Below are 142,752 nucleotides of genomic sequence, written 5' to 3'. Positions count from 1 at the left end.
TCACATTATAAAAAAATTTCTCTGTTTTCACGTGGAGAAAAGACTTTAGAGGGAAGAGGGATAAAAACGAAAACACAGCAGTAAGAAGCTATTCCAATGATCCAAGCAAAGGATAGTAGGACATTGGACCAGGATGACAGGAGGCAAGGTGAGAAGTGCCAGATTCCAGATCTATTTTGAAGGAGGCAGAGAGGACAGAAGAGAGGGGGAGTCCTGAGTGTCACTCTAGATGCTATTTAAGGTTTTCAGGTTAGACAAGATCACCCAGAGGCTGTGTCCTAGAGAAGAGAGAGGCCCAGGAACTGAGCCTTGGGCCACTCTGACAAGTAGAGGCTGGAAAGACAGACAACCAATCTCTTTTGTGAGCCAAAACAGCCGGTTGTCAATGCTAGACTCTCCACGCCAATCTTGTGGGAAACCATGTTCTCCCCATGTTACAGATGAGGGAAACTGAGGTTCCGAGAGAAGGAAGGAATTCTCCCAGGTATTGAATAAAGAAGACAGAGCCGGGATTGGAACTTTCTTCTGGATGATGGATGGGCACGTTTCTTGACCAGGCTCTGTCCTGCACCTGCACGTTGGACGTGCCAATATGGAAGTCAGCATTTCTCTTTCTCCATTAGCCATCAACCATGACAGAAAGGGAGTTGATTGGGATAGAGATTCCAGAGTCCTCCCCTCTGGGGTGAGATAATTCTGAGATAATTCTTGGGTTCTACAGTCTCCCCCCGTGCTGCCCAGGGGAGCTGAGTCCCTATCCACCACAATCATCACTGTGGGTTGATAACATTCCTTACAGTCTCCGCTTCACTTGACCATTTTCATAGTGGTATTTTCCAAATCACCCCCCAAAAAAATAAATCCCTTGCACTTGAATTCTTATCTCAAGGTTCTTCTGGAGAAACCCAAATGTAGACTCCTTTGTATGAAGAACAAAGATGCAGGCCTAGGAAGGGAAATAGATGTGTCCCAGGCATTGCTGTCCGTGGTGTGTGGGGAGGTGTTCCCACACACATTGAGCCTGCATGCGTGAGACACGTGTATCTGGGCACACATCCCTGTGTGGGTGGGTGTCCATGTCTGTGGGCCAGCTCATAAGTTAAAAACAGGAAAGGAAAATGTAAGCAGCTTCTTATGTAAATATTGGGCAACCAGAATACTTTTCTTTTGCTTCTAGTCATTTCAGAGTTTCTGAAACTTTGCCGTTCTTCCCCTTGGATGGAAGATGGGAGTGGAGGTGGGGGAAAATGAAGTTATTTTTGTCCTGGGGATTTCAGGGTCTCTCCCTTTATGCATGTCTCTCCTCTCCCTCCTGCCCACCCGAGCCCCCGGGATGGGGGGGGAGATCTACTGAAAAGGGGGGAGTTCTTGTAACCTTGGCAAAGCATGTGGAGCCTCTGCTTTGCTGGAGAGCGGAGAATTCACTGAAAGGCACTAGATCACCCCCCGGCTGTTCCTACCAACATGCCCCAGGGTTCCCAGCTCCAGAGAAAAGGGTGGGCAGGCACCATAGTCTAAGAAAGAGGATGATAGAGCCTGCCTCACAATCTCACAGGATGGCCATGAGCCTCAAAGGAACCCAGAAGTCATTGGAGAGCATTTGAAAGAACGGGTTTTAGAACCAGACAGATAGAGGTTCAAATCTTGACTCTGCCATTTCTATGACATCAAGAAATAAATTAAGCTCTCTGACCCTCTGTTTCTTTGTCGGTAATATGGGGATTATATTTTTTTAAATCTCATTTAATTAAATAAGATAATATACAAATCATGTAGCCTACATAAGGCATATAGAATATGCTTCTAAATGTCAATGTCCTCCTTTCTCCCTATCCAGCTACTTCCTGGAGAATGAGAGAAGATAAAGCCAGTGCAGGTAGACGGGTGAAAAGGAAATAGAGGTTTGAGACTCGGAGCGTTTTTCTTTGGGGTAACCAATGCAGAACTCATTAGAATATTAATTTAATCCAGTTCACGAAAATTTACTGCAGCAAGAATAAAGATGACAGGCAGAGGATGAATATTTGTAATATACAGAGATCTCTACTAGACATTGATAAGAAAAACACAAACCACCCAATTTAAAAATGGGTAAAATTGGGTATTAAGGAGGGCACGTACTGCATGGAGCACTGGGTGTTATACGAAAACAATGGATCGTGGATCACCACATCAAAAACTAATGATGTATTGTATGGTGACTAACACAACATAATAAAATTAAAAAAAAATAAAAATGGGTAAAATTATAAAATAAAGCAATCCAGATGAACAACAAACATATTAAGAGATCCTTAAATTTACTAGACGTCAGGGAAATAAAAGTTAACATAACGATGAGACAATACCTCTACATCCATCTGATTGGCACATCTAGAAATGTTAACACCTCTTGCTGGGGGGTGGGATGCCTTGGAAACGGGGCTTGCACACATTGCTGGTGGAAATACAAATTGCCATAGCAATTTGACAAAGCAACAAGGCAATATCTACTCAAACTTTAAACCATATATTCTTTAATCTAGCGATCCCACTTTTAGGATCCCACTCCATAGAAATGAAAGCATCAGTGCACATACACGCATGCGCACACACACAGGTGAATGTCACATTGTGGGATTATATAAAGAATATACTTGAATTCTATCAGTTGATCTATGACATATTATTAAGTGCTAAAAGAGGCAAAGACATGTGTTTATATTATATTATGTCATTTTGGTAAAGCAAACAATGATTAAAGTTAAAAAGGCTATACATGGATGCCCACAAACACGGATGATTATCAGAGCAGAATCTTGCTCAGGGTGGGGGTGCTGTCCACAGGTTAAGGAGGAGGGTGAGGAAGGCAGAAGGGAAAAGAAGAAAGAGCAGGGCCGGGAGACCAAAAGCATGTGCAATACACCCTGTGTATGTGCTCATGTCTAAATGCATCAAAGGGTCGGGAAAAATAAAAGATTCCATTAGGTGAATAACCTACTGACTTCACGGAAGGACCCTGTACATTGTTGAGTAAATGAAAGTAAAAACTAGAGTGAGAATACTAATGAGTGGGACTTGAGCTCTCGGTGGCTTACAGAGCAGACAGTCCCCGCGAAGGGGGAGCAGATGCAAAGAAAATGTGCCTGGCATGCACCTGACCTGGAGTGGCGAGTCCCAGAGTAGCTGCGGAGCAGGTCAGGAATAATTAAGAAGCAAAATATAACCAAAAAAATGTAAGACTGGGAGAGGAAGGGCATTGGCATTAAGAAATTCGTGGTCTCATCAATTCTCCCAGTCAATATTAATTAAGCACCTGCCATGTGCCAGGCATTGTTCTGGGAGGGAAAGTACAGAATTAAAACCATAAAAAGCACGAATCTGTGGTCTTCCATTGTTGTGAAGGAGACAAATGACACACTCGTATGAGCGGGAAAGCGGTGGGGTGATGGGGGTGAAGGATGGGGTGGGGGGAATGTGTCGGGCGAGCAGTTGTCCTGGGACATGTGAGGAAGCCTCCTTGGGAGGTGACAGTGGGCAGGGGCTGAGCAAGGTCAGGCCACACTCCATGCGGATACCTGGGAAGAGAGCAGGCCCGTGCATGGGCCCTGAGCCTGGAAAGCCCGGAATGTTCTAGAATCAAGAAGGCAGCATGATAAGAGTAGAATGAAAGAAGGGAAAGATGAGACAGGAGGGGATGGTACAGGTGTTTTAACATTTATAAATATAGAGTTCAGGCATGTTACTTAATGTTATGGAATTATTTACCAGAGGGACTGTGAACAAAGAAGTCAAAATAGTGATTTCCAGTGTGTGAGCTTCCTCTGCTCTTTGAATTTTTATTTCCCTGTGAACTCATGGCCCTGATGATTTTTTTTAAAATAAACTAATGTGTTACTAAGTGGACAGAACAATACACCAGAGAGAGAATAAGTGAAAAATGAAGACTTGCCTTGATAACAATAGCAAATAGTGTATCTCCTAGAACTGATTCCAAAAGCTGCATCCAGTTCACCTCACTCCTCCACCTTCTATGACCACAGCCAAGGAATGGCCAGTGCAAATCCACGTTCAGAAGCATCATCCTAAAATTCTTAGGGCACAGTTGGCTCCAGGGTGTTTGAGTGCTCAGTCTGTTTTATGATTTTAGAAAATAATTTTTAAATTGTTTTATTTTGTGACTATAAAAGAAATAGAAATTTATTATAGAAAATTTTGAAATAAAAAATAGAATGAAAAAACAGTCATGTTCCCATCAACTATCTGGTATCTGTTAACTAGGACGTGTTTCTCTTTCTAGGCTTTTCTCTATAGTTGAGATCATGTGACATAAATAAACATAGTTTACTTTTTTTTTTTGCTTAAAGTTATAGCATTGATTTTCTAGTTTCTTAAAGAAAAAGAGTGAGAGAGATCATCTAAGAGATGATGAATGCTGCACCTCTTAGTTAACCATTTTTGCCTCTTAATTAAGCATTTTCAAATGACTAGAATATGCCATTTCCCCAATATTCCAGAAGTGCAAAGTTCATCACTCAAACTGTATATATTTAGAGACTCACTTGAAATTAATAGCTATATAATTCCATATATCAAGTGTATCTTGGGTCAAAGTAAACCTCAAAGGAGCTCCCTATCCTTCTAACCAAGTCCCAGCAAATTCTCAAGTGCTGATTCTACTCTGTCCCTCTTTCTGATGATCAGTTAGCAGGCTGCTCCCGCCATCCAGGGACATGCGCAGGAAGCTTGGACCAGAGCAGTGGCAGTGGGGAGGGGAGGAGTCCCTAGATTCAAGATCCACTTAAGAGGTAAAGTCAAGAGGATTTATTAAGAGGCTAGTTAAGGAAACATCCCCATTTTTCTGACATTAGCAAATGAATGGATGGTGGTGACATTGACCAACATGGAAAGAGTGTGGGAGGAACATTTTGGAGGTCCCACAAAAGCTCGGTTCGGGACGTGCTGTCCTTGGGATGTCTATGACATAGTCATCAGACATTTGAGTCTAGGGTCCTAAGGAGAAGATGTGGCTGGAGGTGTATATCTGGGGGGTGTTGGCATATGGTTGGCACTTCAAGGCACTGGAATGGATGACATCACTGGTGAAACAGAGAAGAGGTCCTTAAAAAATTCAAAAGCCAACTCAGTTATCTCCAAACAAAATACCCATATCCTTGCGATTTTTAGAATAAATGATACTTGGAAGGATTTCCTCCATGGCGCTTGGTTCCGCTAGTCATCTTTGGCTTCAGGATTGATGTTGCTGGCCCCGGTCCATGGCTGGCCTGCACGGTGCAAAGCTTGCTTGGAAAGCATGTGTCCTCCAGTGGTCCCGGTGCCAAGCCCTGTGATCCCACTTCCTCCCTCTCCCCCTCCTTCCACTCCCTCTCTGCTCCAAGATAATGGGACTTTGGTCTCGGGGTTCTGGAAAAGTTACAAGGATTTTACAACAAGGTTTTGCCTTCTTTCTCATGTGCTACAGCTTCAGTTCGGATTAGTCACACATGTCTAGAACGGATATGAGAAATCCAGGTCTGTAGGATTCAGTCTGGGGAAAGCTTCAGCACCAGAATAAATGGGTCCAGCGAGGTGGCCCTAGAATTCGGGGTGGCTCCAGTATCAGGGCAAGCAGAGCTCGCTGCAGAGGGAGGAAAGGGGTGTGAGCCTCTTTCTCAGGTAGAGCACGGCTGCAGAAAACCAATGCCCTTTCTTCCTTGTCTTCACATTCGAGTTTGTGTCCAGAACAGACACCTTCCCCTGCATCGCCAACTGCTGGCTTGATATCTCCACGCAGGCTGCATCATGGGCTTCTCACTTACTACACCCAAAACAAAATCCTTGATGCTTTCTTCTCCAGAGCAGACCCTCATTCAGTCTTGCTAATTTCTGTTAATGATGTCATTATTCATCAAATCGTTTGATCCAAAAGGTAAAGATAAACAATCAACCAAGATTCTGTCCCTTTCCGCATTGCCCACAGTCAATGGGTCTCTGAATTTTGTGGACTCTGCCTCTCTGAGGTGTTGCTCATGGGTCTTCTGTCCTCTCCTCAACCACTCCAGCAATCCTTGCTTGAGTCTCCTTGCTGGGAGACTCACCACCTAATTCTCCCCAACAACCACAATCTCTCTTCCAAATGCTGCCTGATCTAATATGCAAATCTCATTCTTGTTCTCTAACATAAAACCTTGCCACGGTCCTCCTATTCCCTCAGGATGAGTTCCAAAGTCCTTAGCTATCCAAGGGCCTCAGTGGCATGGCCACTGCCTACCTCCCCCTCTACCTTCCCAATGTCCTCTCATACCTTTCCCCTCAATCTTAGTGAAGTACACGTAGTTCCCCTAATGCTCACTGCCATCCTGTGCCTCCATTTCCATCCCTGTGCTGTTCCTCTTGCTTTATGCCTATCCCCCCAGCTACATCCTACTCATCTTTCCCTGACTTCCCCCTGCACCTGCTTCACCTCATCTGACTGCAACGCCACTTCCTCAGGTCCTATTATTATGCTGTTTTGTCACTCGACACTGTGCTGCGTTCCTCAAGTTCATTAGCTGCCTTCTTGATCTGTCTGCATGCTCTGTGAAGATGGAAGCCAGACCTTAGTGGGCTTTGTGCTTACAGGGCCTGCCACAGGGCCTGCAACAGAGGAGGCATCGATAAATGCTTATGGACCTAGAGAATAGATGATCGAGATACATACTCACATGCACATCAGTCTAGCTCCCTGCAGGACAGAGAACACATCCACAGGGGACTTGAAGCGGACATCACTGGAGGGACCATTGGTTAAGTTGTAAAGAAGGGATATTGAGGTTCCAGGGACCAAGCAGTAGCAGACATTATTACCACACCTCTGCTAGAGGGGACAGTAGAGGACACAGTTTTACTGGGATGGAGTGAGAACCGAGTCCATGAAGGTGGGCCACCTGGAGAGAGCTACAGGACCAGCTGGTGGAAACCAGGAGGCTCAGGTCATCCCTGCTGGTTTTCTTGTCTGTCCTCCTCATGGGATTGTAGTCTCCCTAATAAATCACGTATTGTTTGTCGTTAGGTCTCCAGAATTGAAAATCAGGGCTGCCATTGAAGAATATATTCCTCTTATTTTCTAAGACCACTAAGGCCAGGAAGGTGATCTCCATGCACTTCCCCCAAAGAAACAGCAGACCACCTGTGCCTCAAAATGGTCTCAAAAAGTAGCATTTGGTTTCCCCTAGGTGTGCACCTCTCCAACTGGGGTGCTGGCCTCTGGATCCTGCCTGATAAACCCAAAGAACATACTATACTGACTGCACACTTGTCCAAGCATAATAAGCCATGGCTGAAGTATCTCTGGGCTCCAGCAGAAAAGTCAGAGAATTCCAGAGAATCTGAAATGACTGGGACAGCTAGAGGAAAACTCCTGCAAAGCCCCATCTGGTCCTTCTGCTCTCTTGGGATTAATGTGAAAAATGGGGAGCCAGGAATCAGGTTCTAGAATCTTCAGGTCAGTGGCTCAAGAGGAAGGTTATGCCAATTCTCTTTATTTTGTTCTTAACCAACTTTTGAATCTTCTCATTCATGATCTTTCCCTTCTCATAATCACAGTTCTATTCACTCATTCATTCATTCATTCATTCAATATGTACTAAGCACCCACTCTATGCCAGGCACAGTTCTGGGTGCTTAGAATACATCAGGGAATAAAAAGAGCCATATCCCAGTCTAATGGGAGGGAGACAATAATAAATAATCAGATGAATAAATAAGCTAATTATAGGCAATTTTACAATGTGAGAGGTCCTATGATTAAAAAAAAAAATTAAGTCAAGCAAGAAAAAGTAGTTTGGGAGTGAGCAGAGAGAAGGGGCAACTAGAATAAGCAGCAACAGCAACAAAGTCCCCATCAGCATTTAAATTTTAAACTCACTTCCTTAACTTTGGGTCACTCTTTACTAGTGCCCTATTTTTCTCCTCTCCATGACAGCAAAATTCCAAAAGAGGATTACATAATTCTACATATGCATTGTCCCTCCATTCTTTCCACCAGTAGGGCACCTATCCCTATTGTCTCACAAGTCGGCTCTGAACAAGGTCACCAGTGATGCCTGCTACTACTGTCATCTCAATCAGCCTCTCGACACTTCTGTTTCTTCCAGAAGCTTCTGCAATACTTCTCACCTGGTTCTCCTCCTACTTCAATGGTGTCTCCTTCTAAGTCACCTTGCTGCTTCTTCTCTTTCCATTTACAACTGTAAGTGTTGAGGTGAACACTTTGGTTATCTATTACTATATAAAAGCCACCCCCAAAGCTTGGTGTCCCCAAACAACTATTTATTATATCTTAAAATTCTCTGGTTGATCAAGATATTCTTCTGCTTCCTGTGGTATCTCCTGGGGGTGCTGGGGCTCTTGAAAGATCCAGAATGGCCTCAGTTCATGGCTGGCAGTTGGTGCTGACTGCCAGCTGGGGGCCTCTCCGTGTGGTGCCTTGGGTTTCCTCACAGCATGGCAGCAAGGTTCCAAGAGTGAAGCTTCCAAGAGAGTAAACACCAAAGGGCAAACACTTAAAAAGCCTCACTTGCACCCTGCTTGCTAATATCCTGTTAGCCAAAGCTAGTCACATGGCTAAGCCCAGAGTCAATGTGATGAGAGGTACAAAAACAGGAGGACCAGGGACTGTGGTTGACCAAGAGCCACCATTGTAATAGTTGTTCACAGAGTGTCCACAGGGTTCAGACTGTCTCCTCATGATCTCACCCAGTTCTGTGGCTTCTAATGTCTTCCAAAAGCTGAGGACATCCCATGTTATTTGCAGACCAGGCATCCTTTCTTACTCAACGTCTTTTCTTCAGTATCCAGAAACATCTCAAACTTAGCATACCCTTGACTCCAAGTCAAGGGCTCCTCTGTGACTTTCTCATTCTCTCTTTTTTTTTTAAATATTTTTTTATTCTTATTTTAATCCCCAAACATTACATCATTAGTTTTAGATGAAGTGTTCCATGATTCATTGTTTGTGCACAACACCCAGTGCTCCATGCAGAATGTGCCCTCCTCAATACCCACCACCAGGCTAACCCATCCTCCCACCCCCCTCCCCTCTAGAACCCTGTTTGTTTTTCAGAGTCCATCGTCTCTCATGGTTCGTCTACCCCTCCGATTTCCCCCGCTTCATTCTTCCCCTCCCGCTACCTTCTTCTTCTTCTTCTTTTTTTTTTTCTTAACATATATTGCATTATTTGTTTCAGAGGTACAGATCTGAGATTCAACAGTCTTGCACAATTCACAGCGCTTACCAGAGCACATACCCTTCCCAGTGTCCATCACCCAGTCACCCCATCCCTCCCACCCCACCCCCCACTCCAGCAACCCTCAGTTTGTTTCCTGCAATGAAGAATTCCTCATATCAGTGAGATCATATGATACATGTCTTTCTCTGTTTGACTTATTTCACTCAACATAATACCCTCCAGTTCCATCCACGTCATTGCAAATGGCAAGATCTCATTCCTTTTGATGGCTGCATAATATTCCATTGTATATATATACCACCTCTTCTTTATCCATTCATCTGTCGATGGACATCTTGGCTCTTTCCACAGTTTGGCTATTGTGGACATTGCTGCTATAAACATCGGGGTGCATGTACCCCTTCGGATCCCTACTTTTGTATCTTTGGGGTAAATACCCAGTAGTGCAATTGCTCTCATTCTCTCTTATCCCACAGGCAGACAACTCTGCCTTCAAAATATACCCCAAGTTCACCATGTCTCACCACCAGTGCCATTTAGTTCTGCACCAAGCCACTAACTGATTTCCCTGATTTCAATGTGTCCCCCTTCCATAGCCCATCCTCCATGCAGCAGCCAGAGTCTTCTTGCCAAAGAGGAAGTTGGTCATGCTGCCCCCATGCAGTGGGATCTTATGGGACCTAACCTTACACCCAAGCTCTAGGGCCAGAAAAACCGTCTGCGGTCAGCTCCCAGCTACCTTCCCATTCTCTACTCCCTCCACGTTCCCTCCCTTCACTGTGCTTCTCCACACCCACCTCCCTTGTGTCCTCAAACATCCCATGTTCCTCTTGAAGTCTTTGCACTCTCCGTTCCCTCTGCCCAGAGCACTCTTCCCCAGATTGTCACATCTCTGCCTCTTTCTCATCATTCAGGTCAATACTCAAGTGACAGGTGCTCTCTTGTCCTCCTTGAACTTGGCAAAGGAATTTGATGCTTCTAAGCCACTCTTGTCCAGATTCCCTGATTTCTTCTCCATTGCAGCCCTTAGCAGTACCTGACATTTTCTTATTTACTTAGGTAGATATTCATTACTTGCCTTTCCTCTCTGGGGGTAGGACTCTGTCTCTGATACTTTTGTATCCTCAGTGTGAGGAGGAGCACCTGGCACATAGGATGCACTTAATAAACCTTTGTTGGCTGGCTACTAATGGCAAGATGAGAACTATGATTTAATAACTACTCAAATGTATGGAGAAAGATGCAAGAATTCAAATTTTTTCAAGAATTCAAATTTTTGCAAAAATTTCAGTCCATGCTAGCTGTGCAGTTTGCCCAGGATGCTGAACCTCTCTGAGCAACATAGGATAATGGCAGCCCCTCCTTCTTGGAGGAGAGGAAGGAAAGGCCACTGGTGTTGAAAAGGTCAATAGCTTTTTGAATGCTGTCTGTTCTCCCATTTCATCTTTCCAATAGCTACTAACTATGCAGTAAATGTTTTTGTTCCATTTCACAGAAGGCTGAAGCTCAGAGCTGCCGACTGACTGATTGGAGGTCCCATACAAGAAGCAGCAGAGCAGGACATGACTCTGTACCCAACTAGTGCTAAAACGGCCCTCGGGCCTCAACTTCACCTTGCCTCAATCTTATAATTGGCCTGTGGGACTGAGCACCTAAGCCAGCATTCCTAGTTAGTTTGATTTTAGCTTCTCTTGGCCTTAGTTTCCCCATCTTTGAAATAAGTCGATGGTCTAGACATTGCCCATGACCTGTGAGGACTCACGGGGCTGATACTGGTTCTCATGCCATTCCTGGAATGACTGGTTGTTCTTCCAGAGTTACTCATGGCAGGGAAACAAAACCAACAACTCTAGTATATGAGGTTGTTGGGGGGTTTAAGTCTGAGGTCGAATGCTGGCTTTGGGCACCTCTAACCAACCACAAATCTACCCCAAGCTCAAGGCAGCCTTGTCTCAACCAACATTTATGGCACTGGCATGGCTCACGAGTGAGCTCATGGTGGGTGAGCAGTGGGGGAACCGCGAGATTGGCTCAGATTGCTCCAGCACATTGTCCAGCCATGAGCGAGAACTTCCCTCTTCCAGAGCTGTGGTATGGCTTTAGACCACAGGTTTGCTATAAAGATGCCAAAGCCTGGAGAATGTTAGCTGTGAAGCATTATCAGCCAAACCTCAGGCCTGGCCATGGTTAGGTTGAAAACAGGGAACACAGCAAGAGGGGAGAAAAGGGAGTCTCATCACTGAACCAGGGTAGCAGTGGGAAAGGGTTGAGGGAAGAGTGGGTGCCACGGACTGCCCTGCTCCTCACTCGAGTTCCTTGCCCAGGCCAGATCTTGCCAATTCTGACTGATTTTTCAGACCCAATCTGTGGGCACCCAGTTTCTAACAATGATAGGCTCCAGATCATTAATTATGCAGCAGAATGATTTTTTTTTTTTTAAGAACTAATAGTGGGGTGGGGGGGCGCATGGGTGACTCAGTCAGTTAAGTGTCCAACTCTTGATCTCAGCTCAATTCTTGATCTCAGGATTGTGGGTTCAAGCCCCATGTTAGGGTCCATACTGGGCATGGAGCCTACTTAAAAAATACAAAAAAATAATAATAAAAATAAAAACCAAAGATACTAATAATTGGCAGCAGAGTCCCTTCAATTCATTCATTTACTCATACTCATACTTGCAAAAATATTTATGGAGCCCCAGTGCTATGCCTACATTCTTTTGGACTGAATGGATTTAATAGTAAAGATAACAAAGTCTCTGGCCTCCTTGAATTTACACTCTGATGGGAAAGACACAATAACAAACATAAAATATGTTGAGTATTAGGTAGGAGTGGATGCTTTGAATAAAATCAAGCTGGGTAAAGTGGTAGAGGAGGGGCCTTGGCCATTTTCAACAAGATGGTCCCGGGCGTCTCTCTCAGAAGGTGACATTTTAACACAGATGTTTGTTCAGGGAGTGACTTTGACCAGCAACTTGAGATTGGTTTGGAGGCCTTGTGGGCATAAATGAGTAAGAGACAAGGAATCAGGAAGTATTAGAAATAAAGATGAATTCAGGGTTGAGGGGTGGGGAGAAAAGAGAAGAGAGAGGCCAAGCCATACAGCAGAGAAGCTCGTGACCCAGTAAGATGAGAGATGGGTGTCATTCAAGTTTATTTTGTTAGTATTACAGTGAATAAACTTCCTTGCATGTCCTCGAAGCTTTCAGGTAAGTCTGTTACAAACAGATGCCCTGTGTGTTTGCGTGCATGTGTGTGTGAGAGAGAGAGAGAGAGAGAGAGTAGACGAGGGCTGAGTCTGAGTCTGAGTCCATCCCAGGACCAGCTGCAGAACGGAGAACAAAATTATAGAGGTGGCAGAAGGCGGTGACAGCCAGAGGTGATGCTCTCTGGCAAAAGAGCAGTCTTTTTGAACTCCTGACTTTGCCTCCCAGGCAGAGGGCTTTCTGCCAGGATATGGTGCCCTGTTCTCTTGGCCCCTTCGCACATCCTGCCTGGTGAGAAGGATCAGTGGGCTCTTGCCCTCTTCCTGTGAGAGCAGGAACCCTTCTCTGCTCATCTGACCTCCTGTCTCTCCGTGGATTCCATGGATAATTCCACCCCCAGAATCAGTTAGAATGACCCACTCAGCTAAATGTCAGTAATTGTTAACATAGGTGTGAAGCATATAGACCGAGTGAGCGGAACCAGTGCCCAGAAGACCCGCAAACCCAAAACTTGGAAATTCCAGGAAGCTTCCTAGAGAAACATTTCAATTATCTATTACTACAAAACAAAGTACCCCAAACTCAGTGTCTTAAAATGACCATTTTATTTTGCTCACAATTTTATCATTTAGGAACATGAGAAGGACTCAGCTAGGTGGTTCATCTCTGATCCACGTGGTGTCAGCAGGGGCTGGAGCACCCACCTCCAACATGGCTGCTTGGAAGGGATAGCTAGAAGGCTGGGCTTGGGTGGGCACCTCTGCTTTTCATGTAGTCTCAGGGCCTCTATGGTAGGTTGCAAGAGACCATGGGGGAGGCTTCCCATCCTTTTAAAGTTTAGACCCCAAACTGAGTGATTTCTGCTGTACTTTACTAGTCAAAATAGTGATGGAACCAGTCCAATCTCAAGGGGAGTAGGCATTGACTCTACCTTCCACTAAAAGATTATCAAAGAATTCCCAGCCATCTGTAATCTTCCAAAAGAGGTGATGCCTAAGCTCAAGAATACACTAACATTTCTTGGGGCGCCTGGGTGGCTCAGTTGGTTAAGCAACTGCCTTCGGCTCAGGTCATGATCCTGGAGTCCCGGGATCGAGTCCCGCGTCGGGCTCCCTGCTCGGCGGGGAGTCTGCTTCTCCCTCTCCCGCTGCCCCCTCTTGTGCTCTGTCTCTAAAATAAATAAATAAAATCTTAAAAAAAAAAAAAAAGAATACACTAACATTTCTTTTTTTTTTTTTTTTTTAAGATTTTATTTATTTATTTGATAGAGAGAGAGACAGCGAGAGAGGGAACACAAGCAGGGGGAGTGGGAGAGGGAGAAGCAGGCCTCCCGCCGAGCAGGGAGCCTGATGCGGGGCTCGATCCCAGGACTCTGGGATCATGACCCGAGCCGAAGGCAGACGCTTAATGACTGAGCCACCCAGGCGCCCCTACACTAACATTTCTTGAACCTGGACTAGATGACAGGCCCTGTGCTGAGCACTTCATATGTAACAACCCCCTGAATCTTCATCTTGACCCTCTGAGGAGGTAGAATTATTAGCCCCATTTTAATTTGTAAAAAGTGGGACTCAGAGAGGTTCAGTCACTTGCCAAATACCACACAGGGCAGAACCAGGATTAAAACCCAGACTGCCTTACCTAGAACCTACCCAATTGAGACCTCGCCTTAGGGGCTGGCCAAGTGAAGGCTTTATGAAAGAAGGTAAGATCAAAGATGTGTCTTCCTGGCCAAGAAAACAGAATGGGCAAGGTCCAGAACAAAAGAGAAAGAGTCTGAAAGACTCTAGGTGCTTGACTGGGTCAGGTTCAGAGGGTGGGAAGGCACCAGGGTGAAGGGTCAGGAGAGGATACATCCCAAAGGGGTCTGAGCCCCAGGCTTTTGAAGCTTGGTCTTACCTTGAGAGCAAAAACACAACTTTACGGATTTAAGGAAAGACAATGCAATGGTCAGGTTTCTATTTTAGGTCAGTGGCTCTAGCAGATGGGAGGGGAGGAGGTGGGGGAGGACAGCTGCAGGGAGATCTGAGAGGTGTTTGCTGCAAAGTGGGAGGTTGGATGCTCTGATCTCTACGGGCCACCTCTTCTCCTGAGCTATGTTTTAAGAATGCATGCATACATAGGAGGAACCAGGGGCTGCATCCAGCATGGACCTTCCCCCTTCCCAGCCCCTTGCAATGTGGTCTTAATGTGGAATAAATAGGTCCAGAAATACATAGTGCTGTGTTTCTTGCACTTAGGAAAACAAAAACAGATTTGCAAGAGAAACTTTTGAAGTTCGGCTTAAATAGGACCAGAAATACATAGTGCTGTGTTTCTTGCACTTAGGAAAACAAAAACAGATTTACAAGAGAAACTTCTGAAGTTCGGCTTTGAAGCTTTGGGCCAAGCCCTAAAAGACAAAATAAACAAAAAATAAAAAAAAAAGAACAATGAAAACAAACAAACAAAAAAAAACATTCTCATCAAATTCCACCCTTCCTGCCCAGGTTTATTCAGCATGTCTCCTCACCCCTCTTAGCCCTAAATCTCCTAATCCCCCCCGCTTCCCACCAGGCAGGCCACAAGGGAAGGGAATGGGTATAGGTTCTAAAAAGGGCACATCTGTAGCTCCTTAGTGAGGATGTGGGTGGCAACCAGGCGACTGGGTTTCTGGAGGGAGGTCCCGAGAGGAGCCAGGGGGAGTACAAGTTGGGCAGAGGTAGAGTTTGAAACTTCAGAGATTGGCAGGCATCACCGCCTCAGCCCTGAGGAGACCTCATGGGTCAGGTATTCATCCTGGGCTTTGGTCTCAGACAGACTTCGGTTCAAATCCTGAGCATGCACAGCTAGAGTAGTACAAAGCTGGAAAAAAGCTAAGTGTCCAATGATAGGGGTTTGCTCGCATAAATCACAGTGTGTCCGTATACGGAATATCATGCAGCCACTTCAGACCAGGCTCTCACAGGATGCTGAAGACACAAAAATATTTAGCTTAAAATATCAAATAAAAAGTAAATAAATAAAATTAGCATGACTTTGGTTTCTAAATATATATGTAATATATACATATGTACAGAAAAAAAACTGAAAGTCACTCAAAACGGTAGCTTCACTCTAGGAGTGAAATCTCTATGTGCCTCTTGACTTTCCTCTTTAAAAAGTCTATTTGATAAACAAATATTATTTTTAAAAATATATAAATTACATACACACACACAGGGATATGCACGCATAAAAATTGGTATTAAAAACAGCCAGCATTTCTCCACATGCCAGACATTTGGCCAGATTCTTTATAAAGGTTCTATTCTAATTCTTATAAAAGCCCTGCTGGTCAGTTATTAGTAATTGTCACTTGCAGAAGAATAAATTGGAAGGTCAAGTAGCTTGTTCAAAGATACCCCGCAAATGAGCGGCAAAGTCTGGTTTCACACTGATTCTTCTCCAGGGCGCCCTGAGCCTCAATGCCCTCCCTGCACCCCGGAAACCTGCCGCATCTGAGGTTGGGGTGAGTTGTTTTGGAAACCAGTCTGGGCTGTTTTTCCTGTGGAAGATCACGTTGAGCTCACTTTTGACAAACACCAGGTTCCCACTGACCTGGCAGATTTCTCTGAGGCAGAATTTGCTGAGACTCATAGAAAACAAGGAGAAAGAAGAAAGCAGATGGTTTATCTAACCCAGATCTTGAAGAGAGAAGACAGGCAGCATTGTGCCCAGGCAAGACACGTAAGCTGGGGACAATGGGAACCAGGTGCCCTCAGGGCAAGGCTGCCCACGCAGAGCCAAAGATGACCCTGTAGTCTGCAAGGTAAATGAATTGGGTGCCATCCTAGCCAGGGACTGCCAGTCAGCCAAGCAAGGGGGCTGCCCTCGATTCCCCTCAACCTGAGGAAGATGCTGAGGTTCTCTGGGCAACTCAGGGAGAGTCAGAGGTGGATGTTTCCCTCAGATGGTCAGTCCAATAATTTATTTTACAGATTGAGAAACTGAGGCCCAGAGAAGAGAAGGACCAGCCTGAGGACTTACAGTGAGGTAATGCCTGCGTGTGCTGCAGAAGCCAACGCCCCATACTTGGACCCAGAGGGAAGGTGTACTCACTCTGCACCAATCACAGGGCAGCAGAGGGCAAAGTACACAAACTCAATGCTGCATGGAGGCCACACACCCAAGTGATCAGCACTGTATACCCACTTAAGAGAAGGAGAAACTGAGTGCCAAGTGATTAACCAACTTGCCTCAAGACCGCCTAAGCAGGAATATTTGAGGTCTCCCCTATTGCTTATACCCACACAGATTCATAAGTAGAAAGAGCTCTGAAATCAGACCTGGGGGTCAGGTCTTTAGGCCCTGTTCCTCCAACAACCAGCCCAGAGACCTCCATTCTCAGAGACCGCCAGGCTGTAGGCTGTAGGGCTGGCCCTGCGATCCCAATGGTTTGCAAAAAATCAAATTGATCTTTAGTTCTCCTGCATTCCTGTTTCTTCATTTATTTAATTATCCATTTAATCCATCCATTCATGTCTATCCATCATCCGTACATCCATCTTTTCCATCCATCCATCCATCCATCCATCCATCCATCCATCCATCATTCCATCTATCCATCCTCCCAACCATCTATCCATCCTTCTAACCATTATTCCATCCATCCATCTATCCATAAATTCATATACCAATGTATCCATCTATCCATCCATTCATATACCCATCTAACATCCATCCATCCATCTATTCTTTCACCCATCTATTCATCTATCTGTTCATCTGTCAATCCATCATTCCATGCATCCATCCATCCTTCCATCAATTCTTCCTCCACACTTCCATCCATCCTTCTATTCTTCCACCCATCCTTCCATCCATCCATCCATCCATATACCCATCCATCCACCCTTCCACCCATCCTTCTGTCCATCCATCCATCTACCCATATATTCATTTTACCAATTCAGTCATCTTTTTGTCTATTGTTTTCACTTTTTATGCTTTCTTTTCCTTTTCTTCTTTTCTCTTTGTTCCCACCCTTTCCCTTTCCATTCCTCCCTTCCTTCCTGTAAACTCTTAACTGAACACAGGTCAAACACTATGGCATACACAGCTAAATGAAGACCCACTTCTGTCCCCCCCAAAATCTCAGAATCATTTGAGAGAGTTCAAAGTATATCCAAATAATACTACACATAGGACACGTATATTTTATGTGTAAAATCTATAACTGTCATTTTAATTGTACCGGGAGAAACAAACTGTTACAGGAATGAGAGGAGAGAGAGAGAGAGAGATAAATCTCTAGTTGAAGGTTCAGGGAAACCTGCAAAGAGGAGATCCTCTGAGGTGGGAAGGCCTAACAGCATTCAAAGCAACAGGAATAGTGGCTAAAGAGTCATCATCTGGTCTTCAACTCTCTCTGATTTCAGTATAGAAATCTGCCATCATTGCTTCACATACTGTGCACTCTGCAGAACATGAACTACAGCAGGCTTGTCCCAAACTGTGCCTTTCCATCCATTCTTACCTTCTTCCATCTATCCATCCATCCATCCATCCATGCTGCATGCTGCTGGATGGTTGAATGAGCCATTCACCTTTCCTGTCACCTCCACTTACAGCTGCTTTACTCCCAGGAGTGGAGCCTGCATGTGCTGGGAACTCAGATTCTAAAGTCAGTCCCTGGGGTGCCTGGGTGGCTCAGTCATTAAGCGTCTGGTCATGATCCCAGAGTCCTGGGATCGAGCCCTGCATCGGGCTCCCTTTTCCGCGGGAAGCCTGCTTCTCCATCTCCCACTCCCCCTGCTTGTGTTTCCTCTCTCACCATTTCTCTATCAAATAAATAAATAAAAATATTTAAATAAATAAATAAATAAATAAAGTCCCTAGTGCCCCAGGAATATGGGTGTGGCAAAGGCCTCACACCTTTCTCCACACCACAGCCAACCCATCCATTCCTTCCTTCCTTTGTCCATTCACCGATCCCTCACCACGTCAGCCCTGCTCAGCAGCCCTGGGAGCTCCCTTTACCTGGAGGGTAAAGTCCCTTCCATCTTGACACACTCTTCATTCAGCATTAAGCTCTGCTTCTGCAACTTGCCTCGTGTGGCCTGAGCCAAGCCGCCTCTGTCACAATAGCCCCACAGGCTCCTAACTGGACTCCTTGCCTCCAATACTCTCTCCGCCATGCTCCTGCCCTAGAGCAGCCATAGGAAACATTCTAGAAGATCTGACCTCATCTGTCCTGTAATATTTTTTAAATGGCTCCCACAGCCCTTCAAAGGACATACAGGGCCACAAGGATTTGGGGGATCTGGCCCCTCTGCTGGTCTCCCAACCACTCGCCCTCAGAGTCTCCTGCTGGCTGAACTCACAGCCCCTCAAACATGCAGGGGCCTTTCCCACCCCTGGGCCACCTGCTTTTCCTTCTGCCTGGAAAGCCATATTCCCTTGGCCCACCTCATGGAAATCTACCTTTCCCATCTCAGCTTCTCCCACCCACCTTGCCCCACATCCCACACCTTCGCAGAATGAGTGACCCGTCTCCTCGGTGTTTCCATAAGTCCTTGCATTTGCCTCCATTGTGATGTTATTGCATAGTATTGAACTTAACTATTTTCTTGTACATTGTTTTTGGGACCACAGCTGTGTTGACCACCATAACCGTAGCTCCTTCCAGTGTCTGGCCCTGGGAAAATCATCACTGCTATAGACAGCAAGACTGCAACAGTGTTAAGCAAGAGGCACATGCTGTGGGTTCCAATCAGATCCCTGCCACTTACTAGCCATGAAATTTGGAGCATGCGATTTAATTTACCCACACCTCTGTTTACTCACATATGAAATAAAGCTGTGTTTTGTTTTGTAGTGAAGATTAATGAGTGAATATTTGTCAAATGCTTTAAAAGGCACAGATATCTCAGTAAATGTTAGATTGCATTGTGAAGGTGTGCATTCTTTCCTCTACCTGAAATTTGAGTCTCCCTCTACCCCCCTACCTAGTGGCCAGACTCTTACACATCCTCAATGTGCCCTTTATGACCTGTCCATGGCTTTCCCGTATTTGCTCTCCTTGTCCGTAGCGCAGATGACCTGAGTCTGCCTTATGGGGAAGCTGCATGTGGACCCGCCATGATCCCTCATGGTGCTGCAGTGGCCAAGACCTCGGCTTGTCCCCTTGTTCACCTTGGGGTACCTCTGGGAGTATAGGCCTGGCTTATGGTTGGGTCTGCAGACACTTGACTCACTTTACCCAGACGGTAGTGAGAGACTCGGCCCAGCAGGGGGAATAGCTGGGCTGGGGCAGAGCGCAAGGGGCCGTCACATTGCTTCACCACCGCGGCATCTGTGTCTCCATCTGTGACTTGGAAGCTGGACACAAAACCGGGAAGAACTTTGAGACCATCTAGCACTCAACAGCACTCAGAGGGTAGCATCACTCTGCAGAGGCAAGAAACCACGACCATCTCCAAATGTTCCAGACGGTCTTGGCAGGAAATGGCATTAAGCAGGGGATACTGTCTGACTCTTAGAACCTCCCAAGTGTTCAGAACTCCAGGGAATAGGGTCACATTCCAGCTGGCTGGCCCTCTGCTGAAGGAAGCCGAGTGTCGTGCCTAAGGGAGAGAGCGATTCCTCCAGACCTGCCACAGCCCTGCTGTTCATCTCCACGCTCTGCCGAGGGACAGCAAACCCAGTAGCAGCCGGCTTCCCATAATCGCGGCCCACAGTCTGCTCAGTCTGCTCAGCTGAGTCACCGCCCGGTGGCCTGGGCCCTGCCTCTCACCACATCCACTCGCCCGTCCCTGGAGAATTCGCACTCATGATTGATTCACGAGTGTTGGCCAGGGCGTGTGCAGGGAGCCAGGGCCTGGCCCAGCCACCACACAGACACAGTCAAAGCAGACAGGTTTACGAGCCTGTGAGGCCAGGCAGAGTGCTCGCTGTGTGTGCTTGCGACCAGGGCCCTCTGTGGGTGGAGGAAGGGCTGAACCACCCTGAAGGCCTGGGTTCAAGTCCAGCTCTGCTGATTACCAGCCGCCTGTTATGGACTGAATGGTGTCTCTCCCCCAAAATTCGTTTGTTGAAGTCCTTCCCTCCCCGAGAATTCGTATGTTGAAGTCCTTCCCCCCAGAACTTCAGACTGTGGCTGCATTTGGAGATGGGGTCTTTAAAGAGGTGATTAAAGGAAAAGGAGGTCCTTAGGGTGGGCACTGATCCAATATGACTGGTGTCCTTATAAGAAGAGGAGATTGGGGCACAGACATGCCCGGAGGGCAGGCGATGTGAAGACACAGAGAAGCCAACTGTCTACAGGCCCAGGAGACAGACCTCAAAGAAACCAGCCCTGCTCACACCCCATTCTCAGACTTCTGGCTCCAGACACGTGTGAAAATAACTTTCTGTTCTTTAGGCCGCCCAGGCTGTGGTGCTTGTTAATGGTAGCCCAATGCACTCTGTGATCCCCCCAAGCTTCACCTCCCTCAGCTGTGAAAGGGGCATTCTACTGCCTGGCACCATAAGGTTACCGTGGGAATAGAGTGAGCCTTGAACTTAGAAGTGCCTGGACCATGGGAGATTCCCCTCAGATCCTCCTTCCCTTCCCTGTCCTTTCTGGGACCAATTTCCTTTGTTCTTTTTTATTGCATAATAGCATTCCACAGTATGCTCGCCCTGGTTGGTCTAGACATTCACCTGGGGAAGGGCATTTTCCTTGTTTCCAGTTTGGGGCTGTTACAAATAAAACCTCTGTGAGCAACCCTGCACAGCTTTTTGTGCAAACCTATGTTTGCCTTCCTCTCCCCCCACCTCCCTCACCCCCACCCCCGTCTCCTCCTCTCCATCCTCTTCCTCTTCCTCTCTTTTCCCTCCTCCCTCTGTTCGCCTCCTCCTTGGTTTCCAATTTCTCTTAAATGTGTTTTGTTGCCTGGGTGCCGACGGGGAAAATCAGCTGCACTCGCCCTGTCCATGGCCCGCTATCATCAGTACTGTCAAGATTTCCTTTCTGGGTCCATTCTGTGCCCCTTCCTCCCAGCCCTCCCCCGCCGTCCTCCCCCTACTGCCATGGGCAGCATCTGAAGTGCGAGCCCTCGAACGCCAACATACGCTTGTAGGAAGGGAGTTGGGTTGTGTGCCTCTGACTTGGATGCACGTCAGGGGTGCTGGCTGGAGGCCTCATTGCCATCTCAGGTCCTTCCTCCAGCGCGGGGCTGCAAGGTCCCCGCCTGTGGCTCTGTACACATCCGTCTGTTGTTTCTAACTGCCACACGGGACCCTCGGGCTGGAATCGTCAACAGTTTACCTCCCCATTTGCCAAACCAAGGTGGAAGGAAGTTTGCCTCCAGCTCCTCATCACCACAAGCAAAACCTGGGTGAGTGTCTTCCTCTAGGGCCCACGTTTGGCCCCCAGGGAAATGACTCAAAGCGTATACACAAGGACTAGGGGTGCTGGGCCTTAGGGCCAAAGCCTGAGCATGGTATTTTATCAAGCAGTGTTGACTGCTCTGCAGAATGGCTGCCCCAGCCTATAATGGGAGGGGTGCATGGCCGTGCAGGCTTCATCTTCCGCGGATCATCTTCGGGAAGCAGGGGGAGTGTGTGGATGTGCTTTCAGGAGGCAGTGACTCCCAACCCTTGGTCCCAAGCATCCAGCCGCTGACGGACAAGACCACCATGGCAGACTTCCCCATTTCCGGCCGGAGCTTGGGAGAACTGAGACTATAGCAGGATGCCATGTGTCTAGAATGTTTTTCTCCCAACATCCAGGATGTGTGAACCAGAGGATGGAGAGGAGGAGACGGGGGTGGGGGTGAGGGAGGTGGGGGGAGAGGAAGACAAACATAGGTTTGCACAAAAAGCAGTGTGTGTGTTTCCATTGTGGTTCTGAAAGAAATCCTTGTCTTTGGTAGTCAAAGGGTTGAGATTTCTGAAAGCCAAACCCAACATCAAATCCTGGGGTGACTGAGTGATAATGCAAATTGAATTCATAGCCTGCAAGGAAGAAGGCATTGAAAGAGTGGTACCCTCAATATTGAGATGAGGACAGATGGGCATTTCAATGAATCTGAGGACCGTGGACTCCTTAATTCTGTAAGCTTCACTTTCCAGGTGGAACAAACCTCCCTTCCCATCTAAGAAGATCATCTTCACCCGTCTGTAGAACCCACTAAGAAATGTTCTGCATGTCAGGACAGGCTGGTCCTCCCCAAGACCCACTTCCACCACCTCTCACTGCCTCCAGATTAACAGCCTCATGCAATTTCCGGCAGCACCAGGGTCCAGTTTGTCACCTACAAAGTTTTGCTGATTTATATCCATAGGCACTTGAGTCATGTGCATTTACACGATTCATAAGGATGTTAGACTAGGGTGAAAGAAATATGATATTGGATCAAGCCTTATTTATTGACGTGAGCTCATGATCCAGACACCCGTGGTCCAGCGTGTCGGCTCAAACGGCTGGGAGTAGTTCTAACAGTCAGTTAGGTAAAGTCCCTGAAACCCGGACCCAAAGGTGGCCAGTATAGAATGAAGTTGGCATACCAGAACTTTCTTAATGTTCCATAATGGACTTAGGGAGACTGGATTACTGGGATTTTTTTTTTTAATACATCTGTTCACTTGCCCCGAGCTATACCCCCAGGAGAGTCCCAGGGATACCCAGGTCCCCAAGCCTTTGGGATGGGAGAGATGCTAATGTGGACATCTTCGGCAGGCCACTGCTGACAGCAGAAGCTGCTCCAGCCAACAGGCTCTCTGAATTCAGTGAGGATGATGAAGATCCAGAGGGGTAACTGCCAGAGACCAGGTGGGCACGGCTGTCATAATGGGCAGCAGGGTCAAAGTCAAAATCTGGCGGACTTAGCAGGGACGATTCTCCAACTCCCCCCACCTCCTTCCTCCCAAATCTGCGCAGCCCTGTTCAGTACTCGTGTGTGTAAGCTTCAGTGCCTGAAATTCCATTAAAAAACTTCCCATGTGCTTCAGTGGAACCCATTATTTCCAGCCTAGCCTGAGCTGAGGGAAGGGGAGGGTTGTGGTACGAGATGAGGCTGGACGGTAGTCAGGAGCAGTCCTGGGCACAAGGGAAAGGACATCGGTCTTTCACATTAGAAAACCCCACTTTCTGCTGGGGCCCTTGATAAGCTCCCTTCCCTCCAAACGAACACAGCCTGTACAGCAGAGATGGGCATTTGGATACAGAGCCATGGAGCCTTTAAGCTGCAGACAGGAGGCCTCCTGGATAGGGCTGGGTGGGGAGCTGTCGGCCCACGACCCCCAGGAAATGTCGAGCAGCTGGGTTGACTCTGGAAGCCCCAGTTCTCCTGAGGGCCAGCCAGGGCACCTCCCCACCGCCCCCCGACTGCAGCTGCTCTGTACCTGTGTGTCCAGCCTCAGCCATCAGAGCGCCACCCAGAGCTTCTCAGGATGGCCACCCGCCCAAGGCAACACTGTCCCAGGCCCTGTGTGGTGGCTGTGGAAGTGGCGAGAAGTCATGTTGCACCTTGTCTGGAAGGTGGAGATGACAGGATTTCCCAAGAGAGAGACAAGAAAGAGTGGGAGGAGGAGGAGATCCATGCTTTTGGAGTCCCTGTCATGTCCCAGGCATCACGCCTAGTTTTCATAAGCGTCACTGTGATGGGTTGAATGGTGACTGCCAAGAAGCCATATCCATGTCCTCATCTCCAGAGGCTGGGGATGTGACCGTATTTGGGAAAGAGGTCTTTACAAATGGAAATAAGTTAAAGATCTTGAGATGAGATCAGCCTGGGCTCTTCGGGCGGGCCCTGGTCCAATGACTCGTGTCCCTATAGAGACACACAGAGGACAGACACACGGACAGAGAAGCCGAGTCGAGGCACCCACTGAGATTATGCAGCCACAAGCCAAGGGAAGCCTGGGGCCACCAGGAGCCAGAAGAGGCACGGAAGCCTTCTCCCCTAGAAACTCCGGGGGGACTACAGGCTGGCCAGCTCCTGGATTTCCAGTTTCTGACCTCCAGAATTATGAGAGGATATGTGCCTACTGATGTCAGCTACCCAGGCTATGGTCATTTTGGGGGGCAGCCCTCACACGCTAACACAGTGGCTCCATTCCAACCTCGCAGTCCCCAACAGAACACATCATCAGCCCATTTTACAGATGAGAAATAAGAGGCTCAGAGAAGGGGCACCTGGGTGGCTCAGTCGATTAAGCGACTGCCTTCGGCTCAGGTCATGATCCTGGAGTCCCGGGATCGAGTCCCGCATCGGGCTCCCTGCTCGGCGAGGAGTCTGCTTCTCCTTCTGACCCTCATGATCTCTCTCTCTATCTCATTCTCTCTCTCAAATAAATAAATAAAATCTTTAAAAAAAAAAAAAAAAAAAAGAGCCTCAGAGAATGTAAACGGCTCTTCCAAGGTGAAAAGCTGGCAGGAGCTGAATCCAGTTCAGGCCTGCTTATACCCAGGGCACAGGCTTGCTTACTCTGCCCTGTTTCTCAAAACAGGCTCCAGGGAAGCCCTCCCGCAGACTTACCAGGAAGTGTTTGTTTAAAAGCAAATTTGCAGCCTTTCCCAGACACACTAGCTCAGAGCCTCTGGGTCGCAGTCCTGGGGATCTGTACATTTTAAAAAGTGAATTCCATATACAGTGACTTTTGAGAATGTCCAGACCACACTGGGCTGCATCTGAGGCTGGTCAGATGCCCAGGAACTCAAAAATGAAACAGACAGGCCCATCCCTGGCCCAACCTAGCCCCCCATGCGGCACAAAGGCTGGGGAGTCTCCTGCAGGCTGGCTTTGAACCTGCTTCTCTGAGGTTCCTTCAGTGGCGTTTTGAAAAGCCTCAGTGCCAAGGACAAGGGTGACATTATGCTCCTTTCCGAAACCAGGCTGCTCGCTGCTTTCGAGCCTGGAACCCGGCAACCTTCCTGCTGACTGCCACCCACACCCAGCACAGCCCCCACCACTCAATGAGCACCCACTTTTCCCACCAAGCCTGCCCAGGGCTCCAGATCACTCTCCTTTCCTCCTCGAACATGCACGAGACCTGGAGCTTTGCATGCCCCTCGCTCAGAGAGGCGTAAACGTGGGTAAGGGCTCTGGCATTCTGGGGTCCAAGCCCCAGCTCCACCCGTCTGGTGACTTTGACCCTTTACTCACCTCTGTGAACCCGTTTCTGCTTCAGTAAAATGGGGATGATGTTAGTACCTGCTTCATCCAGCGGCTCTGAGGCAATGAATTAAATAAAACATGGGAGTATTAAAACAATACTGAGGAACTGCTACACACCTATTAGAACGGCCCAAATCCAGAACATTGACAGCACCAAGTGTGGGCGAGGCTATGGGACCACAGGAACTCTCATTCACTGATGGCGGGGGATGCAAAATGCAGCAACCGCTTTGGAAGACAATTTGGTGGTGTCTTACAAAAAGAAACCTACTCTTACCATAGAGCCGACAATTGAGCCCCTTGGTATTTACCCAAAGGAGCTGAGAACTTATGTCCACACAAAAACCTGCACGCAGATGTTTATTACAGTTTTTTTTTTTTAAAGATGATGTAACATCTTTTTTTTTTTTTTTAAAGATTTTATTTATTTATTTGAGACAGAGAGAATGAGAGAGAGAGAGCACATGAAAGGGGGGAGGGTCAGAGGCAGAAGCAGGCTCCCTGCCGAGCAGGGAGCCCGATGCGGGACTCCATCCAGGGACTCCAGGACCATGACCTGAGCCTAAGGCAGTCGCTTAACCAACTGAGCCACCCAGGCGCCCGTTTATTACAGTTTGATTCACAGCTGCCACGCTTGGAAGCAACCGAGCCACCCTTCAGTAGGTGAGTGGATAAATAACCTGTGGTATATACAGAAAATGGAATATTATTCAGCGCTAAAGAGACATGGAGAAATCTTCAGAACATAACACCACGTGGAAGAAGTCAATCTGAAAAGGCTAGATACTGCGGGATTCCGATCGTATAACGCTCTGAAAAAGGCAAAACTGTGGACACAGTAAAAAGTTCAGCAGTTGCCAAGGGTTGGTGTGAGGGGAGGTGAGCGGACGGAGCACAGAGGAGTTTTAGGGTGGTGAAAATACTCTGGGATATTTTAAAGATTTTATTTATTTATTTGAGAGAGAGAGAATGAGAGACAGAGAGCATGAGAGGGAGGAGGGTCAGAGGGAGAAGCAGACTCCCTGCCGAGCAGGGAGCCCGATGCGGGACTCGATCCCGGGACTCCAGGATCATGATCTGAGCCGAAGGCAGTCGCCTAACCGACTGAGCCACCCAGGCGCCCCAAATACTCTAGGATATTTTAACAGCTGCAGGCCATGGAATGTCTGTCCATACCTATGGTGTGTACGGCATCAAGAAGGAGCCCTATTGTGCCTGTGGACTTTGGGTGATGAGCGTGAGTCAGTGTCGGTTCATCCCTGGTAGAAAACGTGCCATTTCGGTGGGTGACAGTGATAGTGGGGAGGCTGTTCTATGTATGGGCAGCGGGCATATGGGAAATCTCTATACCTTTCTCTCAGCTTTATTCTAAACCTAAAACTAAGAAACTAAAGTCTTAAAAAAAACAGAGAGAGGGCGCCTGGGTGGCTCAGTTGTTTAAGCGACTGCCTTCGGCTCAGGTCATGATCCTGGAGTCCCGGGATCGAGTCCCACATCGGGCTCCCTGCTCGGCGGGGGGTCTGCTTCCCCCTCTGCCCTCTTCCCTCTTGTGCTCTCTGTCTCTCATTCTCTCCCTCTCAAATAAATAAATAAAATCTTTTAAAAAAAAACAAAACAAACATAGAGAGGCCTTGGGCGAGTAGCCAACCGAGAAGTAACCCATGTCGCCAACTTCACAGGGATCTGAGACACAGATTCATTTACTTTAAGACTCACTAAAATCTCATGAGGTAGATAGCATTGTCCTTTTAGAAGAAGGTGAAGGAGGTTTCCTTTTATCACTGCCATCTCTGGAGTCACTGAGGGTCAGCTCAGAGTTGGGGGAGAGATGGAAAGGACTGGCGTGGTCCTGGGAGCCTGTCCCTGCTCCCATCCACAGCAGCTGCCTCTCAGCCACCTGGGAATCCCAGGTTGGAGATGCCACGGATGCTCCAGGTCGAGGGCCCCCAAAGACCCTGTGGGTCCGGGCAGAAAGGGGTCTCGGGGTAGACAAGTTGAGGGCACATTTGTGTTTGCATTCAAAGGGTCTCAGGTCAGAGGACCCCGCCACTCCTTTAGGAGAAAGCCACCAGGGAATTAGGAGCCAGTCAGCCTAGGTGGCCCTGCTGTCCCTGTCTCACTGTTTCCATTTGTCTTTCCTTATTGGCACCTGTGTCCCCACTCCCCCCTGCTCATTTTCATCAAAGAGACTGGCAGAAGCCCACAACCTGAGGACTGGGAGGACTATGGGATTTTACTGGAGGAGGCAGAGACAGAGAAGAACTGGGGATACTGGGTCCCAACCCCCAGCCATGCTGAGGAGAGCACACTCAGGGGAAGCTCGGGGTGACCCAGGAAGGGACACAGGCAAAGTCTCTGTGATGAAGAGCAAAAAGCATATTAATCATAACCATGTATTCAGCATCTACCACAGACCGAGAACTAATTTAATCTCCATCACGGCCCTAAGAGGTAGATATGATTGTTAACCCCATTTTACAGATAGGAAAACTGAGGCTCAGAGACTAGAATTGGCTTCCCCAAGATCTGCCACATGATGCATAACAAAGGGAGAGTTTGGTGTAGACCCACCTGACCCCAATGCTCTTGCTTTCCCCTTCTACCTTCCCAGGTGAGACATGGGGGGGTCCTGGGGATCCCCACCTATGGCCATGGCTGATGCTAGAGGTGTTCTCCTGCCCAAGTCAGTCGTTGCTCTAGAAGCAAGGAGTAAGCAGGGGAACCATCCAGGGGCTCCCCGTGACTCCAGCCTCCTGGAGCAGACCTAGGTGTTCTGGCTGAGCATGAGGGTTGGTTACCTTGACCCCTTGGAATCTAGGCAGTCCTGGGGTCAAGGGTGACCCCTTTAAGGGTTCTTCCATCCTTGCTTGCGGCCCAGGAGGAGAGCAGAGCCCCACCTGGGCCACCGAGCGAGCGTGGCAGGGAGGCACAGCAGACCCACGTTCACTCCTCTGCCTTCGGAAGCGGTCAGGTTGGTTTAGGACAACCGGCCTCTCTCTCCCAGGCAGGGGTGTGTTGTGTGGGTCTGAGGAGCCCCTGGAACTGGCATCGCGCTGCCTGCACAATGTGGGCTCGGTGATCATTCATGGGACAAACAAATGACAAATAGGCTGTGAGCAGATCTGGGGCTTCCTGGGCGCCTGGTCCTGAGTGTCTCTGGAATCTTCCGTGCATCTGGTTCTGGTCAAGGCGGCCTTACTGTTTGGCCTAGGAATGCTCTTAAATGAACAGAGGTTCTTGAACCCCCTCCTCCAGGCCCTCTTTGGAATGTATTTACAGCTCTGGGAGGTCTGCTGCAGGAAGCTCCTCGAAGCTCTGCTCAGACTAAAAGAGAACATGCAGACAGCTGGAGACAGGGACTCTGCAAGAGGTGAAGTGGAGGCTTTTGGTAATGAGGCTCCAGGCAAACTCTGCCCCGCGCAGCCTCCCCTGTCCTTCGCTGCACACGTCTGCAGTGCCTGATGTGTGTCAGGCCTGGGGGCAGGTCACAGAGCTGACCTTGTCCAGTCCCTGCCCTGCTCCCCCAGCAGAGGCCAAGTGAGAACATTCATTACAGACGAGGGGTGCTATGGAGCCCTGCCGATGTGCTCAGCGGCTTGAACACACCCTCACACAGCACTGACTCTGGGCTGGGAACAGTTCAGAGCGATCAGCACCTCCCTCATCCCCGTGTTAGAGGCAGAGAAACCAGCAGGCAAACCAGAGAAGTCACACGGCCAGGGAACGGCAGGAGGCAGGGTCCCACCCAGACCTGTGCATTAGCTACACAGGAACAGCATCAGCCACAGTGACAACTAACGGTGAGGCCCGAATCTCACAGAAACCCTCCCACTGGCCTGTAAGGGGACATGTCTGAGCCTGCCAGGCAGGAGCTGGAGGTCACGTGAGGGCCCCTCATGAGGGCAATGTGATGAGGCCGAATCTGAAGATTGCACACTGGGGAAACTGAGGAACAGCAGAAGCCACACTCCAGAAAGAAGGAGTGGAGGGTTCAGAAAACCACAGAAGTGAGTGGGAAACAGGAGCTGGAGGGTGGTTGCAGGAGGCCGTATCCCGCCCTTCATCTGCAGGAAGAGCCCACGCTCTGCTCTTGACTCTGCACTGTGACTTACTTGCTGACCCTTCAGCTCTCTGCACTTCAACTTCCCCAAATATATAGAGGGATGAAATCAGCACCTCCCTCCCTGTAAGGTTCTCAGAGCAGAGCTTAGCACATAGTTCATGCTTCATACTCGATTATTAAATCAAAACCCTCACTACATATTTTACAAAGATACATACGGATGGCAGGAGTTCAAGGATGCAGGTCCTTGCTGTTGGGGGTGGGGGGTGGGGAGAGGCATGGAGAGCAGGGGGGAGGTGGAGTGAGGAGACAAGGCTATGTGCAGATGGGGCCCTGTATGGCCCCCCTTCCTTCCCTCCTTCCCCCTTCCTACGTTCCCTCCCCCTCCTCCCTTCCCTCCCCCTTTCCCTCTTCCTGCCTTCCCTCCCTCCCCCTTCCCTCCTTCCCCCTTCCCTTCTTCTCTCCCTCTTCCCTCCTTCTCTCCTCCTTCCCCTCCTTCTTTCCTTCCTTCCCTCATCGTCTGTACATCCCCTCAGCACCTCCTCACCTGCTCCACTCGTTCACCTGGCCGCTCGCTCAGTGTGTCTTGGGCATGCACCGTGCTGCGTTCTGGGCGGCTGCCGGGGATATGGCCCAGAGAGGAAGACGTGGGGCTGGTCTTGCCCTTGCACCTCACCATCTATGAGACCCCCCAGGGCCTGTGTCAGCAGAATGGTCAGGGAAAGGAGACATGGATGCAGAGAACAGATGTGGAGCCCAGCCTGGGACAGCTTGGGAACTGGAACATTCCAGACAGTGGACCCATCTCTGCACGCATTCCTCCATCTGCCCACCCGTCTGTCCATTTACCGTGTTCATTCATTCCTGCACCCACCCATTTATTTGTCCCACACTTGGCCTGCTGGAAGAAAGCCTTGTTCTGAAGCCGCTCAGGTCTGAGTTCCGATCACGATTCTGCCGCGCCTGCTGAATGCTGCCACCCGGCACTTCCTCTCCCCAGGCCTCAGTTTCCTCATCTGCAGGATGGGGATGGGGCCAGAGCGGGATCTGAGAGGAGGCTTTGGTGGGACATCGAGTGTTACTGGAACATGGTGGATGCCCCATAAATGGCAGCTAGAGTCCCAGTCACCACCAGCCAGTTGCTTAGAGTTTGTCCAGCTCGCGTGCAGGAAGTGTCTGGCCCTGCACCCCCACCCACCAAGGCGGACCCCAGCCACACACCCAGGCTGCACCATGAGCTCTTTCAAGATGCCGGACCCCTGAAGCAGGATGGACATAGGGCGACCCAGTCATACCGGTCCATTCCGACGCCACCATTCACAAATGCCGGGACACACCTACCTGGCTCGTGCACTAACACAATCCTATTTCTTTACACAAAGGAAACCGAAGTACAGAGAGACTGTTGGTTGTCCAAGGCCCTCCAGTAAGTGGCAACACTCTGCCTGAGTCACTGTGTCACCTCTCTCCAGGTGTCACGGGTGCTGAAGGCTGGCAGGTTCCAGGGGGACCAGCTGGGCCGCCTGAGGCTTCCCCAGCAGGAGCACGTGAGCAGCACCGTATCATGCTTTGGCGTGTCTGCTCCAATTGCTCCCCACCAACAGATTTCCCAAAACGACCCAGCATTCTCTGGGTTCTGCTTGGCTCCTAGCAGAGAACATCGAGAGCCTTTGGCAGGTCAAGCTCACTCACTTGGAAGTGTCAGATCCTGACTCTGCCTTGTCAGTCAGGGTTCAGATTCTTGGGATCCAGCCCCACACCTTCCACTAAGTTAGTGTATGCCCTCAGATCAGCTAGCAACTCTGACATTCCACTCTGTCTCCCTTAGGGTCATCAGATAGCTCATAGCATGGAACCGATCTGCACCTGGTGTTCATCAAAGGGTCACCGAACCTGGATTAGCACCTAACACCTTGCGTGACTCCTTTAATGACACTTGTTGACCATACTTGCTTCATGGGACTTATTTTGAAGAGCAGCAAGTAAGTTTATAAGAAGGAAGCAAGGATTCACATTTATAGAGCAGTCTCCATGTAACATACCCCCCCTCCTTGGGCACTTGATATGCATGATTTTTGTAAAGCCCCATGTAACAGTTAGGAGATTTTGGCACCAAGGAATAAAATATCTAACTTCAGCTTACTCAGTAAGTCACTGAATTAGCTCATGTGACAGAAAGTCTGGAGGTAGCTGCTCCAGGTTTGGTTCAGTAATACCATAAAATCCCAAAGCCCCAAGCTCTTTTCCTCTTTCTGCTCTACCATCCTCAGCACGTTGGCTTTTCATCCTCAAGCTTGTGCCTCTTGTACCCAATATGACTGCTGCAGCTCCAGCCATCAACTCTGCACACAAGGTAAAAAGAATGAGTAGAGAATAATCTCCTTCCAAAGGATTCAATCTTTTCTAGGAGCCCTCTTGAGGGGTCACGTCTATGGTCACAAACCTACACCACCACTAAGCAGCCATGCATGCTCCACGTCCCCTTGTAGAGGCTGCAAGGAAAAGAGAAGAGAGGGAGTGACTGCTACGGGAAGCACAGGGATGGGACCTTGCTGGGGTGTGAGAGGACCCGCAAGGCGGCCGGCATGGTCAAGTGTAGCACAGGGAGAGTGGACAGAGAAGTGTGCGGGGAGGTCTCGGACGCCTCGCCAGGACTGGGGATTCCGCGTAAGTCACTGGGCAGGCTCGGGGAGGCTGTAGCCAGGAGGGATCTTGGTTCAATTTTCCAAGGTTCGCTCTGATGGCTCTGGGAAGTCCTAGAGGACATAGACAATGGGTGTCGGGAGGGGAGGCTGGGGGCCAGTCAGGAGGCAGTTGCTGAGATCCCCACGGGGATGAGGGGGCTGGAAAAGGGTAGACGGGGCCCCAGAGGAGACCCCTCACCTGTGTGGCAGTGTCCAGCAGGGACCAGGCGAGGCATCCGAGCCCACCAGTGATAACAAGCGCCCAGACGTGGAGAGACAGCGCCAGCACCAGAAGGGCCTCTCGGGCTGATGATAGGAAACAGGAACGGCTGTGAATTGGCCGCCACGGCTTTAATTGGTCCTGGAGGGCTGATGAGAACCTGAGCCCCAGAGCTGAGGTCATTTGTAAATTCCTATCATTTCTAGATGGCTGCTCTCAGAGCCACCCTCCTTTGCTTGCAGCCAGGGAGAGAAGAGTGAATGATGGCAAATGAAAACCAGAAGTAGGAGCAGTCTGAAGAAACGGGAGGGAGTTTACTTCTCTCCGCTGGGAGCACGTTCAAAGCCCCCCGCCAGCCTGGGGTAAGGGTATCCCCGCCTCCACCTTGAGCCCTCCTGCAATGTCCCCCTCCCCACCTTGGTGAAATACCTCGGCAGGATGACCCCAGCTCCCTCTGTGCGAATTCACTGCCCCAGTGTGAAATCATAGCCCTGTAACTTTCCCTTTAAGAGCTGTCAGAGCCCGAGAGGCTGGCCAAGCTTGGGCTGGAGGTGGGGACAGAGGGAAGAAAGGAAAAAAAAAGAGAGAGAGAGAGGCAGGAAAAGTTTTTTCAGAGGAAAATGCAGGGTTTGTCCTAAACTCTGACGTCAGATCTTGCTTTAATAACCCCCCCCCAGGGCTGTGGGAAGCGGCATATCTCCTGCTCCTGATGGGCCAGGCCAGTCTCTCGGCCCAGCTCCCCCGAGAGGCGGCCGGATCCTCTGGGCGGCTCGGTCGATGCCTTTGCCCCTGACTTCCAGGCATGAGGTGGCTCCTGCCCTGGACACTGGCAGCGGTGACAGCAGTAGCCGCGGGAAGCGCCCTGGCCGCGGTGAGTCCCGCCTGCAGGGGCTTACAGAGGGGCCCCCGATCCCATTCTCCAGCCCGTTCTGCTACACGGGTGGGCAGATCGAGAGGGGCTGGAAGTGTGGGGGCAAGCTGGCGCCCACGTAGGGGCCAGGGCGAAGCCCGGGGGGTGGGGGGTGGGGCTGTGCGGGGTCAGCTGGTGGAGTCGGGGGAGGGGGCAGCCCCTGGGGGGCGGACAAAGCAAACAAGTGGTCCACGCCCTTCTTTCCCACCTGAAACTCAGCAGAAAGGGGCACTTGTTGGAGCGGGGAGTCGGGGGCCTGGACTCCAGTCCCAGCTCTGCCCAGACTGGCCGTGTGACCTTGGGCCAGTCACTCATCCCCGCGTAGTGCTAAGCGAAGACGCTGGCAGGAGACTTGTAAAGTCTTGGGTTTGGAACGTGAGTCTCCAAGTGCTGGGGATACTACACGGAGAGGAGTCGGAAAACACCCATAGAAGCTGGAAAGGAAAACGCCAGCTTTCAACACAAGCGCCTCTCTTGAGCAAACATTGCTTGGGGTGGTTTCCACCCCCGACTGCTGGTGCCTCCGCTGGCACAGCCCTCTACAGCTTATGAAGCGTGCGCCCTGGGGCCCTGCACGTGACACCTGCTCTTTCGGGGGATCCCGAGGGTTCTCTCTCTCCTCTGTCTAGCCCAGGCACTCCGAAGGGAAGGGGGAAGGGTCCGCACCTCCAAGAAGCACGCAGCCTGCTGGCTGTGGGTTAGAGGCAGACCCAGGGCAGGCAGGAGGTGGGCAGCTGGGAAGAACTGAATCCAAGACCCCACAGCCCCGGCCAGTGCCTTCTGCCAGTAGTAAAGCCGAGAGACAGAGGGAAGGCGTCAAGAAGGATTTCGTTACCCACTCCCAATGACAGCTTCCTTGGGGATCAATGCGCCCCATTTGTGGATGAGGGAGCTGAGGCTCAGGGGTAAAGCGACTCGCCCACGGGCTCAAAGACACTGATTCTGACTCAGCCAGATCTGAGGCTGAGAGCTGGTGGCCGACCACAGCCCGGTTGCCTCTGGACCTGGGGGATGGAGGTTCCTCCAAGCACCGCAGTAGGTTTAAGGAGGGCAAGGAGTTTATCTGTGTGATTCATTGTGAAATCCTTTGAACCTTGCATGGTGCCCACCGTGCTACAAAAGGAGATACTAACTTCATTTTACAGAAGAAAGAAATGGAAGCTTAAGGCAAGCAAGGAACTTGTTCAGAGTCTCACAATGAATAAGTGGCCAGCGCTCCAATTTAGATCTTCCCCTGCCAAATCCTGCTCTTTCTTCCAGAGCTTTCCTAGCTGAGGGGCAACCAAGCATTTCCTACAGACTAGAGCAACCACGAGGAGCTGAAGCAGTCTTTATTGGGGGTTGCTATGGCTGGAAGGACAAGGGGTGGATGGAGGAGAGGTGAGATGTGTAGGGTAGCAGGAGTCTGAGCAAGGAGAAGGAAAGAAGCTGTAGGCAGGGCCAAGTACACGGGAGCCCGTTACCTCCCAGAGCAGGAGGTGCTGGGGAAGAAAGGGGTCCAGATCCCCGGGCTCAGCTATGGGCCATGCAGCATGGGATCCAAGAGTCCGGACAGACCCAGACAGCAGACTGAAGGGGAGGCTCGGGACCTCTCTTCTCTGCAGCTCCCCCTCACCCCGAGGACCTTCTCTGGGCACCCAACACGACCCAGCCCACACTGGTGTCCAGATCCAGGAGCTCCCAGACAAAGGGAGCTCTCAGAGCATCCTGACGCCCCCAGCGAGGGCTGTGAGACAGATGGCGACCAGGTCTTTGCTTTCTGGCCAAACTCCATACATGGCCGTCCTCTGCTCACTAATATATAATAGGAATGCAAGTTCCCTCAGGCGCCCAGTGGGAGTTTACTGGAAAAATGATTATAGATGTTCATATGGAAGAAAAGGTTGTGAGAATTGCCAAGAAAAAACTTTGAGGAAGTAGCGTTCTGAGGGAAGACTTGCCCTATTGGATAGTAAAAAATTATCTAAAAGTTCTGTAATTGAAGGAGCAAGATGCCAACCAGGAAGAGAGAAATTGAGGAGGACAGGGCAGTGAGCTCAGAAACTCAGCCAAGTCGACTTGGGAACGTGAACTATGATAAAGGTGACTACAGATACGACTGGTTTTTCCATCTCTTTGTTCTTTTCTTCCTTCTACTGGAGAGTATCCACCCTGCGCCACGAGAAAGGGGCTGCATTTAGTGGGTGTTATCACGTCCCGTGCCAAGTGCTCTATATGTATGCCGATAAGACCTTCCTCGGATCATGCAACAGACATTCACTAGCATTTATTGAACACTTCCTGAAATCGTCATAGCAATACCCTGAAGCAGATGTGACGAGTCCTCTTTGTAGGCGCCGAAACTGAAGGTCTGAGAGGTTCAGTAATTCGCCCAAGGCCACACAGCTGGTAATGAGTAGGGTTGATTTTGAACCTTGGTCCTGTGCTTTGCCATACCGCCTGCTGGCTCCCTGGTGCGGGTACTTGCCGAGAAATGAGAGGTTTCTGCCCAGAAACACAGTTTCTGCCCCTATAAAGTGTACGGGCTAGAGACAGAGGACAGCCACCCACATGTGGGGAAGCGAGGCGGCAGGGGTGGAGTCATCCAGGAGAGAGAGGTTGGGTATAAGCTCTGTCCCTGGCTCTGCCTGTGGCCGCAGGACCCTTGACTACTGGGGGCCTCCCCGTCTTCTCTTGTTCATCGGGGCTCAGGACCTCGACCCTACGCAGCTCCCTGCCGCTGCTGGGGAGTGACCACAGGGCTGCGTCAGGGAAGCCTCTCAGAAGCCCGTGACTGGGTAAACAAATTATGTGCCAGGAAATTAATTCCTGGACACACATTAGGTCCGTGGTAGTCAGTGTGCAGGGGCGACCCCCGCCCCTCCTCCCGTGCAAATGTACGTGGGGATGGGCACAGGTGTGTGCACGCACGGGTATCTGACATCGCGGCTCGTCTGAGTGTGCAAGTCGCCATGGTGTGTGTGAATGCACAGGGATGCACGTGGAGGGTATGGAATGCAAGCTCATTCTCCGCTCCTAGGACCGACCGCAGAGCAGCGTGGCGCAGGACACGGCATATCCCTCTTAAAAATGTGAGAACAGATGATACGCCTTCTTTACATGTCCTGTCCATAGCTTTGGACCCGAGCCAGCCTTTCAAACCCCACCCCAGGCCCCTGCTCGGAGCCTCTTCCTGCAACTTAGAGGCTCTGCTCACAGCCGCGGCCCCTCCCACTCGCCGCTTGTCCAGGATGCTGGCGGGAGTGCGGCACGGACAGGCGTTTTCCACCTGGCACGGCGCTTGGCAAAGCCTCACCCTCTGGAATGGGCATGGGAGCAGTGCTCCTCGGAGAACCAGACCCTGACCATGGGCGGGGCAGTACCTCTGGCCCGTCAGCGGACTCACCTCCCCCAACGTTTAGAAAAGGCCCCTGCCCCATGCCAACAAAGCAGCCAAACGCCAGGAGGCTGCCTTTGGCTGTGTACAAGGATTTGTGCCTGGGATTCCTCCCAGGAACCTTGGCCATCTCTCTGGGCAGCAGGGAGGGGCCGCTGCACATGCTGTGGGTTCCATATGGGAGCAAGGAAAGTAAGACAGCAATGGTCCACACTGGGCCCCCGGGGGGGGGGCTGGGAGGCTTGCCAGCCACAGCCGGGGAAGCAAAGCAAGGAAGGAAGTTTTGAGCAAGAACTATAGAATGCTGCGAATGTCTAAGAGTGAGGTTTCGGCATATCATACATTCATTCAATACCTCTGGAGCTCCCCAGGCCTCAGTAACACTGATGATAATGAAGGAAAACACTGCTTAAGTGCTCTCTATGTGTATCAGCTCAGTTGAAAACCACACCTATGAAGCAGACAGCAACATCCTTATCCCAGCACAGTCCAACGTGGCCGCTCACCACATGAGGCCGCCGAGCGCCGGAAATGTAGCTCATCCCATGTGAGATGTCGAACACATACCATATTTCAAAGATTCAGTATGAGTACAAGAACATCACAGGCTCACTGTAATTTTTCTATTGACTCCATGTTGAAACAAGAATATTTCTAATATATTGGGTTAAACAAATAGAATATTTTCCCTGGTTTCTTATTTGTTCTTATTGGTTTTCAGTGTGGCTGCTAGAAAATATAAAATTCCATAGATGGTTCACATTGTGTTTTACTAGACAGTGTTGGCCTGGGAAAACGCAAGTGTATGTAGGTGGATTTTAGTAGGTGGGGAGGGAAAGATATTGAGGGTTCTAATCCCAGCTCCTCCACTGAGCCAGTTTCTTCATCTGTGAGAAGACGTAATATCAGTACTTGCTTCCTTCGGTTATTGAGAAGATTAAGGAATGAAACAGAGATAAAGCACATGAATCCCCAGCACACCCAAGGGGAGGTGGGACATGATTCACTTCGCTCCAATAGCAGCGATGGGGGCATCCCAGCGTGACTGGAAGCACTGGCTGCAGACAAGTGCCAGGTCTGAACAAGTGAGCAGGGCTTCATAAAGACCCCAGACTCAGCACCAGGTGGGCCAGAGGAAGGGCAGATTTACCTGTGGGCTGTGCTGGGCTCAGGGCTGAGTTGGTCTCCTGAAGCACCCAAGCTTTCCACATCCTGGCCAGCTTCCCAGCACATTTCGAGGGAGTCGAGGAACATGTTTGGATTATCACGTAGGAGAGAGAAATACTAATGGTGGCTGTGATGAAGATGATGGTGCTGATTGATGGTGGTGGTGATGAAGGTGATAATGATGATGATGGTGGTGATGATTGTGGTGATGATGATGATGTTGATGATGTTGATGATGATGATGCTGTAGAGATGGTGATGGTGGTGATGGTGGTGATGATGGTGATGATGATGATGATGATGATGGTGGTAGAGATGGTGATGGTGGTAGAGATGGTGATGGCGGTGATGATGTTGATGATGATGATGATGTAGAGATGGTGATGATGGTGATGATGATGTGATGATGGTGATGATGATGGTGGTGATGGTGATGGTGATGATGATGGTGGTGGTGGTGATGATGGTGATGATGATGGTGGTGGTGATGATGATGGTGATGATGGTGATGATGATGGTGATGATGGTGGTGGTGATGATGATGATGGTGGTGGTGGTGATGATGAAGATGGTGATGGTGGCAATGGTGAGGAAGATGGAGATGACGGTGATGGTTGTGGTGGGGTGAAGGTGGTAAAGACAACAGTGGTGATGATGATGGTGCTTGTAGTTGAGACTTGTGTCTTACAAGCCTGAGTCCCTTGATGTTGTCCATGGTTTCATAGCCCATCCATTTACTCATTCCATGGACGCTGACAGCTTTGCTGTGCACCCAGCCCCTTCCTGTTTCTAGAGACATGGTGATAAATGGTCATCTCTGTCCCGCTGTCAAGAATGGCTCATGTGTTGGAGATAGATTTTTACGCTAGCAGAGAGGAGCATGTTAAGGAATCCAAAAGGAAGCTCAGAGGACTTCAGGAGAAAAATACCAATTCTGGGGCTCTGAGCCTGAATTCCTGGGGACAGCCCCCAGGTAAGTCCACATTAACTGGCACCTTGGTGATATTTTTTAAATTTTATTTTATTATGTTATGTTAGTCACCATACATCATTACTTTTTGATGTGGTGATCCACGCTTCATTGTTTTCGTATAACACCCTTGCTCCCTTCTTCACACACACTTGAATTTAGAAATCACTCCTGTCTGTCCTCTAGCCTTGAAATTCTGCTCATCTGCCACTGTCCTCCTGCTCTTCTCTATGGGGGGGGGGGGGGGCGGAGGGAGGGAAGGGGGACAGAATCAGAGGAGAAGGAACTGTGCCTCTCAAAACAAGAATAATGGACATTCCAGGGGATGTGATATCCTCTGTGCTCACCCACCCCAAGGCCCTCAGTCTTGAGGCAAGTCCAGACTTGGGACATCAACTGTGGATCTGCTCAGCCCTGCTAGGGGTGGGTGGGAGGAGTGAAAGGAAATGAGAGTCCAGGGCCCAAAGAAGAGGAAGGGAGGGGTCCAGTCTTGCCCTTCCAGAAAGCCTGCATTGAGTCTTGGAGGTGAGAGAAGGGGCATGTGCTATGAGCCTGCCCAGGGCAGGATGGGTCGGGGGGTGAAGTTTGGAGGAATATTCTGAGAGAGCAAGGACATGTCACCCTGTCCTTGGGGCAGATGGTGGACTGGCCTGGATGCTTGCCTTCTCAGTGTTTGTTATCTGGTTTTAAAAATAAGGAGGTTGGACTAGACCCCTAAGCTTGCTTCCAGCTGGAGCCACCAGAGTCCTAGGGTCCATTCACTCATTCCCTGGGCAGCCCACTATCTCACCAGCAGCAGGGCTCATGGGCTGTGATTCTCATGCTATTGCTCTAGGACGTGCATCGCTGACCTTGGCACCAAAAGGGGTGTCCAACGCTCTGGGATGACCCTCCAAACATGCGTCCTCCCCTTAAGGTGTCCAAAGATGATTTCCTCTTTGCCTACGTCTCGTCTTTCAACCCTCAGAGTATATCGCTGGTCTCATAAAGCTGGAAAGCACACCCCCAGCTTAATCTCCAAGGGGTCTCACCATCTCAGGGGTTCCCCAGTCAGGCCTGGTCCTGAGGATCCTCAAGTTCTACCTACAAAGAGCAATCCCAGGCTCCCCCAGGCCTACTGAGTCAGGCTGGATAGTGGTCCAGGACTTCAGAGTTTTAACACTTCCCCCCACAGATGAACCTTGAGGCCTTGCAAGTTCGGGAAGTACCCCAGTGGGTAACAGGGCCCTTGGAGGACTACAGTCCCCAACAGCCTCCCCATCTCAGGGAGGATGGCTCCATCTACCCCTGGGGCCATCATCCACTCTTGTCTCCAGCTCCCTACTCCTCCCAGCTGCCAGTGAGAGTACCGTGACCTTCAGCTGGGTCCTATTTCCGGCCCCTCCCTGGGTTTCCTCCAACCTAGAGGCTCAAATCCACGCACAGAGCTTGGAGGGAAGAGAGTGAACTCTGCAAACAGGATGATCAGGAGTAAACCATGGAGTTTGAATTTAGAAAGGGGAGCATCTTGAGCACCTCACTTAACCTTTTTGAGTCTTAGTGCCCTGTGACACAGGGATCTACTCCTGGATGTCACTGTGCCAGAGGACAAGCTGGGTCGAACACAGAGCCTCGAGCAGTTGGGTACGCCCTGGGTACCCCCATATTCCCCACTCTGAGTCTGGCCAAGCCTGTCTTCCCCCCTCATCCTTTGGGATTGCCTTTTTTCACCTTCTTCCCTATTTCAAGGGCCATTGTCCTAAATACTCAAGTGTCCTCTCTCCTGTGCATAGGCCCCTGCTGTTCCTTCCATTTGAAATGTCTTCCTCCCTCTTCTCTGTTGATGATGTTGTTGGGACTGCTACCCTCCAGGAAGTTTCCCTTGGCTTCCACCCAGGGGGAGCAGCCAGTGGGCACCCATGAGTCCTTGTTCTTGCCTAGGTAGAAGGGAACATGTCACTTTGCAGGAGCTCTCTGCTGCCTTGTCCCATGCATGAGCCACCCTCCTTCAAACTCCTACCTCCCGCAAGTACACACCCCCTGGCCTTGGCACATGCTGTGCCCTATCCCCGGCCTTGCTCATGCTTTTCCCCTTCTGGACCTGACACTTTCCGGTAGATGTCACTGTGGATGCACATTATAGGTGCCCAACGCTTACTTGTTGGTTGAATGAATGAATGAATGAACAAAACCAGAAAGGCTGGGCAGGATGGGTATAGAGGGAACAGGGAGGAAGGCACGACACTGGCCTTTTTAGTAGAGGCTTTGTGCTGGGGAAGGGGCCAGGGAATCTGACAAGGCCTGGGCCTGATTGCCAAGAGGGCTGAACGATGAGCAGGAACCTATGAACTGACTTGCTGAGCCCAGAACCAGGAGTCCGAAGGTGTGGTCCTCGTCAGGCTCTGCTTTAGTCTCTGAGCCCCGGCTTCTCCAGCTGAAACGCAGACAAGAACCCCGGGGTTAGCCTGTGCGGGGGGGCGTGCTGGGTGAGGGCAGGCAGTAGCACACGGCCCAGAGCGAGAGCCAGGTCTGCCCCTTCCCGGCGGGGCCTCAGCCTTTCATCCGGAAAATGGACTTCAAAAGCCCGGCTCACAGAGCCCCCATGACCTGGTGAGAGAAGGCAGGCTAGGTGCTGAGCACACGGGGAGGAGGAGGTTGGGGAGCAGCAACCGGGGGCGCGGATATCAAGGTGCTCTGGCATTAGCGGGGGTTGTCTTCAAGGCCCTGTTGAGAGTTCTCGAACAGCAGACCTGGCGGGCGGGGGCTGCACGGATCGGGGGTTATGGCCGCCCATCTGTCCTTGTTGCTGCTACTCTTTAAGCCTGCCTCCTCCATGTGCGTGCACACACACACACACACATACACAGGCATACACGAGTGTGCACGCACACACAGACACACTCACGCGCACACGCACACGCACCAGCTGACTTCTTCAACAGCAGCTCCAGGCCCCGTACTCCAAGGAGCCGCGTCCTGATCCAGGCAAACTTCTGTCCGACAGCCGCAAGCACCAGCCCCCGTTGGACCCTCACTGTGAGCTGGGGCCACACATACCTCACTTAGTCCACAGGAGAGCTCTGCGGGGCAGGAACTGTTGTCACCCCCACCCACAGAGGAGGAAACTGAGGCAGAGTTTTACTCTGATCCCCCAGGCCAACAGAGCTTCAAAATCACCACCTCGTCCCCCAGGCAGGGCTGGCAGGACCTGCTCCCAGGGGTGTCCCTGTGTGCCAGCCCCTTGCCCATGTCTGTCCTCCCGGCCTGAGTCGGACCCAATCCGGGATGGGGGCAAGGGAGCTGAGGTCAGGCTCCGGATGCTGGAGGGAGGAACTACCTTTATCAGAGGCCCAGTTCAGCCAGCCAAGAGTGCTAGAAGGTGCCAGAGGATTGCCTCATCCCAGCCTGCCCTGTGGGGGTGCAAGTGGCTGGTCCAAGGCCACAAGTCTCAGCCTGGGGGCTGGAGCCCAGGGCCTCCCACCTCCAGGTATGGGCCTAGATGCTGAAAATAGCTCTCCCGGCTCTATCAGGAAGCTGCTCCCTCCTCCCCTGTATGAAGAACAGGCCTAACCTCAACGGATGGCAGTTTTTTCCACCCTTGTCTATCTTGGCTATTGTTCCAGGGCTGGCCCTGTCCCTGGTCACCCCATGGCCACTGCCACTTCCAGGCCTGGGACATGGAAGGCTCCCAGTTCCTTTTGGTGAATTGCGCGAACTGGAAATTAGGCAAGAGAAGGGCCCCTTAGAGGTCACTGGAGGAGTATGAGATCCAGAGTCAGAAGAGCAGAGTGCGTAATTTTCTTGCTGTGTCTGTTAAATTCTGTGGGCCTCGGTTTCCCCATCTGTCAAATTGAGACCATGAGGGCTGACTTCACAGGGTTGTTTTGATCATCCCCTGGCACGCTGTGTTGGCTGAGTCAGGAAAGACCCCTATCTCCCCCAGGGGATACACACATTCCAGGCGTGGCGCTTACGGTCCTCTGCCATGGCCCCAGCCTACCATCTCCATGTCCCAGAACCCTAAGCCCTAACCTTGACCACTGGTCCTTCCTGCACCATGTTGCTGCTGCTACCTGCACGCCCTTGTTCCTGTTGGTCCTCAGCTTCGATGCTCTCTCTGCCCTTCCGGTCAATCCTCAATCACCCGTCAGGACACAGTGCGCATGACGCCTCCTCCGAGAAGCACTCCCTGCTCCTATACCCCTGCTCCTTGCCTTCTTATCTTGCTCTCAAATCCCTTATTTAGACTCTGCTGAGGCGCTGTGTGGTGTGGCCATTGGGTTCAAATCCTACCTCTGCCATTTGTGAGTGGCCTTGGGCAAATTATCTGACCTTTCTAGGGCTCAGTTTACCCATCTGTACATTGGGGAAGATGATCACAAAAGCCACATGCCTCTTAGGGTTGTCACAAGGATTATATGATTTATGTAGAATGAAAACGAATAAAGGAGGCATAAAAGGCAAAATGCAGAACCCCATGTAGACCTTGCGTTGATCTTGATTTAGAGAAACCGTCCAATTAAAAAAAAAAAAAGTCTTGGAGACAATCCATGAAATTTGAGTAAGGACTAAGGACTGGTTATTAACCAGAGAAAATCACAACATTGTAACTGATTTTATGGGTGTGATCATTGTATGGGGGTTACATTTTTAAAAAATTTCTCATACTTTCGAGCACACTCAAGAATCTCAGGTAAAATCACGCAGTGTCTGGAATTTGCTTTGAAATCCTCAGGGAAGGAATGTATGTGAGTAGGCAGGTAATAGCTGAAGCAAAATCAACACAGCATTGATAATAGCTAAAGTTGGTGAAAGGTATGAGAGATTGTATTATTCTCCTGATTTTTGGTGAGTATTCACGCCTGTCTCTAACAAAGAATGAACAGCAAACCCTGCCTATAAAAGGTCGAATGGTAAATAGTCTAGGCTTTGTGGGCTAGAAGGTCTCCATGGAACATTCTTCTTTGTTTTTGTTGTTGTTTCTCACAACTTTTTGAAAATGGGAAATCCCTTCTTCCCCCTTACAAAATGCAATGGGTCAGATGTGGCTGATGGGCTGCAATTTCCAATCCTTGTTCTAGATGCAGTTACCCCTATTATAGTCCTGTCTCCTAAGAAGGCGGAGTGCTCCCTGAGGCTTTGCGCTGGGAACTTAGGAGATGCTTCATACGCTTGATGAATGAATGAATGAATGAATGAATGAATGAATGAATGAACGAACGAACGGTCACACAAAGGCTCGTTATTTGGAAAGAAGTCTGGCTCCTGAGCCTTCAGCCCTGTCCCATAAAGTCGAGTCCCCCATCCCAGCCAGAAGCTCACAAGACTGCATGTTTATAAAACCAATTAGCAGAAAAATCCCCAAAACTCTTCCATACCCTGTGACCTGCAGCCTGGCCAATACTGGGTCAGCTGCGGGGCCTTCAGTTCCTGCCCTGGGAGCCAGGGCTAGGCATGGAAGTATCTGGTGACTTTAGGGGCGGAGAGCTAAGACCCTTCGGAGACAAGGCCCACCTGAAGCCAGCCCCCACCAGGAACAGGGGTACAGATCCCTAGGGGTGCTCTCCTACGAGAGCTCAGGAGGGGTCCACCCGCTTATACTGTGACTACCCCGTCCCTTGTATCAGATGTGAGAGCAAAGTGGTAGAGAAGGCAGGTGGGCTGTGGGGGTCCCACAGCTCTGGGCCCAGGCCAGAGGGGGTCACATTCTTCCACTGCCCCCAGGGCCTTCTTTTCAGTAAAGGGGTGAACAGAAACTGCTTCCAGGCAGGGCAGCCCTTTCCTGAAGCCCCCAGAACACAGTCGAGGGTCTGCTCAGACCATTTCTGTCTCAAGGCTGCCCCCTTGTGGAGTGTCAAGGTGCTGCCTCCCAAATGCAAGCAAGCCAGGCTCCAGGACCATCCCCTCCAGTCACTGAGCACCTGCCCCTGGAGAGCCAAGCACGGTGCTGGGCACTGAGGAGACAAGAAAGACAGCCCTTCCCTGATAACCCCCCATGGGAGGTTCCCATCTCCCCTCCTGGGGTCCTTGGCAGCTTGGGCTCAGCCCCATCACAATCCTCACCACCCCGTGGGGTAGTCTTGATGCTGTGCCCTTTCCTCTCCCGCAAGGGCACCTGTCCCCAGTGAACCATGCACACACTCAGAAGAGGATGGGGTCCATCTCTGTCATCAAGTAGAACATTCCAGTCCCCTGGGTGCCCCACCCACCCCGGCCGGCTTCCGACTCTCCGACTCTCTGCTTCCTTGCCTGCTGCCATGCGTTCTTGGGAAACTGATAATGCAAGTCAAACTGTAGATTCACTCATCCCTGGGTCCATCTTCAGAGGCTGGAAAACACCATAAAATCCATAGTTACTGCTCATCGTTAAACAGCATCTCCAAACTACATCTGCAGCATTTCCTACAGGGGCTTTAATTTTTTTCCCCCAATTTTCATTTGCTTCCGTTTGTCCGGGAAGTTCCATTGCAGGGATCAACTCATTTCTTTTACCCTGCCTCACGATCGCCCTCCTTGTCCAGAGGGGCGAGTGTCTGACGCTGTCTTAATCCATCCAAGCAGCTGTGACAAAATACCACAGACCGGGGGGCTTATGAACAACAGAGATGTATTTCTCACAGTTCCGGAGGCTGGAAGACCGAGATCAAGGAGCCCACGTGGTCATGTTCTGATGAGGTCGTAGCTGGTGTCTTGTCACTGTGTCCTCACGCAGAGGAAGGGGCGAGGGGTCTCTCTGGGATCTCCTTCAGAAGGGCACTAACCCCACTCACAAGGCTCCACCTCGTGACTTGTAGGGCGTCTGCACGTAATGCATGGAAGTGTGATCATACAGAAGTTCTGTGTTCCACGATGAAGACAGTGGTCATACAAAGAGGAAGGCAGCCTGGAGCCCCCACACCTTTCCCTCCCCTGCCGTGCACTCGAAGACAGGGTTCCCATTCCCAAAAGAATCACCAGAGGTGCAGGCCAGAATACAGATTCTCCGCCCGGGCCTAGAGGAACCAAAGCCAAATATTCCATGTGGGGGTCAGGAGTCTGTATTCTAACAGGGTCCGTAGGCCACAGCTGTTCTCCACCTCCACTGCTCTCAGAACCACCTGGAAACGTCCCAGTGCTCACGCCCCTGCCCAAAGCATTTAAGTCAGGATATCTGGGGACAGTGGCCACACATCAGTGTTTGTTAAAGCCTCCAGGTGGTTCTGACGTGCAGCGAAGTTTGGGAACCACGGTGGGGAGTAATTCTACTTGTAATGGCCACCCTGGTTGTCCTGAGAGGTGGCTGGGTCGGGGCGCCCCTGGTGAGGCTGAGCAGGTGGAACTGGCCAGAAACAGTCTGTGACCAAGTGAGCACTGGGCACCCACCTGGGGAAGCAAAGATTGGTTTTTTTCCCCTCTTGGCTTCTGCTGTTAGAAAACCTGATGTAAGCCCCATATGGTAGTGAGTTTGCAAAGATCAGTTTCCCCATCTGCAGAACGGGCACAGCCACCCTGTCTCGGATAGCTCAGCGTGGGTAAAAGGACAGCAGCTGAGCTGTCTGGGGAAGGAGGCAGGGCGTGGGACCGGCTCCTGTCTGTGCTGGGGAATGCAGGGAGAGGCTCTAAAACCAAAAAAAAAAAAAAAAAGTGGGAACCTGGTAAGAGCCCCAGGGTGTCCCAAGGGCCCAGCCAAGCAAATATCCTGGGGTTCCAGGAAGACCTTCGGCCCCAGAAGGAAAGTCCCATTCCGGAGATCCTGGGCAGACACAATGGCCTCCTAGTCTATTGCTCTGGGCTACACAGAACTTCCTCCAAACCTTCCTCTTGGGCCAGTTGCCCGAATTACTCTCTGTGCTCTGTGGGTTTTGCCCGAGGACCTATTGCTTGGAATGGGCTGAAAAATAGAATAAGGTGTTCTTTTAAAAACAGCATCCCAAAAGTCCTATGCTCATTGTCCATACAGACAAGGGCCCAACATGGCGGAGCGGCCCAAGCTCGCTGGTTCCGGCACTCTGCCCAGCCGTTCAAGCTCAGCACAAGTCTCCACTACCACTGCATCCCGAGCCCCCCACGGCAAGGATGGTGCTACGGGGCAGAGGGCACGTCCCCGGTCACGGGAAGGGCGAGGGGGCCATGCCCTGAGATTTGGCTGACTTCCCAAGGAAGCCAGTGAAGAGAAGCCCTGGGGAACGTCTTACCTCCATTCTCCGGCTGAGGCACTTCCCCCGTTCATGTTATGGATGGAAAAAGAGAGCCCATGTCTTCATGACAACGGTCCATGCCTCATGGCAAAGGGCAGGTGGCCATGCCGTGCTAATCCGGACATTCAAAGCGGCTGATAGCCTGTGTGTGTATGTGTGAAAGAGAAAACATGTGTGTGAGACAGACGGAACGACACAGCCTCCTTGTCTGGCATCTCAGGGAGCTAGTGCTCCCGAGAGGAACCTCAAGGGAGACACCCACGGGTGAGCTGGCTCCGCCCCTTGGGGACACGGGAGGCTGCACTTGGATGGACACAGGTGCAGGGGACTCACTGGACTGGAGGCTCCAGGACTAACTGGGCCCCCTAGGAAGACACCATCACCTCCCCCACACCTCAGCTGGTGCCTGGGGTTTCATAGACAGGCCATTTTACTAGAAGCTGATGTCATCAAGTGTCCCCTGCCTGGGGAGGGGCCCCGGCAAAAGCTGTCATCAGCACCGTGCACCGCAGGGGGGTGGCTTTGAGTGGGGCAGGGGGGCGACAGGTGATTCAAAGGGGAACCAGAGGCTTCGAGCGCAGAGCGTGGAGTCAGACCCTGCAGGCTCAGTCCTTCTGCCAGTCGCTGCCTGGGCGTCTGGGCAGCTGCCTAGACTCCCTGAGTCTCAGTTTCCCCACTGGTTAAGTGGGGGTGGGGTAGTTACTCCCCCAAGGGTTGGTAGGGGCATTCATTAACTGAATGCACTGTATCTGGCACATTTCGTGGCTTTCCTTACCAGATTCGCCTGCCCGGGGCCAGTATCAGCTGTAGGAGCTGCTGGCGTGGAAATCTAAATTCTCGGAATTAGGAGCCTGGAAAGGGGGCACAGTGAGAGGGAGCTCTGTGAGGACAGTGAATCTTCTGGGCCCGCTGTTCCAACCCCAGCCCGCACAGGGCCTGCCCCACTGCTGGTGCTCAGTAAATATTCCTCAGAGAGGAAACCATGGGCTTCACATTCTTCTTCCAACGGGCAGGTTGGTCAGAGAGGAGTGCTAAGATGCCTCCCAGCTGGAATACTCAAGGACCCTTCGGAACAAGGCTGGCCGAAAGCCCCTCCCGACTCCCCGCCCAGCAGCAGGTCCTCCCCAGCCCGCTCAACCCCAGGATGTAGCTCGGGCTGGAGTTTCTGGAGGGAGCAGGGCTTTGAAACAGGGCGCTGGGCCGCTTGGCCTCAGCCGTGGCAGTGACATGAATGCCTGAGGTCTCCACTTGTTAGGAAATGCGATCCTGAGGGGACAGACATTTCACACAAGGATCCCCACAGCCTCTCCCAGAGCTCCCAGGCTCTGGATACTCGCCTTGGTCAGCTGTGAGGGGAGCGTGTTCCCAACGACCACAGGAGTGCAGTCTCTTCTGGGAGGGTGACCACAGATGGCAGAAGAGTTAGGGGCTCAAGATCTTCGGGCAAGGCAGCCTTTGTTCCATCCCGGCTGCCCGCCCCCCAACCGTGACTAGCTGTGTGGCCTCGTGCTGTCACTCAACCTCTCTGAGCCTATTGCCTCTGCTCCAGGAAAATTAGTAAGCCTGCCTTGTGATTTGTTGGGGGAACTGTAGGAGACAGGGCATCAAAAGCTCTCCATATACAGTTGCTTAAGCGTCCGACTGTTTTTTTTTTTTTTAAGATTTTATTTATTTATTTGACAGAGAGAGAGAGACAGAGAGCAAGCACAAGCAGGGAGAGCTGCAGAGGGAGAGGGAGAAGCAGGTTCCCCAAGAAGGGAGCCTGACGCGGGGCTCGATCCCAGGACTCTGGGACCGTGACCTGAGCCAAAGGCAGACGCTTAACCGACTGAGCCACCCAGGTGATCCAAGTGTCCGATTCTTGATTTCGGCCCAGGTCATGACCTCAGCGTCATGAGATCGGGCTCTGTGCTTAGCATGGAGCCTGCTTGAGATTCTTTCTCTCTCTCCCTCTGCCCCTCCCCCCACTTGCTCGCTCTCTCTCAAAAATAAATAATTTTTTTTCAAAGTTCTTCATATATAACGAACACCCATAGAGATTAGCTATGAGGTAAGGGCCTGTCTGTGTGTGCACACACAGGGAAATGGATGGTACATGGTTTCTGCCCTCGAGAGAGGACAGTGTCATGGGGAAATGTACATTGACTCCTTCATTCTATTGACAGATGCTTATTGACACCCACTATATGACAGGCTTTGTGAAGCCTGACACTCCTCTACAGCCCCCAGCCCAGATGATTGTCTAGCTGCTTCTTGATTACCTCCACTGATGGTGCGCTCACAACCTCACAACTGATTCCTTCCATTAGAAAATTCTCCTTCGTGTACAGTAGTGGAAAAAGCATGAACCCAGCAGATTTGAGTTTAAGTCCAAATTCTGTCACTTACTACATGTTGAGCATGAACAAGTCACTTTGCTGATCTGTAAAATGGAGCTCATGATACCAACCACTGTGGGGAAGACAAAAGATCAGCCACAGAAACTGAAACCTAGCTCAAGATTGGCCCCTAGCGGTCACCGCAGCTATGGTCTGCAATGGAATGGACTGGCTAGATAAGTTAGAAACCCTAGCCATGATCTCATTTGGTGCTTCTTCCCAGAACCTTGGTGGGTGGGGGTATCTAGTAGTAGAGATGGCATTTCACAGCAGAGAAAACCAAGGCTCAGAAAGTGGACTCCCAGAGTCACATGGACAGTACGTCGTAAAGACCAGACTTGACACAGTGTGATGTTTCTAAAACACAAATCTGTCCTGATCATTCTGCTAAAGTCCTTCAATGAATGAAGGCAGCAGACTCCAGCCAAAAGCCTGAGACTTTAGCCAGGCATTCGGGTCCCTCCTTGATCTAGTTGCCCATGACCTCATTGTGATCTGTTCCAGCCTCCATCTCCTCGTACCTCGCGTCTGCACCCTGCACCAGCTCACCGCAATTCTCCCCATGCCCCAGACACAAGCCCGTGAGCACTGCTCTTGGCCTTTGTATTTGCTTTGGTGCCCTTCCTCGCTGCTCTGTTCCTGCTCGTCTTCACACACCTGTTATTCTTCCCACACCAGCTCCCGGAGAAGCCCTCCCCAGTCCCAGCAGACATGGCCAGCCTTCCTGTATGCTCCCACAGGCAGGTCGGCTTTGTTTCCCTGTGGTATCCCCCACTGTCGGCCCAGCACCTAGTGTAACACTTGGCGCCCAGGGAGAGCCGACTAGAGGTGTGTTGAGTGACCCAATGACTGGAGGGGGGGGTGCAGGAATGTATGGTGCCATCATTATGGCATTGATCACACTGAATTACAGTTACCATGTTCGTGTCTGTCGGCCCCATGGGCGGTAAGCTGGTGAGCACAGGGGTTGTGTCTCATGCACCCTTGCTTCCTTCAAGCCCTGCACAAAGCCGGGCACATGGTAGCTGTTCACTAAGCATCTGCCCATAGAATGCATGGAAGAGTCGATACATTTCCCCAACTAAACTGTCCACTCTTGAGGGCAGAAAGCCCATGGCACCCCTCTGCTTCCCTGCGTGCACACACACACAGAGAATTCATCATCAGGAAGAATCCACAGTCGCATCCCTTGTGGTGTCAACGCTGGGCAAGGCAGCAAGGATTCAAGGGGCTCACATCAGACTCGGGAGTTCTCAGGCCCCCCACACACTCCCTCTACCTTCTCCCCTGGACTGAGGCCTAGGAGGCTTCCCACCAGCAGATGGCGCCAATAGCAAGGTCTGAGCTAAGCTGACCTCCCTCCCAGAGCCCATCCCTCGCTGCCCCAGCTCCCCTAACTGGTTTCCCTTAAGGAACTCTGTGTTCTGGGGCTCCCAGCAGGTAACTGAAAAGGAGCCTTCCTTCTGGGGGGCGTTAACCTGGAGACCCCAGAATAGATGGTGACCATGTGGAGAGGGGTACCTGCCAGATGAGAGCCCATCCCAGCCCGGCTCAGAGGGCCCAACCCCGCAAGTCCCATGCTGAGCCCTATGGGAGTTCGGGAGGACCCCCGACAAAGAAATGCAAGCGAGAAGTCATGCTTTTGAGGGCCTGCCATGTGCCAGGCCTTACCAGTGCTTCCGCACACATGGGCTCTCCCCTTCCCCATAGCTCCCGGAGGGGGGCATTATTGTGGCCGTATCACAGATGGGGATGTCGAGGCCCAGAAAGGTTAGGAAGCTTGTCCAAGGCCACACAGAAGGAACACACTGCTGGCCGTCTCAGGTTCCATGTTCTTTTGTTGACACTCAAATTTAATCCGAGCGAAGAGGAGAGGTTCCAGGACTGGAGGTCCTGAGTATCAAGTGACACCAAAGCCCCTTGTAGTCAACAGTCCCCCGTGTGGCCATCCCACTAGGCAACACTGACACACGCCTGCCGTGGGCTCTAGGCCATGTTTCAGGCACACAGACAGCAGTGAGGCCTTTACAGTTCACGATCTAGTGGGGAGGGAGTCCCCTAACACGGCCGGGGGAACGCATGGAAGGCTTCCTGGAGGAAGGGGCTTTTTAAAATTTCCTCTGCCAAGAGTATATATATCCTGAGGGCCTGGGGACTGATTAGAGACAGTTCATGGGTGCTTATGAAGCACTGAGCCTTCTAGTGTCACAGAATGACGAGGAAAATTCTCTCTACAGAGTCAGAAAGAGGGGTGTGTGTGTGTGTGTGTGTGTGCACATCTGGCTGGTTTATTGATGAGGGGGTTTGGGGTTTTGTTGTGTCACATTGTATTTCTGAGGAAAAGCAAGCAGAAGCAGGGAAACCGATCGCCCAGGTGAACAGGGACCAGCACTGCCCACCTCCTAGAGTTCCTGGATCCCGGCCAGCAAGGCCTTGCCAAGCCACGTCACCCATGGACAATGGAAGTGGCTGCAGGCATGATTCTCCTGGCCATCCTGGGTCTCTGTCTCTAGCCTAGCAGAGAAGCCCCCAGTGAGGATGGGATAAGGCGGGACGGAGGGGAGAGGTTCAATGGCATCTGGAGAAATGGGTGGCAGACAGCCCCCAGGCCTCCCTGCGGTGCCTTGCTGTGGGCCAGGCCCCGTGTGGAGGGCCCCACCCTGCCCTCCTCCCCGAGGGCTTGCTTAGTCTCCCAAACACACACAAGTCTGGCCACCAGGTGTGCAGAGCGTTGGCAGGACAGGCCAGGTGCTCAGGTCGGCGGACCAGGAGCGCTCTCTCTGAGGGAGGCCCTTAAGGGGGGGCCTGAGTGGCAGTGCCCAAGTGAAGGGAGGTGGGAAGGACATTTCGGTCCCAGGGAACTCAGGGCAGAGGTCCTGCCTTAGGAAAGGAGTGGGCACGACTGAGCCCTGAAACCAAGCCCAGAGGTCATAGAAGCCTCAAATCAAGGTTTGCCCGTTTGATTTTCAAGAGTTCAATCAATATTTACAGTGAAAAGGATTACGTGTGAAACCCCTAACCAAGAGCCCAATGAATCCAGCCACTCAATCTGGATCATCTCTCCCGGCCGCTGATCTCTCCCAGCTGCTAGTCCTCCCGGCCAAGTGTGCAAGGGTGGACTTCACAGCCCTGGGGCAGAGCAATTCCTGCCCTGACTTTCACGGAGCTCCCTGGGCCCCCTGGGACACCCAGCACTCTGTGTACAGCTTTGAGCTATAAGAAATCACCTCTAATGTCTGCCTCTCCCATAAGCTGTGAGTTCTTCAAAATCCAAGAATTTTTAAATTCATCTTCAAATGCCTAGAACTTGAGAGAGGCTATGAGCTAGCTCAGCAACGTTTGTTATGCAATTACAAGAACCCAGAGGGCAAAGGTGAAGGGTGTAGAAATGAGACTTTTTTTTCTTTTTTAGATTTTTATTTATTTGACAGTGAGAGATACAGTGAGAGAGGGAACACAAGCAGGGGGAGGGGAGAGGGAGAAGCAGGCTTCCCGCTGAGCAGGGAGCCCGATGTGGGGCTCGATCCCAGGACCCCGGGATCATGACCTGAGCCGAAGGCAGACGCTTAACGACTGAGCCACCCAGGCGCCCCAGAAATGAGACTTATAAGAGTGGTTTGTGCCTAGATCCTGACACATATTGTGTCATCCTGGACATGTTCCTCTGCCTCTCTGGGTCTCAGTTTCCTCCCCGGGAAAAGGGAAGAAGAATCTGAATATGTCAGCATGTGTCGTTCCAAGATTGAAATGCAGATCTCTAACCTCCACCGAGCAGGGTTTCTCGGGTTCGAGGTGGAGGGGGTGAAGCCCTGGTCCCCACCTCTGCTGACCTTGGAATTCTGGAATCACGGTTCAGAAGCCCGGGACGGGATGCTCCCCGGCAGGGACCACACTGGCCTGGGGATGGGAGAATGGCCGGGAGCCGTGTGCACACTCTCTGTCCTCAGACAATTCCCTTTCTCCTGCGGTCTCTGCTTCCTCCAGTGTAAAGAGCAAGGGTCCAGGACAGGGGTTCAGGGCGGCAGCCAGAGGGGGTGTGAAGGTGACTGGCTCCCAGAGATACAGGCGGCTTGAAACTCTTAAACTCAAAGACACCCCAGAGCAGCCTCCCATTCTATCTCCCTGTTCTTCAGGGCAGGGATGGCTCTTTGGGCCTATCTCTCCTCTTCCCAGCTTCCCAGTGTTGCGTCCATCGTATTTTCAGGGTGACGATGAACCTGGGGGCTTGGGGATGGGAATGCGGCCATGGGAGGTGCGTGGGCAGGGGGACTCCTGTCTGTAGGCCTGGCACTAGCAACAGGGGCCTAACTCCCTTCTACAGGACAGGGAGAGCCAGCCACAGTGGGCTCTGAAGGGGTCACCTGCCGCACCCCACCGCAGCCTTTCCTGGGGCTCAGAGGGCAACTAATTATAATAATAATAGGTCATCTGGCTAAAACCTGCTGTCAAGTATGAGTCATCTGGCTCTGCAAGTTCCCAAGGACCCATAGTGGAGTGAAGAGGGTGGCTCTTTGCGCAGAGGAGGAAAGGCAATGGGATCCGGGCTGCACCTCGAAACATGACTCATCAGAAGGCATTTGCTACTCAGAGCCTCGGGTCCCACATCTGTGAAATGAGACTGACTCATTGCCCTCCCAGGTTGTGGGATGCTTGAGGATGGAAGGAAACACACCCAGGTTGTGGGATGCTCGAGGATGGAAGGAAACACATATGAGGCTTAGTGTGGCCAGAGTTCTGACATAGAATCAGGGCCCCACCACCTCCAGTAAGGGGACTGGGGAAATTGGCTTAACTTCTCCGACCTCCTGGCTCTTTGCTCCTATTTGTTTTACTGAAGAGAAAGGAGATGTCTGGCTATTAAAAACATGGTAGAAAAAAACATAATTTTATGTAAACCTTTTAACACCAGGAAGATGAGAAGGTGATTGCCGACCCTTTAGGCTGTGACACCCCTGCCTGGCAGCCCTTTATCTCTGCTTTTCCCCTACAGGCCTTCTCTCCAGCCCCCACGGCCATGGCCTTCACCCCAGTGCCACTGGAGGATACATCTTCACGCCCCCAATTCTGCAAGTGGCCATGTGAGTGCCCGCCGTCCCCACCCCGCTGCCCACTGGGGGTCAGCCTCATCACAGATGGCTGTGAATGCTGTAAAATGTGTGCTCAGCAGCTCGGGGACAACTGCACAGAGGCAGCCATCTGTGACCCCCACCGGGGCCTCTACTGCGATTACAGTGGGGACCGCCCGAGGTACGCAATAGGAGTGTGTGCACGTAAGTGAGACCCTCCCTACCTTCTGGCCAGGCCCCAGCACCCCCAGCTCTAGCCCTCACCTGTAGCCCTTCCCCTGGCCAGTCTCTGCCCCCTTCCTACTCTAGTCTATGATTAAAGGTCAGAAGCTGGGCCCTTCCTGAAGAGGGAGGGATGCCTGCATTCCTCTTGCCTCCAGAGCCTGGCTTCCTGCTCTCTTCTCGGTCCTGGAGGCACATCCATGGCTGACTGGGGAATAGGGACCCACCAAGGAAGACCTAAGCATGGTTTTATTCTCTGAGTTGTAGACCCTTTGCGGGATGCCTATGCCTTCCAGGGGCACCGAAACTCATCAGAGCCCCAGATATTTTAGTAACATTCTAAATTTAAATAATATGTTTTTTTTTTTTTTAATCCAGTAACCTTGAAAGAATAAAATCCATCAGGCTACAATCATCCCTTCCTACACACCCATGTTCCTTCAGTTACCACTGTCACTTTTAACTTTTTAGCCCTTTCTTCTGGTAGTTATCACTATATAATATATGTCTTCTCTTATAACTTGATTGGCTTAAAATATCAATCTTGGATAACCTATCAATGTTCCTATATGACAGCTGATGACTTAACCACCAGACACATCACCTATCTTGGTTTTATTTTCATAATTTTTGGTTATGCAATAATCAGTATTTACAATATTATGACTACATAAATAATGTTGCTGAAGCATGAGATACTGTATTTGTTTGAATTTTCTTTCTCATGAAGCTTTTTGTTTTTCCTGGGGTTCTAATTGCTTTTGCTCTTTCTTTACTTTGCTCTTTATAATATCCTCATGCTGGGGGGACAACTGTTGGTGTTTGCTTGCTCTTCAAGTGCTCTATCATGTCCTTTTTTGTTCCCAGAGACTTCCTTTCAGGACTTTCTGATCTCATGCTTCTATCTGGAATGGCAGTCATTTAGCTTGAATCGTCCAAGCTTTTATCCAAAATACATGACCCAGCATGATGAAGAGAGGTTACTAGGCATCATGGCACAGTAGCCTAACTTCTGAAAAAGTACACAAAGCCTCATAAACCCAAGAACACCTTTCTTCCCTTAGTGCTGAATCAAGACTTCTCCATAACTATGACGCCATATGCACCCAATTACATGTTCACACATAGCATCGTCTCTCATCCTCAGCTAACCTATTATATCTCCTGAGGTGGGTGGTTGATGAGGGTTATGACCATAATTTCAAGTCAGACAATCCTACCTGTGCCTCACAGTTAATTATAAGCACTTTCTGCTCTTTTATCATTGATTCATGCTTCAACTTTCATTCAAAGTCATCTGTCTTTAGCTTTCCAAGTACCACCCTTGATTCTCCCGTCCTTTACTTTTCCCCCTTTTATTCAGACTAATTATTAGCCCCACAAAACAGTATGCTCAAAGAGAACTTGCGGCAACACCTGCATAGAATCATCTGATGTGTTGGTGAAAAATGTTGTCCTTGAGCCCCATCCCAGACTTACTGAGTAAAATTCTCTAGAAGTGAAGGTGGGCATATAAACATTTAACAGGGTTCCCAGGTGATTCTCATTTACACCCAAGTTTGAGACTGACTGCTTATATATAGAGAAAGTCATATAGTCTCTCCTCATACCCGGTGAGAAATCTGGCTGAGCCTTCCTACACTAGAATCCCTTTGTTACAGGAGACTGTCTCATCATTTCTTTCCCTCTTAGAGCTGTTTTTCAAGGTCATTAAAAAGGTAGGTCAGTTCACAGTGATCATACTAATCTCTACAGCTGTACTGACATCTTATTACATGCCTGGCACCACGTCTTTATAGACATTCTCTCATGGACCCAGAGATTGTGCAGGCCCTGAAACTGCCTCTCCTGCCTGCCCTTCCCCACCAGAGGCCTGGAAAACCACCTTCCCAATCCATCTATACCTCGTATCTCCTTGTATCTTGGGTCCTGCTTTCACTCCCTAGAGCCTCTTAGCTTCCCCTCACCATGAGCCCCTGTGTATTTCCTTTCCTTTTATCTGGAAGGAAAACTGGTCCACAGATTTTAATATGTATTACACTTGCCAATGGTTCCCTGGTCATATAGGTTTGCAGACACTGGAATAAACAAAGTTAAACAAGCATACAGAATTTCTGAGAAGTTTTAAATGTTCACATCCACTGTAAAATTCCAAAATGGGAGATATAAGAGGCCTTTGTTTTTGAAACTTATTTGCACAGGGAATTGCTTTGTCCAGGTAGACTTTTACCACTCCTCCCCCACCCCACCACACATGTGCACACTCACAGATACACACATCGCATGTACACACATAGACACAAACATGCAAGTCGCTAGTGTTCTACGAAACACCTTCCTAGAAATGTTGCCATGGTGTCTGAGTTCACAAAACCCTAAGGCAAGAAAGACAAGCGGCCAGGGTCTGATGGCCATAGAGAGGAAGGCACCTTGGGGCCAGAAGGGGAAAGAGAAAGAAGAGTCCCACAGACAATCTTGTGACAAATGGTCAATTCAACCATTGGATGGTCCCCAAGACAGGTTAAACCTGTGTTTGGAGATTTGCACATAACTAGGCCGAGACAAGACAGGTCCTAAGAATGAGCAGTCCCAACACTGACACGTAACTCAGAGAAAGGTGGAATTATGGCAAATGAGTGAATGCAAGCTTTGGCTACCAGAGGTCACTGCTCCTGGGCACCAGGCACTGTGGCCGGGCAGAAAAGTGAGCTTGGTCTTGTCCATTCTGCTCAGTTTCCAAGAGAATCCAAAAGTCCAGATTTGTGTATGATTTGTAAATGTTGGCAATATGTTCCAAATTTTTTTTTTTCCAAAACGTTCTGTAGGCCAAACTAAATACTTCTATGGGCAAAGAGTGACCTCTGAATTACACTCTTTGGCTATTTTGGTTGTACAAACATTACTCTGTGCTTAATACAGTTGGGCCAGGCCTGAGAGCAGGGTGGTTTGCTGGAAGGATCATGCAATTTACAGGCAGACAGATCTGGGTTTTGAATACTGGCTCTGCCATTCGCTGGCTACGTGACCTTGGGCACATCACTTAAGTATCTTGATCAAACCAACCTCATGCAGCTGTTGAGAATAAACAAGGGACCGCATTAAAGCCTCAGATGTGACCGGCTGTTCTATGTCATTGTTTTACTTGCTTTGTTTTAACTTTCCCTTGCAGAAATTATCTCGGTTTTGTACACAGTCATCCTCAGAGGAGGAGGCAGCTCTCCTTCCAGGCTAGACTCCCCGGTGTAAAGAGCGAAGGAGTAGACAGCTCCTGCATGGTCTTTGGCGATAGACAATCTAAAGTTCAGATTCCAGCTCCATAACTAATATGGTGACGTTGGGCAAGCTACTTAACCTTTTAAGTGTCAATTTTGTCATCAAGGAAATGCGACAAATAATACCTACTTCTTTGGGTGGTTGGGATTTCAAGAACCTGACACGTGGGAGGAGCCCAATACAGATGAGGGCTCACCCCACCTCCCTTCCATCCATATATCCGTCTGTCCATCCATCCCACCATCCATCCCTCCATCCATCCCTCCATCCACTGACTCATTCACACAGTTATGAATAGGTGGGTGATAATGCAACAGTTGGGTTACAACAAGGCATGACCCACTGTCCTTGCTCCCATGCAGCTGACAGTCCATTAGGGGGTGGGTGAGGGAAGTGAAGGCCTGGATGGTGGAGCCAAGGACTTATAGGTCCTTCAGTAAGAGGAAGGCTCACCACACCATACCTGTACTTGCAAGCCTGAGATTAGATAGGGGATGGTGAGCTTCACCAGGAGCCGGTCCTTCCATTAGTTTAAAAGTGAATGAGGAGGGGGCTTTAGAGTCTGCTGCAGGCCCAGGCACCATACATATCATGCACTCTACTCTCCCTCTAGCCTATGGTGGGCAGGATACTCAGGGCCACTAGCAACCTCCACTGTCCCCACCTGCCCCAAATTCCCAAGGAGACTGGGAGCAGCTTTTGGAAGCAGTGGTTCCCACTCTTGGCTGCAAACTGGATTCACCTGGGGAGCTTTAAAAAATATCACAGGCGGGGCGCCTGGGTGGCTCAGTCGTTAAGCGTCTGCCTTCGGCTCAGGTCACGATCCCAGGGTCCTGGGATCAAGTTCCGCATCGGGCTTCCTGCTCAGAGGGGGACCTGCTTTTCCCTCTCTCTCTTCCTGCCGCTCCCCCTGCTTGGGTGCTCGCTCTCTCTGATAAATAAATAAATAAAATCTTAAAAAAATACATCGAAGTTCAAAAAAGTAACAAAAATACTGAGTCTCAGGTCCACGCCCATATTCTGGGGCACGGTGTGGGCATCGGAATTTTTGAAAGGCCCCCAGGTGGCGCCAGTGTGCTAAGGGTTCCCAGGCACCCAGTACTGCTTTGTCCCTCCAGCGTTCCTCCACACATGGCCAGAGAGCAGGCTTCAGCACACTCCCTTCGCCCCCTCCACTAGTGTGCACACACACTCACGCGCACACACGCGTGCTCACACCTTCCCAGAGCAAGGGCACAGTCGGGGGTGACTCAGAACAAAAGGATGAGTGATTCACCCAGGGCTTCCTCTGCTTTGTTTTGTTTTCCTTTAGTGTTTTGGTTTTTTTTTTTTTTTTTTTTCCAATTTCCCCTCCTTTACTGGTGTCTGGTGGAAGGAAATGGGCTGTGGAGTCAGATCCCCAGGGACTGAAGTGCAGCTCTATCCTTCACCAGCTGGGTGACCTTGAGCTAATGAATCACTGGACCTCCCTGTCTGCCAAACGGGGAAAATAAAACTCTCCTCGTGAACTTACTGGGAGAACTGAATGAGATAACATATCAGATGGTGCCTGGCACAAGATCAGATGGCCAGTGAGCGGGAGTGCCTTCCTTTCTGCGCCTCCACCCTGCACGATCACCTCCCAGGAAAAAGAGCAGTCATGCCAACATTCCCACAGGCTGAGACTCAGCATCTAGCTGTGTCGCCTTCGGCGCGAGACTTAACTTCACTGAGACTCAGTTTTGCTGTATGTGAAAATGGGACGGTGTTTCCTTTTAAGAGGAAATCAGCAATGCATGGAAGCCTGGCACATAGCAGGTCAGGCGACCAAGAACAGAGACAGCGCTTAGGAACACTTCACTCCTGTTAGATACTGGGACTATTAGTATCAGTGACCACCTGCCAGCAAACTGGGGCGATCCACTGGAGCCACTGGCAGACTGCGGATTCCAAACTAGCCGTCCTTGGGTGGGCACCCTTGCTGCCTGGGAGCTGTCCACATGCACTTCCAGGCACTGTCCTCAAGCAGCCAGGGGGTGGTGCTGGGGGGCCCAGCGGCTCCACACCCCTCCTGCCCCCTAGGTTTCTTTAACCAGATCTCATATCTAATGAAGAACGCCTAAGGCCACTCACCCCAAAACCAGCTCCTCCGAGGACATAGCATCCATCCCTCCCCTGCCAGGGCTCAGGTCATAGAACTAGGAGTCACTCCTAACCCCACTCCTCTGCTCCTCCCATCTCATCCGGCGGCTGTTCCTTCCAAACACACCCAGAAGCTGAGCCCTCCTCAGGGCTCCGGGTCCCTCCAGGGTGCAAGCACGGCCACCTCTCGCCTGGATGATAGGGGTGGCCTCCTGACTGTCCTTACTGCCTGTTCTGTTCAGCACCTCCTGTGCTCTTGGGAAGCACGATTCCTAGAGGGGGGTCGACAGTTGCTTACGGAGCACATACTGTGTGTCTAGGTGCTAACAGCCCCGAGCCCCCAAGGAAACCCTCTCTCACCTCATCTCGGGCCCCCACCCCCTAACCCCCCAGGCCTGCTCCCTCCCTGCCTGGGAGACCTCCCCCCAACACCAGTGCCAGCGAACTTGCTCTAGTCCTTCCACCTTTGCCGAAGCAGCATCACCCGGGTGAGGTGCCCCCCCAGCCGCCCCTCCTCTTGCTCTTCTCCCTGGTATTGGTACCCTTCAACACTCTGCATGATCTGTTCGTCTTTCCTGTGTTACCCCCACTGCACTGGAAGCTCTATGTGGGCATGGTTTTGTCCACTTTGTTCCCCGAATCTCCAGTGCCTAGAACCTTCCATAAATACATGCACTGAATGAGTGGAATCTTTGTTCCAAAGTGTTTGGATTGGTTTTACACCGGCCCCTCAGAACCATGGCCCGAGAGGTCTCCGTCAGTCCTCGGCTCTGTGCCATGTGCCGGCGGCGGGACCGACAGGTGGCACAGGTTCCTGCCCCGGCCAGGCTCTACCTTCTCAGCGCTGCCAGCCTGACACGGGGTCACTTGATGGCTGGTGGCTGAGCTGCACCCCACACTCCCTCACTGCCTCTGCTCAGGTCTCGCCACACTCCCCGGTCCTGCTGGCCGCCAGCCGCCAGGGCGGGCGCTCCCCGGGGTCGGGCCGGGTCGAGGCGGGCGGTGTCCCCGGCGGGGCGCGAGCCCAGCGGGCCTGACCCGCGCGGCGCGTGTGTTTGCAGAGGTGGTCGGCGTGGGCTGCGTCCTGGACGGGGTGCGCTACACCAACGGCCAGTCCTTCCAGCCCAACTGCAAGTACAACTGCACGTGCGTGGACGGCGCGGTGGGCTGCACACCCCTGTGCCTGCGCGCGCGCCCCCCGCGCCTCTGGTGCCATCGCCCCCGGCGGGTCAGCGTCCCCGGCCGCTGCTGCCAGCAGTGGGTGTGCGACCCCGACGCCAGGAGGCCACGCAAGACAGCGCAGCGCCACACCGGCGCCCTAGGTGGGTGCGGGGGCAGGCGGGGGGGGGGAGGGGCCCTGACCCCCTCTGATTGGCCCGCACGCGCAACGAGTCCCAGTCCCCAGACGACCACCCACTAGCTGTGCGACCTTGGCAAAGCCACCTGTCCTCTGGGACCCTATTTCTCCATCTGTCCCAACTGTTCTATGAGGTCCTCCCAACATAAAATGAGCAAGAGCTTTATAAAGAGCAAAGCCAGACACATGGGATTCATTGTTATCCTACTTAAGATATTAAACTGGGAAGTGGAGGTGCAGGAAGGGTGGGTGTGCAGGCACCCGAGGAGGAGAAGCAGGGAGACAAGGCGTAAGGGCGGGAGAGAGAGTGGGTGGCTTCTCCTCACTATGGAGGATTTGTGCACAGGTGAGACTGCAGCCAGGTACACCAGGCCAGAGGAAGCCCTGGAAAGGGAGGCCAGGGACAGGCCCATTGGTTTTACCACTGCTTACTGGAGTAGCCCAGTGCCAGCCACTTAGGAGGTACCAAATAGATGGTTGTCTTATGGATGGGCGGATGGATGGATGGGCGGATGGAGGGAGGGAGGGAGGGAGGGATGGATGGATGGATGGATGGATGGGCAGACCAATAGATGGATGGATGGGCGGATGGAGGGAGGGAGGGAAGGAGGGAGGGAGGGAGGGAGGGAGGGATGGATGGATGGATGGATGGATGGATGGATGGATGGATGGATGGGCAGACCAATAGATGGATGGATGGATGGATGGATGGATGGATGGATGGATGGATGGATGGATGGATGGATGGATAGATGGATGGGCAGACCAATAGATGGATGGATGGATGGATGGATGGATGGATGGATGGATGGATGGATGGATGGGCCAATGAGGATCTGAGCGAGGGCAGTGGAAGTGGAGGTGGCAAGGAAGGGACAGATGTGAGAGGCACTGCATGAGGAGTAAGACTGAGGCCATGGCATCAATCCACTGCATGGAGTGAAGGAGAGAGAAGGGTAGACAGCGACTCTCCAGGCTCATAATGACCTGGGAGAGAAAACGAGAGGAGCACACTGGGGGTGAAGAACTGCACTGTTTGAAACAGCTTGAGTTTGAGGCTGGGGGCCCTGCCCTGGTATCGCCCAGCAGAGTTCTAAGGGTACTGGTAATTTTTTTTTTTTTTAATTATAAGTGCGTGAGATTGCTCAGGGAGGCTGCGCCGAGCAGCGTTTCTCAGCCTTGGTACAGACCACATCTTGAACCAGAGAAGACTTTGTGGGGAGGGCTGCCCTGTGCATTGTGGGATGTTTAGCAGCACCCCTGGCCTCTACCTACTAGATGCCAGGAGCACCTGCCCCCCCCCAAATGGCAACAACCCCAAATACCTCCAGATGTTGCCATTTGTACCCTGTGGGACCCAATCGTCTGGGGGAGAACCACAATTGTGGCCCTGAAGACACCGCCATTTAAGGTGAGGGAGAGAAAAGAGCTGAGAAAGACGAACCCAAGAGGCAGGACAGAACCAGGAGAAAGAGGTTTTGCAGAAGTGAAGAAGGTGTTTCAGAGAACACACTGGAAGGCTGGGGCGATTGAGACCCGCCCCCAGGCTGTGTGCCCTCGGTGGCTCTGCCTGGGCCAAGGAGGAGGGCGGTCCTGCCCCTCCCCGCCTCTCCGGAGGGGCTTGGGGTGGCTCCCAGGGGCAGAGCCAGCCCCATGAAGAAGCCGCCCAGTGTCCATAGAGGAGGGGGCAGAGGAAGCTCAGTCCCTACGAGGCCCGCCACAGCCTCCAACGGGCAGAGCCACACGAGGGTCACAGGGGCGGGGTAGTGGCTGTCTGCCCATCGTATGTGGCCCGGTGACCCGTTCTGACCCAGTACAAGCAGGGCCCCTGCCTGCTAGTGGGCAACCCAGAAACCAAAGCCCTTTTATCCTCCTAGGCAAATCCCTCCCTCCGCCTCCTTCCTCCATGCTCACACCCCTGGCTCATCCCAGCCCCATTCTCCTCTGCCCTCAGATGCTTCTCCTGGCTTTCTTCCGTCTCTCAAAGCTTCCCTCTCTCACACATTCATTCCTGCCTTGTCCAGCCCTGTTCCCTGCACACCTGTGAACTTGGAGGGTCTGGGCATCCAGCACTGCTCCTTCCTTCCCCTTCTCCTTCCTCCCTCCTTCTGATCCCATTAGGTGTCTCTTCTTTCCTACTTTTCCCTTTCCTCCTCTCTGCCCCTCCCCCAATCTGCTTTTCCTTTCCTCCCAGCTCCTGTTCTCCCCTCCAAATCACACTCTCTCCCTCCCCTTCCCTCTCCCCTCCTCCCCCTCTTCCCCTGCCCTACCATCTGTCTCTCCTCCTCTCCCCCTCTGCCTGTCCCCTTCTCGGCTTCCTGTGAGTGCCCGCCTGCCTGTGTGTGTGTTTGTGTCAGGGCTGGACTGGCGTCCTCTTCAGATCCTTCTCTTGTGTATCTTGTGCCATCTTTCCGTGGGATCTCTCCTTTGTCTTTCTGGCTTTTTACCTGCCTCCGTCTTGAGCTCCATCCATTTTTCCATTACTCGGAGAATACTTGAGCGCTTGAGGCTGGGATGCATACATTAACAGAACCATCCAAGAGTTGGTGTTTAGTTGTCAGTCAAGAAACCATGAAAGCTCACATTTACTGAGCCAGGGCTGGCTTTCTGGCTTTCATATGCGTGAACCCATCTTTTCAGTCCACAGCCTTCGGAGGGAGATGAGATTATCAGCGCCCCCCTTGCAGGTGGGGAGACTGAGGCATGGAGGTGGGGGCTATCGGAAGTTGCCCAGCTACTAAGTGCTTGTGCTCAGAGTTGAACCCAGGCAATGTGGCTCTGAAGGGTGTGTGTCCCTACCCACTGTGCCCTCAGCATCACCCAGATGAGATATCAGGCTCTAGGGTATGGACACTCCCTCTGATTTTCTCCAAATAAACTTGACCTCTGTAGGGGCAGGTACAGTATCTTTCATTCTTCAAATCCCAGCACCTTGCAGATGCCCAATATATACTCAATAAACAGGTTCTTTCGTTGTCACACCAGCCATGAAAGGCAGATGTTTTATTCCAGTAAGGACACTGAGGCCCAGAGGGAATTATCTGGAACCACACAGCTTATAGGTGGTTGAGCAGATTTGCACTCTGGTCCACCTCTCTGTAAAGATGGTCTTTCCTCCAGAGAAGTGTAAGAGCTCAAAAGAGGTCCTCCTCTCCCTGGGGACCCATGCTGGTTAGAAGCTGACTTGCCCTTTTGGGGGTGGGGGAGACAGCCCGCACCCCTCCCCTGGGAGCTTCAGGGTCCCTGACCCTGTGTGTGCTGACGGCGGCAGGAAGCTCACGGGGAGTCTGGTCCCTGTCCTCAGCGGCCACAGGTGAGACGGAGCCGTGGCACGGGAACTGCCTGGCCTACACGAGCCCCTGGAGTCCCTGCTCCACCACCTGTGGACTGGGGATCTCTACTCGCATCTCCAACGCCAACAGCCACTGCTGGCCCGAGCAAGAGAGCCGCCTCTGCAACCTGCGGCCCTGTGACGTGGACATGCGTCCACACATCAAGGTCAGTCCACCTTCCGGGGGGGCGTTGGGGGGGGTGGGGAGGGGGGAGGCGCGTCGGACTTCCAGACAGACAGGCCCCGCTTCAAGCCTGGCCCCTGGACTTCCTCGTGGGGGCCCTTTGTGAAATGGGAACAAGTGCTCTCCGGTGGTGATGTGGAGGTGACCCTCACTGGCCGCCACTCCCCCTCTGCTCCTGTCCCAGCACGCATGACAGCTGCGTTGGGCAGTCAGGGAGCTCGAAACAGGGCTCAGGACAGCGGGGGTCACGTGCCCGTCTACTGCTGGCTGCACAGGATGGTGGCTGCTCTCCACATCTCGGAGCCCCAGGCCCCTCATCAGTAAAACACGGGGTTGGTCTCAGACATCTCCTCCAGCTTGGAGAGTCTAAGATCAGTAAAACAAAGGATCCGGGACAGAATAGGTTACAGCAGTGAGAAATGGGTCTGATTTGCCTCTCTCAAGGCCTCCTGGCTTCTATCTTAGGACTGGTCATCTGCCTTGCATGGAAAAGAAAAAAAAAAAAAAACCAAAAACTCAGCACTGACTCCATTTTTGGAGTACTGATGGTTTCTTGGGGTTGCTGAGGAGAGGGGTGCCCGGGAGACAAGGCAGCTCAGCTTCCCACAAATCCTCCTCGCTTGCTGTCCCCTTCCCCTACTCCAGTGATCTCTGTGCCGGCCAGCCCGATCCTGCCACCTCGTCCTTCTTCTTCTCTTCTCTCTCTGATCAGTGACCTCGGCCATGCTGGCCTGCGTATTCTTGGTGCTCGGTGCACAGTAGGTACTCAGAAGATGTGGCTTTCCTGGGAGCATGGATGGAAAAGCGACCAGCAGCAGGAGAAACAGGGGCAGAGGTCTTAAGCTGGGTGAATGCCCAGGGCACTCGAGGTGGAGGGTGCTCTACCCCAGCGCCACCTCACGTCCTCGCTGTTGGCTCATGCTTTGCACTCAAATTTGGTTTTGTACTTGTGAGCCTCCGATGGCTCCTTGAACTGTGTAAGCCTCAAGCCCCACGAGCCTGGCTCTGCTCTACCCCGAGTTCTGGAATGATGCCGGAACATAGTAGAGCCATTCCTGCAATGAGTTTAGTGAGTACCTACTGTGTACCAGGCACAGACTTGGCCTGTAGTGACAGAAAGGGCCCTCCTCTTGCCTGGCCCACATCCCAGTGGAGAGACAGAGCAGACTCTACAGAACGCACTGCGGTTGGACAAGTTATGTGAGGAGGGTGTGTGTGGGAGGCGGGGCGGGGGTGCGTGGAGGAGGGGCAGGTTCGGGGAAAGCGCATGGCCCAGTCATGGAGCCCCGGGATGGCTAGCCGGGACGCTGGGTAGACTGGAGAGGCAACACGGGCTTTCTGTGTTGGTACAACTGTGACGGGGTCCTGGGCATTGGCGAGGCAGAAATGTAGGCAAGAGGACATTGCGGGTTGCGAGGAACCACCTCTGCAATACAGTGTCCCGTGAGGTCCGAAGTTAGTCCTGCATAACGTGGCTGCGTCTTGCTGTGCTTGGGGAGGTCCCTCCCAGCTTAAAGATGCCACAAACCTGAAGGAAAGGTGGAGTGGGCCTGCACGTTGAGTGCAAAGGGAGAATTGAGGGCTTGGAGGGAGGAAGGTGGCTGTTCATCCTCTGAGCATCCCAACTGAAACCTCCTTTCCTGCAGGAAGGGAAGAAGTGTTTGGCCGTGTACCAGCCAGAGGCGCCCATGAACTTCACCCTCGCCGGCTGCATCAGCACACGCCCCTACCGGCCGAAGTACTGTGGGGTCTGCACGGACAGCAGGTGCTGCACCCCCTATAAGTCCAAGACCATCGATGTCTCCTTCCAGTGTCCCGATGGGCCTGGCTTCTCCCGCCAGGTCCTATGGATTAATGCTTGCTTCTGCAACCTGAGTTGTAGGAATCCCAACGATATCTTTGCTGACTTAGAATCCTACCCTGACTTCTCAGAAATTGCCAATTAGGCAGGCACAAAACACGGGGCTCGGGGCCTGGCCCAATGTTTGTAAAGCCAACCCTCTGAGGACCACAGCTGAGCCTTCTTTGTCCACTTCCCACGGACTTCTAACTGTCCTGATCCAGATCCTTGGCCCCCTGTCCTATCTCCAGCCACCCAGATGACCCATTATGGTGCTGCTCGGGCCCAGGGTATGAGTCCCCTCCTTGGCAGCCTGCTGCATACACTCCAGAGAAAGTGCCCATCTCCAATGATTCTGGACAAAACCCAAGCCTGTCCAAGTCACCGGAAGTCTTGCTGGATCTTGCCGGAGTCCCGAGGAGCAGAATCAGCTAGGCATTTAATATCACCCATTCCCGTTCTCGATGCTAAGCCACAAGACTCTTTGGGTCCATTCAGAAGGACAGATGGGATTTAGGACACTGGAACAGTCTATCATCTGGGCCCTGCCAAGGGGCATTCTAATAGATAGTTCTGACCATAGCACACCTCAGTAGCTCTGAGTCTGGAGATTTGTGCCCCCTAAGGTCACCAAATATTTGCCAAGTGAGGTGAACGGTTGTTTGGTTTTGATTTTTAAAGGAAAATTGTGTTCATTAACCCAGGCTTTGTGGAGGTTAAGTCTCTCTTCAGCCCTGCCGTGTAAAGGGTACAAACTGGGCTCATTCCGGTCAGAAATGCAATTTGATAACTTTCATTCTTATTCATGGGAAAAGTCTCCAGTCAATACTGCAGGGTCAGGGCAGGGTCAGCCAATTTTCAGAAGAGGTGATGGACTAGCATGAATCTGCTGCTGACCCACAGGACGCTGGGCACTTGGCCAACTCTGCCGCACATCTAGACCCTCTCCCTGCTTGAGGGCTCATGGGAGTTGGTGGAGCCCCTAGGATGGCCTCCATGGCCCCTGGGAGTGGCATCCCAGGACATTCCTCTGCTCTTACAGAGCCCTGGGAGGCCCAGCAGATGTCTGGGCCAGCCCCACTTGAAATAACTGACACGGTTGCAGGCTGTATGTGGGTCAAACCAAGAAGTGGATCCACTCGGCATCAGCCTAGGGCAGCAGGGTCAGGTCACATACTGGGCACCGGACACCTCTCTTTCTGCCACAGGGACCCTTTCCAGAGACTTCGGGTCTGTTGACCCAAACAACCCAGTTCTGGTGTGAAGACAGAGGCTTACCAGTTGTTTAGAAACAGAAATATATTTAACCAGGATTAAAAGCCAAAAAGGGGTTGGAGCTTAAAAGGAACAGAAAGTTGTTATGAGTGGAAATGAGGCTATTATTTATCTTATTAGTAGAATATAAATATTTACTGTTATAATTCTTTTATTTACCTTTATTTACCTTTTGTGTACCAGACCTAGTTCTCAGTGCTATATGTGTGTTAGCTCGTGGAGAAGCTTCGCAATCATGCTGAAAAGTGCCCATTATTATTTCTATTCTTACAAATGTGAAATGGAAGCTCAGAGAGGTATGGAGCCTTGACCAAAGTTGCCCGGCTGGTGAGTCGAGGAGCGGGATTCTAACCCAAGTCCGGCTGACTTTCTAACCCATGTTGTTGCCCCTACGCTTAGAGCTTCCAGACGTGTCGAGAAGGAAAATATGTCCGCATCACCGACTTCACGCTCTCGTTTCTCAGTCTTTTTACTGTCTCTCTGGCTCCTTTCCCAAGAGAAGAGTATCTGACTTTCTGATAATTTAGGTGCCTGAGCATCCAAAAATATATGGGCTAGACAAAAACCCACGAATCCCCTACCGATAGCCCCCTCAAATCAGAACTAGATCTCATTGTGCATTTAAAAGACGATTTTGTTTACCGAATGCTGCAGATGAGGGATGTGTGGGCTATTCCCCAGGAAATTCTGTGTGGTGTACAGAGGGATTCTGTAGTAGGACAAAAGGAAGGTGCCCTCCTGACTGTGACCTCCCACTTGCTTGGCCCAGTACAAGGCATACAGCGGAGCTCAACACGTATTTGATGAATAAAAGAACCTGTGTATGTTTTCCTACTTTTACTCAGAGGCTCTCTTCTTCCAAAGGTACGTGCCAATCTAATTTTCATCAGCCAAATCTTATTTTAAGTATCATAGGGAAAGATACATTTAATATTTAAAGAAATGTACATTTTTATTAAAAAAAAAATAATTCTTGTGTGAAGAGCATTCACCCCACGAATAGGTTCTCCAAAAAGCCCTTGTGTGGATCTATGTTGGATTTTCTCGGAGTGAAATCTATAAATTAAGAGGACCGGATGACAGCTAACCACATTTGAAATTCAGCAGAAACCCAAGAGCTAGGTTCTTAATGAGTTTGCATCTCAATTTGGGGAAATGAGCGTGGCTTCTAAGATCCTAGGAAGCCAGGTTGGAGGAATCTGGGATTATCCTGGGACTGAGTGGGCCAGAGTGGCCACAGTTGGAATTTGAGAAACAGACCTGTCCTATGCAGGGGAGGTCTCAGCTCCATGTTTTGAAGTCACGGGGAAGGAAGTTTGGGACCAAAGTGAGGAAGATCTTTCTAGCAGCCACAATCACTCTGCCCTGGTGTGACGTACTTCAGTGAAAGTTAAGAATAATAATCACAATGCAAAAATGTCCCTTTATTGAAAGCTTATGTGGTGCCACTCACTTTGCTAGCTTTTAAATTATCTTACTAATTGTCACTACAAGTGTGAGTAAGCCTCTTGTCCCCATTTTATACATGAAAAATTTGAGATTCAAAGAGGCTGAGAAATCAGCCAAAACAAGTTGGAGCCCAAATCCCTGTTTATTCCACTTGACCTTGCTCCCGGGGAGACCTCCAGGCCTCCAAGTGTCTCATTGGCAGGGCATCCAGTAGATGAGATAGACGGTCTCTCCAGTCCTTTGTAACTCCATGTTCCAGGACGAGGGAAAGATATGCTAAGGATTTGTTAACCTTTGGTGAAGAAACTCACATTAGTGCTTAGAGTGAATTTCTCTGGCATGCTCAGGTGGGGAGAGAGAGGAAACCTGCATTCACCAAACCATCGCTTCTTGCTAAACCTTTATCCTCAGCATTTGGGGAGGACCCCTGAGTGCCAGGCCTGGGCGAGGTGCTTCCTGGCTATACCTTATTTAATCCCCATAGCAAACCTATGAGATATGGCATTATAATCATTTCCCTGTTTTAGAGCTAAGACACTGGGGCTCATAGAGGTTAAGTTATTTGTTCAGTGTCTTACCAGCTAGTGAACTGTGGACCAGGATTGCAAACCAGGCTCCATCTGACACCTGAGCCATCTTTCCTGACACTAAGCCCAGTTAGCAGGCCCCCCAATTCAAAAGGTACAAGAGATGCTTTACTGACAAGAGGACAATAATTGCAATGTTAATTTCAAAGTGATTCAGAGAGTGAGCAAAGAAAGTAGATTTTTTTTTTTTTAAGATTTTATTTATTTATTTGACAGAGAGAGACACAGCGAGAGAGGGAACACAAGCAGGGGGAGTGGGAGAGGGAGAAGCAGGCTCTCCACTGAGCAGGGAGCCCGATGTGGGGCTCGATCCCAGGACCCCGGGATCATGACCTGAGCCGAAGGCAGATGCTTAATGACTGAGCCACCCAGGCGCCCCCAAGAAAGTAGATTTGAATGATATGATCCATCTGATATAATCTCATTAACATTGTACTGTGTTAGAGATAATGGAGAAGCAATGTAGCCCCTGACTATTATATCGAATTAGGTCACTGCTTTTTTAAAGACTTATCTTGATCCAAAGTAAGTAACTGCAATAAGCCTGCACAGCTGGGACTCATGAACGGTCAGAATGGTCACCTGTGTATCTCTGCACATACACATATGTGTGCGTGTGTGTATATATATATATGTATGTCTATATCTATTTTCAGACTGTGACTTCATATGTAAGTATTCCTAGCGCCATTTTTGCAAGTGACTAAAAAATACAAAAGAAGGAATGTCTTGGAATTTCCCAACTGAGGAAAAATAGCACTTGGGCAATCTGTCATGTTTTACAACATTCCTCATTTTTCTCATGATTTGTGTAGCGTGGAACGTTTGTTCAATGTGAAGGATTTTCATTGCTCAAATTCCCCGTTTATGCTTTTCTCCTTAAAGCAATAAATCATCAGCAAAATCACTTCCTGGATCTGGTGGATTTTCTTGTACATTCAGTTATGAGGCGCAACGACGGAGTGTTGAATATGTTCAATGAATGTGCAAATGGTGGAAAGTAGGTCCCAGATATTTTATGTATGGTAATAAAAATAGCTACAAGTTTGGAGATGGGCTCAGAAAGATGAATTCTGGAATTCACAAAAGATCGGCACTACAAATGGGTCCAGGCTGGGAGACACCTCCCATAAACATAAAAAGGAAACTTCAGCATTCATGGGTTTATTCGTTCATTTACTGACTCATTTATTCAATGCCTTTCTACATCTCCAACTAGACTGTGGGTACCTTGAGGTCAGGGACTATGACTGTATCCTCTGGGCCTAGCACAGTGCATGGCATGTGTCAGGGACCGGGTAAGCAGGGGTTGGATGCATGGAGAGATGGATAGGATGGGTATCTTTTGCCGGTTGCCTTAGGAACCGGCGGGAGTGGAGAGAAGTGTAAGGAAGCTTGCGGGATAAAATGGAAACGGCTCTGACTTTGGGAGTCACGTGAACCTTATTATACTTTATTCCTTACTGGAATTCCTCCCCGAGCCCCCCTGAGCCTCAATTTCCTCAGCTGTGAAAGGCAGAAAATGATAGCACCTACCTCGTGGTGGCGATGATGGGTGAGTAAAATGCAAATGGCGCGCAGTGTTAGAACAGAGCTTGGCACGCCATAAGCGCTTAACAAAACCAGTTATTGTTGGCTGATTTTCCGTGTCCTCGTGAATGGGGGATAGTCAGCAAAACTATAGTAAAAATCGGAGTCAGTGTATGTGTCGGTATATTTTATTTTTTAGATCGTTACTTCACAGCAGCAAATATAAAGAAAAAGTGTCACCAGTGTTCAGTGGAGTGCTTTTTTACTTTAATCATATGCAGCTTGATCCCTTAACATTTTTATTTGATGTCTTCGTTAGATGCTATAATTTGATTAAACACCCTGCTTCTTTAAGGCAGGAAAGGTGCCATACTTGTCTGTCTCCCAAACCAAATGTGTTCTGCTATGTGAACAGATGTGCATACAGCGGAGTACATAGGGTGAAAGACACGTTTGATGCCCTCTGGTCAAATCTCCCACCTCCACTCCCTCAAAAACATTATGCTATTATAATAAAGTCGGGGTAGAGTCAATTCCAATAAAAGAATAACTGCCACATGAATTCGTTCCAAAAACACTTCTATCCCAAAGCACACCTTTCTCAAAATTGGAAGTTAGATCATGGAGTCCTATAGATGCCCCAGATTTAGATAAATGTGTAGCTTTGGGGAGAACTTTCTCATGATTTATCAGGAGGGTGAAGTTTTAGGAACATGGGATTTGGGGGAAATGGCCAGAGCATTTTATTGTGAAGGTAAAAAAAGCATACGGCCGAGGTGCCAGTGTTCCTGATCCCCTCCCCGATGAAATGAAAATGCCAAAGCATCCTACATATTGAGAAGTCTAAGTTCCAGCTGAATCTGGGTTCTTTCCCAATACTGAACCGAGCAAAAATGACTTCTAAGAAGTTGAAAAATCTGGCACCAGCCTGTGTATGTTTCCATAGATTATATTCTGCAAAGAATTTTTCCAGATTTCCAAGCTAAACCGGAGTGCTCTTGTTTTTCACACAAGACTAACAAAGTGGATTTCTTAGTCCATCCCACATCAAGGTCGAGGAAGCAGCTAAAAGCGGCCTTATTGATAGCAATGAGAAAATGTCAGCCTGCCAGCAGAGAAGGAGACAGAAGAATTAAGAACGAGGTTGAAGATACGGTAAAACACAGGTCATCCGAGCCTGGGTGGGACTATTTAATAGAGTGACAAACATCTCCTCAAGCACTAAAAGCCTGAAGGGCATCTGCAGTTTCAGCCCCGGTAAACTAAGCTGATGTTCTGCAATCCCAAGACATCAATAGATGGTTGCATTTGTCATGTGCTCAGTGAACTGTTTTAAAAGGCAGCGAGGGACGTGGTCTGTTTTAGAAATGACTGGACAAGCCATTTAATCGCTCTGAGCCTTGGCTTTCTTATCTGTGAAACAAGGATCACTCATCCTCACAGATAAAGAATAAAAAGGGGAAGAAAAATAGTACTTGATAAATATTACTCTTATTAGAGGAAGTGTTTATCTATTTAATGAAAACCTCCCGTTAGGTGCTGGGCACTTGTGCTGGCCCTGGGGATAGAAGAGAAATCTCGGAGGAAAGGACGCCTAAGGTAAACCACATTACAGATTCCACACGTACTACTGTGTCCGGCTCTGCAGGGCACCCTTGTCACCTGGCAGGTGCTTCCTGCGGAGGGCGGGGCATTAAGAAAACACTTCTCAAAGCAGGGGTGAGGAAGGCTCTGTCTTGCAACTGTGAGTTTGGCTGTCAATGAATTTAGCCATGCAGAGCACACGACAATTCACCTGTTACAACTACATCAATTGCTTAGAATTCCTGAAGCACTTATGTGGGGGGAGGGGGTGGGAGGAGGGTGGACCCAGTCATAGTTGATTGGACAGCAAGTGGACACCTAAGTCAAGCTGAATCAATGATTCTCTTTCCCTTAGGAGACACAAAGACCTGGTTGGTTCCATGTCCAAGAACCTGAAGGTCATAGCCTTTGGGTTAGGACTAGCGTTTTATGCTTTGGAGATACACAGAAATCTTGGAAAGAACAAAGAATGAGGCTGATGTGCTCCCCAAGTCCCCTCCCTTATCTGGTCTCCAACCTCACACGGCTGGGTTTTACCTTCTGCCCTTGGATTCCATGTGGGACACAGTTGAAGAGTTTCCATGCAGCCTAAGTAGCCCAAGACTAGTATGTAACCAGATGGATTGGGGCTACATCGAGGGACCAATCCAATGACAGTGAGGGTGTGTCTGAGAAGGGACAATGAAAAAGGTGGCGGGTGAAGGCCCCCACTGTCCCTACAGATCCCGGAGATGGTTCATCTCAGTGCACACTTGCTCTCCCAGCTACTACTGAAACCCAAGGGTTAGGGGATAGAAACCCAAACAAGCAGCTAGGAGAACAGAAATGGATCCCCCAGCTGGCAAAAAGCCTCTGGGTATACTCTCTCTCAATACATCTGGTGCATGCCAACACCTGTAAAAGTTCCTTCCCTCGGTGGAAGCCCGAGTCCCGAGCTGCTGAGCGTGGCAGGCCCCGCCACACCCCCACTCCCAAAGCTCACGTAGGCACCCGCTACCGCGGTGCTTGCTTCCCAGCTCTGCCATCCCCTGCCCTTTCTCGGTTCTGACGCCCGCACAGCACCTGACACAGAAAAGGTGCTTACTAGTGAGTGTGGGAAAAGCTCCGCCTCCTGCGTCTAAAGGTAAGTCTCCCTAAGCTGGGGTTCTCCAACCAGCAGTCCGTGTTTAGAATTCAGGGGCCGTGTACTGGGATGAGGGTAAAATGTGTCTCTGTGTTGACTAATCTCTAGTTGCTGTTTAGCGTACCCCTCCATTCAAGCTTAGGCAACACACCCCAGTTATCAGCAGTTGAAATCACATTGTGGCAGGTATCTCCAGATACGCTTATCACACCTTGCCATTATGTTGAGATCTGCCTCAATGCTACTATTTAACTTAAGAAGCACAATATATAGGGCATCTGGGTGGCTCAGTTGGTTAAGCGACTGCCTTCGGCTCAGGTCATGATCCTGGAGTCCCGGGATCGAGTCCCGCGTCGGGCTCCCTGCTCAGCGAGGAGCCTGATTCTCCCTCTGACCCTCCTCCCTCTCATGCTCTCTGTCCTCATTCTCTCTCTCGCAAATAGATACAATCTTAAAAAAAAAAAAAAAGATGGGGCGCCTGGGTGGCTCAGTTGGTTCAGCGACTGCCTTCGGCCCAGGTCATGATCCCGGAGTCCCGGAATCGAGTCCCACATCGGGCTCCCTGCTCGGCGGGGAGTCTGCTTCTCCCTCTGACCCTCCTCCCTCTCATGCTCTCTGTCCTCATTCTCTCTCTCGCAAATAGATACAATCTTAAAAAAAAAAAAGATGGGGCGCCTGGGTGGCTCAGTTGGTTCAGCGACTGCCTTCGGCCCAGGTCATGATCCCGGAGTCCCGGGATCGAGTCCCGCATCGGGCTCCTTGCTCAGCGAGGAGTCTGCTTCTCCCTCTGACCCTCCCCACCTCATGCTTTCTCTGTCTCTCAAATAAATAAAATCTTAAAAAAAAAAAAAAGAAGCACAATATAATATGTCACACAGTTGTTGACATGTGGATAATTACATGCCACTCTTAAGTCCCTTCTTTTGTAGTCCTATGTATTTTATTTTACATACAGAACTCCCTGCCTCGCTGCCTGCCACGTCCCACACTCACGGTCACCCGCCCCGGTCCCCAGTACAAGCTACTCACCAAGGCACACATCCTCCCTCCTCCGCACTGGAGGCCACAGGGCCCCGTGGCTAGGAATGCCTTCTTACCCTTCTGTGCTCCTTCCACTCCAAATCCATTTCTGAAACTACAGCATGTCCACCCCTTGTACCGTAACGCAGACGTCAAGTCTTATAGTGAATTTATAGCGAATTACACTCGAAGAAACTGCACGTAAGCGAAGAAAATCCAGCATAACAGCAGGATAGCTATTTAAAAGGGAAGGCGGGCTCGAGGCGGAGCTGCATTTAGTGATTTAGTGACTTCCTTCCAAAGACCCAAGTATGGGAAAGCGGAAAAAGTAACTGGGCAGTGAAGGACCCTGGCCGACACTGCTTCAGCCAGGTGATCAAGGTCAACAGCATCTGTGGCGACTCCCAACGACCCATCATGCTAATAATGGCACTTCGCCTCTGTGATCTTTCTTCCAAAAACCCATCACCCCAGTTGAGCCATGAGAAAAGTATCATAGAAACCTTCACTGAAGGACATTCTACAACATGCCTGACTAGTGCTTCTCAAAACTTGTCAAGGTCAGCTAAAGCAGGGAAAGGGGAGACACCGTTATTGACCAGAGGAAGGTAAGGAGACGTGAGGACCACATATAATGGGGCATCCTTGATGGGATCCTGGGACAGAACAAAGCAACAGGGACAAAGTAGTGACATTCCAATGAAGTATGGAGCTTAGGGGTGCCTGGGTGGCTCAGTTGTTAAGCGTCTGCCTTCGGCTCAGGTCATGATCTCAGGGTCCTGGGATCGAGCCCTGCATCGGGCTCTCTGCTTGGCGGAGAGCCTGCTTCTCCCTCTCCCACTCCCCCTGCTTGGGTTCCCTCTCTGTGTCCCTAATAAAATCTTAAAAAAAAAAAAAAAAAAAAAAAAGTATAGAGCTTAGTTAACAGTAATGTATCAATGTTGATTTCTTAGGTGTGACCAGCGCACCATAGTGAAGTGAGGTCTTACTAACAGGGGAAACTCGGTGTGGGGTGTATGGGAGCTCTGCACCATCTTTACAATTGTTCTCGTGAATTTTAAACTAATCCTAAGAAGCCTAAATAACAATGGGAGGTCATACTAAAACCTGTTGTGTTTACATTTTTTTTTCAGTATAGTAGAAACAAGCATTATAGCGATGTCACTGGGTGTGAGAAAGGGAGTGGTTTTATCACATGCTTCCCTGTAATAAAATAAAATGTAAAAAAAAAAAAAAAAGATGTTTCCTTCTAAATATAGGTTGGAAAGCTTTAACCCTTTGTCACTGTGCTGCCTGAGCTACTGATCCTCTGAAATGGGGCTGGTCTGAATTGAGAGGCACTGTCCTGTGAAATACTGATTTTCTTAGCATAAAGAAGGTGAATTATCTTAATCCTTGTCATATTGATTCTATGTTGAAATGGTAATGTTTTGGATATGCTGGGTTAAGGGAAATATATTATTAAAATTCACTTGTTTTCTTTTACCACCTTTTAAACTACGGCTGTTAGAAAATGTAAACTTCCATCTGTGGCTCGCATTAATTCTCAGGGGACAGTGATGCCCCTAAGGCAGGTGTCGGGAGGCCCCAGGTAAGGAAGGACCCCTCCTGCGACTGTGGGCCGCAAACACGATCTCTCAGAGGAAAAAGACACAAGCCACTGCAAAGTTACAAATTTATTGGTCTGGAAATAAATACAAATATCTCATTAAGAAACTCCTCTGGAGAGACTTTACAGTTTCCTGTGTCGATTCAGCCACTCCTGCCCTGACCCCTGACCTTTCTGCACAGGTCGGGGGGGAAGCCTCCGGGTGGTACGGGCAGGAAACTGAGTCACTGCCCCTCCAGCTATCTAGAAGCCTTGACTACTTCCTTCTACCAACTCTAGGGTCCTGGAAAGCACCAGGCCCCAGCGGCTGATTCACATCGATTCATCCCACTCAGATCAAACTTCCTCCGAGAAGATCCATGGTTAGCCAAAATGAGAATCAGAAGCCAGTAGCAGGAACTTGACGTTGCCCAGAAATGTCAGTGGTGCCGCCCCATTCAGCAAAAGGTTAGAGGGACAGGGAGGAGAGGAAGGCAGGAGAGGGAAGGCAATCCCGTGGAATATTCCAGAATCCTTTCATCTTCTCAGCCAACACCCCCCGTGTGAATCCCCACCCCCTGCAAGAGCAAACGGTTCTCCCCAAAGATCCAGTGATGTTACCAGGTCAGAAACTTTCGGCTGTCAAGGTCAGATTCAACCCCACTTGGCAGAGATCGGAAGCTGGGTTTGACTCAATCACACAAGATTCCTGGGAACCAGGGTGGGATCGACTGAAATCATGACTGCACTGGATCCCATCACAACCACAGAAAATCCCTTACACCTAATAACCCAAATACCCCCCCACCCCCACCCTATTTCCCTGCACTCCCCCCCGCCCCCCGCCCCCACTGCATGGAGACTCATCACAGCCGGATACGGCTGTTGGGAATGTTTCCCTCCATATCAAAGAAAGCAAGTACAAACCTAAGTCGTCTTCCCCACGAACGAAATCCTCACTCAAGTATCTGGGGTGGGAAGTCGGGGCCGGCTATGGAGGCGGCGGCAGACAGCAGAGCCAAAGGCTCAAATTCAATGATACCAATGTTTGCCAAGAGCATTTCTTTGGAAAGCCCGGAGATTTTGCTGCCCACTTTCATTGTCCAGTGAAAGGGTGCCAGAAAAACAGGCTTGTATGTTTCGGCATTAAAAAGTGGATATATACACAAACTTTAAAAATCTATGTCTTCACGTCAACTGCGTAGATTTGTTTTTCCAAGCATTCTAGCCTCCACATAAATGCCACCTCTCTCCTGCTTCCTGTTTTGTGCAGTTAAAAAGAGCTACCCACAATCCGCTGCTCTCCCCCTCCCCAAATGGGAACAGGGTTCTGTTTCCAGAAACTGGGTCAGTTGGTCTTTAGTTGGAGAGGAAACAGGAAGTAGAGGGGCTGGGCTTCTGACAAAGTGCCCTTTAGAACCAGGATGCTCGGGTCAGCCGAGGCCTGGATTTAGGAAGTGTTGAGGGCGGCGTGTCTTGTTTTTGGCAGTTTGGCGTCTCTGAGGGAGGGTGAGGGGGCGGCCACCAGGCCAGCCGTCAATGAGCACAGGACACCAAGATACTTCTTTTCCTTCGGTCCGCCCACCCTGCCCCTGCTGGGAAAGGCGCCCTTGACAAACCCAGTCTAACTGTGTCCCCCCAGAGCTCTCTTACACCATAAGCTTTGGGTTAATACGAGTTATGTGTGGTGTGGCAGGCGGGGGCGGGAAGGGCCAGAGGAAGGGCAGCTGCGTGAGCCCAGAGTCCAGGGGCGGCCGTGGCGCGGGCCGCCTAGCAGGACACCTCCATGGACTTGGGCCCGGCGTTGTTGCCGGTGGCCCCGGAGTTGGGGGTGATGTCCAGGCGAGCACCCTCGCTGGTGTGGGAGCGGCTGCGGGCACCCTCGCTGGTGTGGGAGCGGCTGCGGGCGCCCTCCAGGGACGTGACGCTGGAGCCGGAGGCCGTGCGGGAGCGCATCAGGCGGGTCATGCTGGCTGAGGGCACTGGGGACAGAGAGAAGAGGCACCCGGTTAGCGACCTGAACACCAGGGGCACCTGCACGCCAGCCACGGGACCTCCTCCTGCCTGACCCGTCCATCCCTGCGGCCATCCAGCCACCGGGCTCCCCATCCTCTCTGTATCCACTCACAGAGGCAGAGAGCAAGTCCCCGATGGGGGCAGGGACTTGCGATCACACGATGGCTTGAACCCAGACGTAGGTCTGAATCCCAAGTCTGCCGCTCGCTTACAGCTGGGTGACTTGGGAAGTGACCGTCTCTGAGCCCCTCCATCCCCATCAGTAAAATGGGAATACCAATCCCCTAGTATCGGCACCCACGTGTGTGCCCGCGTACCGCAACCCCCTACTGTCCACAATATCTGGAGGGCGTCAGCGGGGCTAATCCCTCCATGCCACAGGTGGGGAAACCGAGGCCACCCAGCAAATCTGCAGCCGGCTGTCACCTGTTGTCTCTTCCAGAGAAGCCTGTGAGCTCCCAGGAACTATCTATGGCACCCATCCGTCCTTCAGGACTTAAAATACCCTTGCACATAGCAGATGGCTGAGAAAGTGAAATGAAGACAAAGCGATACCCCCCACCTGCACTGGGCTGAATCCTGCCCTCCACCCCCCGAAATTCATAGCCATCAGCCCTAATTCATAGCCACCAGAATCTAAGAATGGAACTATGGTCCTTGCCGATACATTTTGTTAAGATGAGGTCATACTGCATGAGGCTGGTTGCTCATAAGAGGAGAAAGAACACCCCTCCACATACACACACACACAAAGAAGGCCATGTGAACACAGAGCAGAGATGGGAGTCACGTGGCTACAAGCCAAGGAACAGCAAGGGCTGTTAGCTCCCTCCAGTAGCAGAGATGAGGCAAGGAAAGATCTTTCAAGAACCTCTGAGGTGAGCATGACCTTGCATACATCTTGATTTTGGACTTCTCGCTTCTAGAGCTATAGTCCTGTGAAAGAACACATTTCTGTTTTGGTTTTTTTTTTAAGATTTTTATTTATATATTTGAAAGAGAGAGAATGAGTGAGAGAGAGCGCACATGAGAGAGGGGAGGGTCAGAGGGAGAAGCAGACTCCCTGCTGAGCAGGGAGCCTGATGTGGGACCCGATCCCGGGACTCCAGGATCATGACCTGAGCCGAAGGCAGTCGCTTAACCAACTGAGCCACCCAGGCGTCCCCATTTCTGGTGTTTTTTAAGCCATCTGGTTTGTGGATATTTGGTACAACAGCCCTAGGAAACTAGTACACCACCCAAATAAAGCATCACCGCAACGGCCACCTTGAACAACCAATGTCACAATCCGAGGAAACCGATAAATACACGTACGTGCTCAGCGGTTACGTCAGTCACTGAACGCGCGCAGGGGTTGGCTTGCTGGGACACATATCCACAAACAAAAGGAATCCTTGCTGCACTGAACTCCCTTCTCCAAGAGCTAATGTTTAAATCCAGAGACGATCGGGATGGCTCCCACATCTGTCGCTCACGTTTTTTCTGATCCCTATTTCTCAACCCCAAACCCGAGAGTTTTCCTGACCTCACAGCGCTCGCGAGTGACCATGGAATGGTGTCATGGATGCAAAGAGCGAGTCATGCCTGGCCCAGCTTGAACAGGCACTCAGTAGATGACTACTTGTGTTCTCTGTGGTTCATGCCTCTGGGACAAAAGCCCTTCCTGCTCTCTTTCCTGTAATCTGCCGGAGGCTTCAGCTTTCTGGAAATAGAAGCTGGTGTGTGTGTGTGTCGGAGGGAACAAGGCCTGCTTTCACTTCCTTTCTCCCCAGAATACACTGCGAGGCAGAAATCCAAACCCAAGAGAGGTCCAAGGCAAACAAGTCATGATGTACGCCCTGCCAGGTAAATCAAGTCTGCCCGGCGGCGTTCCCCGCGCCCTACCTCTGCCTGCTCACTTTCCCTCGGGAAGGCAGCTCAGAAGGCCACAGACCCACAGACAGATGTTTTCTGTTGGAATAGGGCACCTAGGGACATGGACTCTGCCCGATGCATGTAAATCAGGCTCACGGGCTCTTGGCCTCTCTAGAAACTAAACACGGCTGTGGCCAACCTCAACACTGCGGTCAGCTTACCAAATATACCATTACTATTTTAAACGAACATGAATAGATTCAGTCTCAGGGGGAAAAAAAAAAAAAAGGAAGAGATCAGACATTCAGACTTCCCCATTAAGATGGGCTCATAAATTCTAAGCAGTCGGCAGAAAAGGCCAAAAGAACCATGTCACGGCTCACACCTCAATTGGACCATCTGTGGCCGGACCCACCAGAGTGCTTCCACTTGGCATGATCGGTCCTGGTCATGGGACTGTGTTTCTGAAAAAGGGCTGGAGGTGTCTAACGAATAAACTAGAACCGTCACACAAGAAACAGCAAGTCCTTGAATTATGCTTCTATTTATCCTTCAATTCCCAAATCCAAGGATTTGGCAAAGATGCGCTGTCTTGAATATAAACAACTTTATCACCCGCTTACACAGAGCTTTACGGTTTTCAAAGTAAGATTCCCCACTCTGCTCCTTGCTTAATCTCTCCAAACCTCAGTTCCATCATTTGTAAGATGAAGATAAGAGGATGCCATAGGATGGGGCACCTGGGTGGTGCAGTCGGTTAAGCGTCCGACTCTTGATTTCGGTTCAGCTCATGATCTCAGGGTCGTGAGACTGAATCCTTCACTGGGCTCGGCACTGAGCATGGAGCCTGCCTACGATTCTCTCTCCCCCTCTCCCCCTCCCGCTGCTCCTCACCCCACTCATGTGCACACGCACTCTCTCTTAAAAAAAAAAAAAAAAGAATATCACATAGGATTACTGTGATGGTTATATGAGAAAAAAATGAAGGATTTACTAATAATCTTCCATCATTACCATCACCACCATAATCATCACCACCACCACCATCGTGACAATGGGAAGTCTCTTAAGAAAGCACGTGATCATATATATGCAACCGATCAATCACTAAATTTTACCTCTGAAACTAATAATACACTATCCATTAATTAAATTGAATTTAAAATTTAAAAAAAAAGCACGTAACCAGAATGTAAAAGATTTTCATGGTTCCGCTGTTCTCTTTTTGGTGCTTAAAGAGTTAGTCCTAAATCTCAAGAAAATTCCCGGGGCGCCTGGGTGGCTCAGATGGTTAAGCGTCTGCCTTCAGCTCAGGTCATGATCCCAGGGTCCTGGGATCGAGTCCCGCATCGGGCTCCCTGCTAGGCGGGGAGCCTGCTTCTCCCTCTGCTTCTGCCTCTCTCTCTCTGACTCTCATGAATAAATAAATAAAAAACATTTAAAAAAATAAAGAAAATTCCCTGCTATGAAACCACGGCTGTTCATCAGAAGAGGGACATGAAGCCACCACGGTATAAAGAAGATACTAGAACCTCTGCATTGCCGCCCATCCTCCACACACCAAAATATTTCTTTCCCTGACCTTCCTAGTTTGCAAAAAGCTGAGGCTGGCCAAGGTGATAGAGAGTACTCACTCAAGCTCAGTTCAGGTCATTGCGTTTTCATTCCCATGCCTGCCCTCGCCCCACCACCTGCCTGGAAAGGCCATACTTACTGTATCCCATGCCCTGCACGAAGTACTTGAAGGCCTCAGCAAGCTTGGCTGGCTGCAGGAGAAAAAGGGAAAGTATGGTCAGTTGCCGGAGGTCCGATCCTGAAAGGCCACATGGAGCTGTGCCCATGGTCACCTTCACTCAAGAGCTGGGCCCAAGAGAGAAGGTTACCACATGCTGATTGGACAGTGCACAAAAGTAAAGACTATGGGGTATTCATGGGGAGCAAAATTCACTTTGGCTAGGGAGAAAAACTGCAAATTCACTTCATAGCTGGGAGAGTTTGGTAAGTTACATGACCTCCAGAGAGCCACACTAACATCTGAGGATTTCTGTAAAGACTACACTGATAGAGTGATGTACCCAACTCAGCATCTAGAACGTAACGGCACCAAGATCCTGTGCCACCCGCTGTGCCAAGGGCTTCGCAGCATCATCTCGTTTTCTCTTGACAATAACTTTATGAGGCTGGCGCCATTTCCACATACATTTCATTGCTGAACAGTCATGGAGAGGTAAATAATCCATCCATAGTCATACAGTTAATTCATGGCAGGGGGGTGGTCCTACAGATGAATCCAGGGCTTTCCAAACTCTATGCTTTCAAGGCAGTTCACTCTCAGCCTCCAGAGCAGGCTGGCTGGCTGAATGGATGGAAGAAGGGATGGTGGATAGATAGATAAAAATAAGATGGATGGATAGAAGGAAGGAGGATGGACAGATGGATGGAAAGAAAGAAAAAAATAGAAGGAAGGATAGATGGATGGATGGATGGATGGATGGATGGACGGATGGATGGATGGACGGACAGTTGGATAAACCAATTAACCAATTCAATGGGCTACTTTAAGTGAAATGATTTGGGAAGGCTGAGAACATACCCAGTTCCATCAATTACTCTCCCCAAATTTAATCTGAACTAGGAGGTGAATGCTCTCAAGTAAAGGCCATACCCCCAGTCTAATTAACTGCAACTCTCAAAAGCAACGCCCTGGGTCTATGCTCCCCATACTCTTTCTGCCCCCGTGAGGAGTCATCAGCTGACGCAGTATTCCTGCCCACCCCCAGCACCTCCTGCCACTATTCCACAAAGAGCCACATGACTCTTAAAGGAGAGGCTGAGGGGCGCCTGGGCGGCTCAGTTGGTTAAGTGTCTGTCTGTCTTCGGCTCGAGTCATGATCTCAGGGTCCTGGGATCAAATCCCGCATCGGATTCCCTGCTCCTTGGGGGATCTGCTTCTCCCTCTTCCTCTGTGATCCCTCTTGCTTTCGTTCTCTCTCAAGTAAATAAATCTTGAGAGATGATAGATAGATAGATAGATAGATAGATAGATAGATAGATAGATAGATAGATGATAGATAGATAGATAGATAAAGTGAGGCTGGGCTCAAGTTGCCCTCTGGGGTTTGTGTGACAACAGTAAGAAAGTGACACGATCCCACTGGGGCTGCAGAGAGCCACGGGCACGTGGTTTTCCCGCGGCAAAACAGTCCTTCAGCCTCTCTTCCTCTGCGACACTGCAATAAACACCTGCTCCTCTCATCTCTAAGGACTGTTGCCCTTGCAAATGGAACGAGGGATGGCAACGCCCTCTGTCAACAGACACCCGACTCTCGTAAGGGCAGGAGGAGGACGAAGGACAGTAAACGGGCCTCCCTGCACTGTCTCCTGGAAGCCTGGGCTGGTTCAGCCACCGCCATGCATTTACAATGCGTTTTCATCATGGTCAGGGGCGGAGCTGTTCTCATTTCCAATACAGAAAAGGAAGAAGGGAAAGGAGGGAGGGAGGCAGAGCGGGAGGGAGGGAGGACAGATGGGAGGAACACCGCGCCCCTTCTCCCTGAGCCAGCCGAAGGAGGGCCCTGGAGAAGCAGTGTCTCCGCACGGGTCTCCGCGGCAGTCTCAGGAGCGAGCTGGACGGCTGGAGGCTCCACCACTAACATGCAGGTATTAACTCACACTTCTGTCTAAGCTGGGCTCTGCAGGGAGCCCATCTGTTCCCTCTGCGGGCAGGGCCGTCCCACCCGTCCCTGGTTTCTCCCAGCTGTCAAAGGGGCATAACACAACAGCAGACAGAACACCGATTTTGTCCTTCTCTAGGGGATGTGGAGGGAGCCACTGGGGAGAGGCGAGCAGAGCCACCAAAGGCCACTTGTGTCTACACTTCTGTATGGAGTTCTGGAGGGAGAGTCTGCAGGGAGATGAGATCCAGAGCAATGAGTCAAGGCCCAGGATCCACCTGATGCAGAAATCTGCTCCTCGCGGGTCTCTTCTTCAGACACCCCACCCCAAGTGAAAGACCTCACTACCCCAAACAGAAGACCCTTCTCTTATTGGGACAGCTCCAGCTGCTACAAATTTTATCCTGCACCCAGATGAACCTGTTAGCCGTCGCCCCCTCCCTCGGGGACTCAGAGCCAAGACTCTCCCTTTTCCATCAGAGGTCCTTGACATTGGCAAGGCCACGTGAAGTTAATCAAAGAGCTGATCCCTCCCAAACCAAGAGGCTCTCTGTAGCACCACACCCAACAGCGAGAAACCAGAAACTACCTATAAATGGCCAGCAATAGGGCGTCAGGAAAACCAATTACAGTATTCTGTGCAATGGCATTTTGTCCTCCCATTAAAAGCAAGATACAGAACGTTTTTTAACCAAAGGAAGAGAGCTCTGAGATGTCAAGTTATGTGGACAGGTGAAAAATATATACGCAATATGATCCTAATTTTGCTTAAAGTAACAAAAAAAAAATGTATGCAAGCATATCGAAAAAGAGATTAGAAGTAAATACTTTAAAGTCTGTAACAACGGTAACCTGAAGTTGGGACACTATGGAATGTGTTTTTTTAAAATTATTCTTTTATTCACCTGTGTTTTTAAATTTTTATTGATGAACATGTATTACTTTGTAACTAGGAAATTAGAAGTACTAAATACCACTGATTAAAACAAACAAACAAACAAACAAACAAGCAAACCCAAACTCATAAAATATACATTTCAGGTCCTGGCCCATTACTGAGGAGGACACACAGCCCTTCTCCCCTCTGAGAATGTAATTTTTGTTTGTCTGATCTCCCCAGCCTGGGGCCATTGCCCAGATGACAGGCTCATGGATAAGAAGCCCCTCAGCCAGGGCATGCAGGAGTCCAGGGTCTGGATGCACCTGCAGGGAAGAGCCAGTGGGAAGACCCAGGGTGATGTGGACACGGAGGGAGCCGCTGGGTTGCTCAGTGCCCTCACCCTTGTCTCTCCCAACACCCTGGCAGGTGAGATGGACCCCAAACGCATGCTCACTACTGCATGGGAGGCTCCCCAGGGAGCTCAGGGGGGTGGGGGGCCGCAGGGGGAGAAAGGGTACATATATCTAGGAAAAGACCTAGATTCAATTGTTGTTCACCAAGAAAGCACTGGACAGAAGCTCTGAAGTCTCCTTCAGGATGGCAGGGAGAAACGGAAGAAAGAAAAGGCATCCACCATGACCAAGTGGGATTTATCCCTGGGCTGCAAGGTTGGTTCAACATCCGCAAATCAATCAATGTGATACAGTACATTAACAAAGGAAAGAACAAGAATCATATGATCCTCTCGATAGATGCCGAAAAAGCTTTTGACAAAGTACAGCATCCTTTCTTGATCAAAACTCTTCAGAGTATAGGGATAGAGGGTACATACCTCAATATCATAAAAGCCATCTATGAAAAACCTACAGCAAATATTATTCTCAATGGGGAAAAACTGAGAGCTTTCCCCCTAAGGTCAGGAACGCGGCAGGGATGTCCACTATCACCACTGCTATTCAACATAGTATTGGAAGTCCTAGCCACAGCAATCAGACAACAAAAAGAAATCAAAGGCATCCAAATTGGCAAAGAAGAAGTCAAACTCTCACTCTTTGCAGATGATATGATACTTTATGTGGAAAACCCAAAAGACTCCACCCCAAAACTGCTAGAACTCATACAGGAATTCAGTAAAGTGGCAGGATATAAAATCAATGCACAGAAGTCAGTGGCATTCCTATACACCAACAACAAGACAGAAGAAAGAGAAATTAAGGAGTCGATCCCATTTACAATTGCACCCAAAACCATAAGATACCTAGGAATAAATCTAACCAAAGAGACAAAGGATCTGTACTCAGAAAACTATAAAATACTCATGAAAGAAATTGAGGAAGACACAAAGAAATGGAAAAACGTTCCATGCTCATGGATTGGAAGAACAAATATTGTGAAGATGTCAATGCTACCTAGAGCAATCCACACATTCAATGCAATCCCCATCAAAATACCATCCACTTTTTTCAAAGAAATGGAACAAATAATCCTAAAATTTGTATGGAACCAGAAAAGACCCCGCATAGCCAGAGGAATATTGAAAAAGAAAAGCAAAGCCGGTGGCATCACAATTCCGGACTTCAAGCTCTATTACAAAGCTGTCATCATCAAGACAGCATGGTACTGGCACAAAAACAGACACATCGATCAATGGAACAGAATAGAGAGCCCAGAAATGGACCCTCAACTCTATGGTCAACTAATCTTCGACAAAGCGGGAAAGAATGTCCAATGGAACAAAGACAGTCTCTTCAACAAATGGTGTTGGGAAAATTGGATAGACACATGCAGAAGAATGAAACTGGACCACTTCCTTACACCACACACAAAAATAGACTCCAAATGGTTGAAAGACCTCAATGTGAGACAGGAGTCCATCAAAATCCTAAAGGAGAACACAGGCAACAACCTCTTTGACCTCAGCCGAAGCAACTTCTTCCTAGAAACATCGCCAAAGGCAAGGGAAGCAAGGGCAAAAATGAACTATTGGGACTTCATCAAGATAAGAAGCTTTTGCAAAGCAAAGGAAACAGTTAACAAAACCAAAAGACAACCGACAGAATGGGAGAAGATATTTGCAAATGACATATCAGATAAAGGGCTAGTATCCAAAATCTATAAAGAACTCATCAAACTCAACACCCAAAGAACAAAGAATCCAATTAAGAAATGGGCAGAAGACATGAACAGACATTTTTCCAAAGAAGACATCCAAATGGCCAACAGACACATGAAAAAGTGCTCAATATCGCTCGGCATCAGGGAAATCCAAATCAAAACCTCAATGAGATATCACCTCACACCAGTCAGAATGGCTAAAATTAACAAGTCAGGAAACGACAGATGTTGGCGGGGATGCGGAGAAAGGGGAACCCTCCTACACTGTTGGTGGGAATGCAAGCTGGTGCAGCCACTCTGGAAAACTGTATGGAGGTTCCTCAAAAAGTTGAAAATAGAGCTACCATATGATCCAGCAATTGCACTACTGGGTATTTACCCCAAAGATACAAAAGTAGGGATCCGAAGGGCTACGTGCACCCCGATGTTTATAGCAGCAATGTCCACAATAGCCAAACTGTGGAAAGAGCCAAGATGTCCATCGACAGATGAATGGATAAAGAAGATGTGGTATATATATACAATGGAATATTATGCAGCCATCAAAAGGAATGAGATCTTGCCATTTGCAACGACGTGGATGGAACTGGAGGGTATTATGTTGAGTGAAATAAGTCAAACAGAGAAAGACATGTATCATATGATCTCACTGATATGAGGAATTCTTAATCGCAGGAAACAAACTGAGTGTTGTTGGAGTGGGGGGTGGGGTGGGAGGGATGGGGGGACTGGGTGATAGACACTGGGGAGTGTATGTGCTCTGGTAAGCGCTGTGAATTGTGCAAGACTGTTGAATCTCAGATCTGTACCTCTGAAACAAATAATGCAATATATGTTAAGAAAAAAAAAAAAAGAAGAAGAAGAAGAAGGTAGCGGGAGGGGAAGAATGAAGCGGGGGAAATCGGAGGGGTAGACGAACCATGAGAGACGATGGACTCTGAAAAACAAACAGGGTTCTAGAGGGGAGGGGGGTGGGAGGATGGGTTAGCCTGGTGGTGGGTATTTAGGAGGGCACATTCTGCATGGAGCACTGGGTGTTGTGCACAAACAATGAATCATGGAACACTTCATCTAAAACTAATGTTGTAATGTAAGGGGATTAACATAAGAATAAAAAAATTAAAAAAAAAAAAAAAAAAAAAAGAAAGAAAAGGCATCATTCCATCCTTTCCCACAGTCTGGTGGAAAAGACAACCACCTCCTCTCTGCCCCCTCTGCTCAGGCCTGGAGCTCTGGCAGAAGCGTATGGTCTCTGAGGTCAAACACCAGACACACCTAGACTCGGGTCCACAGGTGTCAAGCCATATCCATGCATCAAACCCCCTCCCCCCTGTGAACCCCAGTGCCATCCACCATGCAGGGGTTCCTAGGTGATCGAGTCCTGATGTGCAAGCACCTTTTGTAAAGAGTAACGTGTCCACAGTGTCATCAGATGTCATAGTGAGGTGGGGGACTAGGAGACAGTGGGGGAATAGGTGCTAACAGGACGCAGAGCACCTGCCCTCCAGCTGGGGAGCGGTGACAGGTGGGACTCACCTGGGAGATCTGCGGGAGGCCACCACAATCTGCCATCTGGGAGAGAGGGAAGCTGGTCAGTGCCTAACACCACAGCAGAGGCGTCCCTCCCCATGGGGCCCACCTGCCGTTGCCCTGCCCCCATTCAGCCCCATTCTGGGGGCACTGGGCACCTTACGGGTGGGGAAACACCCATCCCCACCTAGCAAGGCTGCTCTTGTTATAATCCATCTTGGCACTGATCTGTGTCTTCTTGACAACTGAGACGCCAGATGCCCTGCTACGCCCTGGAAGGAATTTCCCTCAGTTCGTCGAGAACCAGAAGGTGTGCCTATCCCAATGAAGGGGCACACACTGGGCCTGAGAGAGTGCGAAGAACCTGCAAGCCTCCCGCCAGAGTCCGTGTGACCAGAAAGCCTTCAGTGAGGGAGGCCCTGTACACACACATTCTCTTTAAACGTTCCCTAAGACAGAAACTGCTTGATCTGAGCAATGGAGACGAGGAGACGAACCCTCCGCCTTCTCAAATGCTCCTTTCTCCTCTCCCTACAGCAGTAACTGTGGCCTGTCCGTCCTTCTCCTGGGACAGAAGCCCCGATGTTGCCGGAGTCCAGACACAGATGTGTTGGGATAATTAAGACAAAGGGGCTCCCGGCTTAGCCAATCAGCAGCCCCCTGGGACCCAAAGCCCAGCATCTTCCAGTCTTGCAATTTCCTTGAGAGGGAATCTTGATAGAAAAGGCATGTGAAGAGCCAGTTCCGGGGACCAGGTCCCCCTCCTGAGCATCAGACGCCTCCCGCTGCCTTTCACAGGGCCGCTGAGTGACCCACAGACCCTCAGCCCCTCTTGCCCCCTCATTTCACACAGGCCCTTCCTGGGTCACCTGCCCTCCCGGGGGGTACAACCCCAACGGGTCCTCATCTTGCGTGGTGCCTTTGGGCCAAGGCTGCCACAACACCATGGTGGCTGGATTGCGCGGGCAGGGAGGCCACAGACCCTCAACCCGGCCTCAGGGACAGCGAGCGGCTCAAGCGCCCAGAAGAACCTGCTGGACAGAGTCCTGCCCTCCTGTGGCAGAGCCCCTCTCGGAGGAACACCCAGCCCCACCCTTGGGAGAGCCCCTGCTTGCACAACTCCCGGTCCGTCCCTCAGCAGAGCACCACGGCCAGCAGCCCATAGACTCTCGGGGTCCCAGAAAGGGTTCCCTTCATCTCTGCAGCCTAGGGTGTCCAGCCGGGGCCCCACAACAGATAGATGTTCGTGAACGCATGCGTTAAATAATTATTTCTATGGTCTCTGACCACCAGCTCTGCCTCAATTAAGCACCACTCCATTCTGCAGCAGACTAGGGCTTTCATTCTGCCTGTACCTTGAGGAGAGTAGTCTTTGTTGGGTCCAATTTCGAGTTGCACTCCACCTGGACAAGGAAAGGGAGAAGAAATCTGTTAATTTTCCATCTAGAGCCAAAGTCATCAGCCTTCCCCCTTCGCTGCCACCATCAGCAGCAACGCCTGTCTTCCCCCCTAGCGTGGAGGAAAGAATGTGGGCTTCGAGATGAAGCAACGTGGCTACAAATTCCAGCCCTGCCATTACTAACTGAGCGGCCGTGGACAAGTTACTTAATTTCTCGGAGCCTCGGTTTCTTTATCCATAAAGTGGGGATAATATCCTTTTTCAAAGGGTTGTTACAAAGACGAGCTAACATCTAGTAGATGCTCCAGAAATAACTGCTAAATGAATGGACTTACTTAACCAGCTGTTGCCAGAGATTCTACAAGTACAACATCTCTAGTCCTGACAACTACTCTTCAGACAAAGTGACATCCACTAATTTAATTTGTCAATGACCATCTCAGAAGTGCATCCAAAATTGGGCAAAATACCCACATGTAACCAGTGATGTTCAAAGTGCCTGCAGCAGAACTATCACCTCCCTTCATGTGAACAATGTATCTCTGCTGATGCATCCAATGATTATGCCCAGTGGGTTAGATCACGGGAAACTCACGGTCCCTCCGCAAATCCTACTCTGTAGCCCACTGCACAAGGCATGTCACCACTTTAGGACTCTGCTCAATAACCCCTAAGCTTCCCTGTCTCCAGCTACGGGGACGTCGGAAGGATCGAGTCTGTGCTTTGCCTCCACATCACAGCTGGGAATTAAGGGATGAAACGACCCAGAAGGCCTTGTCTAAGCCCCATTCCCCAGGCACCTCTCTGCCCTGCCAGACAATCAGGCACCAACCAGGTCTGAAAACTCTGATTTCCAAATGAGAGGAGAGTCTGTTGGCCAGGAAGCTAAGTGGCAAACATGCCCATCGAAACAAACCAATGGGAGGCAGACTGGCAGGTGTTGGGGCCTGGGAGAAAAGACAGAGGACCTGGTGCCAAGCAAACAGGGCTGGCAGTCACCAGGGAAAGAGGCTGGTGTCTGGGCCCTCTGCCCAAAGGCCAACCAGGTCTGGACTGTCAAATTAAGCACAGAAACAAGTGAATGATTCCTACATACCACAGCATCCACAGCAGGAGAACTGTCTCCAACCACCAACAAAGAAGGGCACCTGGGGGCAGGGAGAGAAGAGGGAGTTAACACAAAGTTTATTTAAAGATTCACATGCTCCCAGGCCTCCCAGGCTGGGAGCAGAGTTCTAAAAACACTTATTTTGGTTTCCTCAGTACCCTTTGCTCTTTTTACTTCCTTCTCCTTCCATCCTCTGCTTTGTTCTTAGGATACACTGGGACTGCAGTCATTTACACCTTAGTATGAATTTCAGCCAGAGACTTTCTGGGCCCTCTTGGTTTTAGTTTCAAGCATCCTCTCCTCAACAAAGGATGAGTAGGACTTTGCCACCGATCAAGACCAGAGACCAAGAGGACATGCCTGACAAAGGGAATGGCACGTCGAGTTCAGGTGTTAAATAATATGGTTCACTTACAGAAACCACAAAAGACAGACGATACTGGTGGAATGCAGTTAGTTGTACCAATGACTGGCTTTTCCTCCTAGCCTTATAGGGCACTTTAGGGTGGGACTCATGTCTTACTCAGCTCCAGGCTCTGTGAAAGCAAAGCCTAACTCAGTATTCAACATAGAGCAGGTGCTTAATAAATTCTATCCCAAGTATACTCGGCACTGCTTCTCTGAGATCCAAGGCTCCCACCCAGGTCTCAGGGACACCCCGGGAACTGAACCCCTGCACAAGGAGTAGGCGACTGAGACTGGGTCGTGCCTGACTCCTGGGAAGAATACAACCCAGGGCTTGCCGATTACGATGTCCTGGCACAGAGCACCACTCCCGCCAAACATAGAAAGAAGGCCCTGCCAGTGGCTGAGCAAGGCGACAAGACGGTGAAGGGGAGAAAGGCCACTCACTGCAGGGTGACTGTGTGGGTTCCGGGCATCGGCCGCTCAATCTCCAGGTCCCGCCGGCTGCGGACAACAGATGCACAGTTACATGGTTACACAAGCATCCCCTCCCATCTCGCCGATCCCAGGAGGTCCTGCCATTAGCCCTTCTAGCAAACCACCTGTATCCCAACCTGCATGGCTCTTAGGACATCACAGCCTCTTGGGGTCCATGTAATTGGTTTCAGGATAGTGGGACTGATACATTTCCCGTGGAGCCCACCTCCTTGCCCCCAACCTGAGTCCTCTACACAATCTCTTTTAGATCTCAGACCTGATTCTTTCCCTCCCTCATTTCAAAGCCTCCCACAGTTTCCCACTGTGCGGTGTCATGCCCAGTGTGGGCCCGGCCAGCCCCATGGCTCGCCCCCGCAGACCTCGACCCAGCCTCTCGCCTCCTGGCGGCTCCCACCACAAGACACCCTTTGCCAGAGCATGGCCTGGAGCCAGACAGGCTGGATTCAAATCACAGCCCTCCACTTCCTCGCTGTGTGACTTTGGGCAGAATGCTGAACCTCTCTGTGCCTGTGCTTCCTCAAGAGGAAATGCTAATGGTAACAGCGTCCCAGGATTCTGAAGAGGATTCACTTGATTTCTATGGGCATAATGAGGGCAAGGCAGTGTGTGGGGTTTGGGGGGCTGTCCTGGTCTCTGCGTGTCCACTGTTTAGCCGATAGCCTGAGAGCCCCAGCTCTCGAGAAGTGTCTGCTGAAGAACTGCTCTGTGGAATCCCACGTCTTCAGTTACCCATTGGGGACATGACCTCTCCCTCCCGCACCGAGAGGCAGGATGCCGGGAAGATGGTAAGAGGAGACGGACACTGAACTTTGTCACAGACGCTAATACCCTTCATGAAGTTAGTTACTGACCGTGAGGAGAGGTAGCCCATGTCCCCTTCATGGCAGCACGGCAGACTGCGTCCCCTGGCTGACACCAGTGTTCCCGGGCTGTCCCCTCCCCTAGCTGAGGTCCAGACCAGGCCCTCATTATCATGAAGAGGGCTAGTCCTTGGTCCAAGGCTGGAGGGATGTGCTCCTTGTCCTTGGCATGACTCACCTCCCAGCAGCTTCTCTGGACTCCTCCCTCCTCCTCGACCCCCCCAGCGCTCTGTCGCTTGCTCTCTTCACCCTCCTCACACCTGGCCTCTCCTTACGGTCAGCCAGGGCACAGGCACTTACTCCAAACCCTGTGAGGGCGTGACTGTGTCTCCCTTGTGCTCACCTCCCCACCCCCCACCCCGGGGGGTCTGGATGGTAGCCCAGCTCCTTGCAAAACACCAGAACTCCAGGAGGCACCTGACTCCCTGTCCCAGCCATCTCTTTGCTCAAATCCAGGGGCTGTATCTTCTGCTAATTCTGTAAGCCCCCTCTGCCTTATTCCATGTTCCAGACCAACGAAAAGAAACTCGATGGATGCCGTGTCCCAATACCTGTTGTAGGCATTGATGAACAGGTGCAGGTTGCCGGGGTTCATGTCATTCACGATGTGCTGGCGGTAGGTGTGGACCACCTCCACGTTGTTCTGCATTTCCTCCTGCATTTAGAGAGGGGGGAGATACCCTCTGCTGGGACCGCGGCACAATGCCTCCATTCTTCAGGTAATACAGGTACAGAGGTAATAAGGCCTAATGCACTTGACTGCCAGGGAGCCTGAGCACACCGGGGAAATGCAGTCTGATTTTGCCTAGCAGCTGGTAACAGGAAGGAATGCAAACCTGCAAAGGGCAAAGCATGCCCTTCTGGGTTCCTCACTTCTTCGGTATTTGAAGTCAGTCCTCCTGAATCTGGAGTTTGGCTCCGTCACTGCCCTTTTTGGGGGGCAAGTGTCTTAACCTCTCTGAGCCTCAGTCCCCTCAAAAATAAAGGGGGGTGCTATTACCTATGTCATCAGGTTGTGGGATTTAGCAGAGGTCTTGCACACAAAAGCCCTCTGTAAATGGTAAAAAATTGATGCAACTGTTAGCAATTAATGTTTTTAAGGGGAAATTGAGAAGTTTTTCATGCTGGAAACACAAAACCAACTCATGCAACTCCCGTGAAGTTTCTGGAAAGAAGGACCATCTCAATTCCTAGCGGAGCCAGCCAGAGGTCTACAGAAGCCTCAGCCTTCCCTCTCTCTGCTTCCTTTCTGAATGTGATTTGGGACAAACAAACAAGTTACGAGCCTGCTCTGTTTCTCATTTGTAAAACAGCGATGAGTAGGTTACACAAAATGGCCTGATATGATCAGTGGCGACCAGAGCAGGACAGGGAGGGAGCAAAGGGGGCCCCATGTCCAGCCCGAGCTATTGTCTGTAACAGTCCATGATCATTAAAGCAACAAAAAGGCCAACATGCTGTTAGAAAGTCAGGGAAAAGACCATCTAAGGAATTAATCGTGCTGGGGTTTCAGATTAAAACACAACACACAACAACTACAGCAACCTGGGAGCTCCAACAGATACCTCAAGTAATGTGGGTATAAGCAGACCAGACTCTCACCCTATATTTGACAGCCCCTCCTGCAAGGAAATACAGAAACTGGCTTTAATTTTTTCCATATTCCTCTAAGGTTCAGATTATACACTCGGGGGGGAAGAAAATGTATCACAAACTAAATGGAGCACAGACGAGGGGAAGAAGGCTACCGTGGGCTGCAGGCTGGCCCCAAAGGCCGTGTCCATGTCAAACCCCCGGTCACCATGAACGCTAACTTATTTGGAAAAGAAGTCTTTGTAGATGTCATTAAGTGAAGGATCCTGAGCACATCATTAAAGATTATACCAGTAGGTCCTAAATCTAATGGCAAGTGTCCTTCTAAGAGAAAGGCAGAGGGAGGGGTTTTTTTTAAAGATTTTATTTATTTATTTATTTATTTGAGAGAGAGAGCATGAGTCAGGGGCAGAGGGGAGCAGAAGGGGAGGGACAGACAGACTCCATGCTGAGCGCGCAGCCTGCTGCGGGACTCGATCTCACAACGCTGAGATCATGACTTGAGCTGAAATCAAGTCGGGCGCTCAACTGAGGCGCCCCCAGAAGGAGATCGAAACAGACACGGAGAGGCCACCGAAGACAGAGACAGAGCCTGGAGGGCTCAGCCACGAGCCGGGGGATTCTGAAGGCACCAGAAGCTAGAAAAGCAAGGAAGGATCCCCCCCGAGGACCACTGGACGGAGTGTGGCCCCACCAACATTCCATTTCAGAGTACTGGCCTCCACAACCGAGACAGAGTCCATTTCTGCTGTTCAAAGCCGCCCAGTCTGGGGTGCTTCTTACAGCAGCCCCGGGAAAATAACATGAAGACCAAACGTAGTGGGCACACGTGGCCAAGCCCAAAGGGGGACATGCGGTCGCATCTCAGATGGTCATGCTCTCGAGAGGGCCACACGGTGCACAGAGCAAATCGAGCCGGGCAGTGTCTGGGCTTGCGTCGGTCACCCCGCACATCTCCCCGGGGGCTGTGGGCCAGAGTCAGGGGCCACGCTGGCTGCCCAGAGGAGGACAGGGGCCTGGCTGGGGTGACTGAGAAACAGCAGAAGTACAGAAGGCCAGGGTCCTGCTCTGGATGCGGGAACATGCTCCAGAGCCAGACATAGAGCTTCCAATCCCAGCCCTGCCTCGCCCTGGCTGTGCAACCTCACACAAGTCAATCAACCTCTCTGATCTCATCCATAAACTGGGAATAAGACAAGTACTTTTCACATGGTTCATACAGTTCTGGAGGGAGTCCATGGGTTAGTATTTGTAAAATCCTTGGGACCGAGCAGGGTACACGGCAAACGCCACGGATGTGTGTGTTGTAGGTCTTATTGGTAATAGCCCCAAACTGGAAAGAACCCAAATGGCCATCGACAGGTGAATGGAAAAACCAAGTGCCGCACGTCAGCACCACAGAACACTGCCCAGCACTGAAAACGAGCGAGCTCCTGATAAACCCTGATAAACCCAACAACAGCGATGGATCTCAAAATAACTGTGCCGAGTGAAACGAGAGTACATACTGTATGATGCCATTTATATAAAAATCTAGGAAATACAAACTCATCTCTAGGGACAGTAAGCAGATCAGAGGTTGTCTGAGGAGCAGGGAGGGAGGGAAGGATTAGCAAGGGGCCCAGGGGGGCTTTGGGGGTGATGGATATGATCATTATCTCAATTTCAGTGGCGTTCTATGGGTGTATGCGTGTGTCACCATCTGTTAAATTTTGTACTTCCAATACGGACAGTTTGGTGGACTTCAACAAGGCTCGTTTAAAAAGCCTTATGTTAAAAAGAGAGTGAGCCGTGACCTGATTTGAAATCGGTCACGTCGCGCTACGGACGAGGTGGGCATCAGCAGGCAGCCCCACTGGCTTGTGTCCGGCTCGCCTCTGGGCCCGACGCACGTGCAGCTCAGCATGAATGACAGAACGCCAGGCCATGCTACTCACCTTCCCAAAGAGGTGGGACACCACCATGTCTGGAAGGGCTTGGGTCCACCCGGAGATCTGGGGAGGGCAAAAGCAGGTGTGATTAGAACAGGTGTTTGCGGTGGTGGGTCAGCAAAGCCTGCCTGCAAGGGCAGGCTGGAAGTGCTGGGCTCCCTGCACTTAAATCTGAAGACGGCCCCTTCATGGGAACTTGGTTACCTGTTCCAGTTGCCTACAGGACCTGGGGCGCCCCCCAGAAGGCAGCGCCTGAGTCTCCACCAATCGCTTATTCTCAGAGCCCCATGCACAGGAGACGCACGGCGAACATGTGCTGAACAGAGACCCAACCTGCTCCTAGCTTCCCCTGTACCATAGCATACTAGGTTCTCACAAGGAGGGCCCCCATCCATTTCCTCTAAACACACACTGAGCTCTGCCAGTCTATACCCAGAATCTGCTTACCTTGAACTAGCCTTCCTGTATGATCCTCTAAATGCGCCCCCTCCAGCCAGTATCCTCTCTTGGAATATATGGAGGTCACTAAAGACATTGCCAACTTTCTCCTCTCCCCCTCTCCCCAACGCAACACTAGGTATACAGCAGGAGCGCCATAAATGCTAGGTATGCAGCAGGAGCTCCATAAATGCTCGGCATACAGCGGGAGGTCCATAAATGTGTGCTGACCAACTTCACTGTCAGGCAAGGACTGGCAGGATAGAGAAGCTCTAGACCTGGGGCTTCTCTAGATTGGGGGTCCCGCCATACCCCCGCTGTGAGGGCCTGGGCAGGGTGCAGAGCCTCTGAAGCTCAAGCCTCTCATCTATAAGCAGCTGTGCCAGGAGCTTCAAAGTCACAAGGTCAAGGTGAGGATAACACGAGGCAACCACACGTGTCACAGGATCTGACGCCAGTGCCTGACATATAAAGACTACTCCTGATATAGGTCTTTTTTCTCCTGGGGTTGGGAAGGAAGGATATGGTGTAGATACTAAGGCCACACGGACATTCCTGAGGCTCCACTGTAGCCAACGGTCAATGTTCCCAGCCCTCCATGTCTGGCTCAGAACAGTTACCCAGGAGCCAAACTGGCTGATGGGAACATCACTTCCTTTCCTGGAAAATAAAATAAAAAACAGGGAGTGTGCTCTGCTCCTGAATATCACGCAGATGGGAGAGATGGGCTCTTGCCTGTTGGCAGAAGGTTCCAGAAAGAAATGCAGTATCAGAGTGGCCAAGACAGGGGTGGGAGGTAACAGGGAGGGGCACACCTCTTCAAACCTCGGTCTGCGACAGCCTCCCAACACTTGGCAAAAACATACTTTTGAAATGAAAGACGAGGATCACCCCCACTGGAAAGGTTCTGTCCTCTTTCAACTGGAACAACTACCCCCTTTCCTTGGCAAATACTGGCGCCTTTATGAAAAAACACAATAATCATTTTTAAAAGATAAACAAGGAATGCTAGGACACCAGCCAGAGCAGAGCTTCCTGAGACAGCATGGGTCCCTCTCCTCCAGGCAGGCATGGGTCCTGCCCCCTCTGGATTCCCAAACCCGCAGTACTTGGGGTGAGGGGCCATTCGACACCTGCTGGATGAGAACGGGGAGGGAAGCAGGGGGTAAGGCCCAAGGACTACAGAGTCCACGGGATCTGCATTCAGCCCCAGTGCTCCCACTGCCTAGCTTTGCGGGACCTTGGACAGCTTTCTTCACCACTCTGAGCCTCAGTTTCCTCTTCTGGAACCTGGTTATAAAAATCCCCACTTCCTGGAATCAATGGGAGGATTAAATGCGGTCAGAGTACAAACAGCACCTGGTAAATACTCTGGACACACTAGCTAATTATTATTCTCATCAAACTGAGTGGCAGTGTTGGTCCTAAACACACTCTTCTTTGTCATCAATAACATACGGATTCCTGAGATTAGAGGCCTTTGTCTTTTTCCTCTTTTTATTACCAGTGTCTCCAGCAAAGCCCAGTACATGTTAGCTCTTCAGCAAACACTTCTTAACCCAAGCTATGCTTATCAAAGCTGGCTCGAGGACTCATGTCCCCATGGGATGTCTGGTTTAGACCACACTGTCCTACTGAAATCTTCTGAATGGCAAATGGCTGAGGTCATGTTTACTATTCCAAGCAAAGCAAAGGAAAACTGCTTTCTTTGCAGGGGTGGGGAGGAGGAGGCTAGGAGGGGTTTGGGTGGGCACACCTGTTCCACCCGCCTGGCCCTGGTCCTGACCCTGGCCCCAGCCCTGACCCTGATCCTGATCCTGGCCCTGGCCCTGGCCCTGGCCCTGACCCTGCACCTGGCCCTGGCCCTGACCCTGGCCCCTGGCTCTGACCCTGGCCCCTGGCCCTGACCCCTGACCCTGGCCCTGACCCCCAGCCTCACCTTGGACGCGGCCCAATCCATCCAGCCTTCTGCACAAGGGTTCACATTGATCAGGACGAGTCCTTCCACCATCTCAGGGTTGTTCAGCTGCAATTCAAGACAGAAGGTGAGCGGCAACCCTGCAATCTCAGATACTATGAACTTCCAAGGTCAAACAGAAGACTGAGCAAAGTACCAGCAGAGGGCCCGTGTGAGCCACCAGGCAGGCTGCTGCCTTCCGGAGACCACCCCCCACCCACCCCCCGCCCCCCCCCCATGCAAAAGGGAGCCTGCAGCTCAGGGACTCAGGACTGAGCCGCTGAGAGAGCAGGGAGAGGAAGCAGGAGGAGCAGAAGCCTGCGTGCTGGGCAGACCTGCCTCGGGCAAGTCACTTCCCTCCCTGCACCTCCTCCTCCCCAGCCCCGAAGGGTGTATCAGACCACCAGCTTCAAGGTCAGGCAGGGCACGTCAATGCTCTGTAGCAACTACTCCTGGAAGATACATCTGTGTCCCTCTCAGATCTAATACGCACCTTCTTTTATCTGCTCAGAGCCAAGATAGGCCATTTTTTTAATCATACCAGCATTTCTAAGTTCTGACAACATCCAGCAAATGATAGGCAGTCAGAATACATACAGCTGAGCATCAAATGAGCTTTGCTGCAGTTTTAAACACTTGCTTGGTAAAGCACCTGACCCATCCGGAGCCCACAGTCATGGCAACATACATGTCTCTGCCTCTAGAATCAGCCAGGATCCAAAAGCTGTGGGCTCATCACAAAGAGGTAGCCCATGCAGTGCCACGAGGACCCGCCCAAAAGCAACCTCGAAGTGAGCAGAGCCAATGATAAAAAGAGAATGTCTGCTGGAGGTCAGGCAAGGCGGTCAGGACGTGTGTGAGCGCATGCTCTGGACCCCACAGCACATGTGAACTGCGGTTCTCCCTTCAGAAATGAAATTATGGGTCATTTCTCCCTTCGCTGTGGGATTTTTGATGCTTTTCCAGTTGTCTTCCTTACTCTTGACTCGATTTCCATTTAAAACTAATTTTTATTTTTTATTTATTTATTTATTTTTTATAATATTTTTATTTATTTATTTGAGAGAGAGAATAAGAGAGAGAGAGCATGAGAGGGGGGAGGGTCAGAGGGAGAAGCAGACTCCCTGCCGAGCAGGGAGCCCGATGTGGGACTCGATCCCGGGACTCTAGGATCATGACCTGAGCCGAAGGCAGTTGCTTAACCAACTGAGCCACCCAGGCGTCCTAAAACTAATTTTTAGAAGAACGTCCAAGGACTCACAGCGAAGCGAGTGAGGATGTAGGCACCTGCCCCAGTGCCCATGCCAATTACGCTCTTCAGCCTGGAAGCAGAAATAAAGATGCATGTCACAGAAGGAATGAACAACGGGAGCCCTAATGACCCTCTTAAAACCTCCCCCACTCCTGGTGCCTAAGGAACACCGCCTCCCCCAGCAGCCGTCCTGCTCGTCGCTGAGCATGGCTGGCAAGCCAGACGGAGTGGGGACATGCTGCCTCGAGGATCCAAAATGCATCATGCTTCACACCTCGACAGGAGACCGTGACCTTAGGGAGACTTGTCCCTTTTCCTTACTTCTCTCCCGACTGCAGCCCAGGCTCTGAGAGACTGCCTGACATTTATGGGAAGGCCTTTTACTGCACTGCTTCTTCCTGCTCAGAAGCTTTATTTTAGACTCTGAAACTTGGAATGAAAATAAATTGGGCAAGAACACCAAGGTATGATCTTCACACAAAAGGCTCAAGTAAGAGGGACATGAGCACTGGAGAGGGCGGGCATGGAGGGAGAAATGGAGGGCTCAGGCCGCCCTCTTCCAGAATGTTCCATTGATAAGGAAGAGCAATGAAAGAAGAGGGGGCCGGGAAAGGATGGGAGGGGTGGCGGTCTTCAGGTGATGTGTTCGCTCGTGGAGAAAAGCCCAGTGGGCGAGAGGTGGACCAGAGAGTAGAGGCGGTGTGAAAAGAGTTCACAAAGGGTGATAGCTAATTTCTTTCCTGACTGTTCACCCTACATTTCAGTGGTCAGGCCAGATCAAGGCCAAAGGAGAGGCAGAGGTTAGAAGCCACCTTTCTCTGCAGGCTGGTGGGGCAGCAGGTCCCTCGCTCTTACCCAAACTGGTGGAGGACTCCAGGAAGCATTTCGGCCAGCTGGTCCATGGAGGGATACAGGTACCTTGGGGGAAGCCACGCAGAGGCCATGAGTGAGGGCCAGACCCCGGAGGAAATGAATCATTCAAAGAGGAACACGCTTGAAGGGCAGGGCCCACGCACAACCTGGCCCGTGGGCCCAGCCCCCCTGCCCAGCCCCCTGCAGCCCTCCTTCCCCGCACCGAGCCGTGCGCACCAGCCTGCTCCCCTGCACAAGGCTGCGCCCTACCCCAATCCTCCCTGTTTGTAAACTGACCCTCGATGGATTGCTTCCTATGCTCCAGGTCCCACACCAAGCATCGGAGGAGACTCAGAAGCTCATCTAATCCTTACAACAACTCTGTGAGGTTCCCAAGATTCCCCCCGGTATACAGATTATAAACAGCAGTGGAGCGGGGAAAAGCCACTTGGCTTCATGGCCAGGCTCGCACTTGGGAGCGGCATCTCACGTGGGCCCTGGGATCTCTCACTCACCTCCCAGAAGGCCTGCGGCAGCTCTCCCATACAACATTCCTGACCACAGGGAAGTCCCTCCTCTATCACCCCTGTCCCCAAGAGATGCTCTGGAAGGAGCTTGGAGAGAGTACAGAGAAGCAGGCCACGCTGATGAGCTGGACACAGTGAGCTTTGGGAGATGGATAACCCGGGGGGATTTTACACCGGGATGCCTCAATTCACACATCTTCTGGGACCATGGCTCCTGGGTGACTCTGGAGTCTGCAGGCTGCCCTGAGCCTAAGCATTAAGGTGGAGGCTTCCCCTTCCCAGAGTGCAGGAAACAAACATCGCCTGTCACCAAGTCCTTAGCAGGGCCTGCCCGGGGCTTCTTGTTCCCACTGTGCCCACCCTTCCCACAGGAGTACCAGATGACAACCCCTGGCACAAAAAGGAGTCACTCCCCAGGCTGGTCCCTTTCTCTCGGACAAGAACAACCCTGCCCCCGTGACTCATAGAGCATCTCGAGGCCCGCTCTCTTCCTGGCCTTCGCACATGCTGCCTCCTCTGCCTCCTCACACAGTGTGCGCTCACCTCCCTGGGATCTCCAGAAAGGCTAGGGAGCTCTGCCCCAGCAGGAGCCAACAACCCTGGGCAGAGTTCCTGCATGCTTTCTTTTCCGACTTCCCTGGAGGAACTCCAAGAATCATCCCTTTCACCAAGGCCTCGGGTGCCATCAGAGAGCCTGGTCCTTTTTATCAAAAGCAGGTGCACACGGCACACCGCGTTAGGAGCGAGCTCCTCTGGACAGCCCATGATTCTCTGGACAGGTCCCTGCGGGAGCCCACAAAATGCCTCCCAAGACCAGCAGATGGGAAATGGTGTTGGGGCAAGCAGGGGCGACCTTGACTAGGAGGCATCCCACAAGGCTGGCCTTAGGGAGGAGGACTCAGGATACACATTAAGGAGTTCCTTCCACAAAAGAGTTATGGCTGCTCACTCATGCCAGGCTCCTGGTGAGGCCTCGGGGAGACCACGTGAGCACAGCAGGCCCGGTCCAGCACAGGGGCCAGGTGAAACACGGGAGTATAACGACAAAGGTGACAGTGAGGGAGATGGGGGTGTTCAGAAGGGAGACTGAGACAGGGAGCCCTGTTCTGTCTGATCAGGAGGTTAGGGAGAGCTTCTTGGAAGAAGTGACATTGAAGGAGGCACTGGGTTTGATGAGTGTAGAGTATAGGAAACATTATTCTAGGTAGGGGACCCAGCATGTGCAAAAGCTCTGGAAAGAGCCAGAAAGACCCTGGCTGATATGTCTACACAAAAATGGAGCCAGTTTCCTTCTGAAATGGCCATGGCTCAGTTTACAGCCAGCAGCCCCCAAAAGGTGATTCTGGGGAAGCCACTTACCCCCAGCAGCTTGTTCCTGGGATTAGATGTATAGCAAGGAGACAACAGGATTCTACCACAAGCCCCCCACCCCCACCATATGTAAGAAGCTGACTCCAGAGCTGGGGTCCCCATCCCTGCTTTGCTGCCTCAGCCTCGGGACAGAGGGAGTGTACCCCTAGAGGGCCCAGGAGACCCCCAACTACGGGAGGCAGAAATAAGGCAAGGCCCACTCAGGCACACTGAAATCACCTGCTAACTTGGAGGGGAGCAAATACCCTGCACCCTGGCCTCCAGGTCAACTTAATGAAAATTCCACAGGGAGGGGGCCCAAACCTCAGGATGTTTTTTTAAATCTTCCCATGGGGAGCTAAGAGCCACTGGGTTACCTCAAGTCTTTCAAACAGTTGTTCCAAACAAAGATGGATTTACTGATAGACCCCTGGCTTAATCTGCTAGTGAACAGTTAATGGTGTCCCACTGTATTAGGAAGCTTTTAATTTTTGGTCCTGGCCCCATGTGGCTAGATGTCCTTTCCTGTCTCTGATAAAGGTTAATAATTCTGAACACCAACAACAACAACAACAAAAAATCTATTTGTGAATGTCAAGAAGGCCCATTCTGGGAGACTTGAAACCCAAGAGCCAGCTCCATCCTGGTTTAATGACAACCTCTAAGAGGTTTGCCTCCCCCCACAGGACACTGATGGTCCAGTGCGGTCAGGAAGCCTGTCTCGGCCTCAAGTGGAAACTGGAAGGCCTCGCTGGCTGCATGCTGGGGACAAGCAGGCAGCTAAACACCTGCGACAAGGGACCCTGACATTCTAAAGAGAACGTGATCCTTAGAGTCAGCAGACTCTCCGACTCCCCCCGTTAAACTAGCTGTGTAACCTTGAGCAAGGTACTTAGCCCTTCCACTCCATTTCGTCCAAGAAATGGAGCTGTAACACCGGGTACGTATACTAGCCATACGTAGGATTAAGTGCAAGTGACCCGTGTGAATAAAAACTAAGCTGTGGGGGGTGGCGGTGGCACCTGGGTGTCTCAGTAGGTTAAGCATCTGACTCTTGATTTCGGCTCAGGTCACGATCTCAGGGTCGTGGGATCGAGCCCCATGTTGGGCTCTGTGCTGGGCTGGGAGTCTGCTTCTCTCTCTCTCTCCCCCTCTCCCCCTCCCCCTGCACTCAAGCACGCTCTCTCTCAAATAATTAAATGAATCTTAAAACAAAAACAAAACAAAACCTAAACCTGGACCGCAGGAAGTACTTCATCAATATTATTTCTTATTGTTCCCTCTCTTTTTCTTCCCACCTTTCCAGAACTCTCTCCTAACTATTTTTCAGATGAAAGTCCTCTCCCACTTGGTCCTGTGCAGGTCATGCACATCTATTAAAAAGCTAGCTCCCTGGGTGGGTGAGAGCAGGGGTGGGGGGGCAGGGGTGTGTGGCAGGGAGTGAGGAATTAGGGCTTAGCAGGGACAGCGTTTCAGTTTAGGATGGTGAAGTAGTCCTGGAGATGGACAGTGGGGACAGTTGCATAACAGTGCGAATGCACTTAACGCTACTGAACTCCATACTCAAAAATGGTTACAGTGGTAAATCTTGGCTTATATATATCTTACTGCAATAAAACAAAAACCCAGTCAGACGCCAGCCCCCTCCACCTGCATAGCTCTCCTGTCCCCCTCCCGGAACATGAGGCCCCGGGTCTTACCCCACGGGGAAGGAGGCCGCGCCGTCCTGCTGGCCAGGGGCGTCCACATGGCAGACGGCAAAGTGCTGCGTGATCTCCTGCATGTCCTCGGAGTTGAAGAGGGGGTTGTAGCAGGTTTTGTCTGGAGAACAGGTCGGGGAGAAAAAAGAGGACAGAGGAAGGAGAGAACACATCTGGGTGCTCGGCGGCATGTGATGGCATTTTGTTGGTTTCACTCCCATGCAGCGGAGGAACAAACATACAAGAAAGAATGCTGACCTTCTTGCCCCCTCCCACTTCCCTCTGGTGATAGAAGGCAAGCACCCGGGTATGGAGGTGGCAGGGGTTGGTATACGGCGGCGGCAGCTGAAGCTCAAATCTGGAGCTGGTGCTGGAAGGAGACTCCCATTCTGGCTCCTGCATCTTCCCCCATCAGCCGCAGCTGCGATGGCCCTGAGGTGAGGTGGGCTGGCTGCCCTCATGCCCTCTTTCTGTCTGGGTCTCCTAAACCCCCACATTGGAAGTAATGGCCAGGGCACATGCTTCTCAACCAAGGAGGGGCATAGGAGATCAAGCATGGACCCTCTCACTTCTTATGTGGCCTTGGATGAATCTCCCAATTTGCTGAGTGCTTGAGTCAAAGATGGCCAGCTGGCCACCAACCCACCCCCTTTTCTTCCTGGGCACACAGCGGGACTACATTTCCCAGACTCCTTTGCAACAAGAGGCAGCCATGTGACTGGGTTCTGGCCAATAGCACGTGAAGCTCACGGTTTCTTGTTAACACCTGCCACCCACTCTTCTAGGTTTCTCTCTCTGCTGTCATCTGCCAGATGCATAAGGCTCTGAGGCCCCAGGGGATGGAGAAGCCAAAGCTGGCAGGAGCCCAGGTCCTGGAACCACCATGTGAAAGGTGTCCCACAGAATGCCCAGAGGTATTACAGGAGGGAGAGATAAACATACATTGTGTATAGCCACAGAGGTCTTGGGGGCTTTTGTTTCTGCAGTTGGCTCACTAAACAGTGAGCTTCTACCACAAGGGTAGAACAGCACCACATGCAATTCCATTCCTCACCAGAGCCTGGTAACATAAGGTAACGGATACCCAAGTACCTAGCATGGGAGCTGGTACTTAATGGATACAAGGGCGGGACACAGAGGAGGAAGAGGGATAAAAGAGAAGGGAAGCTGAAGGAGAAAATGGTTTTCAGTGACTGACATCACTGCCTCAAGGTACTAAGAAGCTGTAGGAAAAACATGCAAGCCAGGCAGGCTGTCAATCACAAATCAAGCAATCGTCCAGCCTGCGATACTTAGGATTACAGAGGGGACTGGATGTGAAGGCCGGCAGTGCCTTCCCAATCGCCACGGAAAGATTCACTTCCATCCTGTGCAATTTTAACATTCAGTAGATCTTACTCCTTTACTGTCTGTGAAAAAAATGGGGAACCCACGTATGCTAACACTTCCTGGGAATCTCAAGAATACAGCGTAAACATTCACGGCAGCCTCATTCAGAACAGCCAAAAAAGCAAAAACCATCCAAGTGTTTATCAGCTGAAGAATGGAAAAACAAAATGTGGTCTCTGCACTCCGTGGATTATCATTCAGCAACAAGGAAGGAAGTACGTAATACAGGCGACCGCGTGGATGAACTGAAACCATTATGAAAGGAGCCAGTCACAAAACACCACATATGGTAGGATTCCATTTATAACGAATGCCCCGAATACGCATGTCCTTAAGAGACAGAAAGTAGACCAGTGGCTGCCAGGGGCTGGGGGGAAAGGGAGCTGGGGGGGGGCGGTTACAGATTTTTCAGGGTGATAAAAACGTCCTTAAATGGATGGTGCTGACGGTTGTGCAACTCGGTGAAAATAAGAACAACAACTATGCACACTGATCCAAAGAAATCACTGTCACACGCAGACAGCAGAGGGCCCTGAGTTCCCAGCACACCCAGGCACAAAGACAACTATGTGCCATGCGTCGTACATCACAGGCTCTTCCAGTCTGTGGCAAGTTCTCGTCCCACAAGCGCTCCAGGAAGTGCCGGCCAAAGAGAAAACAGCTGGATGCCCCACCACCAGCCCTTCCTAGCTGTCCTCTTCCTCCACCCCCAGCGGGAACTGAGGCTCCTGGGAACTTACGGTTCATGCCGATGTCGTGGTATGTGAGGATGACAGGCCGGTTTCCCTTGGGGGTCCCGCACAGCGTGACGTGAATGGAGCCATGCACCGTCTCGATGTCCTGCTCCTGAGGGAAGACAAGAGACAGAGGGGTCTGTGCTGTGGGCTTCGCAGCGTTGGATTTGAACCCTGATGACCCCAGGCTGGCTGGCCTGGCCTATTTTTAGAGGGACTCTTTGACTGTAGGCACCCAGTTTCCAACTGTGTTCTGAGGAAGCTCCGTATGCTTCTCGTTTGGTCAGCAGAGCCCTGGCCTTCGGGCAGCGGATCTCTCCAGCCAGAGAAACCACTCCAAGAACCAGGGAGGGAAGGGAAACTCAACTGGGAGGCAGAGGCAAAGAGTCCTGGTTCAGACTGTGCCATTAACTGCCCAAAACCTGGGGAAGCCACCAGCCCTAGCCCCTCTCTGCACAGGACCTTGTTTTCTCCATCTGGGAAACCAAGGTCATCAAGGCCTGAGCTTCCTAGACTGCCTGCTCCCACATCCACGCTGGCACATCCACGCTGGCGTAGGGTGATAGTCTGGCTCAGGGAAACCAAGGCAGCTGCCCCGAATCACACTCAGGACCCACCCAGAGAGTCAGCCTTAGCGTTCCCCACAGGCTTCTTACGGCCTCACACTCTGAGAAGCTCGGACAGCCAAACCACCTTCACGCCTCAGGAGGCCACGTTAGGTTGGCCCTTGACATTTATTTCCCAAGGAGAGAACATTCCAGATGCCATCGAACCTCCTCCCAAAACCACTGGCAGTGGTTTGGGTCACTGACGAATGGCGGGAGAGAGAAGGTCAGTGTCTGCCGCACATGGACAAGAAGAAGAAGTGGGCTGGACGCCCCAGTTAGGAGCCTTGTGGAGCTGGGCAAGCTGCCCTTCGCCCAGCCTGTACCACGGGAACCTGGCAGCTCCAGGGATGCCAGGAGGCCCACAGGACACAGCGCAGCCCCTACCACAGACCTGGGAGAAACTTGGCTCACAAAGAAAGAAATATGCCCCAATTCTCAGGCTCTCCCTCCAGAATAGGGAAGCATAGTATCTGCATGTGTAGAAAGAAGCCACTCCCCTCCCCATCCCAAGCAAGCGATGCAGGGGCTTCCAGCCCTCACTCTGAAGACCCCCAGAGCAAACAAGTGGGATGCTGGGTACCGGGGGCTGGGGGGCGTTTCCAGGCTGCCATCGTACCTGTGAAATGGGGAGAACCCTAGAACCTCATAGGGTGTGTGATGCGGATGGGCCCACACAGGCCCCGGCATGGAGGCGACCCCCGCTCCCTGTCAGTCCCAGGCCTACCCCCATCACCAGGGTCCTCCTGAGCCACCTGCCTTATCACCCCAACGAAGTGAGTCCCCTGAACACAGAGCCCACCGTCTCTCTTCCCCTCGATGCCTGACACTCCGCTCTTGCCTATACAAACACTGGAAAAATCCACAGACGATGGAGTAACAGCCTGGCCCCCAGTGGGGGCCACGGTCATCTGCTGGGCCTGGCCCTGGCCCTGAAGCCAACTGGGAACAATGGCTCATTGAGAGGGTCACATTCTCCATTGTCTCCCCAGCTGACCCACATGGTGCCCTCTAAAAATAGGCCAGGACAGCCAGCCTGGGGTCATCAGGGTTCAAATCCAAGCTCTGCCCTTCCCAACCCCTCTGAGCCCTGGGTCCCTATCTGGAAGACAGGAGTGAGCCACCTCCCCCCGGGATCCTCAGGAGAGGAGGTCACCTTGTGGTCTGAAACACAGTGCCAGGAGGAAAGGGGGTCCTTGGCACACGGTAGCAGAGGGTTTTAATGCAGTGCCTGGGAACCACCTTGGTGGCAGATATGGGATGCCCAGCCTTGGCTGGCACCAAAGATGTCCCTGGCAGCCCTTAGGGGTGGGGATGCGTGGCTGATGTTGACTCATCTCTGTGGAGGCCTTAAAATTATATAGCCCTGGAAACAGATTTAAACATGTCCGAGAAGGGAGGGGCAGACCTGCCCTGCTTACGGTTCTGTCCCCAGGCCTAGCACGCAGTCAGCACTCACAGTAGGTGCTCTGGAACTGTTGCATAAAGACCTAAGACTAAATGATCCTTCTCTAGAAAGTCCACTAACTATTCTGCGTTCAGTCTCCCCTGTGTTCCTTAATTGGCTCTGAGCTTCTTGGTGAGCTCCCTCTCGCCAAACTCCAGGATTGGCACGAAATCTCCCAGGATGGGTGCAAAACCTCCCAGGACTGCACGGGCCCCACTGAGCGCTAAGGCTTCACCCTTGAGAGGAGCCGCGTAAGTGTAGTGGCCTTACCACTAGCCCAGACCACAGCCCAGCCAGAATTATTCGCCGTGGTTCGCCTTGTTTGGAAGGATAAGGCATCCGGTCTCAGAAAGTGGAAGCAACACAGTGAAGGGGCTCAGGCACGGGTCTGGGGGAACTTAGGTGAGGGTAAGATTTGCTAAGCACCCATCAAGAGGCACAGGGCGCCCAACCGCCATGGCCACAGGCAAGCCTGTCCATCCCATTTCACAGATGAAGACATTGAGGAGGCTTCCCCAAGGTCACACAGCTTGTAGAAGAACCAGGATCAGAACCCAGGTCCTCTGGGGCCCCATGCTGGTGCTGGCCCCCAGCTGCCCACCTCTGATGTCTGTGCCCACCAGCCCGCACAGGTAGGAGGAGGAGAAAAGCCAAGTGTCATGTTCCTGGTGCGAGTCCCATTCCTTAAGACACAGATGCATGCATGCACACACACACATGCATATGCACATGTGCACACATTTCCACACACATTTGTGTGCACGTGCGCGCACGCACACACACGCACGATTCTAAGCTAGCCCTCCCTGGTGCTCTCTCCCCACTGGCCAAAACCAAGACTGCACCTGAGACTGGATGGAGGAATTAAAACACAAACACATGCCTTTGTCCTCTTCAGACCCAAAGGAACATTCTGTCCTTCTGTCTCCATGGGGATGAATCACTATGCAGTATCCTCTAGGGAGGGACCGACCTCACATCCCCCACATTCTCCCAAAGAGAGGGCACCAAGTACCCCAGGGCACTTCGTGTCCCCTTGCCTGAAAGAGGGCATCCCCCATCCTGGGGCTCATCAAGGGTCCTCTCTTTCGCTACGATGGTGGCTGGAAACACACACACACACACACGATTCCTCCACCACCCAGATCTCCAATCCCAGCCCTTCCCCAGTTCAGAGCCAGATCTCTGAAGTCCCTGCACACAGGGGTCTGATCCAGCCAGAGGCATGCAGCAGAGATATACCCAGCTTTTCCTCTACCCTCCTCTGGAAAAGCCTAGAATGCCACTCTCTGAAGGTGTAGAGGAGATGGCAATATGGTGGCAATCATCATCAAGTCAGCCCTCCTACTGGACTCCGGCCCTGACCCGAGCATTTACTTGCAAGTGTTCTCTCATCGCATGCACACAACTCCACTGGGCAACAACTGTCCCCTTTTACAGAAGAGAGGCCAAGAGAGGGCAAGTAATCTACCCGAGGTCGCACAGCTGGGACGGAACCCGAGGTAGTCCAAGTCCGAAGCCTTGGACTCTGTGTGCTCTCTTGACATCTGTTTTACTCTCTGTGCCAGACGGTACATGAAGAAAAGAAACCTTTACCCACACAGAATGTGCACAGTGACTCTCTGAGTCAGCCCCCCACTGCTGTGACTGTGGATGGCTTTCTGTCTCCCCAGCCTCTCAGGGACCCACAATCCAGACACGTGCCAGAGTCCTCTGGATGTGGAACAGAGGAACGCACACTGCGGTATGGCTGACGGGTGCCGGACTGGGAAGAGCCTCGGCACCAACATCACGGTACTGGGCTGGCCCCTTCGCTGCACACCGCTTCTTTTATCTGTAGCACCCACCACGGGGCAAAGATCTGTTTGATCACCACCTCCCACCTGCCAGCCAATTCCCAGAGAGAGAGGCTGGCTCTGCCAGAGACAAGGTCTGTCCCCCAAAGGGCACCAAGATTCACAGATTCCACACCACCTGTAAGAATGGCACCTATCCTACTCCTACTGTCTACAGGGCTTGCAAGATGGCAGGTGGTGAAAACAGGAATACCACTAAGTATTCCTTAAAGATTTCATGTCGGCTGCCCATCCTGGCTTCGGAGCTTTATAAACTATGGCTGACTGCGTGGGTTGGCCTCTCAAACATCTGTTATTCCCTCCTTTATGATCGAATTCCCAGCAATGTGCCTGATAAAATTCTCCCCCCTCCCCCATCTCCTTTATAGCCAAGGGGGATCCAGAGACTCATTTCTGGCTCATGAGATGTCAGCAGAACTCACTGGGGTTTTGAGGAGAGTTTTTTTTTAAGGTTCAAACTTGGCCTTCTGGTTTTTTTTCCTTTCACCCTTCTGCCTGCTTCCTCCCTGGAATATGAATGAGATGCCTGGAGGTGCAGCAGCCATCTTAGGAGCATGAGGACAAAAACTACATGCTCGAGAAGACAGCAGGAAGCTGGAAAGAGTCTGGGACTGGGTGACATTCATAGGTCTTCCAATTCAGTAGAATAGCAAACATTTCTGTTGTCTGTTGAGGGATGTTAATCCTAATGATACATTCACCATGTGCCCTTGGCCAAGTTACCACACTAGTCTGGGAGTCCCTTCAGCTGTCAGCTGAGGGCAGTAAGAAGTCCATCTGCTCATGGGGCTGCTCCCAAGACTAAAACTGCCGTATGCACTGGTAAGTGTTCCGCAAATGGCAGCATTTGGCTCCATGCTGGTTGTTATGGATGCTTATCCCAGAGATAATCAGTGTGAAGCCACAAGAGGGTCCCAATGGCTTAAGTCAACTGGTTGAGTGATCCAGGGGAGCTCTGAGGCCAGCTGCTGCCACCTCCCTCCATAATCCCCTCCTTCCCAGCAGGCCCCGGGGAGACACGGAATGATCTGGCCTCTTAAGGGATGACACACTTAGGCAGACGCTAAGTCAGCTGGTGCACTGGGCTGCCCCTCCCAGCAGCCTAGCAAGCCTTGGTCAAGGCACGGCCAAGGGCGGAGGGCACTCTACGGAACAGGCGAAGAAAACTGATTTGGGCTAGTCAGTTGTTGAGGCAAGAAAGGCAAATCATGACAACAGAGGCTCAGGAGGAAATGGCAAGGGATTGCCCCTCCACCATCTTTTTGGAAATAACCCCCCCCCACCCCAAATCCTGGTTCATTTCCAGTGCCCACAGTGGGGAAGGCATAGGCCTGGCTAGGCCACTGACCTCCTTTCCATTAAGTAAGAAGCAGGTAAAGAGTGAAGGATGCTGGGAAGGGGCGTGTGTGTGCAAGAAACAGATTATCTGCATATAAGGACAGTTGTCTGTTTACTGAGCAAACACTGTAACAGCCATTTCACAGATGGAAAAAGCCAGCATCTGTGCACCCCAGCGTACGCACCTGCACGTAGCAGAGGCAAGATTCAGGACAAGCCCTTGGGACCCCCGTGTCCTGATTGCCGGCCGAGCCCCAGCTTACAGAAGGCACACTGGGCCCCCTCGAAGATACGACCTCAAGGAGGCCCAGCTGAACCTGGGGCTGCTCCCATTTCTCCAGTTTCTTTAACGCTGTCATCACATCAGGGAAAAGAAAAGCTAGAGAGTCAGGAAACCAGCTGGTGTGGGCAGACGGGTGTCAGCCTGGGAATACAGAGTGAAGCTGGAGCCCACACCAAAGATCGCAATTCTCCAAGGAAGAGAGAATTAGGAGGGGAGTCTTTGTCGGATCAGAGAAAAGAGAAGGAGGAGCGCTGGCCACCCATCCACCCATGGAGCAGAAGAGGGAGGCTTGTGCGCTGCTTCCCATGCTGCGTTTATCACATTCACAACACCCTCGGGGGTGGTGATACTCCCCCAGATTACAGATCAGAAGACTAAGCCCCTGGGAGGTCAGGTCACTGGCCAAGGACACACAGCTAGCAAAGAGAGAGCTGATCAAAACCCGCTTCTGTCTACTGCACCCACCCTGTGACGCCAAGGCATGGGTGTCTACACTCGGTGAGCCTGACAGCCTGGGCTGGACAGACCTGGGGAGAGCCAAGCCCCACCACGGGGGCGCTGGGGTGGGCGAGGCGCCCCCTCCCACCCCCCCGCCCCCAGGAGGGCACTCCCAGGAAACCCACGGAGGAGAGAAGAGGCAAGCCTCATTTCTCGGTGACCCAGATGAGCGCTTCTGCCATCTGTCACTCGGGCTTGGCTCTAAGCCCCAGTGGCCTGGCTAGGAGGTAGGGCTGGGGGGAAGGCAGGGATGGGAAATGGTGGGTCGAGGATTTCCAAGCCTCTGGGCTCTGCCCACCTTCAGTCAGGGAGCATGAAAACAAGAGGCAACTGTGTGGAAAGAAAGAAATTAGTAAAAGGTCACTGTTTCCATTTTCCCTAGAAGCTGATCTGCTACCAAGAAAAGGGAAAAATTCACCTCTCCCCACACCCTCACCCTCCACCAGGCTCAGCCTGGGCTCCAGAGTGGGAGCCAGACCCCAGGAGACGCTGCCTCCCACCTCCTGTGCCCCAGCCCCCGCCGCCCCGCACCCGGAGGCCCAGGGGGTGACATCAGCTCCGTGCCCAGGGAGCCCTGGTGACCACACAGACGCAGATTCCCATGGAAACCAAATCAAATCAAACCATCTGAAAAACTAAAGTTCCAGGTGGAAGGAATTAGAAACAGCAAATCCAACAGGAGAGGCCATTTGGAGCCAAAGCAAGTGTCCCGCCTCGGGGCCACAGTGAGGGGCAGTGGTCACAACCCTGCCGCCCCCTCCCCCACTGGTTATAGGGACTTTGACTTTGGCTCCAGATGTGGGGACTGGGTCAGGCTTGGTCATCTATCTCGTCACTGAACAACACAGGCCAAATCCCTTAAAGCTCCTCTGGGCCTTGTCTCCTCAACTAGAAAACAAGGCTGACACTGAGCCCTCTCCTAAAGGGCTGATGTGAGGAGTAAGGACATCACACAGAAGAGGCCAGCACAATTTCTGGGGTACAGCTAGTGCCCAGGACGTCAGGTATCATGACCCCCGTGATTATCATGTATCTCAGACTCACATGGGCCAAAATTGAGGGTTATCCTGATAGCACCCTTTGGTGAGTTTCTTAACATCTCCAGATTGATTCCTCATCTGCAAAAGAGGGTAACATTCCCCCACCCTGGCACGGAAGGCCTGAGACGGTAAGTGGGCATGCAAATATGCATTTGCTCCCTTCTCCCCTCCCCTTCCAGGAAGCCTTCCCACCTGGAGCAGAAAGGGAAGGGCTAGATCATAAAGCATCTGCCAGCTCTGGTATTCTTGGATTCTAGGATTCTAGCCAAAGAAAATAAGCTGGAACCCAAAATATTCCCATCTAGCCCACTCGTTAAATTTGCAAACACAACTGCCTAGTTCCTAATGCCAGAACCTTCTCTGCAAAGTCAGATCAAACTGCATCCGTCCTGCAGCCAAGGCACCTCAGCCCAGCAGCCCACCCAGCCCTGTGCTCTGAGGGCCCCAGAGAGTCTCCAGGAAAGGCATGCAAAGAAGGGTCCCGAGAGCCCTCACAGAACTTCGCATGCCCCAAAACATCACCCAGGCCAAAAACAAACTGCCCAGCCTAAGGTGATGTCAGCCAGGAAGAGATGAGGCCATGATGCCATCCACTCTGGCAGCTGAGCTCTTTCCTAAGGCAGGCAGCCCTGCGGCTCAGGCAGCAGAGCTTCCAGCAGCTTCTTACCGCTGAGTTCTGGGGTACGGTGTGTGTTTTGATTCAGGGGGAGGGAAAAAAATATTGACTACTTTGCGAAAAGAACAAAGAGGCTGCTTGAATTAGTCAAAATGCTGAAGCACCGAGTATTTTTCAAGAAATAACATGGGCTTCTTCGGGACACACACAGTAAGGCTGCTCAGACCCCTTGAAGTTGACCCCTAGGGAACTGCCCGGCCAGGGCCCCCGTTTCAATGAGCAGCAAGGAACACATGAAAGCAGTTGGCCACGAAGGCACACCCATTCCTGAGTCCTGCACTGGCTCACCCTCAGGGGGTTACACGTTCGCCCACCCAAGTACTGTCCAGATTACTTGCCCGGCCAAGTTGGTTTTCGGCCGGAGTTGCAAAGATACGCTGGCTTCTAGTCCTGATTGGCCCTCAGGCAGAGAACAATGGTTGGGGTCAGATCACGTTCGGTGGGGCCCCTTCATAGCTGCTGGCCACAGGAAAGCCTCAGCTTCTGGATCTGCCACGGAGAGCTGATGGGACAAGTCCCAGAAGAATCAGCAAGAGCACCTGGGAAGCCCTGGGCCCTGGCCTGGCTCATCAGAGTCTGATGAAGTCCGCAGCGGGCAAGGAGACACTGTGCCAGAGCCCCGTGTGAACTCTGAGGTCAGGGTGGGCTGGCGAGCCCCTGCGCTGGGGCATGGATACCCTCAGCCACCCTTGACCACGGTTCTGTCCTTCTCCGCCTCGGACCCTGTGGTCGGTAACTCTTCAGGACACAGAGAGCATTACACTGCAGTGCATCTTCGGAAGGAACATCCTACAGAAACCTACGCGCACGATTTTGAAGACTGCTGGAAATCCGAGGGAAACCTTCATAAACACCATGAGTCAACCAGGTCTAGGAGCCAAATCCCAATGAATATGGTTTTATAGAAAGAGATACTTTTGCAAACAACCTTGACAGAGTATCGTTCAGCACTCAGAATCAGCTCCAATATTGTGATTCACTGGTAAGGGGATCGAGCCTATTTGCTTAGAGATGTCAGCTCACCCTCAGAAGGCTCGAGATCCAAGCCAGAGGGGCCCCTGCATGTGATAGTGCCTTGGCATGGGATGATGGGTCCCTAAGCTTCTCCTGGTCACCTGACTGGCTCCATCTATCATTCAGGTCTCCGTTCCATGTCACCGCCTCCATCAGCCCTCCCGGACTGCTCGGCCTAAGGCAGTGCCCCACGAAGAGAAGGGGAGCTGTGGTCCTCAAAGCCCCTCCAGGAGCTGGTTTCGGCATGTTTGATTGGTTCCCCCCCACTTCCAGCGAGGCAGAAGCCTGGAACTCTGGAAATGCACTAGCTGAGTTCACACTCCCACCCTACCCCTTTCCAGCTCTGAGACTTCAGGCAAGTGACTCAGCCTCTCTGTGCTTTGGGCTCTCCCTCCACACCACGAAGGAAGGGACTGTTGTGAGCACGCCCTGAGCAAAACATGCAGCGCACTCAAGAGTGATGCTTGCCATGTGTTCAGTGCTCGATAGTGCTGAGCTATCAGTTTGGAATTTAAGTTCCTGAAAACAAGGATTAACGTGGTCACGCTCCCCACTGTGTCCCCTGCACCTAAGACAATGCCAGGCACAAAGCAGGCACTGTGAAAGGAACAAAGGGATGCCCAACCAGAAGAATGCTCCCACCTCACAGGACAGCTCTGGCATTAACTGCGAGGGCCCAGCCTGGCCTGGTGCACGACGTGGTAGGCCTCACCCTCTCTCTCCCAGCCCCTCGCCGGAGCTTCCCCGTGTGGTCACCACTGTGCTGATGACCTGACGGTGCAGCGCCCCACCCACCCCAGCCTGGGCAACCTTCAAGGCCAGGTGGTAGCCTGGGCTGGCAGGTGGGGCCCGAGGTCCTGTTCTCTGCTCCGCCAGCTCCCAGTGCCTGGAGATCGGAGCATCTAACAGTGCTTCGCAAACTACCAAGAGCGACACAAACACGAGCAATTATCCTCACAGGAAACAGATAAACGATGCATTCGAGGTTTCTCCAAATCCATAACCAAGGTTTTTAAAATCTACAATAATCATATGATCCAACAATTCTCCTCCTGGGGGTATACCCAAAAGAATTGAAAGCAGGGTTCCCGAACAGATATCCGTATGCACACGCTCCCAGCAGCATTACGTACAATCGCCAAAACGTGGAAGCAGCCGAAGTGCCCACTAATAGATGATCGAATAAACAAAATGTGGTCCATACCTCCCATGGAATAGTCTTCAGCCTTAGAAGAAAAGGGGATTCTGACACCTGCTATAGCATAGTTATGCATCCTGAGGACATCACGTTAAGTGAAGTAAGCTACTGATGACAAGACAAAACGCTGCACGATACCACTTATATGAGGTTCACAGAGTAGTCAGATTCAGAGACAGCAGAATGGTGGTGGCCAGGGGCTGTGGGGAGGAGACAGTGGGGACTCTGTGTTTACTGGGGGCAGAGTTTCAGTTTTGCAAGATGAAGCGTTCTGGAGATGGATAGTGGTGATGGTTGCACATTAGGAACGTACTTATCACCATTGGAGCATGCACTTACAATTGGTTAGGAGGGTAAATTTTATGTGTATTTCACCACCAAAAGAAAAAAAAAAAAAAAATTGGGAAAAGAAACTCACAAGAGAGTTAGTGGACAGGGTGTGCTATTGACCCAACACTATCCAGGGCACATCACATCAGGGCCCCCCCGCCCCAGCATGGGACCCATGCCAGCTTTGAGATAATGAGTTCAGGGCTTACAGTTCCTGAGGTTCTGACCCTCCCCTCTGCCAAGACCAGCCAGCCTGCTCTCCTGAAAACTTGTTCTTGGACAAAGCTCCAGACACACCCCCCTTGCCCGCGCCAACCCTGAGCAGGGATGGAGCCAGGAAACCCAGAGGAGGCTGGCTTCACTTTCCCAAGCACAGCCAAGAACATCAAGCCTTGCTCAGCTTCCTCCCATCACCAGGTCCCAAGCCCACCCGACTTCTCCCCCATTTCCCTCCGGCATATGCCCCACACTTCGGCGTCCCCTGCCTGCCTTCAAATGGAGTGACGGGCTCTTGCTTCCTTGGAAAGAACTCAAACCAGCTTCTTTCCGGGGAGAAGGAGCTGAGAGGGGAGAACCAGCTGATGTAACTTCCTTCCCTCCCCTTGCCCCTGGTGTCTGAACAACAGATCTTCAACCAATGCAAGAAGAAGGAAAGCGAGAAGACAGAGCAGGGAAGGGGGGAGGGAAGCCAGTCCCTCTACTTGCCTGGACATCAAACTCTTGCAGGAGGCCACTGATGGTCTGTGGAGAGACAAGAGAGATGGTCAGTTCTGTCCGTTTCCTGGGGGGGAAAAATAATGTTGGAACACCCGGGTCTCTCCAAGCGCTGAGTCTAGACCTACCCTCCCTCCTCTGTGAGGCCTCTCCAATTTCTTACAAAGAGAGACTTTTCATCTCAAAGAATAGCAGTCCAGCAGAAAAGGAGACACATTAGCCAGATTCCTTTTTGACAATAGCCTTGGTGATTAAAAGGATCTGATGGTCTAAGCTGGCCACAAGCTTGAGAGATAGAGGAATGTAACTGTCTATTAACTAGTTTCCCTTGTCCACCCATGTGTGACACTTTTAAACCCAAACCTGACCATGTCACTGTCCTTAAATTTCTTCCACAGCTGCCCCATCATCAGGGGTCCCAGTCCCCTGGGGAGCAGTGAGAATGTGGTTCTGAGGAGGGGACTGCAACATGCCCAAGAGATGTCACTGGCATGTTTTCTTTCTGGCCTAGAGATGGGAAGTCCAAAACCCTCTGAAAACGAAGCCCCAGCCAGATCCCATCACCAAGCACCAGGAAAGAAGACAGCTCAGCAGAGCAAAATGCAAAAGCAGGGGAAGGAAGTACACAGGGAAACCCCTTGGGGGACAGCCAGGGCTGCAAGACCAGATTGTAACAGATGCTCTGCTGCTGGAGATGAAAATGGCTTCACATACCCTGGGCTGGGTTAAGAACATCAGGGAGTTTGGTAAATTCAGGGAGAAGCAAATGTGGCCGATGCCCACTCCGTGTATGTGTGTGTTGGCAGGAGGAGGGAACAGAAAAGCCATTCTGTATAACCCCATCTTCAAAGTGCTGACAAGAGTGCAAGGGCCGTCGGATTGAGAAGAGACATCAGGAAGAACTTTCCAAAGCAAGTCTAATTAAAAACATTCTGCCGAGGGGCGCCTGGGTGCCTCAGGTGGTTGGGCGTCTGCCTTCGGCTCAGGTCATGATCCCAGGGTCCTGGGATCGAGTCCCACATCGGGCTCCCTGCTCCTTGGGAGCCTGCTTCTCCCTCTGCCTCTCTCTGTCTCTCTCTGTCTCTCATGAATAACTAAATAAAATCTTAAAAAAAAAAAAAAAAAACACCACTCTGCTGAGTCAGTTTAAGGAACTGGAAGGTTTACTTCTACCGAAACCTTGACATGCCACCTACAAGTGATAACCTCTTAGATGTTAGCTTCAAAAATAAAGTTTTCCAAAGATACCAGCAGGGTGCTTGGAAAGTATAAATACTGTGTTTAAAAATGCAGTTAGCCTTGGACCCAGAGATGTCACTCCTGAGAATTTATCCCAGAATTGCACCTGCGCGTATATGAATGACGTACGTCCAAGGTCCAAATGATGCAAATACCCTGCAGCATCGCTGGGAATAGCAAGAGGCTGGAAAGACCCACATGTCTACAGACAAGGCACTGGTCAAACAAACTCTGGGGGAGGCCGGGAAGCTGGAAGGGAAAAGTGTCCTGTGGACTGTCGTTGGAAAGGTTTCCAAGAGAGTTCACCACATGAGTAAAGCCAAGTTGCTATACTATTTCATATGGCTTTTTAAAAGGGAGAAATGAGACCATGCCGATATATATTTGTATGACCGAGGGTTTATTTCTTCGTTTGCTTTTTAAGACTCTGTCACAGACCCCAAATGGAAGAGGAAATGGATTTGGAGCATGTGCAGTGAACAGTAGGGATCAGCAAACGACGGCCCTTCCCTATTTTTGTAAATAAAGTTTTATTGGAACACAAGTCCATTTGCTCACATACTGTCTATGGCCGCTTTCATGCTGTAACAGTAGAGCTGAGTGGTTGTCATGCAGAGCCTGAGATATTTACTGTTGGGCTCCTTACAGAAAACATCTGCAGACCCCCAGGGCAGGATGGTAACAAGGAGTCTGCAGCTTCCCCTGGGCGTGGCTTCTAATCCTCCTTGTGCCACTGATCTGAATGAACTTGGGTCATTCCCTTCTCATCACAGACCACTGTCTGCATCTGCAAAATGGGGCTAGAGGAGGTGGCCTCACACATTCGTAATGAAAAGTCCACGAAATAATGGACCTAAGACACAGCAGCCACATGCCGAGTCATCAAAGAACCAAAGGAACAGGCCGTTCACCAAAGGCAGCTCGCCTGGGTTTGGCTCCATGCCTCACACTTTGTAACTACGTGACGGAGGACAAATAAACTTCCCGAGACTCCCCTTTCCCTTCTGTAAAATGGGAAGGATCATAGAACCTAGCATCTAGCCAATCGCAGTCTCATCCTGTCGGTTAGCCCAAGATAATCATGAAATACAGCCCAGTGCCAGGCATGCGAGACGGACTTCGTGCATGTTAATTATTCTTTTTGAAAGCCTTTAGTTGGCCTTAGCATAACTTCACTTTTGAGCCTGAGCCTGAGCCTTGTATTTTTTAAAAGATGTATCCGCACACGCAGTTATACCCTCAGTAAGGAGGAGGAGGTGAAGGTAGTTTAGAATGCAATGTCAACTGCACAATCGTAAAGGCTCTTCCAGCCCAGGATGGACCGTGCCGGCCCAAGCTGGAGGACACAGGCTGCCGTTTCCAACAGGGAGGCCTCCTTGACATGAAACGTTTGACTACAAGGACAAGGTACCCCTGGTCACTAGGAAGCAGCGGACACGTGCAAGTGTGTATGCATGTGTGCGTGCACACACGTGTGTGTTTGTATTATACACCCACGGATGCCCACGTACGAGCGCGCATGTGCGGGGAGGTAGCCAGGAGTGTCTCCACTCACCTCCCCTTTCTCCACCAAAGGCTTCACCTCGGCGAGGTCCACGTCCTGCAGCTCCCGAGACATGTCCCTGCTGTCACCTGCCTGCAAAGGAACAAAGCTGTGGGTCAGCACTTCCTGCTGAGAGATGTTGCCCAAAGGAAGCAAATCCGAGGCCAGGGAATGAGCCCCACTCTGCCCGGCGGCTATTACCTCCCACACAGCACATGACGGTCACAGGCCCCCCAGCCCACCGCCCCATGCCACTCCGGCATCGGGGGGCGAGGAGGGAGATTTCCTGGAACAGGAAACCAAGGCTCAGGACTACAACTACCTTTCTGATGAAACAGACAGATTGGGATTCAAATCCAGCTCCTCACACGCAGGGCCCAGGCCCAACCGCCACACCCAGGACGTTTCTCGTGGCGTTTTTTGGCATGCAATATGACATTCATTTCAGGAGAGTGACTGGATATTTTCATACATTATGAAATGATCACGACGGCAGCATCGTTGACTACAGTGCCTATGTTGCTCTCGAAAATGTAGGCAATTAGCTCTTTGATGTTGGTCTAAGTGGTATTTTGGGGTGTCTCCGCAGGCGAGGGCAACAAAAGCAAAAATTCACAACTAGGACTACATCTTGTTGCATTTTAGGAGACACACATCACTGATCCTGAAGTCAGGCAGCCCCCAGGCTGACAACCAAAAGGGGATGGAGACTCACAGGAGGCTCCCCGTATGCAGGCTGGGAACGAGCTTCATCCCCCTTCATCCACGAAGTAGTCCTAACAGGGGGCTGGACCACACAGACACCACCATGCCCACCGGTGTGCAGGGCTCTCTGCTACCTGCTGGCGATGACAGGCCCAGGCCAGGGAACACCTCAAGCTCAAGGGGTCTACAGGACTCAACATTCGGAGGGATTTTGAAAGAAAAAGGGCTTTCAAGGCAGCAGGGGGTGGGTAAGAGGGTGTGGCAGAGCAAGGTCGGGGAGGCAGAGGGTGAGGGGATGGAAGGTGAGAGTGGGGATGGGGAAGCAGGATGGGGCAAGCAGGCGTAGGGTGAGAGGGCAGGGGGAAGGGAAGGCGATGCGAGCAGGGGGTCAGGGGTGAGGAGGATAAAGGGCGAAAGCAGGGATGGGGAAGTAGGATGGGAGAGCAGGTGTGGGGTGAGGGGGCAGAGGGAGGGTGTGAGAGCAAGGGTTGGTGGGAGGGGGCAGAGATGAGGAGGATGGAAGTTGAGAGCAGTGATGGGCAAGCAGGATGGGAGAGTAGGGTTGGGGGGCAGGGGAAGGGGGGTGAGAACAGGATGGGGGAAGCAGGATGGGAAGCAGGGCTGGGTGAGCAGAGTGGGCCAGAGTAGGTCCTGATTGGCTCTAACAGGGGCAGGTGCAAAAGGATCAGGAGGTGACCCCTGCAGAGCTTGGCAGGAGCAGTTCTGGACACAGTCAGCTCCGCAGGGAGCAAGCTCCGGGCAGTGACATGCACTGAGCCTACTTCTGGGAACTCTGGAAGCAGGCATTGTTAAGCATTTATTCTTAGAACCTGATAATCAAGCTAGAAGAATGAAGTGCCCACCAACACCAGAGTGAGGCGCGAAGAACCCAGAAGGTGGGTTAAATGCTGCAGGCAGAGGTGGCAGAAGGTGGGAGAAGGTAGGAGAAGGAGCAAGTGGCAGAGGGGAGTAGGGGACCCCCAGGTTGTAGACACAGACCTTCAGAATCAGGAAATTTGGAGAAACACAGCCTGACTAAACCCCTCACACTGCTACTTTCCAGGGTGGGACCCTGGCCCCGAGTTGCCCAACACTCAAAAGATAGAAGGGCCAGAGAGCGAAAGCCTATTGAAATTCCAGCCCGGGGCTCCTCTGAAGACCCAGATCTTAGAACCCTTGAGAATCCGCATCGTGAAGCACCTCTGAGAGGCCTGCTGGCAACAGAGCCGGAGCCACCCTGCACCCACCCCCTGTGCCAACACATGGCATTCTGTGGGCAGGTCCCCTGGGATGCTCTGGTCTGGGGCCCCGGCACGATTCTCCCCAGTAGATAGCCAGCCCCACAAGAATGCCTTTATGCAGCCTTTGGAGTCTATGCTCGAGAACATTCTGAAAACAAAGTCGGTTTTCTATTTGTGAGCATTCCTGGGTAGCTGCCAGCTCGGAGGCAGGAGGCATGAAAAGCAGAGGTCTGTCGGCCTTGCTAATTCAGCATGTTCATGGTCCCGAGACCCTGGCCCGTGGGACACCTCGCCTACACAGCCTAAGGAGCCTTCCAGAAGCCCAGGGCTCTGGCAACGCCACCCTTCACGCTGAGTGTAAGGGCTTCCCATTCCAGGGGCTCCTACACCGAGGGCAGCCCCACCTGCGGACTCCCCAGGACAGGGAGCCTACCTGTCTTGTTCCCACAGTCGGACCACAACTTGCCTGCTGAATACGTAACAGGTTTGATGCAGCTTAATAGCGATGTCTGTGTTTAAATTCACTCTTAAATCATCACTACACCACAAGAGTGAAAGGACTTCAAACAAGTCTACATGTGCACAGACTCAAGCGCGCACGGGACTTCAGCCCAGTGTGGTTCGCGGCTTCCCGATGCCGGGATCACATCAGAATCTAAGCCTCCACCAGCTCCCTCATTCTCCTTCAGAACAGAGAAGAGACTGATCTCAGCCTTCACGGGTTCCTAAACGTGCTCCTGGGGAAGCCTCTTTGCCCCCAGCCCTCCTTGTCCGTCCTACAACTCAGCTTCCCAGCCCACACGAGGCAGCAGGTCGAAAACTGGCCAGTCTCTCTTAAATACCAAATACTTGAGATTCACTGCTTTTTCTGGAGCCCTTGGGGGCCATGGGGAGGCTCAGTGAGGCCACCAAGAACCATCACAGTGATTCTCCAAACAGGTGTTCTGTCCCCCAGAGGACACGTAGCAATGTCTGAAGATGTTTTCGATGGCCATGACTGGGAGACGCTGCTGGTATCTCGTGGGTGGGGGTCAGGCACACTGCTCATCATCCTACACTGCACAGGGCGGCCCCGCAGCACAATTATCTGGCCTCAGCTGTTAATAGCACCCTGGTCTAGACCAAGGAACATCCATAAGGGCTCTGGGACTCTTGAGATCTGCGGGGAGATTGGATAAAGCAGAGGAAGCTTCTGTACTACGTGTCCCCGGGGAGAGTGGAGTTGCTGTGGGTCCAGGGCAGCCTGTGGCTAATAAATGCAAACTTTCCGGGGCACCTCCATGTGGGTCACTGCCCTGCACTAACCAAGGCGGCCCAAACCCGGGCTGCCGAGGTGCTCTCTGCACCTTGAGCACCCCCACTGGCCCCGACCGCTGGTGTTCAGCCTGCCAGGGGCAGGAAGACAGCTGACTGCTTCCAACCCGATTCTGCTGACTTGGGCTAGCCCAGGGCCAGCCCTTGCCCTGTTCTCCTTTGCTTGAATCAGAAAACCTTGCACACTTTTATTTTAGAACCTGTTTGTCTAAAAGAAATCTTGTAAGGAAACTCAATAAAGAAAAACAGATTTACGGGGGGGGGGGAAGCTGGTGTGCTTTGGGTGACTCCAGGGAAAGGGCCCGGCAGCTCCCAGCAGCCCCCACCATGGGCCCCCACTGCCCCATGCCTCCATGCCCACCCTCGAACACCTTCTGAGTCCCAGGATAGCAGGCTTTGAAACAGTGATTCATTCAGAGATTACTTCCTGTACTAGGTGCTCGCGAGCCCAGCACCAAGCAAAGTGTGACAGTCCTCTCATAACAGTTTTGCTCACAAGACCCTACTATGTGACGAGTCCAGGGCGCGGTCATGGACAGACAGAGCTTTGGCCCACTGAGCTCGCAGTTCTGCATACCCACTAGGCCGTCGTGGCTGCCCATCTCCACACAAGGCCATGCTCTCCTGGACTCACGGGGTCCCACACACCCCCCAACCACCACCACCGCCATCATCATTTTACCAAGGAGGAGGCTGCAGCCCCAGGGGTAGAGGGACAGGCCTGAAATGGCACAGAGCCAGCCGCAGATGGAGTGGCCGGGATGGAGAGGCCTCTGATGCTCACAATTACTGCTTCACCACATTTTTCCTTAAAAAGTTTTTTTCTACAGGCTTCAAATCCATAGCAACAAGGCCCTATGGCCCATTTCAAGGAAGCAGGCGATTTCCTTAGCCAGGAGGGAGGCATGGGTGGGGGGTGACCTGGTTTGGCGTGCTCTGGCTGGTGCCCCTGCCCGCCCCCCCCACCAGGCACCACTTGCCACGCAGGGCCCACACTCAGGGGTCACTTCTTTCAGGCTACCCAAGGTCCCGCTTGGCTCAGCAGGTTCTCTCCCTGGGCTTGAGACCGAATGCTGAATGCCGGTCCCTGCCCCTCTCCCCCACCTCCTGGAAAGTCCCAATGCAGAACGTCAGATCGCAAAGGGCCAAGGTGATCTTTTAGTGCACAGGGTGACAGGGCAAGGACACACAGGGCACAGTAGGTGGGCGCCCGGGTGTCCGACCTCCAGCCCTCTGGGCCCACCTGGCATGACGATGGGTGTGCGGTATCTGCCCACCATGTCTCCAAGAAGCACAGACAGAAGTTCCTCCAGACACGCAATTAGTCAGAGCTAAGATCCCAATCAGGGCTGAAAACCAGGTTCCAGGTCACTACACCAGCTGCCAGACCAGTTCACAGCACCACCTCCTCCTCTCCCACCAGCTCTCCCCAGAAGGAATTTTGAGGAAACCCATGGCAGAAACATGGATGGTCACCAGGAGCTGGGGGAAGACTGGGGGGTCAGACCTGAGCATCATCATTTATTAGCTCTGCAATCCCTACCAAGTTCTCTAGCCTCAGAGACTTAGTTTGCTCATCTGTGAAATGGGTACAACTCCTGCTCCCAGCAAGCAGCAGGGTGGCTTAAAGACTGGAACACAGAATCTGGCACAGTCCCCCTGCCTTAGCCACCAGGGATACATCCCAAGACGCCCAGCGGATGCCTGGAACTGAGACAGTACCAAACACTACACACAGCATTTTTTCCTATATACACATACCTGGGATAAAGGCACAGTGAGAGATGAACAACAATAACCCATAATAAAATAGAGCAATTCTAACAATATACTGTAACAAAAGCTATGTGACTGTGGTCTCCTCTTCTCTCAAAGTATCTTACTGTGCTGTGCTCACCCTGCTTGGCAGGATGGGAGGTGACGTGCCCATGTGACCAGATGGACTGAGGGGAATGATGCAGGCATGTGTCATGGCGGTAGGCTACTGTCGACCTTCTGACGACATATCAGAGGGAAGGTCATCTGCTTGTGGACCTTGGTTGATCACGGGGAGCTGAAACTGTGGATAAGGGGGTAGCTGCTTAAGAAATCAGTGCATTTTCCTTTCCTGGTGGCCTCAGAGACCCAGGGACATCTGTGAGGACAACAGCCTGTGTTTTATACGCCGTGAGTCCCAGAGTCCGCCCAGCAAGGAAGGGGGAGGTCACAGAAGTTGAGCAAGTGCCACATGGCTTTCCAGTGATCAGACCCAATGCACCACCATGGGGGTCTTCCTTCCATTAGCGACGTCGGTCAATGAGTAACAAGGGCCTGAGGGGAGCTGGGCGAATACCTTTCCAGTTCAGTAGACCCAGGAGACAGTCAGCAATTAGTTGGACCTCCTGGGTTCCCAGGGAAGCCAAGACTGGCATTTGCCCAGAGAAGGGAAGACCATGACCCCGAGGATCTGGGAGGGCAGTGGGCAGAGTTATGTTAGGTAATGTGGGGCCCCCGGAAAATTGTTAACCAGTCACAGGGACCGGGAAGGGACACTCAGAACATGTGACTCTCAAAAGCCCTGATGGAGCAGCAGCCCTGGCCGAGGAGTCAGGGCACAGAAAGCCTGCCGCTCTGCTGCCACAGGACTTTGACCAAGCATCCATCCCCTCCCTGGGGGCCTCAGCTTCCCCACCTGCAAAATAGCCTGCGTGCGCGCTACGGACATCACATGGTCCATGAGAAACTTGGGGCCAAGGGGAGCCCAGGTGGGAACGTGCTATACCCAAATATGAAAGGGTCCTGCCCATCTCCGTCCTGCCTGGATCCACCCAACCCAGCACAAATGGCCACAGACATGCCAGGACAAGAGCACCAGAACGACGTCTTAGGTGTTCACCGGACTCCGAATTCCATTACTTCCTCTGAGCTTCTCAGGACCCAGAGGCAGGCACCACCGTGATCACCATGTGACAGATAGGGAAACTGGAGCACAGAGCAGTGAAGAAATGTGCCCCGAGCCGCCAAGCATCAAGCGAGCCCAGGGTCAAGCAACCTTAAAGGAGAAAGTTGACCATGAAATCAGCTGGGTCTATATATACACATACTGTGTGCCCACCCGCCGTCCAGGTAGGACGTTCTAAGGATGAGCCGCCTGTGATCAGGAGCCTTTCCAGTGTGAGTCAGCTGAGGGAGTCCCATGCTTCTCCTCCACCTTGCACAGTCCCACAGGGCCGCCAGGAGTAGGCCCAGGCTCTGGACAGAGTCTGCATCCTAGACTTTCCCACTCGCCCTCATAATGCCCAGAAAGGCTTCGTTTTTAGCTCTCCCCCAAGGCGCCTTCCTTTTTAAGTAGGCTCCACGCCCAATAAGGCACCCAATGTAGGCCTGGAACTCATCACTCAGATCAAGACCTGAGCCGAGATCAAGAGTCAGACACTTCACTGAGCACCCAGGCACCCCAGGGTGGCTTCCTGACACAGCAGTTTCGATACTTTGAAAAAGTCTTTCCTGCCCTGCCTTGTTCTATTTGCTCCTCACGGAGGTCCCCGGCAGAAGGTGGATAGTATCACCCCAGCTTACAGATGGGTAACCTGAGGCTCAAAAGCAAAGGCCCACATGACTTCCAAAAGGCCGAGACCCGCTCCTTGGACGTGGGTACAAGTGTGGCGAGCAGGGGCGGGCACATGGCAGCCTCCTGGTTGCCTTTAGTAAAGCAGAGGAAGAGGCAAACCAGGAAGCATTGTTGACAAGCTTGCATCGATTGTGATTGTCAGCAACTGGCCCAGATTTTGTCCCCTCCATAACACGCCCGGTTTCAAAGCCACATGAAAGTGGTGTTCTTTCCAGCACACTGGGCTCTTTATAGAACAGAATGGAAAAGGGGGGAGCACAGGGGTGGAAATCAATGTGTGCAGCTGCTGTTTTGGCATAGCATCTTCCCCGGATACTGCAATCCCCGAAGGTTCCGGAATAGCCCATGTCTGCATGAACCTCAAGGAAAGCAGACTTGGGGTATGCCCTGGATACCCCGGCCTTACTGTGGATAAATGCTTTGTTTTCTCTTTTGCCAAGGCGACTGTGATGTCAAGCTACAAGGCAGTTCGTGGGTTCTCTTGCTGTTTTCTAGACCTTTTGAAACTCAAGGCTCTGGGGAGGGTGAAGAGGTTGGTGGTCCTAACTCTCCATGTTTTTCTTATGTAATCAGACAATATGGAAGATCCTACTGGTCCTTCAAGAAAGTTCCCCAGTTTAGGGGAATGGAAGTCAAGAACAGGGCTCTTAAAGTCAATAAAATGGTACAAATACCATGCAGAGGGGACAACCAGACTAGAAATTCCTGGAGGGCCCCCTTCCTGCTTTGCATGGAGCCTGAACCTCAGCAACATTCAAGGAATTGCTTGATGCCAAAACAATGAAAAAGGAAATCTTCCAAAAGAAGGCAAACCCCGGCTACACTCATTCCCTGGATACAAGGCCAGAGCTGAAATGGGACCACCTGTGTTAACCAGAGCACAGAACTAGCCAGGGGGTCCGGGACACAGAGCAGGAAGAGAGAAGGGATGCCAATCCATCACCGTCCACACCCTCTCTGCAACACCTGGGGATCTTCCTGAAGGTGTTCAGTGGAGTCTTGGCAGCCTGATCCATTTGTTTGGCAGAGAGAAGACCGTCTGAGGGGTCAGGCAGAATAATGGGAAGTCCGAAGGAGGACACTGATGGGTTTCAAGGATCTTTCTGCAAATCTGCAGGACAAGCGTGAGAGCTGTCCTGGATGGTCTGTAAAATAATTTGTTGAAAGCCCACAAACGGAGCGATGGTTAGCATAGGACATGGAAATAGACTTTTCCTACAAAACCCTTTGTCCCAGAGATGGGATGATTGCCACACTGACAGGATCCTTGCCTGAAATGGTCTCGCTGTTTCCGCAATCTGGATGGCCTTCCAATCTTTCCTACACGAGATGGCCCAAGTTATTTCCTTCGTAAATGGAGGGTTTCTTCTGACCAACATTGATCGAGTGCCTACTACGCGCCAAGTTCTCAGGTCTACAGGAAAAGGTAAGTAGAGACTCAGCCCAGAACGATCCAAGGAAGGCACCCACGGCCGCATGTCAGCCTGGAGGGGAAAGCCAGGGAGGGCTTTCTGGAGAGAAGTGGCCAGTTCAGTGCTTGGAAAGGAGAGGAAGAGGAGGCCAGGGTTCCCAGCTGGGAGTCCTCAGAACTGCATACCTCTGAAGCTCATACCCACATGTGGGTGGTGCCCAGAGAGCTGCATAGAATCTTCTCAGAGCCAAGGGAGTAGAGCTGGGATTGAGATGGGGAACAAGATGGAGCTCTGGTCCCCATCTACCCCTTTGAGCAGAGTTGCACAGGGTTGTAAAATTCACAATTGTACTGAGGTTTCCATGAATTTAAGAGAAGAAAAACTATAAAATAAAAGATGAACTCCTCAACAGGCCATTCAAGGCCCCCAGACACTAACGAGTCTCATCTCCTACCACCTCAGCTAGAGGAACATCGTTGGACTGGAAAAGCGTAGACACAGAGCCTGTGCATAATTTCCCTGAGGGGAGCTCATCTCATCTCTCAGGACATCCACCTCCAACAAGCCTGGGCTGGCATAGCAGGAGGCCAAGAGGGTATTAGGGAACTCACCTCCGCCTGAGCAGCACAGACTGCCTTCCATCCATCTCTTGTCTCCAAATGGAAGGAGAAAGAACAAGTAGAAAGGCAGGCCTGGGACTAGACTGGGGTCAGGGAGGTAGGAAGGGCCACATGAAATGAATCCAGGAAACCAAGTTCATGCTTCAAAGACAGGTCCAGAAGGGTCTGGGGAGCCCTGAAGGTTGAAACTGGAGGGAAAAGGTCCAGGGTGGCCCACCTGGAACAGGACCCCACTCACTTGATTCTAGACAAGCAAGTCACCTGCCCTACCTCAGTTTGCTGACCTGAGAAATGGCAAGAATGTCTCCTATCTCAACTGAATGAGGTGACGAGCTGACACCACAAGACACCTGAGCCAGGGAAGAGCTGCTTATGGAGCACCAGGGTGTGGTAACACAGAAGTATCCGATACTCTGGACTCTCCTCTCCTTTCCCTCCCCCCAATCATTCTGGAGCAGATGTCCTCAACTCCCTACCCCTAATCCAACCTAGGGAGCTTCGAAATGGTGCAGATTCCTGGCCCCTCCCAGACTTACTGGGCCTGTAAATCTGCATTTCAAACAAGGGTCTCATGACATTTTTATGCAGTCTGCATAAGCTTAGTTCTTTTGGAAGAACTTCAAGAAGCAAAACACGAGTTCGGCCCCTGCAGGCACTTTCACTGGCATGGGTAAGCTTAGGACAAAAGTCCTGGACACTGACTGCCAAGGAAATGCCTTAAGAAACGGAATTTGTGGGACTCATTGACAGCAAATACCTACATGGTGTCCCCACGTGCCAGGCACTGTTCTCTGCTCTTTCCATTATTAATTCAGTTAATATTTACATGTTCCCATGAGACAGTGTCTGTTATTCCCATTTTACCAGAGAGGAAGCTGAGGCACGGAGCTCCTGATCACATCTCTGGACTTTTCATTCTAGCTTTTTCCGGTCACCCCAACATGCCGTCATGAGAAGGAACAAAGGCTTGGGTGTCTGCCTCTCTGGGTTCAAAGTCTGGCTCTCCCACCTTTAGCCATGTGGACACGAGAAAGTCTCTTAAATTCCCTCAGGCTCATTTTTCCCATCTACTCAATGGAGCCAATAAGGATCAGGCAGAGCTCTGGCCAGGATGACAGGGGGAGAGGGGATGCAGCAGCTGACTAGGAGGGAGAATGTCCTGCCCCTCCCTGCCCCCTCCCAGCCTGAGTCAGGCCTCCTCCCAGACAGTCTTAGATGCTGACTCATCATCCTGGCTTCCTCTCTGAGGCACAGGGACTTTGAGTCACGCCTTGGATGGGATTCTCTGGAGTTGGGTCCCAAGGAAGAAGTGCAGCTTCAGGCCACCAAAAAAACACAATGCGATCTTTCTTCCCCATCCATACCAAGACAAGCTCAGGCCAGGACATTTTGGTGAGTCTGGTGGGGAGCCCCCAGCTCTGTTCAGATCTAAGGTCCAACCTGGAGGGGGCAGCCAGAATCCAGTCAACCCCCCTCAGCAGGGCTGCAGCCCTTGCTCACTGGACTGATTCTGCTAAGGTCTCAAGAACACCTGATTGACACTAAATAAATAAATAATCACCACATTCTGCCTGGAAAGTTTCCTCACCAAGAAACTCACTGAAGACCCAATGTCTGTTTGCCCCTCTCATAGCAGAGGGGCAACAATCAAGACCAAGAACCCCTTTCACCACCTTCAGTCCCAACCAGAGGGGTCTGGAGGGCCAAGTTCCAGCTCTGGTTCAGCCTTGGCAAGTCATACCCTGTCTCTGGGCCTCAGCTTCCCTCTGTAAAACGGGAAGACATTGTATCAGGAACGCGTGTGAGTTTTTTATTCCATCCCAAATTATCAGACCAACTGTTAGTAATCCTGGATTTGCTTATTGCTCCAGGAGATCCCCCTCTGGGGAGGGAAGACCCCAACAGGTGCTGGAAGGTCTCCCTGGAAAGCGAAATCAAACAACCACCACCCTGAAGGTCAACTCTGCCTGCTCCAGACTCCACCCAAGAGATTACAGGGGAATGAGGTAGAGGGAAGGAGCCATTCAATTCATCCAATGCATGTATTTGAACTCGCTCTCAAGTGCCAGGCCCTGGGCCAGGTACCAGGTTACGGGGTGAGGCAAGCAAAGCCTTCCTTCTCACCCTCTTGTGGGGGACAAGGTCCCACAAAACTAAGAGGTCACAGGTCAGGGGACACCCCGGATTTCACTGCTTACACCAGAGCACTGTCCCTCTGAAAGTTACCCATCACTTCCAGATGACCTCTACCTCCCCGTACCCTGGACCCCCACTCCTGTGCCACACCAGCACTTACCCCTTCAACCTGCATTTCTCCCCCTGAATGGGAGAGTCCCTTGAAGGCAGGGGCTGGGGTTTGCACTCTCTGTGCCTTACTTATTTCAATTCACATTTGTGAAAGTCAGTAAAGACTCCCAGTTTTCGGTGCAGGAGGTGGGGCTGGTGGGCTTGCCTTCAAACTGCATTTTCATAGCAAGAGCACAGTCTGTATTTCGACACTTGGTTCATTTGAGGTGGCTGAGAACATTAAGTATGGCTGATGGACATTAGAATGAGAGACAATTAGAAGAGAATAAAGCTCTCTTGCGTGGCCAGGGGCTGCACTCCGTTTGAATCTTCAACCTTTTCCCAGTAACTTAAAGGAAGCAAAGGAACTGAAGTGCCCAGGACATCTGTGAAGAAGGCCTGAGCCTGAACCTTCCCCAACCAGATTTCTCTCCCCCACCGGCTGCCAGGCACCTCCCCCTTCCCAGCCACAGAGGGGTGCTGCCCCTGACCCACAGGAACATCTGACAGAAGAGGCGACAGACTGGAGAGAGTGGCTGGGGCGGGGGGGGGGGGGGGGGGGGGGGGGGGGGGGGCAGTGAAGGAAAAGATCCACTAAATCCCAGCTTCAGCCACTAAAGTGACAGAGGGGGTGACAGCGCATTTCCCCCCAGCCCACCACTCTCCACCTGCCCTGCCCTCCTCGCCCCAGGCAGAATCAGAGACCTCAGATCTCCAGGAACAGCGGAGCAATTCCACTGTTCTTCCCCCAGGAGGGCAGGAGAGGCGGGTCCCGGAGGCTGGGAGACGAGCGGGGGAGGTGGGCGGAGGCGAAAATGACGCCACTCGCAGTCCTGGCCAGCGCTGGGCCGTCACTTGCCCACAGGACCCCTCTGGACCAGGCCACCTCTTCGGGCGCCGCCACAGCGCCAACCCCGGGCCACCTCAGGGGGAGCACCCTGCCCAGCGGCGCTGGCCAACAGTGGCTCCCGCGCATTTGGCACGCACTGTGACACACTCCGACCCTCCCCCTGCAGCACACGCGCGCGCGCGCACACACACACACACATACACAGACACCCCACCCTGGCTTCGAGGCGGAATCGGCCCCCGCCCCTCAGATGCACATCGGTTCAGGGCTCAGTCTGGAAACCAGACACACCCACGCCCCTTTCTCCAGCCTCAGCTCGCCGCTCTCCCCTACGCACCTCCTTTCTACACACGCACGCTCAAACCCTCCTAACCCAGACACCCCACTCCGAGGATACACCCCACCCCGACACACACACGCGCGCGCGCGCGCACACACACACGCACTCTCCCAGGCCCTCCTCGGGCTCCCACTTCCAGTGCGCTCTCAGGCCTGCGGCGCCAGCTGGGACTCCGGGGTGGCGTTGGGAAGCGCGACGAAGGTGTTCCCCGGCCGGCTCTCCACCCCTCCCCGAAACCCAAGATCCCACTTTCCCAGCTGGGGAAAGGTGAGCGCGGACCTCTCTTTTCTTCCTCCTCTTCGCTCACCGAAAACCCCCCATTCCAGCGGCGGCCGCGCCCCCAAAGCCCCTCCCTGCGCCCGCGCCGCAGGGTCGCCACGCACTTGCAGCTCTAGGGGCCACAAAGCCGCAGCAGCACCCCCGTTAGATCGAGCCCTCCCCGCCCGGCGCGAGGAGGGGTTCGGGCTCACCTAAGGTACAGAGAGAAAGGCAAACGGAGCCGGAGCTTGGCCGGAGGCGCGGCGGCCAGCGGGCGCGGAGGAGAGCGGCGAGGACGGCCGTGCGCTCGGCAGCCCGCGCGAGGAGCCCGGCGAGGTTTGTTTATGCCCGGGCGGCGGGCGACTTTATAGGCGCCGCGGCCCCGCCCCGCGCTCGCCCCGCCCCGGCCTTCCGGAACCGCACACCGCGGGGACACACCCCTTGCCGCTCCCTCCTCCCGGGCGCGGTTCCCGCTCGCGCCAGCGCGCGGGGCCGGGCCGGGCCGGGCAGAGCGCGCCGGGCGCCCGCCGGAGCCGCCGCCTGTTGCGCAAGCCCTGGTAGGGGCGCGGCCGGGAAGGGCCTCCGGGCTCCGGCTGCGGTGCGGCGGGGCGGTCGGCTCCCTCGCCCGGAAGGCCAAGGCCTCCGCGTGTGCAGTGGGCGCGTGTGCCCTGGGGATGCGTCTGTGTGCTCGCGCGTGGGCATGTGCGTGCTCGTGCGTGTGCATGTGCCGTGTTCACTGTGTGACCGAAGGGCCCCATCTCGGTCTCAGAGTTTCTTGAGTCACGCCACGCCCTGACATCCCTTGTGGGCGACTCCCTACTTCCTCCAAGTCTCAAGATCTTAGCTCCTGAGCCCCATTTAACTGCCTTCCCGCGGCTGCGTCCTTGGCTTCCCGGGAGCAGCTCCCAGCGATTCTCACTTCTTGCCCCTTTCTTGTTGCATCATCTCTCCGCTGAAATCCTTGCTCCCACTGAATCTTGTCCATCTTGTTCACCCCATCCGCCCGCCCCTCTCCTCCCCAGTTCCAAGCCCACCAGTCCTAGTCCTTTCCCTCCCTCCCGCAGCCTTCTCCCCTTCCCCCAGAGCCCTGGCTGGGAGGAGCCTCACCCCTTAGTCTGCTGCCTCCCAGAACTTGTCAGAGCACACTTTCCACACTTAGCTGCCCTTCTCTGCTGCCTTGTTTTTGTTTAAAGATGACCTCCGTGTTCTCAACCCACACTGCGTATTAGAATTCCCAGAGGAACTTTTTTTTTTTTTTAATAAAGGTGCATACCAGGTCTCCATCCTAGGCCAGTTTTATCAGAACCTCAGGGAGTGCAGAGGAGGAATTGGGGTGTTTTAAAAGCTCTCTAGGTGGTTCAGATGTGCAGCCAGGTGAGAACCACTGCACTGGAGGAACATCATTTTATAAGTAAAGGAAGACCTTGTCACCGTCCCCAGGCCCCTGCCAGGACTTGTATCTGCAGGCTCAAATGCCCTTCCCCCACCCTCCCTCTTCTGGCTAATGATAAACCTGTTCCCTCCACCAGCCCATGCTTTGCTAAGGCAAGGGACCTGGCTCTCTGTGCATCCCATTTGCCTCCATAGGCCCTGACATTTACTTATCCTGTCATTCCACAAATACTTATTGAGCCACTGCCATGAGCCAGGCTCTGTGCTCAGCCACTGGGAAAAGGACTGAAGAGGCAAAGTCCTTCCCCTCAGGAGCACAGCATGGGAGACTGAGTCTGTTTCCCCATCCACACAACAAGAAGGCTACACTGAGCTCATTCATTCCATATCTGGATCAAGCACCTACCATGTCCAGGTACTGTCCTAGATACTAAAAATATGGTCATAACAAAAAGTTGCTCTATGGGAACCCCGACTTTCCAGAAGACAATGAGTTCAGGGGAGGGAAGGTGCCAGAGGCATGGAGAGGAGAAAAAGAAGAATTGTAACCACGGAGGAGTAGAATTTCAGCGAGCAGCAGAGTACTAAAACCGGGTTGAGAGGAGATGGTTGCAGAGTCCAGATCCACTTGGAGATGTTGAGGAAGGTGCCACTGGATCCCACACCCCTTCTCCTATAGGTCCAGAACAGCCAATTTCCCCTCGTGCTGTACCATGTTGTTTCGTCCACTGAGCACCAGATGAAACCATGTTCTTGTACCCAAGGTGGCCACACTAGAAGAAAGACTGACTTTGGCACAACTCTGGATGCACGCACGTGTGGAAGATGCCCATCCTCCAGAGCGACCCTGGGAGCGGAGAGCCGCCCACCACACCCCCACATCCCCCGGCCCAGACCAGCTGAGGCAGCAAAAGTGCTTGGAGCCAAATGTGGGTGCAATTGAATTGAGCTGTTTAAATTATTTCTTTTTCTCACTGGTCAGCAACAGAATTAGATTTGCTTAGTAAATGAGCATATGCTGCAAATCCATCATGGGATGAGATTAGAGTTTCTGGACTCATGGCCTCTGGAAATTTCTATTTAGCAACACCTTAGATTTGATCATAGACTATCTCGACTAAAAGGACCATAGGATTCATCTATTCCCAACCTTCTTGCTTGGAATTCATGGGTACTCAGGGTTGAGAGAGACCCAAGAGAAAGCTGGAGTTCTTCTGCTTCCAACACTGAGGATCTGTGGTAGCTTGGGCAGTTACTTCACCTCTCTGCATTTCTGTCTCCCCACATGCACCCATAGCAAATGGGTTAGCAAGGCCACCAGACCTTCCCACCACAATTCAGGAGCCCGAGGCTGCGGTCCCATATTTTCTTCCTGTTAAGATGAGAAAATGTCCCTGAATAGCCAGCATCTCCCAGCTTCAGGACTGGGCCCCCCCTCCATCCTCCAGAAAACACATCTCCCTCCCTTCTGGATCATTCTAATCAATAAGTACACATTCACTACAATTCACGACCCATCCTATTATCCCAGCTGCCCTCTGGTTACTGTAGCCCTATTCCTCTCCCCCATTTCCTCCACCAAACTACTCTAAATAGGTGTCTATACACATCTCTCCACCTCCTTATGCCCCCTTCCTTTTACTTTTAAGTATTTATCAAGTTTCTGGACAAATAATTCTGCCAACCTTGTTAGGAAAAACAATCGCCTTCCCTATCCTCCCCGCCTCACTGGCTCTACATCCAGAGGCAAGTGCTTGGATTTCCTGCCTCAGCCTCATCATCAAAAAAACAAAAAAAGAAGCAAACCAAAAAACACATAGTAATAGAGTTAACTCTCCTACGGTCACTGTGGGAAATACATGAACTAACACATGTGAAGTGCCTAGAACAATGCGTGGCACATAAGAAATTCTTGCTCTTGATAAAATGTTAGGGACCATCATCATCTTCATCACGGTCATCATCCCAGCCCATCTTCCCTGACATCTTGCATAGTACCCACTTCATACAGAAATCCAGTAAGTATTGGTTGAGTAAGTGAGCAGATGCAAGTGCTTCTGTCTGAATTGTCCCTACTTTGCGCAGCCTTGTTTGGACTTTGTCGAGAGGGGAAGGGATCTTTCTCCTTGCTTCAGGAGTCCACATGGGAGGACCTCCATGTGTGGACTCCACTGTAAATTCTCCCAGTACTCCGCTGTAAATTCTCCCAGTACTCCGAGAGCACGCCTACTCTATGATATCCAGCTGTGAGCCATGGGGGGGGAAAGTGCAAAGGAACAATTCCACCGGAGGCTGGATGTTAGCTTATGCTCAGGGCACATAATAACCCTTGACTTTGAATAAACTAAGAGGAATACAACTTTGGCCCCATAGAAGGTCAGTTTCTCTTTACTCCTGGTTTGTAATAGTTTCTCAGAGCTGCTGTAATGTGTCACCACAAACTGGGCGGCTTGAAACAACAGAAATGTATTATCCCATAGTCCTGGAGGCCTAGAGTCTACAAGCAAGGTGTCAGCAGAGTCCTGCTCCCTCTGAAGGCTCTAGGGAAGAATCCTTCCTTGGACACGGCGTTCCCAGCTTCTGGTGGGTGCCGGCAGGCCTTGATGTCTCTCGGCTGGTGGTCGCGTCATTCCGATCCCTGCCTCTGTCATGACATGGCCTTCTCCGTGGCCGTTTCCATCTCCAGCTCTTCTCTTCGAATAAAGGCACCAGGGAGATTGAATTAAGGGCCCACCCTAATCCAGTATGACCTCATCTTACCCTAACTAATTACATCTGCAAAGACCTCATTGCTGAGTAAGGTCACATTCTGAGGTTCCCGGTGGAAATGAATTTCAGGGGGACAGGATTCACCCCAGTATGTGGCTAATGCATGTTTCACAAATATTTGTAGCGTATTTGCAGAAAGACCTGCTTCTTGGCCCAAGGATGCTTTCAGAGGGTCTCACAGGGGCTCCTGCCTGGCTTTCCTGCTTTTGTCCTCTGCCCCTCCCCAGTTCCCTGTGGCCCTTGCTTGGCTGTCATCTTGAGCAACCGTATCATGGCCCCTGCCTAATTAAGGCTTCTACTGCTCCAGTGGCCTGCCAAGCCCACCACCCCCTCCCTGGGTGGCCGTGGCCTTGCAGATGCCCCCGCACCTCCCTCCCCCAGGCTCTGGGTTACTCAGCGCTTGCCCTCTGAACCTTTGCCCACACTGTTTCTCCTTCCAGAAAGCCCCCCACGCCTCCTTTTCCTCTGGGGATTTTGTTTACTAGGGGAAAACCCTAGGATTACTCACTCCCCATGTCGCCTCTCTTCCTTCCTGCCCATCTCTCCCTGAAGTTAGGCACATGGGGTGCCTGGCATTGTCAATGACTGGGGAGTGGACGTGACCTGTGTCACTTTGGATGGCAACTTTATTTTTTTTTTTTAAGATTTTATTTATTTATCTGTCAGAGAGAGAGAGAATGCGCACAAACAGGCGGAGCAGCGGGCAGAGGGAGAAGCAGGCTCCCCACTGAGCAAGGAGCCGGATGCGGGACTCGATCACAGGACACTGCGATCATGACCTGAGCCACCCAGGTGTCCCCAGATGACAACTTTAATAGCCAGCATGTGATTCACCTTGCTCTCGTGGTACTGTGACAAGCAATGCCCCAGATAGTGTGGGTTCCATCCCTTGGGGCCTGGCAGGAGGAGACATGGAGCAGAGCCCCCCCACCTCTCTGCTGACTCAAAGTAGGTATGTGACATGGGGAAGAAGTAAACTGCCACTAGGACTTTGAGCGGGCTTGTCGCTGCAGCTGCTACAGCAGATCCATGTCCACTGACTAGATCCGTGTCCTCCCAGGCCACGCCAAATGTCAACTCTTCCAGGAAAGCTCTCTTGTTCTTCTCCAACCAGATTCATTTTTCAAATTCAGTGCATAGCTGTCAAGCATTCACAAGCCTTTCAAGCACACTGTGAGGTTCAGGAACAAAGGGATGAATAAAACAATGGCACGCCTATGTGCTTGCAGGTGTCCTCAGGTAAGCACAGAGGGTCTTAGAAGACTTCATGATCCGAGAGTCTTGCCTGCTCTGGAAGGTCTGGAAGAACCCTCCTGGAAAAGGGATATCTGAAGCAGGCAGCCACGAGATGAGACATGGGTGGGGAGCATGACCTCACCCCCTTCTGTTCTTGGAATGTTGCATGTTTTCCTTTCTTTCGTTAGTCAGAACGCCTTAGTGTACATTTGGCATACATACAATTTCAAATGGCTGAAGCAATCAAAAGAAGGGCATGGCTATGGTCTCCTGTAGCAGTGAAGTCCGGTGGAGATTGGCTTCAGGCACAGCGGGACCCAGGGCCTGACGTCACCAGGCCCCTGCCTCTCTAGTTCTCAGTATCTCTCAGAGTCATTTACTCCAAGTTAGCTTTGTTCTCAGGCAAGTCCTTTCTAGATTCCATCAGAAGGTTATCAGGGAACTGCAGGTCAATGAGCTAGAGAATTCCTCATTTCTGAGGAGGGCAGAGCCCTGGGAAATCTTTCCTCCTTTTCTCTGAGAGGCCATGGGAGCTGTGAGGAGCCCAAATGTATGCTTGGCAGGCACTCCTCCTAAAATTGTTGGCCCTTAGCCCTCCGCCCACTTTCCTGGCCTGACCAACCTACCTTCACCACCACCGCCACCCGCTGCACCTTCCAGTTAGACCTGACCGCCTCCCCCGGCCGGTCACGCCGGGCACCTTCACACTTTGTGTCTTGGCTTGTATCTCTGCAGGGCAGAGCACACGGCCAACAGGGGCAGTGGCTCCGCTCTCTTGGGAACACTCCAACTTGCACAGGGCAGGCAAGACTTAAGTGATGTCTGCTGACTGAATGTAAGCAAGGAGGGAAGGAAGAGGGGAAGGAGGAAAGGGCTTTCAACGTATGTACAATCATCTTACAACTACTATTGCTTATCAGATTTCGTTTGCTCCTTAGCACTTTCAAAACTTTAATCTGCTCCTTTTTCCTCCGAGACTGCATTCCCCTTCCCCATAGAGGTGCTCACTGATGTTCCGAAACGCTTGTGTTGGAGAAGTTAAACCTGAGCCTAAGTCTCCCCACTGGCTCCTGACCGATGAGCCCCACCCACCCACCATCACCTGGAACCTGGATCAAGAAATGCAAAAGGATTTTGTAGTAACCATGAAATTGACTTGCCAACCAGATCCAGGAAGAAACATCACATGACTTTGCATTCCTTGTGTTAAAGAAAGTGAAGCTCAGTCAGCCCCCCTCTGCTGGACCTAGTGTTGAATTCCATCTTGGTCAATAAATTATCCTGCCCGATGTTATTACAATTAGGAAGGCAAGTCTGTTGCCTCCCCCCCCCCCAACACACACACACTTGCAGTGCTTTCTGAAGCTAAACCGAAATGACTCTCAGGTTCACCCCTTGCTAGGAGCCTCCTAAACCACAACTCAATGGTAACACTGATTCTGCAAGGTCTCTTGCTCCTTCTTTCTGGACAGAAACTGACATTTTCATCCGGCCCAGGCTTTCTAGCAATGTGTGCCTTTGATCACCACCAGGATCAAATTCAAGAGCAGGAGTCTCTGCAATCTACCCCCCACTCCGGGGAGCACAGAGCAAGCATTCACCCTGCAGACTGCAAGGGATCAGATGATAGAGCTGTGTGTGTACAGGGGAAGGTGGGCCAAAGCAAGAGAAGTTAGTATTATTTTCAAAGTACAAGAAATCCAAGGCCTAGCTATCCTGTTCCTTAAAGAAGGGAGGACTATGGAGGGGAAACCAATATGCCCTTACTCAATCTGGTGAGGGTCAATGAGTTCACCTGAGCAGGTGGACAGGTTTCTACTTAATACTCTTTCTTATAAGGGTGGAACACAGGGATGTTTCAGAGAGAAGCGCCCCCTGTCCTGTGGGCACTATGAGTGCCCATTTCACAGATGAGGACGCTGAGGCCCAGATTTGACTAATGACACAAAGCAATCCTTCTCGGCCCGGGCCTGGGAAGGTGGCCCCAGTGGCTGACAAACTGCATGATTGCTGGACAGAGCGGGCCGTCTCTGAGGAGGAGAAAGCACAGCCAAGGAGTGTCAGGAGAAGAGAAAACATGGCTGCCACAGTCCCACCAGCCAGCCAGGTGAAGCAGGGGACAGGGCCTCTGGAGCCACATCTGGGGCGGACGGGGTTTCTGAGTCACCCAGTCTTCCTGAAACAGACAATCCCTGGTGTGTTGTAAGTCGAAATGTGTACTTGTCCAGGTAGACGGTGGTTTTACCTTGACGCAGGAGCATTCCATGTCAGTAGACCATGCTTTAATCGTGAGCATATTCTATAAACTAAGAGGTGCTGTAAAAATGGTTGCTGCTGTAACAACAGAAAAAATTCAAAAATAAATACTCCACAGTGGAATTATTAGAAAATTCAGATACGCGTGAAATACATGCAACAACAAAGATCACAAAAAATTAAAATAAACTACCCCTCGATAATAATCTCTATTAATATCTCGGTGCTTATTGCTCCAGAAATTTTTCTATGGGTATGTATGTTTGCATGTGTGTGAAAATATATATTAAAAATTTATGATAGCATTTAATTATAAGTAGGTATTTTGACAACAGCCTGTAAAAATGACTACTGACTTTGTTATAACCTGCTTTTTTCACGTAACCAGATGTGATGAACATCTTTGCAGTGGAAAAAAAATCTGCCCTCACATTTTTTTTTTTTTTTTACTTTCTTATCATAAAATACAGCATGTATAAAACAGAACCTGCATCGGGGCGCCCGGGTGGCTCAGTTGGTTGGGCGACTGCCTTCGGCTCAGGTCATGATCCTGGAGTCCCTGGATCGAGTCCCGCATCGGGCTCCCTGCTCGGTGGGGAGCCTGCTTCTGCCTCTGACCCTCCCCCCTCTCATGTGCTCTCTCTCTCTCATTCTCTCTGTCTCAAATAAATAAATAAATAAATAATCTTAAAAACAAAAAAACAAAAAAACAGAACCTGCATCAAACGTAAGTGTAGTGTATAATGGAATAATGATGAAATGAACATCCCAGAGTATATAGCAGCTCTCTGGGCCAAGACAGGGAACACGGCCGCCATGGAAACTCTTGTTGTTACCACCACCGCCATCCACGAGGCAATGAGATTGCTCTTAACAAAGCATAATATTTATTCCCTTACATGGATGGGCCACGCTTCATATAATGTTTCCAGTAAGAATAGCTAATATCTATTTAGCACAAAGGTCCTGGGGACTGTTGTAAACCATTTGCATGTAATAATGATAATCTTCACCACATCTCCAAGACATAGGATGCTATTTTTATCATCCTTACTTTATAAATGAAAAAACCAAGGCAGAAAAAAAAAATATGAAGTAATTTGCCCAAGACGTCCAGCGAGTAAGTGGTAGGGCTAGAAATCAAATCCAGGCAGCCTAGCTCCCAAGTTTGTCCCTAACCACCGTGTCTGGATGGCCCCCAAAGCCACATTCTTTCTCCTAAACCACCACATGCCTTCTAAATCCAAGGGGCTCCGCAAACACTCTGTTATGTGATGTCGGTGGGCAGATGCTTGGAGTCAACGTTCTAGCTGGAGGACCCAGACAACCAGAGAGAAAGCCGCGGGCCCTCGGTCCTAGTCTTGGGACACTGAATCCAGGCTTACATCAATCAGTTGCCGCCATACCTCTGCAGAAAGAGAAAAGGGCCTTGCTGATGATATCACTTCCTCCCTGGCCACGCCTCTCCCACCTCAGGGGTCAGTGGGGCTGCGCTCTCCCAGGTGGTGATAATGGGCTTAATCATTATGTGCGGGACTATGGGAGGCTTCCTGTGGCTGATTATTAATAGAAGCTTAGGAAGGTGTGCGCATTCGGGGACAGGCC

At 51.3% G+C, this 142,752-nt stretch overlaps 2 protein-coding genes across 4 annotated transcripts; one reads left to right on the top strand and one right to left on the bottom strand.

Moving 5' to 3' along the window:
• Nucleotides 1-33,137: 33,137 nt before the first annotated feature.
• Nucleotides 33,138-72,094, top strand: CCN4 (cellular communication network factor 4). Its single transcript, XM_054512439.2, has 5 exons — nucleotides 33,138-33,379; nucleotides 54,456-54,735; nucleotides 61,209-61,469; nucleotides 64,809-65,002; nucleotides 66,666-72,094. Exons 1-5 carry the CDS (start codon nucleotides 33,311-33,313, stop codon nucleotides 66,963-66,965), a joined length of 1,104 nt encoding a protein of 367 aa, XP_054368414.1. The 5' UTR covers nucleotides 33,138-33,310; the 3' UTR covers nucleotides 66,966-72,094.
• Nucleotides 72,095-77,088: 4,994 nt separating this feature from the next.
• On the bottom strand, nucleotides 77,089-133,861 carry NDRG1 (N-myc downstream regulated 1). 3 transcript variants are annotated; one of them, XM_064587853.1, is made up of 17 exons: nucleotides 133,707-133,861; nucleotides 120,871-120,951; nucleotides 118,068-118,103; nucleotides 107,084-107,189; nucleotides 104,955-105,075; nucleotides 101,381-101,443; nucleotides 100,535-100,595; nucleotides 99,256-99,342; nucleotides 96,885-96,941; nucleotides 93,906-94,009; nucleotides 92,444-92,500; nucleotides 91,580-91,631; nucleotides 90,440-90,487; nucleotides 89,091-89,126; nucleotides 82,600-82,651; nucleotides 78,924-78,997; nucleotides 77,089-78,893 (listed from the first exon to the last, which is right to left on the bottom strand). In XM_064587853.1, the coding sequence occupies exons 2-17, from the start codon at nucleotides 120,931-120,933 to the stop codon at nucleotides 78,786-78,788; spliced, it is 1,125 nt and encodes a 374-aa protein (XP_064443923.1). In that variant the 5' UTR covers nucleotides 120,934-120,951; nucleotides 133,707-133,861; the 3' UTR covers nucleotides 77,089-78,785. The 3 variants fall into 3 exon arrangements, with proteins under 3 accessions (XP_064443923.1, XP_045751799.2, XP_064443924.1); XM_045895843.2 differs by having other exon boundaries at nucleotides 77,089-78,997; XM_064587854.1 differs by lacking the exon at nucleotides 89,091-89,126 and having other exon boundaries at nucleotides 77,089-78,997.
• Between the last annotated feature and the right edge of the window lie 8,891 nt (nucleotides 133,862-142,752).

This window comes from Mirounga angustirostris, unplaced genomic scaffold (genome assembly GCF_029215605.1).
Source record: "Mirounga angustirostris isolate CCGP_5_RB_7025 unplaced genomic scaffold, mMirAng1.0.hap1 SCAF_4, whole genome shotgun sequence".
In the NCBI taxonomy this organism is placed as follows: domain Eukaryota; kingdom Metazoa; phylum Chordata; class Mammalia; order Carnivora; family Phocidae; genus Mirounga; species Mirounga angustirostris.
The sequence above is the reverse complement of the archived record's forward strand: the minus strand, read 5'-3'. Positions and strand labels throughout refer to the sequence as shown.

Bases quoted from the DNA above. Each gene is read 5' to 3' on its own strand.
- CCN4 (XM_054512439.2), top strand. From the start codon at position 33,311: ATGAGGTGGCTCCTGCCCTGGACACTGGCAGCGGTGACAGCAGTAGCC. The intron at 33,380-54,455 runs GTGAGTCCCGCC...TTTCCCCTACAG, and splicing joins CGGGAAGCGCCCTGGCCGCG to GCCTTCTCTCCAGCCCCCAC. The intron at 61,470-64,808 runs GTGGGTGCGGGG...CCCTGTCCTCAG, and splicing joins GCGCCACACCGGCGCCCTAG to CGGCCACAGGTGAGACGGAG.
- NDRG1 (XM_045895843.2), bottom strand. From the start codon at position 120,933: ATGTCTCGGGAGCTGCAGGACGTGGACCTCGCCGAGGTGAAGCCTTTG. The intron at 118,104-120,870 runs GTGAGTGGAGAC...GTCTCTCCACAG, and splicing joins CTTTGGTGGAGAAAGGGGAG to ACCATCAGTGGCCTCCTGCA. The intron at 101,444-104,954 runs GTAAGACCCGGG...GCTTCCCCCAAG, and splicing joins GCGGCCTCCTTCCCCGTGGG to GTACCTGTATCCCTCCATGG.